Source organism: Pyrus communis, chromosome 15 (genome assembly GCF_963583255.1).
Source record: "Pyrus communis chromosome 15, drPyrComm1.1, whole genome shotgun sequence".
Taxonomy (NCBI): Eukaryota; Viridiplantae; Streptophyta; class Magnoliopsida; order Rosales; family Rosaceae; genus Pyrus; species Pyrus communis.
In genome coordinates, this window is record NC_084817.1 from 2,270,144 (window position 1) to 2,411,989 (window position 141,846).

At 37.4% G+C, this 141,846-nt stretch overlaps 14 protein-coding genes, 1 non-coding gene and 2 pseudogenes across 15 annotated transcripts; 13 read left to right on the forward strand and 4 right to left on the reverse strand.

The window, feature by feature from the left end:
- The first annotated feature begins 559 nt into the window (after positions 1-559).
- On the forward strand, positions 560-8,904 carry LOC137718612 (ent-kaurene oxidase, chloroplastic-like). Its single transcript, XM_068458161.1, has 8 exons — positions 560-848; positions 952-1,112; positions 6,839-7,000; positions 7,096-7,236; positions 7,349-7,606; positions 7,687-7,848; positions 7,943-8,137; positions 8,230-8,904. The coding sequence occupies exons 1-8, from the start codon at positions 695-697 to the stop codon at positions 8,542-8,544; spliced, it is 1,548 nt and encodes a 515-aa protein (XP_068314262.1). The 5' UTR covers positions 560-694; the 3' UTR covers positions 8,545-8,904.
- A 3,696-nt stretch (positions 8,905-12,600) lies between these two features.
- LOC137718649 (ent-kaurene oxidase, chloroplastic-like) lies at positions 12,601-15,655 on the forward strand. The gene is made up of 8 exons (XM_068458201.1): positions 12,601-12,767; positions 12,870-13,030; positions 13,822-13,983; positions 14,105-14,245; positions 14,359-14,616; positions 14,702-14,863; positions 14,959-15,153; positions 15,247-15,655. The coding sequence occupies exons 1-8, from the start codon at positions 12,614-12,616 to the stop codon at positions 15,556-15,558; spliced, it is 1,545 nt and encodes a 514-aa protein (XP_068314302.1). The 5' UTR covers positions 12,601-12,613; the 3' UTR covers positions 15,559-15,655.
- Positions 15,656-23,561: 7,906 nt separating this feature from the next.
- Positions 23,562-24,751, forward strand: LOC137718733 (dof zinc finger protein DOF1.6-like). The gene has a single exon (XM_068458272.1). It carries the CDS (start codon positions 23,611-23,613, stop codon positions 24,370-24,372), a length of 762 nt encoding a protein of 253 aa, XP_068314373.1. The 5' UTR covers positions 23,562-23,610; the 3' UTR covers positions 24,373-24,751.
- Positions 24,752-28,661: 3,910 nt separating this feature from the next.
- On the reverse strand, positions 28,662-31,914 carry LOC137718329 (lysine histidine transporter-like 8). Its single transcript, XM_068457853.1, has 5 exons — positions 31,429-31,914; positions 30,307-30,440; positions 29,697-30,124; positions 29,468-29,599; positions 28,662-29,370 (listed from the first exon to the last, which is right to left on the reverse strand). The coding sequence occupies exons 1-5, from the start codon at positions 31,812-31,814 to the stop codon at positions 28,882-28,884; spliced, it is 1,569 nt and encodes a 522-aa protein (XP_068313954.1). The 5' UTR covers positions 31,815-31,914; the 3' UTR covers positions 28,662-28,881.
- Positions 31,915-41,382: 9,468 nt separating this feature from the next.
- LOC137717593 (thylakoidal processing peptidase 1, chloroplastic-like) lies at positions 41,383-43,633 on the forward strand. The gene is made up of 6 exons (XM_068457006.1): positions 41,383-42,248; positions 42,510-42,578; positions 42,699-42,767; positions 42,897-42,983; positions 43,096-43,163; positions 43,289-43,633. Exons 1-6 carry the CDS (start codon positions 41,547-41,549, stop codon positions 43,407-43,409), a joined length of 1,116 nt encoding a protein of 371 aa, XP_068313107.1. The 5' UTR covers positions 41,383-41,546; the 3' UTR covers positions 43,410-43,633.
- A 1,339-nt stretch (positions 43,634-44,972) lies between these two features.
- Positions 44,973-46,932, forward strand: LOC137718362 (protein TUNICAMYCIN INDUCED 1-like). Its single transcript, XM_068457897.1, has 3 exons — positions 44,973-45,256; positions 45,368-45,679; positions 46,018-46,932. The coding sequence occupies exons 1-3, from the start codon at positions 45,101-45,103 to the stop codon at positions 46,762-46,764; spliced, it is 1,215 nt and encodes a 404-aa protein (XP_068313998.1). The 5' UTR covers positions 44,973-45,100; the 3' UTR covers positions 46,765-46,932.
- Positions 46,933-47,056: 124 nt separating this feature from the next.
- Positions 47,057-54,249, reverse strand: LOC137718079 (protein NRT1/ PTR FAMILY 4.5-like). Its single transcript, XM_068457590.1, has 8 exons — positions 54,187-54,249; positions 53,892-54,131; positions 50,618-50,701; positions 50,409-50,496; positions 50,086-50,303; positions 48,785-49,231; positions 48,524-48,648; positions 47,057-48,350 (listed from the first exon to the last, which is right to left on the reverse strand). The coding sequence occupies exons 1-8, from the start codon at positions 54,247-54,249 to the stop codon at positions 47,483-47,485; spliced, it is 2,133 nt and encodes a 710-aa protein (XP_068313691.1). The 3' UTR covers positions 47,057-47,482.
- Positions 54,250-61,182: 6,933 nt separating this feature from the next.
- On the forward strand, positions 61,183-63,547 carry LOC137717614 (serpin-ZX-like). Its single transcript, XM_068457029.1, has 2 exons — positions 61,183-61,662; positions 62,518-63,547. The coding sequence occupies exons 1-2, from the start codon at positions 61,273-61,275 to the stop codon at positions 63,292-63,294; spliced, it is 1,167 nt and encodes a 388-aa protein (XP_068313130.1). The 5' UTR covers positions 61,183-61,272; the 3' UTR covers positions 63,295-63,547.
- Positions 63,548-67,757: 4,210 nt separating this feature from the next.
- LOC137717613 (serpin-ZX-like) lies at positions 67,758-69,561 on the forward strand (annotated as a pseudogene).
- A 7,011-nt stretch (positions 69,562-76,572) lies between these two features.
- On the forward strand, positions 76,573-78,153 carry LOC137717953 (serpin-ZX-like). Its single transcript, XM_068457465.1, has 2 exons — positions 76,573-76,978; positions 77,324-78,153. The coding sequence occupies exons 1-2, from the start codon at positions 76,589-76,591 to the stop codon at positions 78,104-78,106; spliced, it is 1,173 nt and encodes a 390-aa protein (XP_068313566.1). The 5' UTR covers positions 76,573-76,588; the 3' UTR covers positions 78,107-78,153.
- Positions 78,154-98,917: 20,764 nt separating this feature from the next.
- Positions 98,918-99,028, forward strand: LOC137718897 (small nucleolar RNA R71). Its single transcript, XR_011065977.1, has one exon. It is a non-coding gene; the product is annotated as a small nucleolar RNA R71 (small nucleolar RNA).
- A 2,523-nt stretch (positions 99,029-101,551) lies between these two features.
- LOC137718082 (uncharacterized) lies at positions 101,552-102,386 on the forward strand. The gene is made up of 2 exons (XM_068457596.1): positions 101,552-101,875; positions 102,057-102,386. Exons 1-2 carry the CDS (start codon positions 101,552-101,554, stop codon positions 102,384-102,386), a joined length of 654 nt encoding a protein of 217 aa, XP_068313697.1.
- Positions 102,387-105,475: 3,089 nt separating this feature from the next.
- On the forward strand, positions 105,476-107,558 carry LOC137717952 (serpin-ZX-like). The gene is made up of 2 exons (XM_068457464.1): positions 105,476-106,268; positions 106,605-107,558. Exons 1-2 carry the CDS (start codon positions 105,879-105,881, stop codon positions 107,373-107,375), a joined length of 1,161 nt encoding a protein of 386 aa, XP_068313565.1. The 5' UTR covers positions 105,476-105,878; the 3' UTR covers positions 107,376-107,558.
- A 1,307-nt stretch (positions 107,559-108,865) lies between these two features.
- Positions 108,866-113,179, forward strand: LOC137716862 (nucleobase-ascorbate transporter 3-like). Its single transcript, XM_068456224.1, has 14 exons — positions 108,866-109,379; positions 109,764-109,861; positions 109,980-110,156; positions 110,745-110,845; positions 110,951-111,026; positions 111,116-111,175; positions 111,254-111,438; positions 111,543-111,639; positions 111,766-111,852; positions 111,992-112,050; positions 112,199-112,290; positions 112,378-112,455; positions 112,542-112,702; positions 112,808-113,179. The coding sequence occupies exons 1-14, from the start codon at positions 109,235-109,237 to the stop codon at positions 113,030-113,032; spliced, it is 1,641 nt and encodes a 546-aa protein (XP_068312325.1). The 5' UTR covers positions 108,866-109,234; the 3' UTR covers positions 113,033-113,179.
- Positions 113,180-115,132: 1,953 nt separating this feature from the next.
- Positions 115,133-118,474, reverse strand: LOC137717833 (putative disease resistance protein At5g47280). Its single transcript, XM_068457320.1, has 5 exons — positions 117,678-118,474; positions 117,020-117,414; positions 116,441-116,796; positions 116,145-116,350; positions 115,133-116,044 (listed from the first exon to the last, which is right to left on the reverse strand). The coding sequence occupies exons 1-5, from the start codon at positions 118,363-118,365 to the stop codon at positions 115,233-115,235; spliced, it is 2,457 nt and encodes an 818-aa protein (XP_068313421.1). The 5' UTR covers positions 118,366-118,474; the 3' UTR covers positions 115,133-115,232.
- A 6,647-nt stretch (positions 118,475-125,121) lies between these two features.
- On the reverse strand, positions 125,122-131,851 carry LOC137718083 (probable disease resistance protein At4g33300; annotated as a pseudogene).
- On the forward strand, positions 130,981-133,048 carry LOC137716863 (nucleobase-ascorbate transporter 3-like). Its single transcript, XM_068456225.1, has 7 exons — positions 130,981-131,005; positions 131,112-131,208; positions 131,335-131,610; positions 131,976-132,034; positions 132,182-132,438; positions 132,524-132,684; positions 132,790-133,048. The coding sequence occupies exons 4-7, from the start codon at positions 131,985-131,987 to the stop codon at positions 133,009-133,011; spliced, it is 690 nt and encodes a 229-aa protein (XP_068312326.1). The 5' UTR covers positions 130,981-131,005; positions 131,112-131,208; positions 131,335-131,610; positions 131,976-131,984; the 3' UTR covers positions 133,012-133,048.
- Positions 133,049-141,846: the final 8,798 nt, after the last annotated feature.

Genomic DNA, 141,846 nt, shown 5'->3' on the forward strand with positions numbered 1-141,846 from the left:
TTGAATTTGGTGGTGATTCCTTTCTTGATTGAATTGATCTTCAAGAAGAAAAACTTTAAAGATGGAATTAATAATTTAATCATATCTTTAATATTATCGTAGTCGATAGCTCAAGTCTGCTTGAGTGTTAAACTGCGCATGGAATGAATGTGGACGACACCAATTTAATGAGGGCATTTTTGTCACTTGATGGTAAAATTTCACGTGTCAGCTCTAAAATTTTCTGTATTATTTTTTGCTCCCACTAATCACATACTACCATGCATTATAGTTTTTCACAGTGGCGTGTAATCGACTCAGGACAATAGTATTCTCATTGGTATGCTTAGAGTTTAGAGGCATAACGAAGATGTCATCGAGCTTATATTTTAATTACTTAACAGTGCCTAATTAGCTTAACATTTGTGTACACATACTTTAATGGCATATTCCTTTCCCCAGCTTACTTAGAAAGACGACGAATTTCCATCTTCCATTTTAGCCAGCTCAGTCCTAATAATGCTCATTCTGCCACCCTCACTCTTTTTTTTAAACTTCCTTTTTAATCCCACCGCAATTTTCCATTCGTTCCAATCGAATCCCCCCTCGACCGTATCGGTATATATATGCTGCTGTTCTGCTGGGTGAATGAAACTTTCACAACCAGCCCAGCAGCAGACCCAGGACCTTTCCTCTATACTTTCTCAGAAAATCAATGGCACCCATGAACCAGATTCTCCAAGATTTCCAAGCAATGCCCTTTGCAGTCCCTGCTGCAATCGCTGCTCTGTCTCTGCTCTTCCTGTTTTCCGTCAAAGCTTTGATCTTCCCCAAGAAAAACACTTTCTCCAAACTCCCTTCTGTTCCAGGTACCTATTACTAATTTCCCACTTTTATTTATTTTTGTGTTTATTTGTTGGAGATTTATGAGTTTTGATGAACTGGGTGGTCGGAACGTTGGGAATTTTGCAGTTGTGCCAGGATTGCCTGTGGTGGGGAACTTGCTGCAGCTGAAGGAGAAGAAGCCGTACAAGACGTTTACTAGGTGGGCTGAGGAGTACGGACCAATCTTTTCTATCAGAACTGGTGCTACCACCATGGTTGTTCTCAATACAGCTGATGTTGCTAAAGAGGTAGGTTTCTCTTCTCACTAATCACTGTGATAAACGGATTTGAATCCTCTCCTGAGCAAGGAGACGGATCCTCCTGACCCAAACACACGGGTGTTGAATTTTGATCCAACGGTTACAAACAATAAAAATTATTATAATTGTAGCTGTTGGATGAAAATCCAACTGCCCGTGTATTTAGATCAGGAGGCTCCGTCTCCTTTGCTCAAGAAATGATCCAAATTCGTGAAAAAAGGCATACGACAATTAGACCAGTTGGCTAGGGAGCCAGCTTCACCTTCACCCAAGTTCGAGCCATCCTTCCTCTCAGTTAGAGAAGTTGGAATAAAATAAAGAAATAATTTATGCATGCCTCTTTTCTCATTATGCACACTCTATTTATTTGTGTCCCTTCCCATAAGACATAGAACATCATCTTTATGAACCAAAAGAAAATGAAACAAATCACTAAGTACCATGTCACATATTCGAAGGGTACTTTTTTATTTGATGGATAAATAAAATAACCTTAATAGAACTACGGAAGTTTGTTTCTATCAAGTGAAATTCAATATTTATCCATCACTGAAACTTCTGAGTGAGGTTAATTCGGTTGAGTTAGACCTTTGCACCAGTTGACTTGGGTATACAAGTAATTAATCATTGCCAATCGACTCTGTAGCTGAAGTTTAGCATTAAAAATTAAGGGTTTATTTGGTACTCTACTTAAATTCATCTTTAAAATCACATTTTTTTTTTCTTTCGTTTTTTTGTTCTTTAACACTTTTTAAGTTTAAACCTTGAAAATTTGTTTGGTAAAATTATTTTTAAAAACTAGATTGAAAACTAACTGAAAAATTGACTTATTTCTTCAAAACACCAAAAGTAAGGTTTTAGAGTTGAGAATTTTTATTTGAACCTATATTTTGTATCTCAACACCCAGCTTACTTTTTATACCCACATTGTATTGATTTATCTATCATTATCTCTTTACACCCAACGTTATTTTCGAAACTGCCCTTACTTATCAAAACTCAACTCAATCAAACTTTTTTTTTACACCCAACTCAATCTACTTAAAAATAACAAATAAAACCCTAACTAGTCCATCATCTCCGTGGAGCAAAGCCCCTTCTGTGACATCCCACATCGTCCAGGAGAGTGATCCTTAAATGTATATTCCAATCCCTACCTAGCACGAGGCCTTTTGGGAGCTCACTGGCTTCGGGTTCCGTAGGAACTCTGAAGTTAAGCGAGAAAGGGCCTAGAGCAATCCCATGATGGGTGACCCACTGGGAAGTTGCTCGTGAGTTTCCAAAAACAAAACCGTGAGGGAATGGTAAGCCCAAAGCGGACAATATCGTGCTACGGTGGTGGAGCGGGCCCGGGAAGTGGTTCCGTCCAGGCCGGGATATGACACCTTCTCTCTCTTTAAAAAATCCTTCCATCTGCCATGGTTGTCATTCTGCACCCCCATCTGCTCCTCCGTAGTCATCCAAACCTCTTGCTCTTCCTTTTCTTCATCATTTGACATCTCTAAATTTGTAGAGCACTAATTAGCTTAATAATTGGTATGTGTTCAATCGATTGGTTCAATTTTTACGGATTGATTCCTTTTTCTTTTCATTTAAATGAGCTTTTGGTTATAATGTTTAATGAGTTTGGCATGTTTCAATTAAATGAGAATCTTCTTGACTCTATATTCCTATCTGTGGTAGAAAATGGGTACGTCCATGATAACTTTTGATAGATCAATGAATATTTTTAACCGTGGATATTTTTTTTTTCTCAAAATTGTGGATATTTATTAAATACAAAAGTTGCGGACAACAATTCACATTACATTGAACTATGGCTAAAAAGTATATCGCATTTGCACGTTTTAAAGGCGAACTCATAACTAAGCAATTTTTATTGTGGAGCAAAACTTTGGGTATGGATCGGATGTGTAATTGAGTTTATGCATTTTAATGATTAAACTGATATATATTTCAACCACATATGGATTTAATATCGTAGTATCTTTTAGCCTCTATATGCCACAAAGTTGCAAACAAAAATTCGCAATACATAGAATTGTGGTAAAAATGTAGATCGTCTTTGCACGTTTTATAGGTGAACTCATAGGTAAACAGTTTTTATTGTTGACCAAAACTTCGGGAATTGATCTAACTTGAATGTATAATTGAGCTTTATGCATTTTAATGATTAAATTGATAAATATCTTGACCGTATATGAATTTAATATCGTAGTGTCTTTTAACCTCTATATTGGTATATGTGGCAAAAAAATGGGTACCTCCATGAGAAAATTTTGTAGATCGATGAATATTTTCAATCTAAATATGTATTAGATACCAAAAATTATAAGTCTATTCACGAAAGTCTAAGTCAATGCCACATACAATATTTGTTACGCTATATTTAAGGAACTGTTATTAACACTCCAAAAATCTCATTCTACACTTTGCACAAATGTATTTTTCTTTCTAATTATAGAAAGTTTGGAGTGCCAAATAAGATTTTTTGAGTGCTAATAACAATTTTCTATATTTATATACATTTTATTTTAGTTTGGAAGTCGACTTCCTTTCTTTTTTTTTCTTTATCAAGTTGGGAGTATCATTGACTGTGATCATGTGCAACTAGTTGTTGATTCATTGTGAATAATCAACATGATTTCTTACAATGTCTTGGGCGTATGAATAACAAAAAGAAAACGGTCATGATACAAGCTGAATAAGAGTAGTACTAATTAGTAAACAACTTGTGCATGATGTTTGCTTATAACCAAGTGGCATGAAGGAACAAATGTGTACGTTTCTTGCATGACTTGGAGTAGTATTAGTAAAGTCACACATGCCAATCAACTTGTTGGCAAGTGACCATTTACCACAGTAGTGAAAAAGTGTTGTGTTCTTGCATGAAGGCGTAGGTTTGAATTTTGTCGGTGACTAATCTAACATCTAACTTACTAATGCTATCGCTTGACTCAAAAAAAAAAAAAATCGAAATGTATGTAGTGGATAAACACAATCTCAAAATTTAATTAAACTCACATAACAACGATAAATAAAGGCATTATCACAACTTATGGGTGGTGAGCAATCCCATTAAAATGGAACTTAATATATACATATTAAAAACAAAAACAAATTGATGCAAAATCTCACGACGACTAATACTATTCCAAGTTATGCATGAAACATACATATTTTTTCCTTCATGCCACTTGGTTATAAGCAAACATCATGCACAAGTTGTTTAATAATTAGTATTACTACTATTAGCTTGTATCATGACCGTTTTCTTTCTGTTATTCATACGCCCAAGACATTGTAAGAAATAATGTTGATTATTCAAAACAAATCAATAACTAGTTGCACAAGGTCACAGTCAGTGATACTCCCAACTTGATATCCCAACTTGATAAAGAAAGGAAAAAAAAAGGAAGTCGACTTCCAAACTAAAATAAAATGTATATAAATATAGAAAATTGTTATTAGTACTGCAAAAATCTCATTTGGCACTCCCAACTTTCTATAATGAGAAAGAAAAATACACTTGTGCGGAGTGTAGAATAAGATTTTTGGAGTGCTAATAACAGTTTCCTAAATATGTCTTAACAAATATTGTACGTGGCATTGACTTAGACTTTCGCAAATATTCTTATAATTTCTGGTATCTAATAAATATCCAGATTGAAAATATTCATTGATCTACAAAATTTTCTCATGGAGGTACCCATTTTTTTGCCACAGATACCAATATAGAGGCTAAATGACAATACGATATTAAATTCATATGTGGTCGATGTATTTATGAATTTAATCATTAAAATGCATAAGCTCAATTACACATTCAAGTTAGATCATTCCCGAAGTTTTGGTCAACAATAAAACTGCTTATCTATGAGTTTACCTATAAAACGTGCAAAGGCGATATACTTTTTAACCACAGTTCTATGTATTGTGAATTTTTGTCCGCAACTTTTGTGGCATATAGAGGTTAAAAGATACTACGATATTAAATCCATATATGGTTTAAATATTTATCAGTTTAATCGTTAAAATGCATAAACTCAATTACATATCCAAGTTAGATCAATTCTCGAAGTTTTGCTCCACAATAAAAACTGCTTAGCTATGAGTTCGCCTATAAAACGTGCAAAGGCGATATACTTTTTAGCCACAATTCAATGTAATGTGAATTGTTGTCCGCAACTTTTGTATCTAATAAATATCCACGGTTAAAAATATTCATTGATCTACCAAAAGTTATCATGGACGTACCCTTTTTTACCACAGATGAGAATATAGTGGCTAGAAGATTCTTATTTAATTGAAACATACCAAACTCATTAAACACTCTAACCAAAAGCTCATACCGATTATTAAGCTAATTAGTGCTCTAGAAATTTAGAGATGTCAAATGATGAAGAAAAGGAAGAGCAAAAGGTTTGGATGACTACGGAGGAGTAGATTGACAACCATGGGAGATAGAAGGATTTTTTAAAGAGAGAGAAGGGGATTTGCTCAATGGAGATGATGAACTGGTTAGCGTTTTATTTTTTATTTTTAAGTAGATTGAGTTAGGTGTAAAGAGAAATTTGATTGAGTTGAGTTTTGATAAGCAAGGGCAATTTCGAAAATAATGTTGGGTGTAAATAGATAAAGATGGATAAATCAAATACAGTGTGGATATAAAAAGTAAGCTGGGTGTTGAGATACAAAATATGGGTTCAAATAAAATTTTCCTTTAAAATTTTTAAACTAAAAACTTTTACTTTCTCTTTCCTCCAATAATTTCTATCTCCAATTCTCCACTCAGCCACTGTCTCCTTCAATTCTCTCTCTACAAATTATCTCCCTTCTCTTTTGGATAAGGATTCTCTTCCCTCAGTTTTTTCTTTCTCTTTCATCCACTCATATTTAAAAGATCAAAATTAAATCATATCAACATTTTATATTAACTTTTTTTTATAGAGAAATAAAGACAAAATAGAAAGTACGGAAAAAGAAGAGTGAAGGGGAGAAGAATAGAAAAAAAAAGAAAATCCTACTCTTCTTTCTCTTTCCACCGGCCCTCTCTCCTGATGCTTTCACTCTCCTCTTTCTCTCCTGGTGGTCTCTTTAGCTCCTATTTCTCCCTTGATGCTCTCTCTCCTCTTCCTCCTCCTTTCTCCTTTTTCTCTCTCCTTCGATGCACTCTCCTCTTTGAATCTATCTATGGACAATGATGTCTTTCTTTATTTTTTGTAAATTGTTAAGATTTAAAATAAATTTTGAATCTAATACAAAACAAATTTTTGAGTCTTTAAGAAAATTGTTCCTAAGACATTTTCTCAAAAAATGTTTTGATCAAATGTTAATTTTTTTTAATAGAATACCAAACATGCCCTAAGATACTGTGTTTTTTCTTGAAGGCTTGAAGCCATGAAAGATCCATTCGATTGAGATTTCAACTGATTTCCGACTTATGGGTTTATCTTTTCCATGGACATCATTATAGAGTTGATGAGCAATAGGCGTGTCCTCAACGCCTATTGCAATGATCAAAGGGTTATAACAATGAAAGTTCTGTTTCTTACTAATTCAATATGTTCTAATGAATTTGTATGTATTACGGGGAAGGTTTTATCCAATATATATATATATATATATATATATATATATATTCTTGTATGAAGGATTCGTTAAAACTCCCTTTGAATAATTGGTAACCACTTCTGCTCTAATGGTTGTTTCAGGCCATGGTGACCAGATATTCATCCATGTCAACGAGAAAGCTATCAAAGGCACTAAAGATTCTCACTTCCGATAAATGTATGGTTGCAACAAGTGACTACAACGATTTTCACAACATGGTAAAACGATACGTACTCACGAATGTTCTTGGAGCGAACGCTCAGGTTCGTTGTTACGGTTCTTGTTCTCACTTTATGCGCACACTATTTCTTATCCGATGATATAGTAGATTTGTTATAACTCCATTAGTAATATTCAGAAGCGACACCGAAGCCAGAGAGATACCATGAGGGAAAATGTTGCTAGCCGATTGCATGCTCATGTAAACAACTCTCCTCAAGAAGCTATAAATTTCAGAGAGATATTCGAGTCCGAACTCTTTGGAATTGCTTTGAAGCAAGTGAGCGTTGCTTTATTTTGTTAGTACGAGTATTCTGTAACGCTTCTTCCTTGTACTTGACGTTACAATTGCGAAGTTGAGAATATTGTATAAACTAACATAATGGATGCAGGCTATAGGTAAGGATATAGAAGACTCCATTAATGTGGAGGAGCTTGGTACTACATTATCAAGAGACGATATCTTTAAGGTTCTAGTGAATGACATGATGGAAGGTGCAATCGAGGTTGATTGGAGAGACTTCTTCCCGTACCTGAGATGGGTTCCTAATAAGACCATAGAAAATAACATGAAGAGACTCTCTCGCCGCAGGATAGCAGTAATGAATGTCTTGATCGAAGAGCAGAAGAAGCGAATTGCTTCAGGAGAGGTGCTCTTTTCTTGCTTTATTATCTTTTTTTGGGTACTTCTTAGTAGTTGTACATGTAACTTGAATGGAGTTTGAAACAGGAATTGAATTGTTATACCGACTACTTGCTTTCTGAAGCAAAAACGCTTACACCTGAGCAAATCGCCATGTTGATTTGGGAAACGATTATCGAGACAGCGGATACTACAGTGGTAACAACGGAATGGGCTATGTATGAACTTGCAAAAGATCAGAAACAACAGGTTATTTTAGTTGCTGATTTTTTAAATTTTGTATGTGCGCCATTTTTTTTTCTTGGTAACTAATATGGGTCTACTTTGCCTCGTAATATAACAGGATCGTCTCTTTGAAGAAATTCAAAATGTTTGTGGAACCAACAAGGTTACTGAGGAACATTTGTCCCAGATGCCGTACCTGGGTGCTGTTTTCCATGAAACTTTAAGGAAGTACAGTCCAGTTCCTATAGTTCCTCCTAGATATGTGCACGAAGATACCCAATTAGGCGGTTACTATGTTCCTGCCGGAACAGAGGTACTTGATAAATGTTTCCATTAGATATTTTTTTCATTTTTTTCACAACATTGTTATCGATCTTTTACTAAGTTATGCTATTGTACACGCAGATTGCCATTAACATATACGGGTGCAACATGGACAAGAACCGATGGGAAAGCCCCGAAGAATGGAAGCCAGAGAGGTTTTTGGAACCAAAACACGATCCGATGGATTTGTACAAGACCATGGCATTTGGAGCCGGAAAGAGGATGTGTGCCGGTTCACTTCAGGCAATGCTGATTGCGTGCACCTCCATTGGAAGGTTGGTGCAGGAGTTTGAGTGGAAGCTGAGACATGGAGAGGAAGAAAATGTGGCCACTGTTGGGCTCACCACTCGCAAACTCCATCCAATGCATGCAATCCTCAAACCAAGAAATTGCTAAAGCTTAAAAATAAAGCCTGAAACGAATTTGAGATGGTTTTAGGATTTTATCTACCTGAAGAAACGTGTAATATCACAGTTGAATAAGTTTTGAGTGCCCCTTTTTTTTTGTTGAATGACATCAAACATGGTCGGATCTTATTTACTTTTACTTTTATTTGTACTACAATACTGCTAAATCAATTTAGTAGAGCGTATGTTGTCCATAACAAAGTATGGCCGGAGATAGGGTTTATGATGCCACATTTCCTTACCAACTCCGAATACATGCCTAAAAAGGTTGTTTAGAGACTCGCGTCGGGCCATACTTTGTTTCTTTTTGTGGGTTCAGCACCAGCAAGACAAGAATAGAGGTCCGATTCCACAAGCAGTTCCGCAAAGATTTAATATATAAATTAAATTCCATCCTAATTATCTCTTTAATTATTATTTTTTGTTATTTCTTGTTCTTCTTCATGCTCTAAACCCATTTATAGATTTTAATTTTGTTTTTTATAATCTACCTATATCTTACAAGTTAATTGTATTTATCTACCTAATGACAAGTTCTTTTTCATAATCAGCTTGTATCACATATTAATGTCTTTTTCCTGTAGGTGTATTATGTTTTTTTGTATTTTTTAGTTATGTTTCATATCTCTCTTATAGGTATAATATGCAGTAATATTTTTGTTACTTGAGTTAGGGTCGTATGTTCAGCAAATGGATTTGTGTTAGTAAATTAGTTATTTGTTATAAGATATATAAGTAGATTTATTCAAATAATTTTTTTTTAATTTATCTCCAATATTTAAAAATATATATAAAAATACATAATTAAATAAAAAATAAGGAAAAATGAAAAAAACTTGAAAACTTTGAGTTTTAATAATAAGGACAAAATAAAGGGTAAAGTGAATAATACCAGGATTGATCTTTTAGTGTAAAAATACGATTTTTCGTTAAAGTGAACAGTACCGTGGGCTTTTCATTAAAACTCCCTAAAAAATAATACTGGATTTAACCTAAAACCATATTGATATTTTTTTTTACCCAAATCTAAATGCCCCTAAAAACATTTGTTTAGAGAGATTCCACTCAAACTGTTTTTTCTGTAAGTAAGTTTGTTATTCTACCTTTTTTCTTAATTGATTATCATTATACAGTCTTCCTATTATTGTGCGTATTTTTTTGTATTATGTTCTCCACAATCTTAAATATTGTCAACTTTTATCAATGCGTTTCACGAATACGATTAATCTTCAAATTCCAAACGGTTTTCATGAAACACCAGCATAGTTACGTAATGTTATTATTCTTTTTACAAATTTTTTTATTAATAGAAGTTATAGGATACATCAATTATGTCGTTCATTCTTATCGGAACACCGAAATAATAAATCACACACAACTTACGTTCTCAATATCTGTAACAATTTCTGGCTCTACATCTGTAAATTTGATCAAATTAATATATCACTGAAAAATAAATTAAAAAGTTAAGTCCAGATAACTACCCAACTCTTCAGGGTGATTTCAAACTGGTCTTAACCTTTTAAAACATTCCAAATAACTATCTAAAGTTTGGAAATGAACATCTATTAAGTTCACTAGCGTTCAATAATGACATGGACAAATATTAAGCGTATTTTAACTCTCAAGTCTTCTATGGAGGTTTGAATCTCCAAATTGACGTAATTTAGCTAAGCAAATTAATGGTTTACCTTGGCTAAATGGGTCAATTTGGGAGATTAGAACTCCAAAGACGTTGATTAGTGAAAACCAACTTTAATACTTGTCCACCTCATTATTTCATGTTAGTAACATCAATATTTGATGTTGGTAAAATCCTTGATGACCTACCAAATATCTAAGAGAGTTTTAACGAAAAGCTAGCGGTACTGTTCATGTCACATCCTCGCCCGGGACGGATCACTTCCCGGGCCCGCTCCACCACTGTAGCACGATATTGTCCGCTTTGGGCCCCGACCATGCTCTCACGGTTTTGTTTTTGGGAACTCACACGAGAACTTCCTAGTGGGTCACCCATCATGGGAGTTGCTCTAGCCCCCTTCTCGCTTAACTTCGGAGTTCTTACGGAACCCGAAGCCAGTGTGCTCCCAAAATGCCTCGTGCTAGGTAGGGATGGGAATATACATTTAAGGATCACTCCCCTGGGCGATGTGGGATGCCACAATCCACCCCCCTTAGGGGCCCGACGTCTTCGTCGGCACACACGCGACCAGGGTTAGGCTCTGATACCAAATTGTCACATCCCCGCCCGGGGCGGATCACTTCCCGGGCCCGCTCCACCACCGTAGCACGATATTGTCCTCTTTGGGCCCCGACCATGCCCTCACGGTTTTGTTTTTGGGAACTCACACGAGAACTTCCCAGTGGGTCACCCATCATGGGAGTTGCTCTAGCCCTTTCTTGCTTAACTTCGGAGTTCCTACGGAACCCAAAGCCAGTGAGCTCCCAAAAGGCCTCGTGCTAGGTAGGGATGAGAATATACATTTAAGGATCACTCCCCTGGGTGATGTGGGATGTCACAATCCACCCCCCTTAGGGGCCCGACGTCTTCGTCGACACACACGCGACCAGGGTTAGGCTCTGATACCAAATTGTCACATCCCCGCCCGGGGCGGATCATTTCCCGGACCCGCTCCACCACTGTAGCACAATATTGTCCGCTTTGGGCCCCGACCATGCCCTCACGGTTTTGTTTTTGGGAACTCACACAAGAACTTCCCAGTGGGTCACCCATCATGAGAGTTGCTCTAGCCCCCTTCTCGCTTAACTTCAGAGTTCCTACGGAACCCGAAACCAGTGAACTCCCAAAAGACCTCTTGCTAGGTAGGGATGGGAATATACATTTAAGGATCACTCCCCTAGGCGATGTGGGATGTCAAAGTTCACTTTATTGAAAAACAAATATTTACACTAAAAAGTCAATCTTGGTACTATTCACTTTATCCTTATCGTTAAAACTAAAAGTTTTTAAACCATTTTCATTAGTTTTCCTAATATCTAATGTCAAAATATTAAATAGTTGTTTGAAATGTTTTAAAATATTGAGACAAATTTATAATTATTCCAAAAAATTGGATAGTTTTTTCGTCATCAACCCTAAATTAAACAATTCTTTATGAAATAATGGACAGAAACGGGGCAGTAGTCATGGCCACTTATATACTCCAGGTATCTTTATTACCATATTTCCAATTCGAGGCCAACTTATGAATGGAATCTGGAACCCTTTCGACTCCCACATGACATCTCAATCCCCCCTTTTTGTCTTAAAGCCTGACAAACGACTGCTTCATTTGGGGAACAAACTTCCAAAACGGCATAGCCCTGCTTCAACTTCTCAAGTACAAGAATCCAAATTAATGCTGCGCAATAAGATTCAATTAAGAAATTTAATCGAAACGACAAAGTCGTGATAATATCTAAAATCAATAATTTTACCAATGTGTTTTAACTATTAACGTTTTCGTTGATGTGATTAAGTAGATCCATGAAGTAGAGAGAAATTTGTTTACAATGTTAAATATCATTGTGACATATATTAAGTGAATCACATTAATTTTCTTATAGTAGTGCGTACGTGACTCCTTAACCATAGCATAATATGGAGGAAAATCATATAACAAAGATGTTATTTTGATAATAATTTAAGCTAATTACGTACTTTCGTGTATTCTAATTTTTTACAGTGGTGTGTAATCGACTCAGGACAATAGCATTCTCGTTGATATGCTTAGAGCTTAGAGGCATGACGTGTAGACAAATTTATACAACAGAGATGTCATCGAGCTGATATCTCAAATTCAAATTAATTACATATGAATATGTGTTTTAATTATTTTTATAACAGTACCTGATTGGCTTATTATTTCGACAAACTGTAGTGGGCATATTCCTTTCCTCAGCTTACTGAGAAAGACGACGAATTTCTCACTTGTATTTAATCCCACCGCAATTTGCCATCGTACCGGCAATATATTATATATGCTGCTGTTCTGCTGGGTAAATGCAAATTTCACAACCAACCCAGCACCTTTCCTCTCAACTTTCTCAGAGAATCAATGGAACCCATGACCCAGATTCTCCAAGGTTTCCAAGCAATGCCCTTCGCAGTCCCTGCTGCCATTGCTGCTCCGTCTCTGCTCTTCCTGTTATCTGCCAAAGATTTGGTCCACACAAAAAAAAATGATTTTCCCGAACTCCCTTCAGTTCCAGGTACTTAATTCTAATTCCCACTTTTGTTTATTTTTGTGTTTTTTTGTTTGGGATATATGAGTTTTGAAGAAATGGATGGTGGTTAAATTGGGAATTTCGCAGCTGTGCCGGGGCTGCCTGTGGTGGGGAACTTGCTGCAGCTGAAGGAGAAGAAGCCATACAAGACGTTTACTAAGTGGGCTGAGGAGTACGGACCAATCTATTCTATCAGGACTGGTGCTTCCACCATGGTTGTTCTCAATTCAACTGATATTGCCAAAGAGGTAGATTTCTTTCTCACTGTTCACTTGTCACCGTAAAAAAAGGCAGACGTGAGTTAGACCAGTTGGCTAAGACCGCGGTCGCACCTTCACGCAAGTTCGAATCCTCCTTCCTCTAAATTAGAGAAACTTAGAACAAAATAGAGAAACGATTTCCGCGCACCCTCTCTTCTTCCTATGTACACCCTATTTATATGTGTCTCTCTTGATTAATTCATTTCAAAAGCCGAAAATAGGGGGGAGGGGGGTGAGTGGAGAAAAAAATGGATGCGGAAATCACTTCCTATAGAACAACGTTTTTGAAAAAAAACAAAAGAAAATAAAAAGATCAGTAAGTACCATATCACATATTTGAGAGTTCTAATTTTCTGTATCCATTTTGTGTGTGGCCTCTATCTTTGATTAGCACGTGTTAATAAACTCAACCCTCTATCATTGGTTAATACGTGATTTAACCCTCCTGAAACGGAAGCTGAATTCTGTGTCTCAATGTGTCATTCGCAATCTCATGGAGAATTAAGACTCTGTAGCTTAAGTTTAGAATTAACAATTAAGATACTGTGTTTTTTCGTAAAGCCATGAAAGATCCATTCGATTGAGTTTTCTACTGATTCCCGACATATGGGTTTAGTCTTTTCATCGACGCCTGTTGCAATGATCAAAGGGTTATCACAACGAAAGTTCTATTTCTTAATAATTCAATATGTTCTGATGAACTTGCACGTATTACAGGGAAGGTTTTATCCTATACATGAATAATTGGTAACCACTTTCTGCTGTAATGGTTGTTTCAGGCCATGGTGACCAGATATTCGTCCATGTCCACGAAAAAGCTATCAAAGGCACTAAAGCTTCTCACTTTTGATAAATGTATGGTTGCAATAAGTGACTACGACGATTTTCACAAGATGATAAAACGATACATACTCACAAATGTTCTTGGAGTGAATGCTCAGGTTTGTTGTTACGGTTCTTGTTCTCACTTAATGCGCATACTGTTTCTTTTGCCATCTTATGGTAGATCTTGTTTTAACTCCATTTTTATTATCTTGTTATAACTCCATTAATGACAATCAGAAGCGACACGGAAACCACAGAGATACCATGAGGGAAAATGTTGCTAGCCGATTGCATGCTCATGTAAAGAACTCTCCTCAAGAAGCTATAAATTTCAGAAAGATATTCGAGTCGGAACTCTTTGGAATTTCTTTGAAGCAAGTGAGTGTTGCCTTATTTTGTTAGTATTAAGTATTTTGTAACGCTTGTTCCTTGTACTTGACGTTACAATTGCGAAATTGAGAATATAGTGTAAACTAACGTACTGGATGCAGGCTATAGGTAAGAACATAGAAGACTCCATTTATGTGGAGGAGCTTGGTACTACATTATCAAGAGATGAGATCTTTAAGGTTCTAGTGCTTGACATAATGGAGGGTGCAATCGAGGTTGATTGGAGAGACTTCTTCCCGTACCTGAGTTGGGTTCCTAATAAGACCTTTGAAAATAAAATTCAGAGACTTTGTAGCCGCAGGAAAGCAGTAATGAATGCCCTGATCGAGGAGCAGAAGAAGCGAATTGCTTCGGGAGAGGTGCTCTTTCTTGCTTTCAAATGCATTATCTTTTTTGGAAACTTCTTAGTAGTTGTATCTGTAACTTAACTGTAGTATGAAACAGGAATTGGATTGTTATATCGACTACTTGCTTTCTGAAGCAAAAACGCTTACACCTGAGCAAATATCCATGTTGATTTGGGAGACGATTATCGAGACAGCAGATACTACATTGGTAACAACGGAGTGGGCTATGTATGAACTTGCAAAAGATCAGAAGCGACAGGTTATTTCAGTTGCTGATTTTCACATTTTGTATGTGCAACTTGTTTCTTTTTCTTGGTAACTAATATTGGTTACCTTTGCCTCGTAATGTAACAGGATCGTCTCTTTGAAGAAGTTCAAAATGTTTGTGGAACCAACAAGATTACCGAGGAACATTTGTCCCAGATGCCATACCTGGGTGCTGTTTTCCATGAAACTTTAAGGAAGCACAGTCCAGCTCCTATAGTTCCTCTAAGATATGTGCATGAAGATACCGAATTAGGCGGTTACTATGTTCCTGTGGGAACAGAGGTACTTGATAAATGTTCCTATTCGTTTATTTTTTTCATTTTTTTCACAACATTGATACCGATCTTTTACGAAGTTGTGCTATTGTACAAGCAGATTGCCATTAACATATACGGGTGCAACATGGACAAGAACCAATGGGAAAGCCCCGAAGAATGGAAGCCAGAGAGGTTTTTGGATCCAAAATATGATCCGATGGATTTGTACAAGACCATGGCATTTGGAACCGGAAAGAGGGTGTGTGCCGGTTCACTTCAGGCAATGCTGATAGCGTGCACCACCATCGGAAGGTTGGTGCAGGAGTTTGAGTGGAAGCTGAGAGATGGAGAGGAAGAAAATGTGGACACTGTTGGGCTCACCACTCACAAACTCCATCCAATGCATGCAATCCTCAAACCAAGAAATTAGTAAAGCTTAGAAAATTAGGCCTGAAACTAATTTGAGATGATTTTAGGATTTTATCTACTTGAAGAAACATGTAATATCATAGTTGAATAAGTTTTGAACCTCTTTTTTATTTTTTTTATTTTTTTTATTTTTTTTATTTTTTTTTGAATGACATCAAACATCGTTGAATCTTATTACTTTACTTTTACTATGGTACTGCGAAATTTGTTTTCAGTAGAGCGTATGATGTTGATAATCGATGCCTAATAAGACTTTGTAGAGACTAGCATCTGGCCATACTTTCCTTATTTCTTTTGTGGGTTCCGCACCGGCACAACAAGAGTAGAGTTAGGTTACACAAACCTGGTATCCCTTTTTGTTGTTGGGTTTTTGGCTAAATTGATCTAAAATCAAATATAAATTGCTAAAATGATCGAACAAATATCAACTACATATTAATCATATATCAACGACATTTTGATCAATCATTTCAGTCATATAAGCCCTTTGTTGTTTCTCTTTTGGCTAAGAAGTATATAGGTTTGGCAATACTATTTTTATATATTTTGTTTTTTATGTTATAGAAATAAAATGCAACCTACAAACTTGACATCATTTGGATCCTAGGTTTTTCTGTCATACATATTTAGCCCAACCGCTAAACGAAAATTGAAGAACCAAATACATTTATTTTTACAAGAATGGCTTAAATTTTGCTACTTGCTAATGGCAATTAGAGAGTTCTAAATACTAGTATTGATTAGGAGAATACCAATTAAACAATTGGGTTGAGTATTAAAGACAATCAAGTATCACCCAAAGAAGTTTATAATTTAATTGGTTAAGATTATTTTTTGGTTTTTGTGGTAGATCTCTTCATTTTCGACGTCGCTTGTGTCAGATATACATAAAAAAACCAAATGAAAGAACAAAAACTTCAATGTTGATGCATACACACATATGTCACACCAATTAATTTGTGATAACAACATTATTTAAGCCTCAGGTAGGCCATACCGTAATCACGATTGCAATGAACTAGTGAAATTTCAGCTAAGATAAGCAGGGAAATTGGAAATTTCCTCAACAACAAAACACAAGAGGAATAAATTAGTGTAAAATAAATCCTAAGTGGCATAGCCAGATAGTTTTTGTCTCGAGAAGAGATTCTCTCATAATTTTTTCAATCAAAGTTATCGGGTTAAGTGATTTGGGTCTTTTAAATTTTATCCAACAGTAAAAAATTATTACAATTTTTAGAGGATCAAAACAAATAGCCCGTTAGATGAAATTTGAAAGGTCTAGATCACTTGATCCAGTAATCTTAATAAAAAAAATCCGGAAAAGATCTCTTCTCTTTTGTCTCATCGTCTTGTACAATAAGCATTTATGGTAATTATTCCCTTTGTCACCTTAATTAATGGGAGTGCCTGTGTGTTGTTGCCATAAAGATTTTTTATTGACACACAATAGTATTAGTGAATTAAGAAAAAAATGATTGGTCAAGATTCAACCTGCACCAAAGTAAATAATATTATTTTCCACCACTGTTGTTTCAATTACCATGCAGAATTAGACCATTTCCAAAAAAGATGTCAAATATACCACATAGACATATATTGATAACTATTGACGTACCATTTACTCTAACCGAGATGTCAAAGATGACATGGAAAAGAAGGCTAAATTGATATGAACAAATAAATGTCAAATTTGAAGTTGCCTTCAAATATGGTTTTTGTTATTTCCAAAGCCATTCCACTTGCTTTACCTTAAATATTAGCATATTTAAGTATTATTTTATAATTTTTAAACCAATAACAACCCAACTTTTATTATTTTTGTTTTAAAAAAAAACATAAATGAAGCAATAAATTTTGACATACTAAGTAGAAGGAAAATATTAACAATATGTTAAATTGCTAAGTCAGCCATCAAATTTAAATTTGATATTTTAAATTTGACATATCATTTGCAAATGTTCTTAGAAGTTCCGGCAGTGGCCTAATGGTCGGTTCTATGTGAACCCAAAAGGGACAACTAAAATGCTCAATTAGTCAAAACCGTCCATCCTCTATCTGTGGCTAATTTCATCTTAATTTCTTCTACCTCATCAATGTGATAGATGGGTTAGATGCTACAAAATAAAGTTCGAGAATAAATTAGTTCATACCATGAATCAGATGAATAAACAACTGACTGTGCAACTAATAAACCAGCAATCACTTTCAGTACATAAAAAAAAAAAGAGAAAATTTAATTAGTATTCTGTTCGAAGGTAAATGCATGTTTAAAACATGCAAGTAATTAGATATTCCAGCACTTAATTCCTTCCCTGCAAGCAAGAAATAAACTAGGATACTTTGTAACGGTGCGGATTGAGTTTGGATGTGCCATCTCCATCTTCATACCCAAATCCATTTATTTCTCCGAACCCAAACCCGTAGAATCCCGAACGAATTTTCCCCATAACAGAACCCATCGGGTGATGGATTTTTGATTAGAGAACGGCTTTCCTGATTTTGATACTTATATATTTATTTATATTATTAACTAAATGAAGAATATTAAAAAAAACGATATTAAATAAATTGCTATTATTAATACAATTGATACAATACATCTAATAAGTAATATTAAAATTTTATATTACTAAGAAAACATTTACACTTTTAAAAATTATAAGCATATAATTCCTACTATTAATGATATAAAAGTAAATAATTAATTTAATATTAACAACCCCTTTTCATATAATAAATATTTATATTTTTTTATTTATAGATGAAATTATTCAGTTTCGGGTATGGGTTTGAAGCAGTAATCCCAATGATCATAACCAAATCCGAAATCAAAAAATTTATCCGAGTCCCAACGGTTATCCATAACTGTAAAATATTCAAAATTTTATATCTAAAGCCGAACCATTCAGATTAATTACTTACGAGAATTAGATTTGACGAATTAAATTATCATCCCTAGATTTAGCACTTCTCGATCGTTCTAATTCGTTTTGGACTGCTTCATTATTTGGCACTGCTAACATTCATGCATGCGGAAGTTTTTTTGTGGCCTACAGCCTACTTCCTTTGAGCGAGAAAGTTGACCTGTGCGACAAGAGAGGCTGCTGATGGATGTCATGGACTCGTGGCCGAAGCTGAAGTTGGGATTAGGGCTAATTACTAATTAATTGGACAATTAAGGCATGTGTTTTTTATACTTAAGCAGTGATTGCTAATACCATGGGTGGATAATAGGAAAATAAATCATCTTCGGATTTCTTCTATCAAATCTATCAAATCACTTAATTCGAGTCATTGAAATTTGATCCAACGGTTAAAGTTATTATAATTTTGAAAGGAGCTCCATGTTTATAACTGTTGGATCAACAGATAACCACAATAATTAGGATTTAGATCCTCTCTGAATCCTCTCACTAGGGATTCCGGAGATCAATGCATAGTAACCGTTCATCAAAGATCGTATGGCCATAATTGAATGCTTTTTATATTTTTAAAAAGTAAAATAATCTCGTTTTACGTGAAAAATATAAAATAAAAAAATTTTTGACTGCTCGATCTTTGATGAACTGTTACTATGCATTGATCCCTGGAATCCCCAGTGAGGGGATCCGAAGAGGATCTAAATCCCAATAATTAGTAGCTTATCAGTACATACCAAATAGTTAAAACAAACAAAAGACTAATTATACGTGTACTTGTCGAAAGAGTAGTGTTATTCATATACTTATTTTTACTTTTACACACTATTCGCAATTTTCAATCGTTGTACAGAATGAATTAAAAAACCCAAAAAATAAAAATTAAAAAGATGTATGTGAGAGTGTGTAAACATCATCACTCTTATCACAAATGTTTGGGATGCCTTTGTATTTAGTCTCACTTAAACCGTCCAGTTCATTTTAGGATGAGAGTAGTCATTTTGAAACAATCAATCAAATGTCTTCCCGATTAAACAACACTACTTAAATCATCCATGTGTTGGAGATAGAGACTTTGGTGCAACGTTGCATTTTCCACTCTCGTGCTTATCTCATTTTTCACGTAGTGATATAATCACGTATAAATATACAATCACGTTACACTTACAAGTTTTTCTCCTTGTAGTACTAGTATTAGGGTTAGCGCTAGGGTTTAGTAGTGCAGAGGGGACTGTAGGTAGTCACCGTCGAGAAGTCGTCAAAAGCACCGACTGGGAAAATGGGGCTGAAACCTAACAAAACCACACTATTTATGTGATTGACAGCGACAGAGAGAGGTGAGGAGAGTCAGGAGACGGTGTCGCAGAAGAGCCCCTGTAGTTTTGACGCAGACAGACAATGACTGCCTCTCTTTATAGCTTGGCTTAGCTAGCTGCTGGAGCCGCTTTCGTGCTAGCTTAGTTTGTGTATGAGCAGCCGTAAGCCAGTACGGCAGAGATGAAGCTAAGACTGAAAGCTGGGGGTGAGTTGAGTGATATGGAAGTACATCACTTGAGGGTAGACTAGACCCTTGCCACTAGAAACTACGCTTTAGTGCCGAGAGACAAGGTACACACGATAGCCAAGGAGCGACCGAGCAGATGAGAAAACAGAGAGAGAGCATAAATATATCCATTGCTACTACGCTAAAAATTTATTCAAAAAGTGAGAATTAATCATGAGATTCATTTTGTATCGAACTTTATTGATTTAAACTGTTTATTTTGTAAATTTTGATTCATAAATTACTCCTGTAAAATTCAATTTAATTTGAAATCATTTGCTTATTTAATTATCATGATAACATTTTAATGTTTTTCTTAGAACAACGTGTTTGTCAATTTCTTTAAACTTGTTTAGATTCTTTAAATATTTCCGATTTGGCTAATCTTTTGTAAGGATTATCTAAGAGGTACAACTTGAAAAATAGACGGGTTGGATCATTAAATTTAATGTAATGTAGGGCCCACAACTAATCCTTATTTTTATTAAGAGTGTTATCTCTGCATGCATTTTTTACTTCTCACACTATATAATATTATATAATTATATATATAGTTTGTTGAAGTGGGTAATTGTTTGTCCTGGCAAATGGATCATTTTTGTTGTGTTTGTATCGTTTTTGTATCATAATTATTATTTTGACGAGTCGTATCGTGTTAAATTCGTCATCTTAACAGATTATTAACAGGTGATTCGATAACGGTTCGTGCAAGAAATTATTAAACCTAATACTCCTACCTTAATTTACACATTACATGATGATAGATATAAAACGAGAAGCATATATTCGACTAAAACACGAGAAAATTTTGCAATGAGTCATCTTGAAGAGCATTCATTATAGAATTTTTTGGTGAATTTTGAGTTAAATTATTTTAGCCGTTGTATTTAAATTTAGGTCATTATATATATTTTTTACCGTTAGATTTTATTATATTCGATCTCAGCCGTTAAATTTAATGTATTTTAAAATTACATTTTTTTTAAAAAACAAAATTTGAATTTGGACTGTTGGATCAATCAACGGTCCAAAAAGCCCAGCATGTCCCATCCTGTCGGGCACTGAAAAGCTCAACCCGAGTAGGGCAAGTTGAGCGCGTGATCGGGTTGGGTTTGGAGGGGATGGGGGGAGTGAATAAGTGGGGAAATTTAGCAAATAGCCAAGAGTTTAGTGTGGTCTAAGGAACCTCAACTAAATAAACGCTGATCTCATCTAATTGAAAAAGAACCCTCTATGTTTATGCATGAACTGCAAAGAGAGAGATCATGTACGAGTACGATGTATGATGGTTCAAGTTGTAAGTCGTGAGTCAAAAACCCGTGGCACCGGACACTAGTGAGAGAGACAGGAGGCGCACACGAGACCCGAGGAGACGATGGAGGAAGAAGAAGGGCAGGCAGAACCAATTATTGCATCCCACGCTGCCCGACACCCATCATATTGTTGGTCCTCTTCTTCCTCCTATTTTATTCTCTCCCCTATTCGACGGTTAATTAACGCCGGACTACATGTTTCTTTCCCTCTTTTTATACTTATAACCTATTTAAATTATCCAAACTCCACCAATCCATGGCCTCAACCCTCAAATCCATTTCCTTTAGTTACCACTTAATTAGTTTTGTGTACAGAGAAATGATAAGAGATTCTTTCAAATCCCTTTTTATTTTATTTATAAGCTCATGTTTTAAAAATAATTTTTATGTCATTATTATAAAATTGTACTAATAATATGAGGTGACAGAAAATGCATAAAAGAGTCTTACTTTAAGAGAGTTTTCTTATCATTTTTCTTGTATATAAAACAACACAGCCTTTTAATTGAACGGCCCGTATTGAAACAACATTAATGTAGCTATATTGATTTGAATGTTTTACCACAATTTATATTGGTTTAAATACGAATACCGTTTGGCAACTCAAGGTGAGTAGTAATTATTACCTAAATTTTTTCTTGTCAGACTCAAATTTTTTGTTTATAATCGGAGCTGTTTAAATGATAAAGTCTTTGCAAAAAATGGATTAAAAATAAGGTTTGTAAGTCAATCAAACTATAGCAAGCAGATGGACAGTTTGTAATACTTTTACTATCTTTGTCCATCTGTTCCAATACAGTTTGATGACTAAATAACCTTAGTTTTAATTGATTTTTTTTCCCGCATATATAACCTTTATAATGTGAAAGTTTTTAATTATAAACACGAAATTCTATAAATTGAAAACAAAACTTTTTTGCATAAGAGCGTCTACTCATGTTTTGAGTAGCCAAATATTATTTTTAAATTAATTTAAACATTAAGCCAATTTTAGCACGCCTTGAGAATCTTATTTGTATTTATATTTCTTCAATTTGGAATCTGTTTGTAATATGATTTATTATTATAGTTTACAATACGAAAACTTAGCTTTATGTTTATAATCACGAATTGATTATTTACTCGATTCAAGTTTTAATTTAAGGAAATGCTAAAGGAATTCATTTTTATTAGTGATACGTCAATTAGTTTGTAAATTTAGTCTACTTATCACTACTCTAATTTAAATATAAAACTATGGATTATGAAGGGCAATGTTAATCTAATAAAAAAAAGGAAATTATTATTAGCACTTCCAAAATCTTATTCTATACTCCAAACTTTTTATATTAGAAAAGAAAAATACACTTATGAGGAGTGTAGAACAAGATTTTTGAAGTGCCAATAACACTTTTCTAAAAAAATAGTACCATACAAGTTAATATAGTTACAGGTTGAAGAAAACAAAGTAATACTGAAAGTTCTTGAGTTTTTGTTTTAAATTTTTGATTAAGAAAGTTTGAACTTAAAAAACAATCATTGCAATTCACTTCTTGCACAACTCCTCATGTTTTAAACTGCAAACAGAGTGAATAGAAGATGAAAAAAATTTCTACAACTTTTTTTATCGTTTCAAGGAATGACGTTCTCAACGGAGAATCTCAATGAGATATAGATGGGAGATATTGCCAAACTTTTAAAAATATGTGTTGTGATCGGGGAAGAACTCGGTCCGATTCATTTCCGACTGAACTAAGTTGGTGACATGAAACAAGGTTGAGTGGAGACGCCAACCCTACCTGATACTCCAGCTTCCCTCCCAAGACACACCACCGAAAATATTATCACCGCCCCATCAGTATCACCAGCACCATCCTCAATCCCATCACACCTGACCACGTCACTACCCCCTACAACTTCAATAAATATTATCTCCATAGTAAAATTGGCTATCAAGCCAAAAAGCTCTTTAACTTTGTTATGTTTGGAAATTGATTTTTCGTATGCAGTTTTACTGTTATTTTTTATATAGAGTGTGATCGAATTTGCGACATTGGTTACAAATGAACAATTTTTTCGGAACATAGGACACGAAAAATAAACTGCACAGTAAAGTTAAATCCACTTAAATTACTAAATAAAATTAATTAGGAGGTGGTAGTTCAGCCCACGTGTCACTCGCGCCACCTTCCTCACTCTCGATAAAACCCTCTCACTTCTTCGAAGACTTTCTCCCCACTCTCTTAGCCTTGCTCAAATAATATCCATTGCCTTATTCCAAAAAGACAACACTGACGATGCCGTTTGACTCCGCCGACGCGCAAATGCGACCGTTGACGACGATGAGAGTCCAGCACAGTCTGGGTCACCCACCGCCGCAGCAGACAGAGCCACTTCACTGCCCCCGTTGCGATTCCGACAACACCAAGTTCTGCTACTACAACAATTACAACCTCGCCCAGCCACGCCACTTCTGCAAGTCCTGCCGCCGCTACTGGACCCACGGTGGCACCCTCCGAAATGTCCCCGTCGGCGGGGGCTCCCGCAAGAACACCAAGCGTTCTCGCCCGTCCTGCTCTTCCTCCTCGGGCTCGCCCTCCTCGTCTTCACTGACACAGGAGGTCAGCTCCGTCGCGCCCACAAACGCCATTTCCGTGCCGGTGGAACCGAAGCCGGAGACGGCGTTGGATCACGAAAAACTGATGGACTTGAACGAGAGCGCTGTCGGGAACAGCGGCTTCACTTCTCTGTTGAGTGCTCAGGGCCCACCCGCACCTGGGTTCTTGGCGCTTGGCGGGTTTGGGTATGGATTCGGGTACGGGTTGGGACTCGGGCAAGGGTTAGACGAAGTTGGTACTTTTGGCTACGGCGGCGGCAGAGGCGTGCTCGCTTTTCCCGAGGAAGGTGACTTTGCAAATATTAACCACAACAACAATGGAGCTGTTTCTGGGGGTTCTGTCGGGTGCAACACGTGGCAGATTATGACTGGTGGTGATGGAAGGATTGCTGAGGACAACGGGGATTGCTTTACCTGGCCGGAGCTTGAGATTTCGAAGTAACAAAATTACTATTTTAACCCACATCCCGGAAGAAAAAGAGAAAGGATTAAATTTCCTTCACTTTTTTATCTTTTCTGGGTTTTTGGTTAGACTTTCTGATCATCTCGATTTGTTTTCCGGGTCGGATTCTATGGTGGGTTTGTGGTACAGATATATCGCTATAGGTTACAAAAGTTAGTTGCTTTCGGTGGCTCTATGTTGTCTGGTTTAGGGTTTAGTTTTTCTTGGGTCTGTAAATGTTCCGTCTTTGGACAGAAACGCTGCAAAAAAAAAAGGACAAAGACGACTGCTTTTTCGGTAAAACTGCATTTACTTTCCATGCAATTTCATCTTCTTGGTTAATTTGAGATTTCCAGCTCTGACTAGCAATATGTTTCAATACTCGCTCGCTGGTCTTTGATCGCTGTGTTGTTGATGTATGATCGATATTTTGGTTATGTTTCTCAGGTTTTTGTTTGTGTGATCATTTTTTTTTTTTTCTTGGATCCTAAATCTGTCTGCAAAACTGTAAATGGGGCATGATGAATAATCGAGTCCCACATTGTCAACTTTGTTGGAAGGAAATTAATTATAGTTTAATATTAATTAAGGGAAACCAAGAAACCAGACATGAACTGACAATTTAGTAGACGGTAAGAAATGGACAACTACAAGTTAAATTAATGGGGTTGATCAGAAGAGAATTCAGACAATCAACCCACCTCAGTGTAGTTTAAGGTTTTTTTACTTCAAAGATTTATCTGTACTGTTCAACTTTGGAATTGAATAGTGAGAATAAGTTTGTAATGATGCTGGAAATGTGAGAATTTTGAGCTACATTGCCCCACCTACCAGGGACCACTTTGAATCAAATCCTCGAGATAGGGTTTGAACCTACAACCAATAATTAGTTAACAGCTAATCGCTTTAGAAGAACAACAAGAGATTAGATCTCTTAAGTGTGCCATATCCATTTTCAACCTATGACCAATATGAGCTCGAAGTTTTCAAAAACTTGTTTGGGCTTCATTTGAAATTAGAATCCGGGCAGTTTTTGGGGTTAAGTTATTTAATTGCATGCATGAAAATGAAAGAAATGTTGTTTCCCCTTGAAATTTACTTGATTTGTGCTTTTTGGTTGAACTGAAGGTGAATCCAATGCACCCTGTTTTTCTAGGGCCGAAATACTTTAACGTTACTAATTCACATATTTTGAAAACTGGTAGTTGAAGGTGTGTACTCTAGGGCATAAGTATAAATATGTAAAATATTGCCACTAATATTATAGTTTAGAAGTATTTATTTCTACTTGTATGTGTGAGAATAAGTTCAAATCAAATCAAATCCTACTTGTAGGCTTTTTGAATCTTAAAAAGTGTTATATTTGTCCGATTTGTATATTCAAATTCCAATTCCGCTCGCAGGTTTATGTTGTTGGCAATACATACATGATGATTATACAATATATCATTAATTTTTGTTTGTGCTGAAGTATGAGGTATCCCACGTTTCGAAAAGGAGGACTAATTATTTGTTGAGTTTGAAAAGGCTAAAGGCATTTCAGCAATTCCTGATGACGGTCAAATGACATAAGTTCTCTCAAAACTTTCAACTAGAGAACCATTTGTGTTTTTGTCAACTTCGTGCTTTGAATCCAAGACTAGAAAACATATCTAACTTGAAATTCTACCGCAATTCTACTGGATTGGAATAATCATGTTTTGCATCACCCTCACGTTAGGGTTGAGCAAAAATGTCTAATTCATCGCATTAATCACGGAGAGCGCCAGCTTGCCTTGTATGATGCACTAAACCACAATCCATGCATGCATGCCGACACCAGATAGTTTAATTAATTAATTAAATTTAAGGTTACTCTACTAATTGGTCTCTGCTAGTTGAAATCCGAATTAAACATATGATTATTATCATATAAATACATATATAGGTCTGTGATCAGGTGGAGTCATCATTCTAGTTGGGATATTTGTCATCCCCATCCCCCACCACACCCGCATTTCCTCTTTTTTATTAAGAACTGCCATCGACTAAATTATTAACACGATTCAATGTATTAAGCAACACCCTCATTTTCCTCCCACTATCCATTATCATTGCATATCCCATTCCACATTACCAACCTAAACTACATAATTAATTAAATCACTACGGGGTGCCCTAGTGGCTGGGACGGATTTCAGGCTCATATTTCACAAGATATGTCATGTTTTTTATTCATGACGATAGTGAATCACACGATAGTGGCTAGGAGGAAGTTGAAATACCTCTTATGAATCTTCCCAACCTTCTAAAGGGTGAACTGCAGTAGTGAAGTCACTAGCTGATCCCCTTTAAAAATAAAAATAAACTATGTAATGTGAAAACTCAAACTACAGAAAAAATGGGTTGATTACACATACACCCCTAAAAAATTTTGTGTTTTCACAGACCCACTCAGGTTTTTAACATATCACAAACACTCCCTGATGTTTTAAAATCATCACAAACACCCCAATTAACAAGTTTTTCCACCGGGTATTTTTCTCCCCAAGGAAGTTTTTGGAGATGTTGAAACTGAGTGCCGATTGGGATCTTGCGAACCAAGTGATTGCTTGAGAGGTTCAAGAATTCAAGGAAATGGAGTTCTGAAATTTCAGGTGGAACCTCTCATGTTGTTCAGTGAGAGATCGAAATTCGAAAGACTCGAGATTTCGAAAGTTACTAGATGATGATGGGGTTTCACCTATGAAATCATTGTTGGAGAAGTTGAGGATGTATAATGATCTGAATCCTCCGATATCGACATGTATTTGTCCGTAAAAAATTGTTGCCTGAGAAGTCAATCGCGGTGAAGATAGTTACAATCTTTTCCTGGTCCATTGGCAAATCTTTGCTCACAGTTGTTACTGAGCTTTGGTATAAATATTTTCATCGTTTCTGTTCGCAGGCAGAAGGTGATTTGCATCATCTTGGTTAGCCACCATAGCCTTCCATATTGCCAAAGATCCTACTGGTATTTTACTATTGTCAAATATCATTAGGTTTTTTAAAAGATAGGTCTAATCAAAGTTTGTAGTCAAACACTATTTTAACTCCGTAAGAGTTTCTTTGTATTTTCACAACTTTCTTCATAGAAGGGGATTTGTGAAATGATTTTAAAACGTAAGGGGTGTTTGTGATGTACTGAAAACTTAAGGGGATTTTCTGAAAACACAAAAAACCTCAAAAGGTGTATGCGTAATTAATCCAAAAAAGAATTCCTCATCTGTTAACTATTTATGTCGGGTGCAACCATGCAAATACAGTAGGTTACAATAACAATTGGGTTCAATTATTTTTATTTTTGTTATTTTAAGTGGTTTTTGCTAAAATTCATGGAATTTTAAGGAGCTTATAACTTTATAAGTGAAGGGACTTAGAAGAAAGCCCCTTGCTCCTTTTTATTAGGTAGGAGGGAAACCCCTTTTTCGAACTTTGCATATAACATCATAGGGGTTTGGGTGGAGTGACCCAATACAGAGGGACCTTGTGCGTGTGAGTTTGGCCACATGACCACAGAGAATAACTTATATAGTACATGTATATCAATATGGTAACGTTCTATTTTAATAAAATAAAGTTATGTGTAATTTTTTTGTCTAAATGATTAGTTTTCAGGAGTACTGAATATCAGATGATGATGTACTTACGTCATGTAACTTATTCTCATGACCATGTGGTTCTCACGGCAAACGGTAGGGTAAGTATTATCATGTTAAAGAATATTAGTGATAGGTAGGGGTGTTTTTTTTTTTTTTTTTTTGGTATCATAAATAGTCCTTTATATTTTAGCAATTAATCAATTCAGTTCTTCATTTATTCCTTTGGTTATCAAAATTGGCCTTGCCTTCCACACAAATGCCACATATGTACATTAACAGATTTTTTAACGAAAGTAAACGACAAGTGCAATTTTGTTTACCAAATTTATGAGTTTGAAACTAAAGAACCAACTTTATAAGCCTCTAAAACATAAATGATTATTTGTGATAAAAACTCGTGATAATAAGCATATTAGACTGGGTCAGACCCAAAGACATGCAATGAAACTGGGTCCAATGCAACTTATAATGCCCTCGAAGCATGCAACGAAAATGGGGCCAACTTATAAAGATCCAAAAGCATTAAGAATGGGTCCATCCAAATTATAGTGATGGGAAGTCTGAAATGATTTCTGTACTTACGTTCCTTCTTGCGATTCTCTTTTTATTTCTAACCGTTAAATTGAACAAATGTAGGAATGTAGAAGTAGAAAACAAGAGTCAAAATAATAATAATAAGCTAGCATTTCCAATTTCAATACTAAAAAGCCAGGCACAAAGTATAAAGTTTCTATTAGAGAACCTGAAGAAACTCACCATTACAACATACTATGTGATATAAAGAAGGATCATATGTACGTACGAGACATATGGAATTTGCAACAAAGAAGCATGTTTATAAGTTTTGTTTAACAAATTTTGCATAATTCTGAAGCAAGTCAATGAAACATCAATTCGGCGGCTTGAAGAACTTCAATTTAAGTCCGCTGTTCACCATGCTCCATACCCCTCCGATCGAAAATGCCAAGCTAAAGGCGATCCCCAACCAGCCCAAGATCCAATGGAAATACCAGTTGAAGCTGTACTTTGTGGGTTTTTTTATAAGAACCCACATGAAGCAAGGATAGGCGAATGTGACCGGAAGCGTGAGCCCTCCTAGTAGACCGGCAAGACTGGAGAGGAAGGGGAGCGCTACGCCTATGAAGAAGTTGATAAATCCATAGAGAACTCGGAAACCAGACCTGACCCAGACTGAACAAGGGCGATTGGTGCGGCTGGTGTAACCGGCTTCAAAACTGTCAAATACTGGCATGGAGTATATCTGGAAACTGCTCAAGCAATTGAACACAACTAGTAGGAAACACATTGCAAGGAGTCCTCTTGGTATGTCATGGCTGTGGAATCCGTACAGGGCATTGAGAATCCCTCCAGAAGGCATCTGCAGCCAAATAGAACATGCAATACAATCAACAAAAGACTGCATTTATAAAAACTGATGAAATGCGCCTCACAAGTTAAAAGAACGGTCATCTTACAAGGTTTCCATAAGCCCAGAAGCCTCCAATTGCAACAGGGAACAAACACAGGGCAATGAAGAAATAAGCAACCTTGGCTCCTCTCCACATTGGCACATGAGCCGGGTGCTTAAAGGTCGATGGCATTGTTGCCTAAGTCGGATAAATGGATTTGCGTTAGATAAGAATTCATAGTGAAATTTTCCAAATGAAGATAAGTTCATCACTTCAGGACTGAGAGAGTGCATACCTGAATCTCGAGAACTAAATTGTGCCCCCTGAAAGCAAATGCTACAATACCAAGAGCATTCAGGACGGCAAAGACAGAAGCCGAAGAGGTTGGCAGCGAAATGGATTCATACGAAATTGTGGGTGGTCTTGTCTGGCTAACAGAGAGGACCCAAACCATTGTGGAGTAAGTTATGGCGGTCACAGCCCCAACGAGCGAAAGTCCTGCAATCGAATTGAGGTTTGGGAGCTGAGATAGAACGATACATAGCGAAGTGAACACTAGGTACCACTCCACCGTCGTTAGGGGATTCGACGAACATAGCGGTCCACAAACTATCTGGAAAAATAGTTTCATGGTCTCCCCTCCTATGAGAATTAAAGCGGTTGCAGTTCCTGCTGATAAATAGACAGTGGGGAAGAGAGCAAGCCAAACTCCCAATCTTTCCCCTGCCACAAAGAAATATATATGTGCCAGTTAATGACTTATTCACATGCCATGTTATCAATTTCGCTCGCAAAGATCGAACTAAATTCTTTGAGTGCGGTGATACCTAATGCAGATTATGAAATATTCAAGAAACAAATAATCTTGCAGTTGTTGACCTGTTGGTGAATGTAAGCTCTCTTACCAAATGCAGCTTGTGCAAGCTCCACATATCTGTTGTACCGCTTTCCCGGGACTGCTTCGTGAAGCTGAACTAGAATCCACAATGTGTATAGTTGCCAGAAGTAGGCTATGGTTAAGGAAAGTGTTCCCCAGCTCCTGTGGACAAAATCAAGTAAATTACAAATGCCCCAACCAAGTCAAGTCATTTCAATTTTCAACTAGTTATTCTCAGCAGATTTGACAATTTTATCCTAATGCCAAACACTTCAAATCTATGAATATTGTCTAATATCGTACCATTCGTGACCAAATACACAATTCGAAAAAGTATAATTGTGCAGCTGGTTCTCACAAACACGTTAAATTTCCTTGAATTCTTGGACGCTCGGTAAATTCATTTACGTATTGTTATGCATTGGTATATTGTAAACTTTTTGCATATAGAAATGAACAGTTGAAAGGAATTCATTGACCTCTCTTTTCTAATTAAAAATTATAACACCAAAAGAATATAAAATCAAAAAGTTAAAGGTAAGCAAAGAGTGGGATTGCAGTGAAGAGAATAAAACAAGATCTTTGAAGTTAATGGAAAAGCAAAAGGTAAAGGAAGTGACATGCCTCAAGAATGTTCTGTCATTTACTTTTTCCAAATTAAAAGAATAACCTATGATTAATTTTCAATAAATGAAGTGACTTTAATCTGCTAGACCCACAAAAGCCATAAACTTTAGTCAAATTCCTCACACCAGAAACCATGTGAGAGGGTGACAGAAGCCGCAGAAAATCAAGTAGAAAACGCCAACAAACATAATTCCACATCAAAATTTCACATCTGGGTAATTAATAGAATTAAGAAAAATGCAATTAACCCTAAAGCTTGGAACTTTATGAAGCTTGAGCTAGTTAGGTGAAATGGGTAATTAAGATCTATCAGTAATTATTAGTCGAGGAGTAGGTTTAGTTAATTAATTACCAACCAAGAAACGTAATTCCAGAGCTAAACCACAGCTGGATAATTAACCAAAAATGTAGTTAACCCCCAAAAGCAACAAACTTTATGAAGCTTGAGGTAATTGGGTGAAATGGGTAATTAAGATTTATCAGTAATTGTGATTAGCAGAGCAGGGTTTAACTAGTTAATTACCAGCCGAGAAAAGAGAAGGCGACGGGAAGCACCAGGGCCTGGAAGCCAACGCCGGCATTGAGGTTATGAAACGCAGCGTAGTGAGCGTTACCGTTGCGGGACTCGGTGATGGGAAGCCACGCGTCCTGCGGGTTGAGCTTTGTGAGGTGGCCCACCTCCTCCAAGTATCCCTTCATGTTGACCAGCACCCGCTTCATGGGCGTGCCGATGGGGCTGAGGAACCTCGGCGAGATGAACGACGTCGGAGTCCAGGCCGTGGACGACTTCGCCTCCTTGGACGGCAGACGAGGGGACCTCTGACCAGATGGGGTCTGTATCTCCGGCGTCGACACCCCGCGTGGGGTCGCCGGAATCGATATCAGCTCCGTCTCGGGCCTCTCATCCATCGCTTCCAGTGTGTTTAGTGCCTTGAAAGTGTTAGTGTTAATGCCTGAGGGAGTTGCTCTGCTGCTCTTATATATAATGGAGGTACGAGAAGCTCTCTCTGTTTCTCTGTGTGTATATGCGTGTGAATAATGGCACTTTTTTCTTTTTGCTTTCAGTGTTGTGTGTAGGAAGGCCAGTGATGATCAGAAGGAGCGTGGGGCCTTTGAGTGAGTGAGAGATTGATATGACATGATGCAGGAAGAGAAGGATGTGAGTGAGCAGGAGCTTCAATTTAAACAAAGTAACGATCTTGCTTAATAAAATCGGAATCTGTTTCTTTTAATGAGTATTAGATACTGATTTATTGAGCTATATTAGCTTTGTGGAACACATTGCAGACCCAAAAATAAGTGGTGGTGTTACCGTTTGGGCAAAGTGGTGAGCAAAATCTAAACTTCGAGGAAATAAGTCAACAAAGTATATCAAATTGGTACTTGTTTTCACGTGCAATCTCATTATGCATGTAGGTGGAGATAAAAACAAAAAGAGCATTGAAGTTGTAAAACAAGACGATTCAAGAGCACTTTCAGTTTGAACAAGTAAACAATATTGTTTATGGTCGGTTAGTTATTCATTCAAGTCTTTGTCAGCGAAGAGTTCTCAATTCTTTCGTCCAAAGATATCACTTCATTAGCCTTTTGTGAAACAAGGTGTTTTATGATTGGTTACTCTCAGGTGTACTTCATAGTTCAACATTTAGACAAACGAACTATGTTCAATATGAAGAACAGAACAATTGCAACCATCTTAACTATGCTTAAGCTTGTTGAAAATGTATCAACTATGTATATCAACTTAACACTATTTTGACTCTATCATGCACGTAGAGAGAGAAATAACCACACACAACAAAACAAGTGTATCCTGCACTGCTAAAATGGGCAATGGAGGTTTACTGCTCGGATTTTTCCAAAATTAAAACTCTAACACCATGTTAGACAACTAATAAACTCGAAATCTTAAAGTCCCAGCACCATGTTTTACTTAATTTTAGTGGAGGGGTGGGATAAGGAAGGCTCGTGAATTTGGTCAAAGAGTCAAGCAATCATGCGTTGTTGGTGAATGTGTGATGAACGTTATTTGAGATGGGTCCTAAAAATTATGTCCGGCCTGCGGAATTTTCGGTTCCTTAGTGTTTGGCATTGCACGCGACGATTGGCGGGTGGGGATGCGGGATTGCGAGGTGAGGTGATCACTTCATGGGTCTGTGTTGGCGTGTGGATACACATTACCTTAAAGAATTTTTTTTCACTCTTCCCACAAGTCACAAGTCACAAGTTACAAGTAAGCGTGACTGTTGACTGCAACTCCTTGTTCCAATAAGATTTGGATTTGGGACATTCTTGAATGTGAATGCCTACCCCCGTTGTTTTTGTTTTTGTTTTTGTTTTTTTTCTTTTTTCTTTTAAGTATATCGATATTTTACATTAAAAATAAAGAATTCGGTTAAATCACGTAATAGGTAGTTTAATTTGATATCGAATTTGTCATTTACGAGATTCGATTCTAAAATCTCTTATTTATAAGTGAAGATAAATACCATCAGACCGTAAGATTTCTCCCTTCTGATTTCATTTCTGTGTTTTTTCTCTCAGATTTTTTGCTTTGTCTTTGTATAAAAAAGTTAACACAAGATGTTGACGTAATTTAATTGTGACCCTTCAAATAAGAAATAAGGGAAATGAAGGAAAAAAAAAAGAAGAGAAAATCCTACCTTATTTCTAAAACACTGGTTAAAACGAATATCCTCATCGCACAAAATCATGACAATAGTGATGAAAAAGGGTCGTTCTTCTTCTCACTTGATATTGAAAATCAACTGAACGAGAGTTTTTTTAAAATCCTAATTGTTCAAATGGTTAGCTTTCCAAAATATCATCGGTACTTTGATTCGTAATATTTCATTTATATCATTTTAAATAATTAAAATTTATTATCTAATTATTTTAAATAGTTTCTTATTTACTATTTAGGGGAAAAGTATATGGAAGTACCAAAATGTCACACAACATTTAATGGTAAAATTTTTGGGTTTTGTATTAAAATAAATAAAATCAACCTATAAATAAGTTAATTGTTTAATCGTATATGAACAGATAATTAAGAACGAGAGTACATTGCGATGCGCGTGAGGTTGGAGTTGACAAGGACCAGAAAACGGTGGTCCCATAGCGCAGCACTCCATACAATTTCTGAATGTCAGTGGGCCAGTGGCGGTAACTTTTAAAAAAGCATGTAATATCCAGACATCTTATTTTATTTCTCATACATTTTTTTAATTTTCGGCTATCGGATCGGATTAATTGAAGAAGATCAACGGATAAAAATTATCAAAGAATGTATAAGATGTAAAAATAGGATATGTGGATAGCATAGTCCTTAAAAAAAAATGGTAATTTTCAAACACCAATACAGATAAAAAAATTGCCAGATATTTACCGGACACAAACCACGTGCTTCCCATCTCGCGTTTGCTGCTGGTGCACACGTGCCCTTTTTTTTTAATATAATTTTTAGGGTTTTTGTTGGTAAACTGGGTAAAAAGGTCAAGTAATTACTGTCAGGCATTTGCATTGGAAATTAACTGCTGCTGGAAACGCATGCAAGCTGCCCGAAGCATGCGTATTAATTATCTGCTATCATATATTTTTAGGATCATTAATTCGAATTATTAATCATCTTCTGTAATTATATTTTAATTTGTTTTTAAGAATAAAGGTCCCATGCGGATAAATGGTTAGCCGAAAGTCATAAGTAGTCAAGTTTTCATTAATATGGTTCTTCAAGTAGGGCCCTGGAAGAAATTCTATTCATATTTGTGGAGTACTTACGGGCTCTACGATGAAAGATTTTTTAATGTGATCGAAATACAAGATAATACATTACGTATTACTATATAAATTGTGGGATATGTTTGTTAAACAATTAATAATTTAAAAAATAAAAATTTCCATCATTTTATATAAAAACACATGATGTACTATCCGTATTCCGATCACAATAAAAATTTTCTCCTCTACGATAAACAAGTTAATAGGGTCTGTGCGCGGTGCAGATGAAAGATGAGTTAAACTGATGTTAAGAGAAGACAAACTAATATAAAAATGTCTATGGATGACAGGCAGAAGAGTAGGAACTTTCAAACATAAAATGGGCAAAATGGAGGTAAGGGGAGGAACGTACCAAACTTGTGGACACAAATGTCCAATATTAACTTTAGGTTCAAATTCTTTCCAAGTATTGTGTCCTAGATGCAGGATAAGGTGGGGTCAAATATAAACGGGAGATATTTTTCTGTTATTCGAAACATAATTTGGTATACTATATGTTATAATACAAGTGAAAAGATTTTTCTTCTATGTATTTTCTACTAATATTACGACATGTGGTTGTATTGCTCGTGTTTCGAGTTCACTGAAATATTTCTCCAAGCATGGGGTCATCAAAGATGGAAAATGATGCTCAAGCATGGAGTTTGTGAGTGGTGAAGGTAGCAGTATTTGAATAGATTACTCTATATGTCAACAAGCAATATATATGGCGATGTTAAACCGAAATGGAAACATCCACTAACATTATTTTGTACAGATATTTCTTTTCTTTTATAAGTAAAATCTTATACCTGACTCACGTGAATGATGAATTTAATCTCAATTATGAACCGTTATTTGATGATTTAGCACAAATTCGAGTAAAAGATCTCAGACCTACTCTCATATCACCTTTGGTGCCTCCTGGTGGTCCTTCTCTCTAGCCTTTCCTCGGCCTTTATAGCTAGTTGATAGGCCACTTTTCACATCCGATGCATCGAGAATTCATCTTGGATTTCTAAACCTCAAGCCCTATCAATCTCCAGTCGCACTCCTACACCAACCAACGAACGACGGGGCACGCTATTACCGTGGCTCCCAATGCGGCATAAAAAAAGGCTTCTGGTCTTTCCAGAGACACTGGGGGCCCAAGAATAATAACTACGAGGCTCCCATGATAAGAATCGAAGCCCAAAAACTTTTTAATCAGGCCTTCGTGCATTTTCATTTTTCACAAACTCTAAAATATACTTTACGTCAAGCTGTTAATCTAAAGAAAAACTAATGAATTTTTTTTAAAAGTTTGTGTTTTAATCAAAACTTATCCTATAATTTTATTTAATGATAAGGACAAAAATAAAAAATAAACAAAAAATAAAAATAAAAAACAAAAAATAACCTCACAAAAGCGCGTGCATTGCAAATTCTGTAAACTTACCATATAGATTGCAACAGCCCACACCTTTTATTATTATTTTCTTTAGTAGCTTCAAACCCTAGCCTCATAGGCCCAGGCCCACGTGCCTCCTTCCTCTTTCTTTATTTCTTGTTTATGAGCTTTAATGATGATAGTTAGTACTTTCAAAGCTTCGCTCATGTTTCCGATTTCGCCATTTTCAACGAAAAATGTACTAAACTATCTCCCATAATAATCTTAATTGATGATTTCCTATTTGAACTTTTTGTGAGAATGGAATAGGCTCTCATCTTTCCTAAAATAAGAGAAAGACATACTCTCTTTAGACTTAAATGACTAAATGCTTTGGATGACACTTCCTGAAGAGATTCGACCATCATAATACTTTTGACGACATTCTCATGTATAGAATAATTATTTGGGTTTTCTATTCATTGTTAGAATGTTCATGACTCATCCATTAATCAGAAAACACAACTAATCATTCGTATCTAGTTAATGTTAATGACATGCCTTTTCCAAGTTTATTTTTCAAACATTGGCCACTAATTTCTTGGCCCCCAAAACCATATATGCTAGTGTGCATTTTCCAGTTGAGCTTCGTCTACTGTCCATTGTTTTCTATGCCATGGTTAATGAAATAGTGATAGTACTAGTATTCAGTTTAAGAAATAGTCAGTGTTTAATTTACGAAATAGTGATAATATTAGTGTTTAGTTTAAAAAATAGTCAATGTTCAGTTTACGAAATAATGATAGTACTAGTGTTCAGTTTAAGAAATAGTGACAATACTAGTGTTTGGTTTAAGAAATAGTTAGTGTTTTGTTTACGAAATAGTGATAGTATAAATGTTCGGTTTAAGAAATAGTTAGTGTTTAATTTGCGAAATAGTGATAATACTAGTGTACGAATTAGTGATAGTAATAGTGTTTGGTTTAAGAAATAGTCAATGTTTAATTTACAAAATAGTCATAGTATTAGTGTTTAGTTTAAGAAATAGTCAGTATTCAGTTTAAGAAATAATGATAGTACTAGTGTTTGGTTTAAGATTTAGTCGTTATTTGGTTTGAGAAATAGTTAGTGTTAAGTTCTAAATATAATCAGTGTTCAATTATAGAAATAATCAATGTTCAGTTGTAAAAATAACTAGTGTTAACATGACATGACACAAACTTAAAAAATTGTCCAAACTAAAGATAAAATCACTATTTCGAAAATAAAATAAGCATTGTTTATCAAACTAAAAAATGAAAATTTTTCTTTATTTTTTGTCTTGTAATATTATTACTTAGTTTGTTCCAAAAAAAAAAAAAATTATGAAGCAATGGTCAAATAAAATACAATAAAATAAAAAGTAAAAATTGTAATATTTATGGAGTGAGAGTAGAGTGATATGAGGAATTGAGCCAACCTCAACTGTGTGCTTTGCGACTCTCATTCCCACCTCTTACTTGATTGTCCCTTTACTGAAGGTCTATGGCAACATGTGTTGATAAGGTGTGGGTTCCTTGACTTCATCCTCCATGACCTTCTTTTGTGGATTATGTGGCAGCCCATTGGTGGGGGAAATCGCTTCTCGTGGCGGTCAAAAAGCTCTCTCTTGCAGTAACTGTCTATTGCATTTGGTGTGAACGAAAAAACCGCATGTTCAACAATTGTAGGAAACCCCCTGCTGCTCTTCTTCAGTCAATCACTAATATGATCTGGTGTCGGCTGTGTACTTTGCATGTTAAGCCCTCTACCATTAACATGATGATCCTCCGTAATTGGAATGTTGCTGCTCATTAGGCTCTATGTTTTCCCGTCGTCTTCCTCTACGTGGGTTAGGCTTTGTTTTGGGATTGTTTCCCCTTTGTTCTTTGGTACTGTGAGAGTTTCTCTCTTATTGTTTATTGTTCTCTTTAGGCTTTGCCCTATTAATATAAATCTTTATTTAACAAAAAAAAAAAAAATGAGATGAGAGAAAAAAAAAATTGATGTGAATGGGTGAGGTGAGAGAAGAGAAAAATTTGATAGGAATATGTGAAAGAGGAGAGAGAGATGAGTTAATAATGATGGAGGAAGAAACAGAGAGGGAGGGAAATGATGTGTGATTGAGTGATGTGACGTGCGCGTCAGATTTTATTTTTGATTTTTTGTTTTTTTTTAAAATTATTATGTTAAATTTTTGTCCTTTTTTTATTAAACTTAAGTCATTTTTATTAAAGTTTAAGTCTTCTTTATTAAATAAAGTTAGTGGATGACTTTTTGTTAATAAAAAGTTGAGAGAAGCCCTTTTCATTAAAACTCTCTTAATCTAATCAGTAATCACACTAAGTTTTCACGATGGATGGTGTTATCCACAAACTTTTTTCCCTACTTTCCAAACAAATCTCTTAAATTTTCAATTATCGAATTAAATGATATAAATCGAACATAGAGTGGGAAAGACGACAAAAAAAAAAAAAAAAAAAAGTAAGTATGAACAGCACCACATTCAACAATTAACAATTAGACATCAAACCTCACTATAAATATTCATCGTTCGAGTCAAACTTAATACTTTATTCAATTAAGTAAATTCGGATATCGCTAAACGCATGATTACTTTTTACAATTTCACTAAAAACATCATCTGTATTAAAATTCGTGGTTGATGCTAATGAAGTTGCACAGCCTCAAAAATCGAGCTGTCATTCATCTTTTCAATCATTGTCCCGTTAGAAGCAAATTCGTTTTCAATATGGCGTTTAGTTACATAAATGAAACATTAATTGCTTTCAATTGATTATGGTGGGGAAATATTTGGTTATTAGCTCATGTGAATATAACATTCCGTTACTGATTACGACATATGAATACGTATTTTAGTTATATGCAAGAATTTTTCGATTAAGGTACTATTCTTTTTTTTTTTTTTTTTTTAAGCAAAGATTACAATACTATTTATTGAACAAGGATAAAGTAAAGACTTGATTGTCAACCATATGAACATAGCGTTCATTACGTGGCTCGATCATATAAAAATACATTCTTGACGATATACAAGATTTTTTATTATATATTTTACCGTTTATTTACGCAAATCAAATTACAATTTAATATCAAACTTACTACGAAGACATACATATTGTTATTGATTAAATGATCATGTACGCCATGTCATAATTGTTAAATCAGAATGGATCAAGAATCTACCCAGTCACATTGTTTGACATTCGGATAACTTAATCAGGTTAATCAAGCTAATGTTGCTGACATATGCGCTTCCGTCATCAACTGCTTCAATTACATACACACTCAGTCATCGGAAAAAATTCAACTTCAAATTGTTAAGGGAATTGTTTTTAGCATTCCAAAAATCTTATTTTGCACTTTAAACTTTTTATAATTAAAAAGAAAAATACGCTTGTGAGGAGTGCTGAATGAAATTTTTAGAGTGATAATAATAATTCCCATTATTAAAAACCCCCCTTTTGATTTTGACAATTTCCCACTTTACCACCATTTTTCTTTTTGTTTATGCATTATATTTGGAAATATATTAATCCAACTTAAACTATAGGACTAATTGCAAATTGCTTTTATTATAGTGGTGGAAAGGCTATGAGCTTCATGATGGCGTGGTTTCAAACTTCGTCGGTGATTAATATATATTTAATCTTACAAAATTTATTGTTGGACAGAAAAACAAAAAAACTATAGGACTAAATGCATTTTGCATCTTTCATGTTAGTGTTGATTTTCAAAATGAGCCACGAGATTTTAGTTTTTTCAAGTTGTCCTTTAAGATTTTAAAATTGCATCAATTTATACTCTTTGTCTAATGCATTAAATAAATCTTCATCAAAATTGATGACACGGTGAGTACAAAATCCATTACTTCGACATGTAAGTCACATTTATATCATATTAACTACAAAACTCATCAACTTAAGGGATATTTATACATTCTAATATCTTAAGCTGAGAAAATTGAAACTGCCCATTTTAAAAATCATCTCAAATTTTGAGGTGTAAAATATATGTAGTCCTAAATTATATAGTTTTAAATTCCCAAAACACCTTAGACCCGTTACTTTGCAACAGAAAATTGTAATGTTATAATCGTCTTTTCGATATTGTTTTTGAGGTAAGTGCGTGGAACGGAGGAAGGTAAGGCTATTCTCAGTCAAAGTCAACCAAATACCGGAAAGCGACTTTGGAAGCCACGGTTGCTCTCCACCACAATTGTCGAAAGACCAAATTATCCTTGGAGTTATGTGGATTTTAATTTCAGTTACAACCTAGCTATATACTTTGTAACTAAATGTTTTATTTTTTGGTGAAAAGACTGAAAGTTAAATTAAACTATATTTCATCTATTTTAAACATATTTACATGGCTAATGAATTTAATGTTTACGGTATAAATTCGATAAAAAAAAAATACAAGAAGTTTGTAATTCAAGTTGTCCAATATTTATTTATGTATTCGAGGTTATAAGTTTGATTTTTCTTTCATTTATAATTGCTTGTATAAAAACACATAATAGTAACATATAAAACCAATGCACGTGGTGAAGCGTAATAGTTGTTAGGGTCTTCCTCTTTAACCCGTTGAGTTCTAATTCAAATTCTCCTCTTGTCTCAATTAGCGTAAAAAAAAAAAAAACCAATTCAAAGATAATACTAACAATTATCCTTTCAATCCATATCTCGAGTTTGATTTTTCTCTGCCATTACCACTTGAATAAAAACAACATACTAACATATAAAGAAAATGTAAAAGTTAGTATTATGTTGTATGATTTAATCGCTTGAGGAAAATAAAAGTGAACATGCCTTTCAATGCCTACTTCTACAACATATTTATTCCAAAATCTAGCATCGTATAAAAAGATAGTGCTATTTACACAATTTTTTTTTATTTATACACACTTATCAATTTTTGTCCTAATTTTTTTTTCTTCAAATTATTAGATCCGAAAACTAGAAATTAAGAGATACATGAAAAGTAAAAATAAATGTCATGAGGGCACCACCTCATATAAAAACTACGACAAAAAGGAAACACCAAAGGTACAATCGTAAATAAGGAAAGAAGCAAAGGCCATTTTCGTCTACAAAATCAGCTGCCTTTCTAATAAAACCTATCGTTCACAATTGCAGCCCCAACTTTGCGATTTCTGTCGATTCCAAATCGCCTGCTCGTGACTCGTGAGTCGTGACTCGCGAGCTTCACTCTCTCTCTCTCTCTCTCTCTCCGGCAAACTACGTCGGAGCTTTTCTCCTCCCAAACCCTAATTTTCCCAATCCCCAATTTTTTTCCCCAAATCACCTCCAATTCTGTAACCCCACATTTCAATTCAACCTTCCCGCCGCCGATTCACCGTCGTCAACCTCCGCAATGGCATCCATCGCTTGCTAGGGTTTCCTAGATCCATCCCGTCACTCTCCGACAGCACACTGCACCACTACTTCACCAACCTAATCAAATTCATAGTTATGGCTATTCGTGTCACCCTGAGCTTCTCCGGCTATGTGGCCCAAAACCTTGCATCCTCGGCGAACCTCCGCGCGGGGAACTGCCGAGGATTTCAAGAATGCTGGGTCAGGTCTCGGGTATTCGGATCCAAACAGAAGCCCGATATCGACCCCTCTGTCCCCGTCCGCAATTACCAGACCCAATTCTCCCGCTCGAAGCCTTCGTCGGCCGCCGTAAGGCCCTTGCCGTCGCTGTACACCGCCCTCGCCGAGGAGATTCTAGGCGAGAGCAGCAAGAGCCCGATCGTGCTGGGGTTGATCTCGCTTCTGAAGTCAACGGCTATCGCCACAGGCGTCTCTTCGGCTACGGCCGCCATGGGGATTTCGCCGTCAAAAGTCAGTTCGATCATGCCCTTTTTACAGGCATCGAAGTTGCTTCCCAGCAACGACACCGTCCCGGAGTCGATAATGAAGGAAGTGGATAAAGGTGGAACGTTGTGCGTGGACGAGGTTGCTGAGGCCTCGCAGCTGGCTAAGAAAGACTTGGGCAGGACCGGGTTTTTGTCACGATTGTTGAATTCTTGCTCGGAGGACGCTAAGGCTGTGTTCACTGCTGTTACAGTTAGTGTATTGTTTAAGTCCTTCTTGGCTGAGCCCCGATCGATTCCCTCCACTTCAATGTATCCTACTCTCGATGTGGGTGACCGAGTTTTGGCGGAGAAGGTGAGTTTATGTTCGAATTTTCGCCGTCTTTTAATTTGTTCAATGTTGGTATTCTGATTGATTGATAGTTGATTTAGTCTTGGTTAGTACGATGTGAATTTGAATTGGGGTATGGAAATTTATGCTTGCAATCTACTTGGTGAATTAATAAATGTGGAAAATTTTCTTCTGTTGGTGTCTGAAATCGATTACGTGTAGTACATTATATTCTCAACCAGATTCTCAGTTCAGCTGATATCTTTTATTCCTTTGATGAATCAGGTTTCATATTTCTTTAAAAATCCTGAGGTTTCAGATATAGTAATTTTCAAGGCACCTCCAATCTTACAGGTAATGTATATAATGTAACTACATTTTGTATGAATTTCGATTGCACCCTTAGTTACATTTTGTAAGAAATTTTAGCATGGGGCGCTGACATTTTTAATCTTCTGTTTTGTTGTGTACTAGGAATTTGGTTTCAACTCAACCGATGTATTCATCAAAAGAATTGTAGCTAAGGCTGGAGATTGGGTCGAGGTATTAATCTCGTTAATCTTCATAGTTCATGGTTATAAGTTTATAGCTCAGGCAGTTTATTGATAAAATTGAAAAACTGTATGCCTTGGTTTTTTGACATGTTATTTACTTGGACTTTCCGTTGATCAGGTTCGCAATGGGAAATTACTTGTCAATGATCTTGTTCAGAATGAAAATTATGTTTTGGAGCCGCTCGCTTATGAAATGGATCCAGTGGTAGGCATCCTCCTCTGGCTTCTCATTGATTTGTTTTCCTTCAGTTGATTTGGATACGGAGAGACATGGACGATTGCTTACAAAATTGTGTCCTGCTTGCTTGATTATGCAGCTTGTTCCAGAAGGCTATGTCTTCGTATTGGGAGATAATCGCAACAATAGTTTTGACTCTCATAACTGGTACGTCTAAGCTCTTAGTATAGCACATTAAGATCATTATCCTTCCACCTGAATTGTTATATCTTCGTAACCAAAAAAAGAATTATCGCATCGCTGACATGTTGATGTTGTTTACTTGTTTTCAGGGGTCCACTTCCTGTGAAAAACATTCTTGGCAGATCAGTATTTCGCTACTGGCCTCCTACCAAGGTGTCTGACACCACGTTTGAACCACAAGGACCAAATAACGTCGTTGCAGTTTCTTGACCAGTTGCCCTCTATTTGCAGGGGGAGGACCTCAGAATACATTCTTATTCTCTTATCAAGATAGTGAACTGACTTTCACTACTCTTTTGGCTCGTTTTCGAGCACTTTGAAGATAATTTGGATGGATAAACTTATCCATCAGTCTGTGAATCTGTATGAAATTTAAACTTACTCTGAACGAGCAAAAGAAAGATGAAGCTAAAGTTTTCAACTTATATGATTCATCAAATTATTTTGTTCTTAATATGTTGTTGGGTGGGAGGTTCAGCTGCCATACATGAGGTTTCAGCACCTGTGAGGAACCAAACGTCCAAAGGAAGGGGAAGATTCATCTGGAAGTACAGCACCTCTCGTGCCGGGTGAAGGTCTGATCGCCTTTGATGCTGGTGGGATGATTCTTGTCATACGAAGAGACGGAGATGGTTCGCGGATGGTAGCCGCAGATGGTTCTTTGCAGTAATGCTGAAAGCTTGCCCATGAATTGAACTTGGCCTCCCTTTTTTACCTGTTGCCTGTAGGCTTTGCTTGCTTCCTTCGAAGCATCCGTGTAAAATGGCGTCTTTGGAGTTCTGCTGTTCCATTTTATAAGACGCATTCTTCATCTGTGTAAAACGTTGTTCGTTGATAATCCGATCAAACTGCTCCCTTGATTGAGTAGTTGGTATTTTATGGCTTGTTCTGTACCCTCCTTGAACTTAACTTTTTAAACTCAAAAATAATTTTCAAGTTTTAGGCCTTAAAAACTTGTTTGATAGAATTATTTTCAAAAACTGAACTCAAGATTAACTAAAAAATATAGTCTATTATCTAGTTTTTAGAGCTTTTAAATTTAGGCTCACTCATTTCTTTTCTCTCCCTTCTCTACTTTCACGCCAAATCTTTCTTTTCTTCTTTTTCTCTCCTTTGTTTTGATTTTTTATTTTTTTTATACCTTTTTCGTCTCTACTTCAACCTGCTCTCTTCATTCTCTCGGTTCTTTCTATCACTCTTCTTCTTCTTTATTTCGTGCGATCCTCTCTCTTCTTCCTCTTTCCTTTAATCGTCTCTTGCTTTCTTTCCTCCTCTCTCCTCTTTCTCCCTTTCCTGCAACCCTCTCTTTTTAAATCTCTTCGTCTAGTTTAAATCGCAAACCATCAAGTTTTTGAGTCTTAAAGAAAGTTGTTTTCAAGAAATGTTCTCAACAAATGTTTTGAGAAATTATAAAAATTTCCAAATAAGATACCAAACAGATCCTTAATTTTTCTTCTTGTGCTAATGCATCAAGGGAATGATTTCAATTCTATTTTTTTTCATCTCCATGAAATGTTTTGTTTGGATATATGAATCCGAATTGAACGAAAAAGATCAAACTGCCCTCTGGTTCAATTTAGTTATGCCATATTCAATTTCAGCACACCGAAATTTTTTTGGGAAACCGGAAATACTAACAAGGGCGTTTTTATTCCGTCTGACCATTAGTATTAAAAATCGAACTTAAGATGTCCTATATAAAATACGGACTAAAGTTCAAATATTCATCCCTACTCAATGAAAAATGAAACTAATTATAGCAACCAAATGAAAAAAATTTAAAATAAGATAAGTGGCAGCTAAAAAAAATTAACGGTCTCATGAGTAAGGTTATCCTATCATCATTGGAACCAAGAACTCAAACACGGCGGTGAGAGAGTGGGACGCGATCCCTTCCGCTTATGTCTGTCGTTGACGAATCAAAACATACACAAAAAACGATGAGGACCGGCGGCGCCACCGTCTCCCTCCTCCTCTTCCTCTACCTCCAGTTCCCGCTTCAATTAATTCTCGCTTTCAATTCTTCCTCTCTAAACGACGACACTCGAATCCTGCAGGTACTCTCTCTCTTCTCGATCTCATCTCATCTCTCTCTCTCTCTCTCTCTCTCTCTACAGCTCTGTGATTTTTAATTCCTACTTTTCTTTCCATTTTGGTGAATTTTGAAGGAAGTTCTGAAGCAAATCTCGGCCAAGCACAAGTGGGATTTGCAGGACGTGAGGGTCTCCAGGCTGGATGTGGGCAGGGTCCGATTCGGGAGCGCCCAGCGGTACGAGTTCCGGGTCGGATTCGGGAAGATCCACGTCGGCGTCTTGTTCTCTGACGACGTCGCTTCCTGGAAGAAGTTCAGGAAACCCAGGACCCATTTGGGCTCTCTCATTCAGGAGCTCAGCTCCATGGCCGTTGTCGACACCTTCGAAGTGGAGGGTCCGTTTGAGTTGCGCGTCGGCGGCTCTCACGAGCTCTCGCTTTCATTGCCGGTAAGCTCATTGCTCAATTTAACGCTTAATCGAACTTGAATTTCAGAATTATTTTAGTTATCTTGATTGGTTCTCATCAGATTACAAATGCTTCGATAAAAAACAGAACTTTTTCACTAAATTGTCACCAAACAGGCACTAAGCGAACACGAAAAACTTGTTTTACTGTGCTGTTTATTGCCCCATGTATTGAGAATTTGTAGAATTCTATTTGTGCATACTTTGCAAGTGTTTTCAAAGTGGTTTTGATTGACACTATAGCTCACTTGTTGCTCTTTTCGAGTTTTCGGACAATTTCATATACGAATAGCTTGAGAAATTTCTTTTGTATATTGTAGATGAACACTACATATAATGGGTTGAAAAGGATTCTTGTTGGTGAAGGCATAACTGTGGAGGTAAGCAGAGCGATTGAAGTCTCTGTGTTCCATGCGTCTGATCTTGGTTTATCATCAAATGGCAGTGGTGCTACTAAGAAGGAGAGAAGTGAGTTTTGGCCCATTGGGCATTCATACTGTGCACCATTAGTTCCGATTCGTGTTTTAGGGCCGGCAACATCGGTTGCATACAAGACTCGAAATCATGGTGCCCACATTGAAACTAATTTTATATCCAAGGAGATAGTTGAATTGTTGCCAGAGAAGTGCTATAGAAGTCATGCATACAAGAAGCGGCCTTGTCCCATTGATTCTTTAAGTTTGAGGATATCTATGCTGGAAAGAATTTGGAAAGGCTTTCTTGGTGATAGAATTCGCCAGAACAAATTGTCGGGATTTGTTGAAGGAAAAATCAAAGCTTCAACTATTGTCTGCTTCAAGGTTGAGCTCGAATTGGATTTTTGGAGGGTTGGTGCACTCCATGACAAAGAAGGGTGGAGAACTAGGCCGGCTGTTCAACGGGTTTGGTTTGAAGTTTTGGCGAGAGTTGAATTAAAGAGGGTTAAGCCTCTCTTTGTTAGAAGGATTAGGCCCTTCATTGTAGCTGATTCAGTTGCATGGAGTAGTTTGACGTCAAATATTTCCTTTACGAAGTCCGGATCTGTCCTTGGCCCTCCGGAGGCGTTAACACTGGATGTGAAGTGGTAGAGTAAACTTGTAAAGTATTCTTTTTTGAGAATGTTTTGCAGATTAAGGCGACAAGGCTTTGTTTGTGCCCATGCCCTTTTTCTATATGATAGATGAAACAGTACATGCCAGTAGCACTCTCGATTGCTCCTGTAAGTAAATTGTTAATTAAGAAAACAAACGTTATACAGATTGATGACTTGATATTAGTTTGATCTTATTTTTCTTTCGACTTTATAATCTGATATAGTCAGGATCGTTTTGTTGGATCGTTGCCTCTGTGATCGCTTGAGTCTCATTTTCATTGCATAAGCTTTTTCCTTCATGAGTTTTTGGTTTTGGTGGATACTCACTGTATATATGTTGGATGAAAATGGTTCGTCTAGAATAATATGTAATCATCATAGGGAAACGATTCCCGCACTCTGAATTTCTCCGGAGTGCGGAAATCATTTCCCCTTATCATGTTGCCCTTCATTTTGAAGTTTAATATCATGTGTTATAAAATGCATTTCATAATATGGGTTCTCTTAATAATGTTGATAATCATTACAATATATACTAATCATTCATGTACCAACAAGTGCCGTCCACACACTCATTTTTGCCTCTGACACATGTCTTGTTAATTTATATCCTTTGATTTTCAATTCATCCGATCCGATGACCGAAAATTAAGAGAGGTCTGTGAGAGGTAAAAAGGGGTGTGTAGACAGCACCACCCTAAAACAAACCCTAACTAGGTTTTAACCATTTCAACCTTCCCACTGTAATCACCTTCCTTAATCACTTCCACCTTTTTGTACTTATACCAAGATGCACAAAGCACATAACCTCCAAAATTAAGCACACTGAGCCCTGCCAACAACCAATAGAAATAGTTCAGCTTATCTCTGTTCAAATTATTGCTAGCCAGCCACCCGCCGCTGACTTTATTCACCACCTCCACCACCACCGTGCTCAAGAAATACCCAAACGCAATTGAACACCACGATATGGCGGTGCTGAGGGACTTCATCCCGACCGCACTCTCAGCATAGAAGAACTCCAGAAGCCCTACCAATGTAAACATATCCGCAGCTCCGAAAATTGCATACTGCAACCCCAGCCAAAACACACTCATCGGCAGTGGCTCTGCGCTGTCGACCATGTTGTGTTGAACCGCTACGTGTTTGCGGCGAGTTTCTATGAGTCCGGCGACCGCCATGGAGATAGCAGAGAGCACTAGCCCAACTGCGATGCGCTGGAGGTGGCGTATCCCGGTTGGGATCCCGGTGATTTTTCGAGCGATTGGCACGAAAATTCTTTCGTAAATCGGGATAAGAAAGAACATGAACGTTAAAGGGATTGCTGGGATTGAAGGGCCGGGAACTTTGAATCCGAGCAGATTACGGTTCATGGTTGTGCTCTGTTGGATTGAGAAGGTCTGGAGTTGCGCCATGCATGTGTTCATGAAGACAGTGCTTAATATGATTGGGAGCATGCGGATTAGGAGCTTTGTTTCTTCAACTTGTGTGACAGTGCATAGGCTCCATGATCCATGCACTGTAGGTGTTGATGCACCGTCAGCCGTAGTGCCACTGGAGATTGCTGCGCGGTCCAACCATCTGATATGTAATTCATAAGCACTTTTAACTTTTTCTATCAAACATTATAAGAAGCACTTTTAGTTATATACAAGCGTTTCTATTCTAAAAACACCGTCAAAACATGACTTTCAGTAGTTTTGTCTTACAGTTTGAATAGAGGAAATTTGTAAGTGTAGACAATCTCGATTTACCTGAATTGATCTGTTCTCTGAAGAATTTCATGTTGTTCACCTGCCTCTTTGTCATGGATCTCATGCAACTCCTCTGTATTCTCAGGAATTTGAAGTTTTCGGTTTTTGATGGCAACCACACAAACCTAAACAATCAAGAACAAACTTAATCAACCTCTAATTACGTATTTACAAATGAAAGTAATTGGTTCCTAACTCAAACGGTGTCATTTTCTTAAATATTATAATTTGACACGTCTGCATAAATTTGTGATTCATTACCTGTAGGATACTTAGGAGGGGGCTTCCCTTGGGAACATTGTTTCTGTAGAGTGACTTTCCCATGCACACAAAAAGAAGAGCAAAGAGAACTGCAATGGTGCACACAACAAAGGACAAGTCCCAGCCATGGTTGGTGCTGATCCAAACCACAAAAGTGACACCAAAAATAGCTCCAATGGTGAGGCTGAACAAGAACCAGTTGAAGAAGCTGGACAACTGTGCTGCTCCCTTAGGGTCCTTCTCGTCGTATTGGTCGGCTCCCAGGGCCGGCAAAGCCGCCTTTACACCGCTGGTGCCTAAAGCCATTAGGTAGAGTCCGGTGTAGAGCATTACAAGTTGGCTTGTGTTTGGAGCCTCACACTGGTACATTTGGCTTGGTGCAACACCTTTGCAAGGGAACGGCCTTAGTTGAGGGAAGTGTGCTTGTATTGTTAGCAGGCCAAGTCCCTGCGGATTTGTAAATTAATAAATGTTTAGTTTTAGTGTTTCTTTTCAGAGAATTCTAGCATCAATCGTGCATATACAAATAAACTTATTTTAATCGTTTTTTTTTTTTCCCAAAAACAAGAACGATTAGGATTAGCTCATGAAGAAGTAGCACTCCTTTTTAACTAATATTTGTTAGTTTACGGGTTTGTAAGAGGGATAGGACTGCTAAGATCCACATATAAGTACTGTTTAATTAAGTGACATGATGTCATCATGATTGTCTGCATGCTGGATCATCAACCAACAGTAGCCACATGATATCATCAGCTATTATGAGGTTTACCAATGGTCGTCTGGCTCTCCATTAAGTCTAAAATTAGATTATGCCTTTTGCATTAATCAAATATTTGCAGGCCATGGCTTTGGCTTCTTTTCTAAAGTTTCACTAAATTGATTATTTTGGTCTTTGCTAGATGCAATATAGAATTCGAAGAAGATTCTTTTTATTTGGTGAGCCTGACTGCACACCAGTATTCAGCCTATGGCTGTCAAAACAACCTATCCTTCATCCCGCTTTAAGCAACTGAGAACTGTTTATAACACACATAACGTGCTGAAAGATAATGCTAGGATGACTAAATTTGTAGACAAAATTTCGTAAATTAAATAACATGAAAGTTGATTGCATACTAATTAATTCTTATTAGTGACACATAATTTAGTTTATAAATTTTGTATAAGAATTTAGTCTCTTTAGCATTATACACACTCAAATATACCACGTGATAAGTGTTGTATATACAAACAAATAGACCACCATTAAATAACAATATATAGTAAAAATGTCTTATTTTCTTTTAGAAGAGACTTACCACCAATTCAATGCAGATGAAGACGACACAAGTTTTGAATCTCGACCAATAAGTGTCAGAGATGAAGCCACCAACTAGGGTTAGTATAAATGCAGTCCCCATGAAGTTGGTAAGAGTGGTGGCAGACTTTGTCAAGCTCAAGTTCATATATCCATAGAAATAAGTCACAAGGCTCATAGCATTTGCAATAAACGCCATGTTCTCGAGTCCCTCCGTCGCTGCACGCATGCACGTAAATTCAGCATGAATAGTAATTACGTACTTAAAGCGAAACTAAAATCTAAAAAAGGAGTAAATATGATAATTTCAGTCGTAAAAGTTACCGAATACGAAAAGTGCAGCTCGATTTCCTCCTAGCCTTGCTGCAGCTGCCTGCTTAGGCTTGCCTTCAAACCTTTGGCAGATGTCGGCCTGTTCATAAATAATCTCATATTAGGGTTTTAAAATGACAAATAAATATGGGATCATATAAATGATCTTAAAAATTTTCTTTCTGTTGAGCTTGAATGGTGCCCCTAGAAAGGTGAATTACCATTGTGCCTTGAAGTCTAGGAGGAGAGGGAGCCTGGTCTTCCGACTGTTCTGAGTTTTGTGGAGGTTGGCTGATGGTTTGATACTGATACCCAAAAAGGAATAAATATATATATAGAGATGTACGGATGCTTTTCTGGACAAATGATAACAAAAAGGAATCAATTGGCATCTTTGGATTTTGGAAGACTTGCTTGGCCATATTTTGTTTCTTATAGGACCTGTATGTCTCTATCTGATCTCTGCATAATATGAATTTAATTATGTAATAAGGGTATTGCCACGCTCATGTGTGAGAAATGATATATGTTTCTTAACATCATTTAAATTAAAATGTTGAATTTTTCTTGAGTAGTTCTTTTTTTTTTTTTACTACCCCATCCCTTACCCACCCCAAGCCTTGAACCCAAGACCTCCTAGATTACCCCACCCCTTACCCACACCCTCACCACTAGGCTAACCCTACTGGTTTGAATTTTTCTTGAGTAGCTACGTGCACTCAGTGTCGATACATATTTGACCATTAAATTTGATATGATTCTTTCTCCATCTTCCCAATTCTACCAGCACACAGACCAGAAACTCTCTCTCTTCCAAACAAAAAAAATTGAGCAAATTTCCAATTTAATAGATAGTTTGAGTCGAAATCTCAAACTCTTTTGGTTGATTTGTTTGTTGCTGTTGTTGTCCTGCTCTCTCTCTCCTCCGACACCGCGACTTAAGGATTAAAAGGAAAAATGTCTAATATGTTCCCCCTAAATCATCATTTCCGATGAAACAGTTCTCAATTTCTTATTTCTCTCACCGGTTTCGATTCTGGTTCCTCACTTTTTATGAGATTGAGGTCAACGGTTGTTTGTTTTTCATAATTGCAGTTGTTTTGTGGCCGTTCGATTGATGGGGAATCATCCTAGCCATCTATTGGTCGTAGTACCAGATACTACGTAGTATTAAAGATTATTCATACAAACTTAAAAAGTAGGGTAAAGTAAAAAAAACTACCTTCACTATTGATGTAAAGACACTTTCATACCTCATCTTTTAAAATTGATAATGTCATACCTCATCTTTAGAAATTGAGTCAATGTTATACCTTCCGTTAGTTTGGCCGTTTATTTTTCAGTTAAATGATGACGTGACTTGATCGGGATCTATTTTTTATTAAAAAAACTAATAAAATATTATTAAAAACAAAAAAAATCATTTAATATTATTTAAATATCAAAATAATAAAAAAATAAACCTCTCCTTTTTGTCCCTCCCTCCTCTCTCTCTTCACTATCTTCTTGCAATCGAGGAAGAAGAAGAGAAAAAAACAAAAAAAAAAAAACTCCAAACCAAACCCAGTTCGTCCCCTCTTCCCCACCACAAACCCAACCCCCTGCAACCCAAAAAGAAGGAAGAGGAAGAAGAAGAAGAAAAAAAAAAAAAAAAAAAATCAACCCCAACCCAACCCGAAGGAAGAAGAAGAAGAAGAAGAAGAAAGAAGAAGGAAAAAAAAAAAAATTGAGAAACTCTCGTCTCCCCCTCCCCCCCCCCCCCCCCCCCCCAACAAAAAAAACCCACCTGCAAAAGAAAAACAAGAAGAAGAAGAGAGAAGGAAGCGAAAAAAAAAAAAAAAAAAAACCAACCCCAACCCAACCCGAAGAAGAAGAAGAAGAAGAAGAAAGAAGAAGAAGGAAAAAACAAAAAAACAAAAAAAAGGGAAACTCTCGTCCCCCTCCCCCCAAAAAAATTCCCACCCACCCTGTGCAAAAGAAAAACAAGAAGAAGAAGAGAGAAGGAAGAAAGAAAAAAAAAAAACAAAAAAACAAAACCCAGTTCGTTCGGATCTGGGTTTTTTTTTATTTTTTTTGTTTTATGGGTTGCAGGTAATGGATGTGAGGTTGGGTGCAAAGGGTGGGTGCGAAGGTGGAGAGGTTGGGTGCGGGGAGAAGAGGGGTTGGGGAACGGGGAAAACAAATTGATTTTTTTTCTTTTTTCCTCTCTTCTGTTTTTTTGGGTTGCAATTGCAGAAAGAGGGAAGAAGATGAAGATGGGAGAAGAGAAAGAAGGGGGGAAGGGGACGACTGATGTTGTGATGTTGGTTTTTTTTTTTTTTTTTTTTTCAAATAACTTTTTATTATTATTTTAATATTTAAAAAATATTAAATGATTTTTTTAGTTTTTAATAATTTTTTAATAAAAAATGGTTCCGGATCAAAACACATCAGCATTTAACTGAGAAATAAACGGCAAGCTAACGGAAAGTATGACATTGACACAAATTCGTAAGATGAGGTATGACATTGTCAATTTTAAAAGATGAAGTATGAAAGTGTCGTGACGCCAATAGTTGATGTAGTTTTTTGTACTTTACCCTAAAAAATACTATATATTTGACAATTTACAATGGTATCACGGGTACAGGTATCCACAGCATAGAGTACTCTATAAAATAAACAGGAATTAATCAATTGGTAAATTAGGGTTTTCAAGCTGCAGGGTTCGCATTTCAAGCATCAGAGCCATCGTAATTATTCAAGGTAATTACTAATTAAGATTCTTAATTAAATTAAATTTAAGGGGGTTATATAGTAGTATTATTTGGTCAGAGACAAGAGATTAGAATTACACATGAAGCAGACAAAGGTTGAATTATATATAGGGTTTGTTAAGAGGGGCACATCAAAGATGAGGTATATTTGTCTCTTCCACTTGTATTTAAAAAATGGAATTTACTTTGTTTTCTTCTTTTCAGTTTGTTCATTTTTTGAACCGTTGCAATGTTTGCAACTACTTATTAATCCTTGAAACTATAAGAGCTGTCTTATTATCCTTTTTATATGTTACTTTCCTCCATCGTCATTTCTCACCTTGCATTTTATGACTAACTAGCTAGCCAAAATATAAATGCCAAAAGATTCATGGAGTCAAATAATAAAGTTCAACTCTAATTGAATTACATAGTTATAATTGATTTGAATTTGGGTTAGAGTTTTAATTAGTTAGCTATTCCTTGTGCCAAAAAGAAAAGTGAAATCCGTATTCCTTCCTGTTAGTTAGCTATTCTTAGAGCAATTCCACCCCTAAAGACTTTGCGCCAGCACCCAGCCCATTTATTCACTCAGTGAACAGTGATAGACCCCCAATGAACAGTAATAGACCAAATGCATCTCCACCCCTAAAACTAAATAGCCTAGTCAATTTTATTAAACCCTATGTAATCCACCGCTCCCACTCCCCCTCAACCTCAGCATGTCGCGCCGCTCACCAATCAATACTCAATCTCCGACCAAGACCTCAACACCCAGGGCTTCAACCTCCACCGCACAATCGCAGAGCTCAACCTGGACCACCTCAACAAGGTGTTCGTGGCCATCGGGTTTCCGAAGCGGGACCTGGACAAGATCTGGACGGCACTGGAGCACACGAACTTGCTGCTGTGGATGGAGTACAGGAAGACGAAGCGGCCAGTGGTGTTCGCGAGGTCGACGGGAGACGGCCTCTAGTTCAAACTTCCTTCTGATGCCACGCTGGCGTCAGATGAGCCGGTCCCAAGGTCTGTCACTTTTGTGCTGGCCTAGAGACCAGCTTGGGCTGGGTGCCAGGCAATCCTGTGAGCTGGAGAGACTTCCCTAGGTGCCGGGCCATTTTTTTGGCTGTGTGCCGGCCTATCCCACCCCTGGTGGAACTGCTCTAAGGGATTCTTATGTGGAATACATTTTCATGGGCTTTATCAGTACGGTTTCTAGCATCCGTGAGTGAGTATAATTCTAGGAACTTGAAACTTGTATAAAATTGAGGCCCCTATGCACACTGCAAACACCACAATACTAATAACTCCCCATTAGTTTATTGTATAAGGAGCAACAGTGCATAGAAGTGCTTCAATCTATTCCGTCTTGAAGTTTGATCATCCAGAAATTCATCATGTCGTCTTCTCTAGGTACGCAAGGTTTACGTGTTTTGATTTGATGAACTGATAAAGTTTCCAAAGATTTGGAGTTAAGTTGGTTATTAAGAGTGTTTGACAAATAAATTACACATGAGTCTCTTGCATAGTCAGAGAACTTAAATGAACATGAATTTGAAAATTGTGAATTTGCCACTACTTATTCCCGTTAATAGACTATATGATGCATAATTGTGCTATTTAACTTCTAACTAAAATTAAGAGGCTCAACTTAAATTCTTTCTTTTTCTTACTTATTTAAGAACTCCTCTTACATAGATATATAACAAAGTGAAAATTATTGGAATATGAATTGATATGAATTTGGTTATATTCAATAATATTCAATTGCAATAGAAAAGAGCTGCAATTAAATTGATTAAATAAGGGATTTGACATAATGCGGCCACCGCCTAAAACATCTTCTCCCCATCGACCAACGCCCAAACAAAAGGAAGACTATTCCTTTATTGCCAAAGCAAGTCTATTTGGTGGCAACCATAATATACCAAGCCATTTTTGTCTTTGGACTCAAATAAGTGAATCAAATTTAGAGCACATATTTTGTACTTGAAGTTTCAAGTTTGAATTTCTCTTTTTTAATTATCTGTTGTATCAAACGAAATAGTTTATCATCCAATTCATGCTTTACAAATCAAACCTCCCATTAAGTACAAACTCTCCAAGCATACAATTCAAAAACAAAAAATTTAGAAAAAAAATGTTTGATCTTAAGAATGATGGCAAACAAGTGAGCCAAGAACAGACAGGCCTTGGTCTTTTTATTTTTTATTAATTCAACGTATTACAAAAAAGATATTATGGAGCTGCTTTATCAGTATATATTTGAAAACAAAGGGAAAGGGACACAGATGTAGTTGGTTAAGATGCTTCTCGATTAGCTATGAAATCTTTACATGTGCATGGGGTGTTGGCAGGTCAATTTCTCACCTGCCCAAGCATGCATAAGGTCAGGTTCTAAAGTATAATTTATACCCTGGAGCTAGCAAATTAAACTGTTTTTTATGTTTTGACTATAGACTATAGTCTGTTTTTCCGTCCTAAATCAATATTTTTGTTATAAATATGATATTTCTTTTTCTCAAAACTGTTCCGTATGTGATCAATTCAAAATTAAAGCACTACAATTTAGCTTGTCAAATGAAAAGTTCGATGCGGTAGGTTTTAAGTTCGAGTTATATAAATGATGAGTTTGATATCTAATTATTATAACTATTTATTGTGTGACTTAACCGAATCCGTTAACCATTAGGGTTTATTGTTTATAAAGAAAAAAAAGAGTTTGTTGTTGGGCTACTTAGTCAACTTGCTATATCATCATGTTCATGTGTGCCATATTTTGTTATTGCCTAATCATCTGTTCTTATAACAGTCGTCTTGTTTATCCAGAGACGGACCCTGAATTTCCAAGTTGTCTGAGCTAAATTTACCTTACGTACAATACAAGAGATAAAGGAGAGGAAATTACTTTGTCACGGCTACACGAAGCTAATGTATTTGGGATAGGATCTTCACCCATTGCTGCTATAAATGCTTTTCTTGTCGATTGTATTTGGAACAATTGAAGTGGAGGTTACTCTATTTAGTTAAGTTACTTTCCAACCATTTGCGTTTCAAATCCTCTTCCTCCTCTTAGTCTAGTTTAAAGCAATGTCACTTGTAATAAAGAACAATATAAAACCCAATTAGTCAATATTTATGACATGTTTACTTCAAGTAAAGATACATAAACCGTTGGAGCAAGGGAATAAGCAAAATAAATTTGTTCAACTAGCCACCTAGTTTATATAATTCTTAATTTTTAGATATTAACTTATAAGCTGGCAGGAGTTGTCCACACCTAGATGGATTTCATTTGTACTAAAACAAAAAATTTTAAAAAATCAGAATGATTTGAATTCTCATATACATGTCATTAACTTTAAAATTTGAAACATAAACCCAATATGACGCCTTTTATGGTCTAATTATAATAAGCTCACGATGTAGTTCACCACTTGATGTTCATAATCAAAATAAGGCCCAATGTTAGCGTATTTCTTACTTGCCCAAGCCCAAAACTAGAGGTGGGTTCGGTTTAAATCTGCCGAAACTTAACCAAAATTTCGATTCGGTTTAATATTTTTAGGTTTTTTTTCGATTCAGTGTAATTTTGGTTTGGTTCGGTCTTTTCTTTGCTTTGATTCGGTATTCGGCTTGATGTTTTTTCGGTTTTTTAAGGTACCGTTTGGTATGTGGGATGGGACAGAACGCCTTTGTCCTAAGTTTGGTGTGTGAACGAATTTTGGTTAAATTTTCATTCCATCTCCCCCTAGAACGACTAGTTCCACCCTTGTGGAACAAAAAATTATAAAGACAAAAATGCCCCTTATCTTTTTCAATATTTACACCATCCAAATCATAAAACAAACCCAAAATCATCTTCTTTCCATAGAGTTGTGTGAATTCTGACAGCAAAACAAGATCTTGAAGGAAATAACCAGGTATGTCGATGTCGATCGCAGGATTTTCATAGAAGCAGTTTTTTGTTGTAGATCTGTTAAATAAATAGCACCTTCTGCATTTCGTTCCAAAAAATATCCAATTTTCCCTTTACTGGTTCTCTCTGATCTAATTCGGGCACTTTTCATTTGTGAATTAAAGGTAACTTTTCTCACTTAGTTTTACGTTATACCTCATATCCTTTGTTTGGTTGCTGAGAAAAGTCTGAAAAGTGAAAACCGTTTTAGTTTTGATTTCATTTTCTCATTTTACAACTTAGTTGAAGGTAATTTCTCACTTGTGGGAAATCTGGGAAATTAAAATGAAAACTGGGAAATAAAAAGAATTTTAGTTGAATGATGTGTTGCATGTGGTTTCTGGGTTCGGATGAACAAAAATCCTTGTGTCAAACTTAGCTTAAACTGAAAGCGAGTTATTATTTCGATTTACTATATTTTCCACCAACAAAATGGTGTAGTAGTTGGATTTACCTCTTTCTTTTCACCCTATGAAAATATATTAATTTTGGATGAACTTAGTTTTTATCGTCTCTCTAATTTATTTAAAACTTTGCATGTTACTGGAGATTAGTCAACTTCGTATTTTCAAGAACTCTGCAAAGATTACTGCTTATTTTGCAATGTATTCTGGTTGAAATGGTTGCAATTTGATTCTGTGACAAGGCTATGTTGTGGCTGCTTTGGTAGTGGAGGCAGTCTTTCTTACCAGATTTGTCGTAGCTGAAAACCGTGCTTTTTGCCTGAAACGATTTAATGGAACAAAGTTTAGGTCAAGAGTCTGTTCCTGGTTTTGGGTTACTTGACAAGTCTAGGGTTTTAGATGTAAGGCCTTTGAGGCGTCTTGTTCCGTTGTTCCCGTCAGCTTCTAATACTACTTCATTTTCAACTCCACAAGGTGCTGCTCCTTTCGTTTGTGTTTCTCCTGCTGGCCCTTTCCCAAGCAATAGTTACAATATGAATTCATACATCTCTGTCAAAATACGAATTTCAGCCAAGGATGCAAGGTAGCAAGTTGAGGACAACAACTCTTCACATCATTGATCCGTGAAGCTTCAACCATGTTGAAGCTAATCATGGTATTGTTATAAAAGATGACGGAACGGTTGGACTGAATGAAGCCCATTCCATCCATATCAGCTGCGAGGTTGAACACATGGTCAACATTCTTAGTAAATTATCCATGACCCTGAGGTTGGCAAAATGGACTTCATGATATAACATATCTTCAATCATGTGCTAGTGTAAAAAATATATCATAGATAAGCATATATATGTTCAAATACGAACAAGTTAAAAAAAAGAAAAAGGAGTTCTGTCCCGTCCCATGCATATACATTGTACCAAACAACAGACGGAACAAGGGTAAGTTAGTCATTTAATCTTTTGATTCCGTTCCGTCATGTACTTACCAAACGCAAAACGAAATCACCGTCTCGTTCCGTTCGGTTTCATTCCGTCCCGTTCCGTTTGCGTACAAAACGGTACCTAAACCCGCCCTACCCAAAACGATGTGGTTCTGACTCGCGTGAATGTGATAATTGGGACAATGTTAGCGCACTTCCCAATGCTCCCTCTTTTGTCTTCTTCCCCACTTGGCTTCGCGCTGATTCGTTTGAACCTGTAACCGACCACGGACGGCTTTTCCGAAACCTTAGTTCTTAAGTCTCGTATAAGCCTGAAACAAAAAGCCGAACAATCTTCTCGAACCAAGATATCATCCGACCGGAGAAAAGTTAAGCACAGCAGAAATGGATCTGAGAGAAAGCATCATCCACCAAAACGACTTCGCTCTGGGGCTGACGAAGCAGCTGCTTCAGACCGAAGGCAAGCAATCGTACCCAAAACGATGTGATTCTGAGTCGAAGCAGCTGCTTTAATTAGTTAGCTATTCCTTGTGCCAAAAAGAAAAGTGAAATCCGTATTCCTTGCTGTTGGTTAAGGGGTTCTTATGTGGAATACATTTTCATGGGCTTTATCAGTAGGGTTTCTAGCAACCGTGAGTTAGTATAATTCTAGGAACTTGAAACTTATATAAAACTGAGGCCCTTATGCACACTGCTAACACCACAATAGTAAGAAACGCATATGAAGTTTTACCGTGAGCAGATTTTATCCATTGGGCAAATATAAAAATTCATCATGTCGTCTTCTCCAGGTATGCAAGGATTACGTGTTTCGATTTGAAATCTTTATATGTGCATGGGGTGTTGGCTGGTCAATTTCTCATGCATAAGCTCAGGTTCTAAAGTATAATTTATACCCTGGAATTAGCAAATTAAACTGTTTTATTTATGCTTTGACTATAGACTATTGTCTGTTTGTCCGTCCTAAATCAATATTTTGTTATACATATGATAGTTTTTTTTTCTTCTCAATACTGTTACGTATGTGATCAATTCAAAAAGCACTACAATTTAGCTTGTCAAATGAAAAGTTTGATGTGGTAGGTGTTAAGTTCGAGTTATATAAACGATGAGTTTGATATCTAATTATTATAGTTGATTTATTGTGTGACTTAACCGATTTTGTAAACCATTAGGGTTTATTGTTTATAAAGAAGAAAAAAAAAGGTTGTTTTTGGGCTACTTAGTGAACTTGCTATGTCATCATGTTCATGTGCCATATTTTATTATTGCCTAATCACCTGTTCTTGTAACAGTCGTCTTGTTTATCCAGGGATGGACCCTGAATTTCAAAGTTGTCTTAGCTAAATTTACCTTACGTACAATACAAGATATAAAGGAGAGGAAGTTACTTTGTCACGGCTACAGGAAACTAATGTATTTGGGATAGGGTCTTCACCCATTACTGCTTCAATGCTTTTCTCGTCGATTGCATTTGGAACAATTGAATTGAAGGTTTCTCTATTAAGTTACTTTTCTTTATTTAGTTAAGTTACTTTCCAACCATTTGCGTTTCAAATCCTCTTCCTCCTCTTAGTCTAGTTTAAAGCAATGTCACGTGTAATAAAGAACAATATAAAACCCAATTAGTCAATATTTATGACATGTTTACTTCAAGTAAAGATACATAAACCGTTGGAGCAAGGGAATAAGCAAAATAAATCTGTTCAACTAGCCACCTAGTTTATATAATTCTTAATTTTTAGATATTAAACTATAAGCTTTCAGGCAGGAGTTGTGGACAAACCTAGACGGATTTCATTTGCATTAAAACAACAAAATTAAAAAAATCAGAATGATTTGAATTCTCATATACATGTCATTAACATTAAAATTTGAAACATAAACTCAATATGACGCTTTTTATGGTTTAATTGTAATAAGCCCACGATGTAGTTCACCACATGATATGCATAATCAAAATAAGGCCCAATGTTAACGTACTTCTTACTCGGTCAAGCCCAAAACGAAAGGTGTGTTCGGTTTCAATCTGTTCAGTTTTTTGTCAAAATTGAAACTAAACCAAAATATCGGTGCAGTTTAATATTTTTAGGTTTTTGTTCGATTCTGTTTAATTTTTCGGTTCTGTAAACCCACCATACCCAAAACTATGTGGTTCTGATGCGAATATGTGATGATTGGGCTAATGTTAGCGTACTTCCCAATGCTCCCTCTTTTGTCTTCTTCCCACTTGGCTTCGCGCTGATTCGTATGAACCTACGGATGGCTTTTCCGAAACCCTAGTCCTTAAGTCTCGTAAAGCCTGAAACAAAAAGCTGAACAATCTTCTCGCAACCAAATATCATCCGACCGGAGAAAAGTTAAGCACAGCCGAAATATTAACCATGTAAATGGCAAGTGGCATGATTTGATGTAGACCATGTTTTCTGTTGACCATTATATCAGAGATTGATTAGAGAAATATTGATCATTAGATGTGAGTTAGTTAGGAGGTAACTTAGTAGAAATTTCTAAATGTGACAGGAATACGTGTGGTATATCACGTATTTTTATATAAGTGGTGAAAAAGTCTATTTTTTGAGTTATTAACTTTTTAACACACATATCCCTTAATTCATATAGTAACACATGGTATACCATCTTGTGTGCCTATGATATTGAAAAATATGTGGTTACTTAGTTGTTAAGATTCTTTCTTTATATAAATAGGGAGTAGACTCACTTTCTAATGCAATGAACATTCTCTGTGTAGAAATACATACAAGATTACTCATTTGCTTCTCTCTCTGAACTCTCTCTACATTTTCCTGATTTCCGCTGCCATTGTCACGAAGAAATGGATCTGAGAGAAAGCATCATCAACCAAAACGACTACGTTCTGGAGCTGACGAAGCAGCTGCTTCAGACCGAAGGCAAGCAATCGAACCTCGTGTACTCGCCGCTGTCCATCCACGTGCTGTTGAGCCTGATCGCGGCCGGGTCAAAGGGTCCGACTCAGGACCAGCTGCTGTCTTTTCTCAAGTCAAAGTCCACCGACCACCTCAACTCCTTCGCCGCCGAGCTCGTCTCTGTGATCTTCTCCGATGGGTCCCCTAGGGGCGGCCCCCAGCTGTCGTTTGCGAATGGTGGTTGGGTGGACAGGCGTCTCCCTCTGAAGCCATCTTTCAAGCAGGTGGTGGAAACTTCTTACACGGCCGCTCTCGCTCAAGTCGATTTTCAGACCAATGTAAGCTCCCAAACCCTCTGTCTTGTCGTTTGGATTGTTTTTTTTCCGACGATGCTCTTGATCGAAGTCTTTTATCTTTTCGACGTGATTAGAGATGCTTGTTCCTTTGTTGAACCTAAATTGTAGGCCTGCTGATGCTCTTTTACTTGTAGCATTTCAACTAAAAATTTCTTTTCTCTAATCATTACTGTTTATGTTAAATTATTATTGCCAAGAACTAGATTAAGTTGCAGTAATCACAATCAAGTAAAAAGCACAAAACCCTTTTCATATAAAAGCATTTCAATTCACTAACCTGATGAACCGCCACATGAAGACGCCATGAATGCTGCAAACCGATCTCAGTGCACTGTAACTCTTCTCCTCTCCGTCAGATTATTTCAAGCTCTAACCAAGAATAGGGTTTAGTTCCGAAGAGAGCACTATTCTGTGAGAGCAGAGGTCACAATATATATATATATATATATATATTTAAAATATAGGCACATATATCTCCTTTTCATAACTCAATAAGGATTCCCTTTAATATCCTTATAGAAAACAACTTACGTTTCCTAATTCATATCAGTTTAATGTCAAAACAGAATCCTTCATAAACAAGAATTAGTATACAACTTCTCATAAGGCTTTCTAATACCAATTGGACTTAATCACTCGCTGTTAGAACGTCCAATCTCATGTTCATACTCTTACAGTTTGTGCTTGTTCCTTCTGCATAGCTTAGGTATCACAGAATCATATCGTAATTCATAGATTTTTGTTATAGTACGTTCATCACTAGGTCAATAGTACTGTAACATGCAGGCTGATATATTATTGTTTTCTAACTTGTCGTAACTGTTGTTGGTGCTCAAGGCTGCTCAAGTGGCCTTGGGAGTGAATTCATGGGCTGAAAAGGAGACGAGAGGCCTTATCAATGAGGTACTTCCTCCCGAGTCAGTTGACTGCTCAACCAAGCTCATCTTTGCAAATGCGTTATACTTCAAAGGAGCTTGGACTGAAAAGTTTGATGCATCACAAACGAAAGAGCATGACTTCCACCTTCTCGATGGAAGCACAGTTAAGGTGCCCTTCATGACCAGCAGGAAGAAGCAGTATGTAAGATCCTTCAATGGTTTCTCAGTCTTAGGGCTACATTACAAGCAAGGTGAAGACAAGCGATGTTTCTCCATGCACATCTTTCTTCCAGAGGCGAAAGACGGGCTGCCAGCTTTGGTTGAGAAACTTGGCTCTGAGTCCGGGTTTTTGGATCGCCATCTTCCCAAGCAAAAATTTGCAGTGGGTGATTTCAGGATTCCAAAGTTTAAGATTTCATTTGGATTTGAAGCTTCGAGTGTCCTTAAAGGTCTGGGCTTGGTGCTGCCATTCGGTGGTGGAGGAGGTTTGACTGAGATGGTGGACTCGCCTGAGGGTAAGAACTTACACGTTTCCTGCATATTCCATAAGTCGTTCATCGAAGTGAACGAAGAAGGCACGGAAGCCGCAGCTGCTTCCGCCGTTGTTAAAACTATGATGTGTCTGCCGAGGACGGTTGACTTTGTGGCTGATCGTCCATTCCTCTTCTTGGTCAAGGAAGAATCGACCGGAGCCGTGCTGTTCATCGGCCATGTACTCAATCCTCTTGCAGGCTGAACGCCTCCTATTTATATCATCTATTTAATAGATGGTATAAATAAGTGTTAAGTGTAGCAATCATGTATTAATAAACAAAAATGTTACTCTTACCATCTAGTGGTATCATCTCATAATAAAGATAAGACCCACATGTATTAACGGATCTTATCCTTATTAAAGAGATTATACAAATGATGGTACAATTAAATAGTAAGTGTAACATTACTCTAAAATAAATTTATGATCATCATGTTCATGTCGTCTTGTTTCTCTCATGTGGCTTTTGTTATTCGTTCTGCCTTGGCTACACGAAAGTGTCGGAAATGCTTTGGGATAGGCGTGTTACCCATTATTGTCATTTTTCTTCGGTTGTACTGGAATGGTTTGGACTAGACCTTTTTTTTGAAAATTAAGTGGTTGATTGTCTCAGTGAATGGCCATTCCTTATTCATTTGTGTTTTGGGTTCAAGTTCTCTTATTCTTCTTAGTCCAGTTAAAGTAATGTCGCTTGTAATAAAAAATAATTTATAAACTTAATTGATCGATATTTGTTACATGAGGTGGACAAGGCAAGAAACAAATGTTAGAGAGATTATGTTTTTAGATTTTATTTCGTAGACCAATTGGTGTGGCAGTTGATGATTAGTTTCTTTATTTTTTAAATCATTAAAGAAGAAAATCAACCATCAATCGCCACATTAAGTGATCTACAAAATATAGTTTAAGTAAATGATCCCCCTGTCATCTCCAGATTTTATTTATATCATCAAACACATAAAAAATAAAGGGTTACATGGTAAGTATGTCATTAAGGTCAAAAACTTTGAAACATAAATACAATTAGACACCTCTTAAGGTCCAATTGTAATAAGATCATTTAAAAATAAAGTCCAATTAGACCCGATAATTTCGTACATGATTCATTGATGCGACACTGAACGATACTAAAATAACAGGTTTCGTATTAACACGTTATTTAATCGGGTATAACAAGTCACTCGTTAATAATGAGTTATTAACAGATTTGTCCGTAAGGAAACTGTTTCAACCTTTAAGAAAAAGTTAGTGTTAATGTAGGGACCTTTTCGGCCCCTAGAGCAATGCAGGCCTAATAAGAGGCCCAACAAAGGCCCAAATAAAGAAGAAAAGTTCAAGTCTTAGTGCTAGGCATATTGTGCTAGGCTAAGTGCTAGGCTCAGTACTTGGCATATTGTGCTACGCAAAAGTGCTAGGCATGCAGTATCTATAAACCTTCATTAGAAATAACTAGGGAAGACCACACATCAGAATGCAAGAGTTGCAAAGGAAACGTAGAAACAGACTCAGACACAATGAAAGGTAACTTGGTACTTTTTCCTAAGGGACATGACTCACAAAAGGTTACATCAAAAGTACCATGAATTGGTACCAATTTATTTGAAATTAAAAACTTAATTATTATATTGGCAGGATGACATAGCCTAGCATGCCATTTTTGGATTGAACACCGTACTCCTACCAAGGCTGAAATTGAATACTTGATCTGTCCACTGCCACTAGGAAATGGGTACAACCCATTCTCACATCTTCCTCGGAAAAGCGTCTTCCGTGTCTTGAGGTCCTTAACAAGGAAAAAAAAATATGGAAATATTAGTAGATATCAATTGTTGTCTAAGGTAAACCTATGGGCATATATGATGTTCTAAGAGGCAGTGGGACATTGAAGGACATTATTCAAATCAAATGAACAAGTTTTAGTATGTAGTTGATTGGAACCAAGATCAGAAATAGTGATGCCAGAATCATTACCTACACGCCCAATAGTTTCATTACCATTGTATTCTTTGGGATTAACCAAAATTTGAAGTTCAGGAGTGACATGCGCATTAGCACCAGTGTCTAACAGCCAGGTACCATTGGATTGCTTGTTCAGAGTGATCAGCGAGGAGGACATGGTTGTGAGTCTTTTGGCAGGAATCTTACCTTCATAAGCAGCATTCATTCTTTGGTAGCAATCAAGGGCAGGATGACCTGGTTTGCCACATATTTGGCAAATGATACGCTCACCGGGACAAGGAGGTCTCTCACCATTAGCAGGTTGATTGCGCTGGTTGTTATTGTTGCGAAGATTGTATCCTCGTTGATTGGACAGAGAACCACGATTAAATGGAGATGTACCTCTTCCAATCCCACGAGAGCGTCCACCACCACGTCCTCGAGTAGCAACAAAGGCATTGACTGGTGCAGGTTCAGCTAAGGAAACATTCTGATCCGTCATTCTTCGCTCGGTAGTCAACAGAAGTGCCTCAAGGGTGGGATAGGTGATAGGGGTATCCCCAGCTTGAGCAACACTTATTGTCATTTCAAACGTAGGTCCTAGATTGTTCAGCATAATTTGCACGAGTTCATTATCATTCAAAGGTTGCCCCGCTAGGGCGAGGTTGTCAGCAATCGCATTCATGCGATCTAGGTAATCTGCACCAGAAAAGATCACCCTTTTTGGTCTGCAACAGCTCATTGCGCAGGAATAAAATTCTGCTATGAGAAGTGGAGGCAAACCTTTGCTCCAAGGCTTCCCAAGTGGCACGCGCAATCCTCTTGCTTGCCACAGTAGACAAAACAGAAGCAGTCAAAGATCCATTTATCCAACTGAGAATCATTTGATCTTGTTGGATCCACACAATGTACGTAGGATCCACAATGGTAACACCAGGCAGGTTTTTGGGAGGGCATACCAAAGTGCCATCCAGGTACCCCATCAGATCTCTACTTTTGAGAATTGGGAAAATTTGAAACAACCACAGTGGGTAGTGTCAAGTTTGATATTGACAATAGTGGAAAACAGATGGAAGAGAGTGGTGGTAGGTGGGTTGGAGGAGGTGGAGTTGGAAGAGTTGACATTGTTTTCAGCCATTGAAGCGTGGAAAAAAAACAAGGATCTAGTCGTTAGACAGTAAGGCTCTGATACCATGTAAGAACTTTAGCACGCTCATGATTCACTTCAATTGCATACCCTGTTAATGATGGGATACATGTATTTATATTAACTTGAGGATTGCAGGAAGGGTTTGAAAACCAGAGATACATGGCGGTTTCAAATATACAATCAGATAGCAAAAGACTGCATGCGCATCTTAACTTACAACAAACATTTGAAAACAAAATCCTATAAACTAGGAACAACTAAAGGATAAGAGTTTGAACTGATGAAGACTCCTCAAGTCGCGGGAATCACGCTGTGGGCTTGACTTCGTCTAACAGTATTTACCCGAATGTTGTACGGGCGACCATCACGTGGGGGCACGTTGACTAAGACAATATTAGACTAGATATTTATTGAGTTACTAGGAGGAAGTCACTTATCTTCTCTTGGGGACGTATTTGAAAGGTGGTTTTGTATTTAAATAGAAAAGTGTGTATAGAGAAAAGGAGGACTGAGGGAAGGAAAAACCCTACGAGCTCTTTGGCTTCTCCTTTTTTTTTTTTTTTTTTTTTCCACAACCTTTTGGCTTCTCCTTAGCTAAGGAGTCTTGAGCCATTTTTTATGTAACAGTTCTAATCTCAGCAAGATATATATAAATTACAGTGGACTTAGTCATGTTCATGGATGAACCTAGGATTGTTTATGGTATTTTCTGTGTTAGCCTTACAATTTGTGAACGTGGTCACATCTTAGTCTCGACTTCGCTGTAGCACGATATTGTCCGCTTTGGGCCCCAACCACACCCTCATGGTTTTGTTTCTAGGAATTCACGCGAGAACTTCCCAGTAGATCATCCATCCTAGGAATGCTCTCGCCCGAACTCGCTTAACTTCTGAGTTTCGATGGAACCCGAAGCCAGTGAGTTCCCAAAAGGCGTTGTGCTATATGTAGGTGAGCATGTACATATAAGGCACATCATCCTCTCTCTATTGGTTGGTGTGGGATGTTACAAGCGTCCACCCAAATTTGTCTGAGTTTAACTTTAACCTGCAAATTTTGAGCGGTAACAGTTAGTTTGGTAAATTTTAACTACCTAACAAACCTTACTACAATACCTCTAAGATTAAGGGAGATTAAATCCTTACAGTTGGTCAAGGGCTGTCAACGGTCAGCGTCGGTGAACAACAATCAATGATCAAGGGTGGTCAACTTTGACGGCTTGTTATGAAAATTTTATTGTATTTTTCTACAAAATACTAAAACACATTAAAAATTTAAAGAATCAGAATGATTTCGATTCTTATTACTGGTAAGTAAATACATCATTAACGTCAAACTTAGAAAGATGAACCCAATTAAACACCTTTTACAATTGTACTAAGCCCACAATGTAATTCACAACATCATCAATGTAAGGCCCAATGTAACATCTTACGAGCGTATGCCCAAAACGAGATCGTCATGACTCACGCGAATCCCACTGCACCCTCTGTTGTCTTCTTCCCCACTTGGCATCGCCTTGATTCGCTTGAACCTGTAAATGACGACGACTTCCGAAACCTTTGTCCTTACATCAGAAATGGAACTGAGAGAAAGCATCATCAACCACAACGACTTCGCTCTGGGGCTGACGAAGCAGCTGCTTCAGACCCAAGGCAAGCAATCGAACCTCGTGTACTTGCCGCTGTCCATCCACGTGGTGCTGAGCTTGATCTCGGCCGGGTCAAAGGGTCCGACCCAGGACCAGCTGCTCTCGTTCCTGAAGTCAAAGTCCGCCGACGACCTCAATTCCTTCGCCGCCGAACTCGTCTCCTTGATCCTCTCCGATGGGTCCACAAGCGGCGGCCCCCAGCTGTCGTTTGCGAATGGGGTTTTCGCCACTGCTTGTGAAAGCCTTGAACTTAAAAGTCTACATCTTTTTTGTATTTCAATTAATAATTTTCGCAGATATAGACGTAGTCAAGTTCCAATCCCGTTTTTCGTAGTTTAGATTAGTAATGTGGCAGATTATAAAAGAGAAACTATGCGTTCATCGTAATTAACAAATACCAATATGCAACTACTATGGTTGTTTCTTATGAAGATCTTGTCGCAAGTTTTCTGTACATCACTGTTTGTGGTGATACTTGATTCCGTGGAAAGAGTCAAAAACTCAAAACACCCTTTGGGATCGCACATTTTCTGGTCTATCATGTTCATATCTCGGTTTTAAATCATCTTCATTGTATGATTATCGCAATGTGATTGATTATTGAAACTTTTGAAAAGGGTAAGTTTCTATTTGTTTCGAATTGGCGGGATAGAAAACAGCATCATATTCGTTACTGCACAAGACAATCTATTAATTGCACTTTGTGTGTATGTATGCGTGTGTTCGCTAGTTGAACTCCATCTAGTAGACTCCTTGTCTCACTCACCCCCTTGGTTAGTTTTTTGATCGGATTACTATTACATAGGTACCGTGGTAGGACGATTGTTTTTACTTTTGTTCTTCTTTTTCATTTCTTAGTGTAGTAGTTATTCTTCGCTAGGTTTTTAATATTTGAAGTAATAAGTATGCATTATTTTCTGATGTGACGTAACTGTTGTTGGTGCTCAAGGCTGCTCAAGTGGCCTCAGGAGTAAATTCGTGGGCTGAAAAGGAGACGAGAGGCCTTATAAAGGAGGTGCTTCCTCCCGGGTCAGTTGACAGCTCAACCAGGCTCATCTTTGCAAATGCATTATAGTTCAAAGGAGCTTGGACTGAAAAGTTTGATGCATCACAAACTAAAGAGCATGACTTCCACCTTCTCGATGGGAGCACAGTTAAGGTGCCATCCATGACCAGCAGGAAGAAACAGTATGTAAGTTCCTTCAATGGTTTCTCAGTCTTAGGGCTTCATTACAAGCAAGGTGAAGACAAGCGGTGTTTCTCCATGCACATCTTTCTCCCCGAGGCGAAAGATGGGCTCCCAGCTTTGGTTCAGAAACTTGGTTCTGAGTCCGGGTTTTTGGATCGCCATCTTCCCAACCAAAAATCTGCAGTGGGTGATTTCAGAATTCCAAAGTTTAAGATCTCATTTGGGTTTGAAGCTTCCAATGTCCTTAAAGGTCTTGGACTGGTGCTGCCTTTCGGTGGTGAAGGAGGTTTGAAAGAGATGGTGGACTCGCCCGAGGGTAAGAACTTGTACGTTTCCAGCATATTCCATAAGTCGTTCATCGAAGTGAACGAAGAAGGCACAGAAGCTGCAGCTGCGACTGCCGGGGTTATTAGGCTTTTGCGGCTGGAAGTGCCAAGGACGGTTGACTTTGTGTCTGATCGTCCATTTCTCTTCTTGATCAAGGAAGAATTGACCGGAACTGTGCTTTTCATCGGGCACGTACTCAATCCTCTTGCAGGCTGAGCGTTGTTATTCCCTGTAAAAGGCAAATGTATACGTAGAACTACGCGAGATTATATATAAAATGTATGATCATCTCTATTAAAATAAATGTAAGATCATCATGTTCACGTCGTCTTGTTTATATATATATAAATGTATGATCATCTGTATTAAAATAAATATATGGTCTTCATGTTCATGTCGTCTTGTTTCTCTCGTATGGCTTTTGTTGTTCGTTCTGCCATGGCTATACCTACCCGAAACTGTTGGAAATGCTTTGGGATAGGCTTTTTTTACCCATTAATGCTGGAAATGTTTTTCTCCTCAATTGTATTGGGAACGGTTTGGACTAGAGGTTTTTCGTTTTAGTTGTCGGATTGTCCCTGTGAATAGTCATTCCTTAACCATTTGCGTGGGCTTAAATTCTTTGTAATTAGTTTAAAGCAACGTTGCTTGTAATAAAAAAATATTATACAAAGCAACGTCGCTCGTTCATTTTTTGAACTGTTGCAATGTTTGAAACTACTTATTAATCCTTGAAACTATAAGAGCTGTCTTATTATCCTTTTTATATGTTAATTACTTTTCTCCATCGTCATTTCTCACCTTGCATTTTATGACTAACTAGCTAGCCAAAATCTAAATGCCAAAAGATTGTTGGAGTCAAATAATAAAGTTCAACTCTAATTGAATTACATAGTTATAATTGATTTGAATTAGGGTTAGAGTTTTAATTAGTTAGCTATTCCTTGTGCCAAAAAGAAAAGTGAAATCCGTATTCCTTCCTGTTGGTTATAAGGGGTTCTTATGTGGAATACATTTACATGGCCTTTATTAGTAGGGTTTCTAGCATCCGTGAGTAAGTATAATTCTAGGAACTTGAAACTTATATACAATTGAGGCCCCTATGCACACTGCTAACACCACAATAGTAAGAACTCTCCATCAGTTTATTGTATAAGGAGCAACAGTTCATAGAAGTGCTTCAATCTATTCCGTTTTGAAGTTTGATCATCCAGAAATTCATCATGTCGTCTTCTCCAGGTATGCAAGGTTTACGTGTTTTGATTTGATGAACTGATAAAGTTTACAACGATTTGGAGTTAAGTTGGCTATTAAGAGTGTTTGACAAATAAATTACACATGAGTCTTGCGTAGTCAGGGAACTTATATGAACATGAATTTGAAAATTGTGAGTGTGCCACTACTTGTTCTCGCTAATAGACTATATGATGCAAAATTGTGTTATTTAACTTCTAACTAAAATTAAGAGGCTCAACTTAAATTCTTTCTTTGTTGTCTTACTTATTTCAGAACTCCTCTTACATAGATATATAACAAGGTGAAAATTATTGGAATATGAATTGATATGAATTTGCCAATTTGGTGTATTCAATATATTCAATTGCAATAGAAAGAGCTGCAATTAAATTGATTAAATAAGGGATTTGACATAATGCGGCCACCGCCTAAAACATCCTCTCCCCATCGACCAACGCTCAAACAAAAGGAAGACTATTCCTTTATTGCCAAAGCAAGTCTATTTGGTGGCAACCATAATATACCAAGCCATTTTTGTCCGTGGACTCAAATAAGTAAATAAAGTTTAAAGCACTTACTTTGTATCAGAAGTTTCAAGTTTGAATTTCTCTTTTTCAATATCTGTTGTATCAAACGAAATAGTTTATCATCCAAATCATGCTTTACAAATCAAACCTCCCATTAAGTACAAACTCTCCAAGCATACAATTCAAAAACAAAAAAATTTAGGAAAAAAAAAGGTTTGATCTTAAGAATGACGGCAAACAAGTGAGCCAAGAACAGACAGGCTTTGGTCTTTTTATTTTATTTTATTGAAATTTAAAATAACCTGGTGTTAGATTACATATTTATTATAGTCTCTTAATGTGTCCTTAATTCAAAATAATTAATGTGCATTTTATTTAATGTCTTCAATTAAATATTTAAATTTATTAATATACAAAAAAATTTAATTTATTTTTTGACAAAATTTGTTTTTTATATTTATTTTAATTTAATTTAACATTTTTCAAACTTGAAAGACTCAATTAATGTACCTAAATCTATGTATCAAAATGTATTATATCGAACTAATGTATTTAAATGTTAGTACTGGAATGTATGTATTGAAATATATGCACTGAAATGTATTATATTAAATTAATGTACCTAAATGTGTGTACCGAAATGTTAATACATAAATATATGTACCAAAATGTATTATATTGAATTAATGTACCTAAATGTTTGTATCGAAATATATGTACCGAAATGTGTATACCTAAATATATGCACTGAAATATATTATAATGAATTTAATGTACCTACATGAAGAAGACAAAGTACATCGAAATATACTGTATAACAAAAATTAATCTATCTAAATGTTTACAACAAAACATATTACGATAAATGCAATGAAAATTATAATTATAATGAAATAAAATTAATACATTAAAATTAGGAAGAAAAAGAGAAATAATTAAAAAAATGCAAATATAATTAAATGAGGTTATTAATGTATGAAGGGGCTAAAATTATTTTTGATCTTACTCATGGTTTTAGTCTAAAAGTCATCTTTGCCAAGAATTAGATGAACTTTTCTAAAAAAAAATAGGAATATTATATTAGCACCCAAAATATTGTTGAATACACCTCATATTTGCTTTTTCAATTGAAAGTTATCTTAATACACCCCACATACTTTTCTTTAATACCCTCACACATCACACTTTCAACATACATCCCACATTTTTTTACCTACACTCCACTTCACATTTAAGTGCAAATACATATTTCATGGTTTTTTTTTTTAAAATTTTTTTTAAAATTTTTTACTATGAAACCGGATTGAAGAGGAATGTGGGGTTGATAGAACGCCTCCATGAATCATTGGATTGAAGAATTTCATTGTATGTACAAAACAACCAATCATATGTGCATCTGCGAGAGCTTTTGGTATCACAGCCAAAGAGGCAAGTAGCTTGACTTGGATGTTCCTCTCCTTCCCTTCCTGTTTGGGTGTAATTTGAAGCGTCATAACGAGAATCTGTAAGTTTTGAGTCATCTCTGTGAAAATCGTCAAAACAAGGCAGATATGTTGATTTCATATGGAGATGAAACTATAGTGGTACAATGAATGAAAATCAGGAGGCTATTGATTAATATCTTTGGGCTTTAAAGTTGTGATCAACGGGTTTGTAGTTCCATTGATTTAGGTTTTGTTCTACAACAGAGGATGTGATTGGTTTTGAGAGTTGAAGAAAAATAATTGTAGGATATACATGTTAAAGTTGTGATTTGGGGTGTATTTAGATTTATTATTTAACTTTATGAGGTTAAAATTGTCATTGCATATTAAATATATAAGTCATTTAATATTGAATTTTAAAGTAGGGTGTATTCAACATTATATGGGGTGCTAATAAAAAAAGCCATGTAGCTTTGTCAGTATATATTTGAAAACAAAGGGGAAAGGGACACAAATGTAGTTGGTTAAGATGCTTCTCGATTAGCTATGAAATCTTTATATGTGCATGGGGTGTTGGCTGGTCAATTTCTCACCTGCACAAGCAAGCATAAGCTTAGGTTCTAAAGTATAATTTATACCCTGGAACTAGCAAATTAAACTGTTTTTTATGCTTTGACGATAGACTATTGTCTGTTTGTCCGTCCTAAATCAATATTTTGTTATGAATATGATATCTTTTTGGGTTCTTTAGAAAATGGCTCTTGAAGCTTCTATCTTCCAAACAAAAACTCACATAATATTAAACATTTAAATAAAACTCAAATTTCAAATAGAGTAGCATGTAGACAAATATGTAACCAATTATTATTACATATTTACAACTTTTGCCACAAAACCGTAATTATGTCAATAAATATTGTTACTCACCCAAATTATGATTAGCAATTAAGAGTGCATTTTTGCTCATCACCATTTATGTGGTGTATGCTTACCATCCTATTTATCACCATTGGATGAGTTTGAATTTTGAGATTTGTGCTTATCCACTACAAGAATCTCAAAATTCAAACTCATCTAAAGGTGATGAAATAGGATGGTGAGTATACACCACACTAAATGGTGGTGAGCAAAAATGCTCCCTAACAATTAACCGCACATGAAAATTTTACCTTTCTTGTATGATAAATATTAGGAACATATATATATATATATATATTAATTTAGCCATGTTCATAAACAATTATGGGCACATTTTTCGTATGGAAAAAAAAAAATCCTTTGTACAATCCGTTATTTTGCATCAAATAATATTGTTTGATAAAAACAACAAAGAACCAATTAATATTCTTTTATGTTGTAGGTAAATTATCTTACCTAGATTATTACATACATTAGGCATTTTTTGTTTGTTATTATATATGCGTGTTTAAAATCATTTATCAACATTTATATGTAAAATATAAGTAAATTAATTTTGAATCAAATAGCATTTATTTTGTAGATAAATAAAAATAGTAGTTCCATTATTTTGGTAAAGTTAAACAGTGCCTAAATTATTTCGTAAAAATTAAACCAAGAAAAATTATCTCCATTAAAATAAAACAGTAGATATTCAACAAAAAAAAAATATAAAAATAAAACAGTAGATACATTATTTTCTTATAAGATTAAACAATAGGTAAATTATATTGTAGGTACATTATGTTTGTAATAAAAAAAATGAAATTGAAATTCATAAACAAAAAGTAGTAGATACATTATTTTTTAATCAAATTTCCTTTATTTGTAGATGAATTATTTTCATGCATTATTATATATTTGGGGCACAATTTACTACTAATATATATATGTGTACAATAATTTACCTATATTATTATATAAAATATACATAAATTTATTTTGAATCAAATAACATTTTTTATTTTACAGGTAAATTATTTTGCATGTATCATTACATATACATGGCAAATTTATTACTAATACACATGTCCAAATAATTTACCTATATTTTTTAAATATAGGTAAATTATTTTATGGTGCTCTTTCATATTTTCATTTGGTAAGAAAATGACAAGATTAAATTAAATTTGTCTAATTTTATGCAAATTTGAAAAACAATTAGGAAATCTTAAGGAAAGTATAACATTATTAGTTCTTTTTTGCCTTAACATACAATTTGTTATGATGTATTAATATGCACTGATTTTAAACATTAAACATTTTTTTTCCCATTAATCTCTCCCTTCAAATCTGCATAGAATTAAATGTCTACATTAAAACTGTAATTAGGGGTATTTTAGGCATCTGAAAAATGCAAAATGTGTAAAGGCAAACAAAATTAATGAATTTGCTTATGTGGAGGCTGGTTATTGGGTTTTATTCAGATAAAAAGATTATGTTGGATTTTATGTAAAGAAACTTGAGTTTCAAGGCCTAAAGTCATATTTTCAGTATTTTCTTTTTTCTTCTCAAAACTGTTACGAATGTGATCAATTTAAAAAGCACTACAATTTAGCTTGTCAAATGGAAAGTTTGATGTGGTAGGTTCTAAGTTCGAGTTATATAAATGATGAGTTCGATATCTAATTATTATAGCTGATTTACTGTGTGACTTAACTAAATCCGCTAACCATTAGGATTTATTGTTTATAAAGAAAAAAAAAAGGTTTGCCGTAGGGCTATTTAGTCAATTTGCTATATCATCATGTTCATGTGCCATACTTTGTTATTGCTAATCACCTGTTCTTGTAACAGTCATCTTGTTTATCTAGGGACGGATCTTGAATTTCAGAGTTATCTGAGCTAAATTTACCTTACGTACAATACAAGAGATAAAGGAGAGGAAATTACTTTGTCACGGCTACATGAAACTAATGTATTTGGGATAGGATCTTCACCCATTACTGCTAGAAATGCTTTTCTCGTCGATTGTATTTGGAACAATTGAACTGGAGGTTTCTCTATTTAATTAAGTTACTTTCCAACCATTTGCGTTTCAAATCCTCTTCCTCCTCGTAGTCTAGTTTAAAGCAATGTCACTTGTAATAAAGAACAATATAAAACCCAATTAGTCAATATTTATGACATGTTTACTTCAAGTAAAGATAAATAAACCGTTGGAGCAAGGGAATAAGCAAAACAAATCTGTTCAACTAGCCACCTAGTTTATATAATTCTTAATTTTCAGATATAAACTTATAAGCTTTAAGGCAGAAGTTGTCCACACCTAGACGGATTTCATTTGTATTAAAACAACAATGATTTGAATTCTCATATATATATATATATGTCATTAACATTAAAATTTGAAACATAAACCCAATATGACGCCTTTTATGGTCTAATTGTAATAAGCCCAGGATGTAGTTCACCACATGATGTGCATAATCAAAATAAGGCCCAATGTTAGCGTACTTCTTACTTGCCCAAGCCCAAAATTAGAGGTGGGTTCAGTTTCAATCTGTTCAATTTCTTGTCAAAACCCAAACTAAACCAAAATTTCGGTTCGGTTTAATATTTTTAGGTTTTTGTTTGATTCGGTTTAATTTTGGTTTGGTTCAATCTTTTCTTTGCTTTGATTCGGTATTCGGCTCAATGTTTTTTTCGGTTTTTTAAACCCACCCTACCCAAAATGATGTGATTCTAACTTGCGAGAATATGTGATAGAGAGATTTTTCAGTGTGACATGAATATGGGGTGGTATACCACGTGTCCAGATAAAAATGATGGGATATGTGTGTTAAAAAATTAATAACTTTAAAAATAAAATTTACCACCACTTATATAAAAATACGTGATGTACCACTTGTGTTCGGGTGATAATGAAAATTTTCTTTATGTGATAATTGGGCCAATGTTAGCGTACTTCCCAATGCTCCCTCTTTTGTCTTCTTCCCTACTTGGCTTCGCGCTGATTCGTTTGAACCTGCAACCGACCACGGACGGCTTTTCCGAAACCTTAGTCCTTACGTCTCGTATAAGCCTGAAACAAAAAGCCGAACAATCTTCTCGCAACCAAAATATCATCCGACCGGAGAAAAGTTAAGCACAGCAGAAATGGATCTGAGAGAAAGCGTCATCAACCAAAACGACTTCGCTCTGGGGCTGACGAAGCAGCTGCTTCAGACCGAAGGCAAGCAATCGACCCTCGTGTACTCGCCGCTGTCCATCCACGTGCTGTTGAGCTTGATTGCGGCCGGGTCAAAGGGTCCGACTCAGGACCAGCTGCTGTCTTTTCTCAAATCAAAGTCCACTGACCACCTCAACTCCTTCGCCGCCGAGCTCGTGTCCATGATCTTCTCCGATGGGTCCCCTAGCGGCGGCTCCCATCTCTCGTTTGCGAGTGGAGTATGGGTGGACAGGTGTCTCCCTCTGAAGCCTTCTTTTAAGCAGGTGGTGGACACCTCTTACATGGCTGCTCTTGCCCAAGTCGATTTTCAGACCAATGTAAGCTCCCAAACCGTCTGTCCTGTCGTTTCGATTGTTTTTTTCGACGATGCTCTTGATCAAAGTCTTCAATTTTTTTGATGTGAGATGCTTGTTCCCTTGTTGAACCAAAATCGTAGGCCTGCTGATGCTCTTTTACTTGTAGCATTTCAACTAAAAACTTCCTTTCTCTAATCATTAATGTTTGTGCTTGTTCTTCTGCATAGCTTAGCTATTACAGAATCATATCGTAATTCGTAGATTTTTGTTATAGTACGTTCATCACTAGGTTAATAGTATTGAAGTAACATGCAGGCTGATATATCATTGTTTTCTAACTTGTCGTAACTGCTGTTGGTGCTCGAGGCTGCTCAAGTGGCCTCGGGAGTGAATTCATGGGCTGAAAAGGAGACGAGAGGCCTTATCAAGGAGGTACTTCCTCCCGGGTCAGTTGACAGCTCAACCAGGCTCATCTTTGCAAATGCATTATACTTCAAAGGAGCTTGGACTGAAAAGTTTGATGCATCACAAACTAAAGAGCATGACTTCCACCTTCTCGATGGGAGCACAGTTCAGGTGCCATTCATGACCAGCAGGAAGAAACAGTATGTAAGTTCCTTCAATGGTTTCTCAGTCTTAGGGCTTCGTTACAAGCAAGGTGAAGACAAGCGGTGTTTCTCCATGTACATCTTTCTTCCCGAGGCGAGATATGGGCTCCCAGCTTTGGTTGAGAAACTTGGTTCTGAGTCCGGGTTTTTGGATCGCCATCTTCCCAAGCAAAAATCTGCAGTGGGTGATTTCAGAATTCCAAAGTTTAAGATCTCATTTGGGTTTGAAGCTTCCAATGCCCTTAAAGGTCTGGGACTGGTGCTGCCTTTCGGTGGTGAAGGAGGTTTGACAGAGATGGTGGACTCGCCCGAGGGTAAGAACTTGTACGTTTCCAGCATATTCCATAAGTCGTTCATCGAAGTGAACGAAGAAGGCACAGAAGCTGCAGCTGCGACTGCCGGGGTTATTAAGCTTTTGTGCCTGGAAGTGCCAAGGACGGTTGACTTTGTGGCTGATCGTCCATTTCTCTTCTTGATCAAGGAAGAATTGACCGGAACTGTGCTTTTCATCGGGCACGTACTCAATCCTCTTGCAGGCTGAGCGTTGTTATTCCCTGTAAAAGGCAAACGTATACGTAGAACTACGCGAGATTATATATAAAATGTATGATCATCTCTATTAAAATAAATGTATGATCATCATGTTCACGTCGTCTTGTTTATATATATATATAAATGTATGATCATATACATTTATATATATATATATAAATGTATGGTCATCTCTATTAAAATAAATGTATGGTCTTCATTTTCATGTCGATCGTCTTGTTTCTCTCGTATGGCTTTTGTTGTTCCTTCTGCCATGGCTATACCTAACCGAAACTGTTGGAAATGCTTTGGCATAGGTTTTACCCATTAATGCTGGAAATGTTTTTCTACTCAATTGTATTGGGAACGGTTTGGACTAGAGGTTTTTCATTTTAGTTAAGTGTCGGATTGTCCCGGTGAATAGTCATTCCTTAACCATTTGCGTAGGCTTAAATTCTTTGTAATTAGTTTAAAGCAACGTGGCTTGTAATAAAAAACATTATATAAAGCAACGTTGCTTGTTCATTTTTTGAACTGCTGCAATGTTTGAAACTACTTATTAATCCTTGAAACTATAAGAGCTGTCTTATTATCCTTTTTATATGTTACTTTCCTCCATCGTCATTTCTCACCTTGCATGTTATGACTAACCAGCTAGCCAAAATATAAATGCCAAAAGATTGTTGGAGTCAAATAATAAAGTTCAACTCTAATTGAATTACATAGTTATAATTGATTTGAATTAGGGTTAGAGTTTTAATTAGTTAGCTATTCCTTGTGCCAAAAAGAAAAGTGAAATCCGTATTCCTTGCTGTTGGTTAAGGGGTTCTTATGTGGAATACATTTTCATGGGCTTTATCGGTAGGGTTTCTAGCAACCGTGAGTTAGTATAATTCTAGGAACTTGAAACTTATATAAAACTGAGGCCCTTATGCACACTGCTAACACCACAATAGTAAGAACTCCACATCAGTTTATTGTATAAGGAGCAACAGTCCATAGAAGTGCTTCAATCTATTCTGTCTTGAAGTTTGATCATCCAACCGGTAACCATATGTTTCGACCCGCACTGAACGCTGGACCATTCGTTCTAGATAAAAGTATATCGAACCCATATGAAGTTTTACCGTGAGCAGATTTTATCCATTGGGCAAATATAAAAATTCATCATGTCGTCTTCTCCAGGTATGCAAGGTTTACGTGTTTTGATTTGAAATCTTTACATGTGCATGGGGTGTTGGCTGGTCAATTTCTCATGCATAAGCTCTGGTTCTAAAGTATAATTTATACCCTGGAATTAGCAAATTAAACCGTTTTATTTATGCTTTGACTATAGACTATTGTCTGTTTGTCCGTCCTAAATCAATATTTTGTTATACATATGATAATTTTTTTCATTCTCAAAATTGTTACGTATGTGATCAATTCAAAAAGCACTACAATTTAGCTTGTCAAATGAAAAGTTTGATGCGGTAGGTGTTAAGTTCGAGTTATATAAATGATGAGTTTGATATCTAATTATTATAGCTGATTTATTGTGTGATTTAACCGATTCTGTAAACTATTAGGGTTTATTGTTTATAAAGAAAAAAGGTTGTTGTTAGGCTACTTAGTGAACTTGCTATATCATCATGTTCATGTGCCATATTATGTTATTGCCTAATCACGTGTTCTTGTAACAGTCATCTTGTTTATCCAATGATGGATCCTGAATTTCAAAGTTGTCTGAGCTAAATTTACATTACATACAATACAAGATATAAAGGAGATGAAATTACTTTGTCACGGCTATACGAAACTAATGTATTTGGGATAGGGTCTTCACCCATTACTGCTAGAAATGCTTTTCTTGTAGATTGTATTTGGAACAATTGAACTAAGGGTTTCTCTATTAAGTTACATTTCTTTATTTAGTTAAGTTACTTTCCAACCATTTGCGTTTCAAATCCTCTTCCTCCTCTTTGTCTAGTTTAAAGCAATGTCACTTGTATTAAAGAACAATATAAAACCCAATTAGTCAATATTTATGACATGTTTACTTCAAGTAAAGATACATAAACCGTTGGAGCAAGGGAATAAGCAAAATAAATCTGTTCAACAAGCCACCTAGTTTATATAATTCTTAATTTTTAGATATTAAATTATAATCTTACAGGCAGTAGTTGTCCACACCTCGACGGATTTCATTTGCATTAAAACGACAAAATTTAAAAAATTAGAATGATTTGAATTCTCATATACATGTCATTAACATGTCATTAACTCCAAGGGGTTAAAGAAAGAGATTTGGTTTCTGGTTGTAGTGATTGGTGAGACTTGAGAGGGGTGACTGGTGAGATTGGGTTGTTGCTCCAGTCCTCGCAACGCCAACAATCATCGATTAGGTTGCCGATAAGGCACTGGCTTTGGAGAGAGTGTGGGAGACGGAATCGAGTTCAAGGACTCGAGTGACAAAGTCGAGGTCGAGGACAAGGAAACCTAAAACTAACGGTTAAAATTGGATGGAGAGATGATCTCTTCAATCCTGTCCGTCCATTTCAATTACAAATGGGCCGGTCTGGGTACCTGTGGTTCCTATACTTCGAGAAACCGGCTTGAACCAAAAATTACAAAGGCCCGCCCTGCCCTAACCCGTCCCGTCCCGTTTCTCATTTTTAAAATTAAGAACCTGCTTGTACTCGCCCCGATCTGCACTTCCTATACCCGTTTGCCCACCCCTACCAATAATAATATCTTATTGTTGCAGTTTAAATGTTAGGGAGACTAAATTTGGAGATAAAATTTACAAACTAAATGATCTGTCACCAATAAAAATAAGCACGTTTATCAACGTTTAAATATTAGCCAATTATCAATTTCTATATCCTTTAGTTTTCAAAATTGGTCTCTAAATTTAGTCTTCCTAGTACTATCCTTGCACAAAAATAAACCAGCAAATTTTCTTGAGGAACAAGACAACAAAGAACTGAATAAAAATAGGGGGCCCATTGTAGGTTTATTTTTGGGTAAGGGCCGATATGTTTATCTTGAATATGGATAGTGTTAGGGAGATCAAATTTTGTAAACAAAATAGTGTGGTTGTTGATGATGTGTTAACGTGCTTATTTTTTATTAGTAACACATTATTAATTTAGTTTAAAACTTTAGTCTCCCTACCATTGTCTATCAAATTTACAAATAAACCTGCAATAACCAAGGAAGAAGACGACGAACCTGCAATAAATCTGCAAATTTGCAAATAAACCTGCAATAACCAAGGAAGAAAACGACGAACCTGCAAATTAGACCATGGTTTAACCTGTTTAACGAAGTCTTTACCAAATTTTCACAAAGCAGTAAAATTCACATTCATGTGTGCCTTGTGCGTTTGGTAATCAACATAAATGGGTTGTTGTTGGTTGTGGTTGTCTAGTGGTGGATTGACTTAGAATCTACGGCGCCGATGCGGTGTAGGAGCTGTGAAGGCGAAGAGGAAAAGAAAAAGTTTCCTAGATTATGGAAGATGGTGGGTTAATGTAAGAATCAGAGGTTAAATTTGAAACGTAGCTACCAAGTTGTGTTCTTCTCTCTTCATAATTATACAGAAAGAATTAAAATAATGTAATTTAATCCTGATTATTTTTAAGCAGATTTTAAGCTTTAAAGGTGATGGCGATGTGAGATTTTTTAATGTGCCCGAACAAGGTGGAATGCCTTATGTTATTATACAAGAGGAGCAAATTTTTTTCAGACTGTTATAAAGTTATTGGAGAATCTCTTGATGGTGAGCATGCACGATAGTTTATAGTGGTGGGAAAAAATACAGCAATATTAGCGTACTTTATACGTGGCCATGCCCAAAATGAAGTCGTGGCTACTCACGCGAATGCCACTGCTCCCTCTATCGTCTTCTTCCCTGCTTGGCTTCGCATTGATCGTTTGAACCTGTAACTGACCATCGACCACCGACACCGACACCGACTTTCCTATTTTCTCAATGATGAGTATGCACCATCGTCGTTTATGGTGGTGAGAAAACATACAACCCGATATTAGCGTACTTCTTACATGGCCACGCTTAAAACGAAGCATGTCGACTCCCACGAATGCCACTTCTCCCTTTATTTGTAAACTATGAAGAATTCACTGTATCTTGCAGAAGAAGAAATAAAGAGATAGAGATGGAAGTAAATATTTAGATAGAAAGAGAATATTAGTTTATTAATGATTCACAAACTTAGTACAAGATGGTTAAACATGCTGGTTATATACTAAACTAGGTAGCATACTAACTAAGCCACACACTCAACTCACAATCTATTGACATTTGTCATTCTATCTAACCATTCGATCATAAGCTCATAACAAACGTCTAACAACTTATAATATTCTTATCATCCTTCCTCAATCTCAGGATGGGAATTTCCAAGCCTGACATTGTAACAATGAGTTTGAAATAAAGAGGTAGACAAGCCTTTGGTGAGAATGTCTGCAAACTGAGCATTAAAAGTAATGAATTGGACCTGGAGTAACTTCTTAGCTACCATTTCTCAGACAAAATGAACATCAATCTCGATATGCTTTGTCCTTTGATGCATAACTGGATTATAAGCATGGGCAATGGCCGAGAGATTATCACAATATAAGAAAGTTGGAGAATTCACAAAAATATGCATAAATTGTAATAACTACTTGATCCAATCCACCTCAACTGCAGTAGAACATAAAGCCTTGTATTCTGCCTCAGTAGAGGATCTTGAAACTGTATTTTGCTTCTTAGAGGACCATGAAATAGGATTAGATCCCAAATATACAACCAAACCTGTTGTAGACCTTCTGTCATTAGGATCTCCTGCCCAGTCAACATCACTATAAGTATAGAAGTCCATATCCCATTTACTAAACTGAATGCAATAGTCTTGTGTACCCCTCAAGTATCTCAGTATTCTTTTGACAGCAACAAAGTGTGATTCCATTGGACAATGCATGAATTGGCAAACTTGATGCACAGAGAAGGCAATATCAGGCCTTATGAATGTTAAATATTGAAGTGCACCAACAATGCTTCTATATAAAGCAGGATTGTTAAATGGTTTCCCATCATCCCTTAAAAATCTGTTATAAGGTAGGCAAGGAGTTGTACATGACTTGGATTGGAGTATATCAATTTTTATCAACAAATTAGAGACATACTTAGATTGAGAAAGAAACAAACCATTGGACTGATGTGTAATTTGAATACTAAGAAAATAATGAAGAGGCCCTAAGTCTTGATATCAAATTATGAATGTAAAGCTCCAATAACCTTAGTAATTACATCTGTAGCATTGCCTGTAATGATTATGTCATCGACATACAATAAGAGAATAACAATTGATTGTCCAACATGTTTCACAAATAGTGAAGAATTTGAGTATGTAGTAAGAAACCCCAGAGATGGCAAAAAATTTGTGAATCTCTTATTCCAAGCCCTTGGGGCTTGTTTTAGACCATATAAGGACTTGTGTAATTGACACACATGTGTTGAATGTTGAGGATCCAAAAAACCAGGGGGCTGAGACATGTATACTTCTTCTTGTAATATGCCATGAAGAAAGACATTCTTCACATCTAATTGTCTAAGTGACTAACCAAAGTGAGCAGCAAGAGTTAATACTAACTTGACTGTAGTTGGTTTAACCACAAAACTGAAGGTTTCTCCATAATTTATACCCTCCTCTTGATTAAAACTTTTGGCAACTAGTCTTGCTTTATACCTGGAAATGGTGCCATCGACATTTTTTTTAATCTTATAAACCCACTTACACCTTACAAGATTTTTATGTAGAGGAAGAGGAACAATGAACCAAGTACCCTGAGAATGAAGAGCTGAAAGTTCCTCTTTCATTGCTGATAACCACACATAAGATTTCAAGGCTGACTTATATGTTGTAGGCTTTGTTTGAGACAAATCCACTAACTGATCATCTTGAAGAATTGAGAGAAATACCTTTTTCTTAGATATCCCACTTTTAGATTGAGTCTGCATTGAATGTGTATTTAGTGTTGGAATTGGTAATATAACCTGTAAAATTTCAGGAGAAAAACCAATAGGATCTTCAGATTGCTCAGAATAAGACTGAGAAGTACTTGCATGAGCCACAGGGTGAGGAGAGGATAATGATTGAGAAGAACTTGCTGATATTGTTGGGATTGCAGTAATGAGTTGTGTATTGGAACTGTGAGTATCATTGGTATCTGAAGAATGAGAACCAACAATATTTGGCATAACAGTATGACTAGGGACTACAGTATTCTGATGAGTGACAGACATATTTGGAGACTGTGATACAACAAATGATGGAGAAGACTTGGAACACAAAGGAACTGAACATTTTGAAAGCAAACTAGTATATGGAAATTTAGTTTCATCAAATATAACATGTCTGGAAACATATACCCTCTTATGAGATACTTCATAACAAATATACCCTTTATACTTAGTAGCATAACCCGGAAATATCCATTTTATGGTCTGAGGTTGAAGTTTGGTACTATTATAGCGTCTGAGTAGTGGAAAACATGAACACCCAAAAATTCTTAAATGAGTGATATCAAGAATGAAATTAAACAACAATTCAAATGGTGATTTGTTGTTTAAGGTTGAGGTAGGCATTCTATTAATAAGATAAACAACCACTTGACAAGCAAAAAACCAAAACTGTGGAGGTAATGAAGCAGTTTGTAAAAGTGTGATAGAGGTTTCAATGATATGTCTATGTTTGCTTTTAGCTAGACTATTTTGTTCCAGAGTATGAGGATAAGACAATTGATATTTGATTCCTTTATCAAGAAGAAATGTTTGAAATGTTTTACTAATATATTCCCCTCCCCTATCACTTTGTAGGGTTTTAATGGTAGTTGTAAAATGGTTCAAAACAAAATTGTAGAAACCAACAAAGATAGAACAAACATCATTTTTATTGCTGAGAGGAAAATCCAACAATATCTAGTGCTTTCATCAATGAATGTCACATAGTATCTGAAACCTTCAACAGAAATACATGGAGAGGGACCCTAGACATCAGTATGTACAACTTCAAAGGGGGTAACAAATTTTGATACAGAAGCAACAAATGGTAGTTTACAAAATTTACCTTCCAGACAAGTGGAACAAATCACAGGTGATGAATCAAATGTAACAGACACTTTACATTGTATTACAATGGAAGACACTATAGAGTTTGATGGATGCCTTAATCTACTATGCCAAAGTGTAGAAGATACTTGTTGTCCAAGAAATGCCACTGGAGATCGAGTTGATGAAGATGATGCAGATGCTGATAGTGGAATTGGATACAACCCATCATTGCAAAGCCCCTCGAACATTATCTTCCTTGTGGACTTGTCCTGAATCCAAAAACAGAAAACATCATACATCAACCAGCAATTATTGTCCAGACATAATCGATGTACAGATAACAAATTTTGTGTTAATCTAGGAACATATACGATAGAATGTAATTGTAGTGGTTTGATTGTAGTTGGAATACTGGAAGAACCAATATGTGAAATGGATAAACCTGCACCATTAGCTGTTTGAATCAGAGGATGGATAGGGAGTAGCCAAGGAAAGATTATTCTGATCAGGCGTCATATGTGATGTAGCCCCTGAATCAGTGAACCAAAACTGCTGAGGAGGTGTACTTGGAACGACAGAATTTGAGATAGTGTTGACATGCATAGCAGTAAGTGAAGAATTTTGAACATTGGAGTTTCTGTAAAGACAAAACTGCATGTAAAGACAAAACTGCACACTATGATTCTTTTTACCACATATTTGACAACCTTGAACAGTTGCAGTATTCGAATTCCTGAACCTGCAAATATCAGCCAAATGCCCATATTTACCACAAATTTGACAGGTAGTGTTAAACTGGCTTTGCTGAGATGGTGGTGAATTTCCAAGAATACTAGGAGCATTATTGATGTAACTAAATTTGTTATTCACAAACCTAGGCTGTGAATTGTTGTAAAATTTCCCCTGCCCTTGTTCTTGTTAAAATTTGGCTTATAACCAGAAGCGTTATAGAACCTGGATTGAGAACCATAAGAATTATTCTGAAAAAAATTCTCAAATTTAGATTGATCAGCAAAATTATACTGTCGATCATAACTTGAATTCTTAGAATCATTACCACCATTCTTGGTAACCATTGCATTTAAGAAAAGAGTGGCAGCCACATTTTCAATCATTGCTTCCTCAGCAAGTAACTGAGAGAGAAGATCCTTCATTGAGATAACATTTTTTATTCCTTGAATTATAGACCTTAAAGTATTATACTCAGAAGAAAGACCATTCAGAGTTAATATCACAATATCATCATCCTCAAATGTTATTGCAGTAGCAGAAAGATAATCACGAGCCTCTTTGATTCTTTGTAAATATTGAGAAATTGAATCAGTAACTTTCTTGATGTTTTGCAATTCAGATTGCATCTGAAAGATTGTTGTACGAATAACAATGGAAAATTGCTCATTGAGACGAGTCTACAAGTCACGAGCACTGGTACTTCCAATTGCACAAGAAAATGCGGAAGGATACAAAGTGGCAGTGATTAACTGCATGAGTGCCCTATCATGCATCTTCCAAATCTTGAAGGTATCAGTCTCAATTGAATTCCCAGATGCAATGGAATCAAACAGTGAAGGACAAGGGTTGGTGCCATCGACAAAACCCATTATGCCATGACCTTCCAAAAGTAATTCCATCTGGAAATTTCACACAAGATAGTTGGAATCATCCAGTTTGACAGTAACAGATGAAGAAACTATCAATATAAGAGAGGTAATAGTAGATTGAAGGATCTGAAGTTGTGTAGGTGCACTATAGCTTCAAATAAGAGAAAAACCCAGATGCAAATTCTCAGAAAAATTAAACTAAACACCTGGAGTGCACAAGAATATGCACAAGGAACCAAGAAATATAGAGATATCAAGAACCCAAGAAACGTGAGAAAGGGGAGCTGATCATAGATAGAGAGCGGAAACAGAGAAATCCAAGATCGAAGAACCGTCGAGCACGAAGCCTTGCGGCGATTGATACCATGTAACTATGAAGAGCTTACTGTATCTTGCAGAAAAAGAAAGAAGGAGATAGAGAGAGAAGTAGAAATTTAGAGAGAGAGAATGTTCAGTTTATTAATGATTCACAAACTTAGTACAAGATGGTTACACATGCTGGTTATATACCAGACTAGGTAGCTTACTAACTAAGCCACACACTCAACTCACAATCTATTGAGATTTGTCATTCTATCTAACCATTAGATCATAAGATCATTGTTGGAAGCTAACCAGCTCCTGGAGTCAAGGGGTCGAAGGTGGCAAAGAGCTTCTGAGCAAAATGTGCTGTCTACATCGAAGAAGGAAGAAGAAGAAAATGAAGGGTTGGCCTCCAATGGCTAGTTTTTTGTTGTTTAAATGTGTGAGTGACAAATGTACACTTCAGATTAGATCATTTAAATCCCAATGAGACAAATGTACACTCCAGATTAGATCATTTAAATCCCAATGAAGGGCTAGGATTTAATATGGAGTAGTAAGGTAATTTTAGTGTTTAAATATTGTCTAATCACCAACTCTTTTACACAAGTATGGGTGATGGAAATATACCATACCCTTACACATTTTCTTTACTTAATGAAGTATGGTTGCTGCATTTTTTCTGCACAACCTTGCAGTTGAAAACCACACTCCAATATCCTCTTAATTCTCTGCCATTCTACAAATAAGAAACCGATCCAAAAATTATAACCAAAAATCATCCAAACAAACAAATTGTATCATGGCCTCAGAGCTCAGTTTTCTGATCTGAAAACTTTCTGGGCGTAATCTATGCAAGTTAAGACTTTTGGGAGCACCAACGAAGTGTCCTAAAAAACAACAACTGACAAACAATTCTAAAAATGAAGGGATCCAGCAGTAGCAGTAAGCTAAAAGCTCCAGTCTTTGATGGGGAGAATTATGATTTTTGGAGAATAAGAATGACAACCATTTTCAAATCCTATGATCTATGAGATATGGTTCAACATGGGTATGAACTACCTGAGATGGAGATCGATGCTCTAGAGGAGGATTTCACAGAAACACAACTCAAAACACTGAAGCAGAATCGAATGGAGGATGCTAGAGCACTTGGAATCATTCAAGGTGTTGTCTCAGACACCATTTTCCCAGGATAGCAAATGAAGAGACTGCTAAGGGAGCTGATTGTTGTTTTCCTTCTTCATGCTAGAATATGTTTAGTATAATGGCACAAGTAAGGGTGTCGAATCCACAGGGACTAATTGGACCTATATAATCACTTGTTTTGCAAGAACTCTAGAGAAATAAAACTAATCAATGTAGGCAGATTTGTTGTTGTAACTTGAAAGCATAAGGAAATGAAGTAAACACAAAATGAATGAATCAACAGCTAATAAAATGAGATAGTACCAATGGAGATGAAGCTAGGGATTCGATTTTACCATTGCTAACCCAAGGCCATGCTTGTTGAATCAGATTATACTCATCCATCTACCTATTTCTTGAGTTTGTTTCACTTAGATATGATCAACCATATGATGTGTGGATTTGATCAAATGTCTCTAATCATGAGCCTAATTGTGATGTGCAACTTTGGTTCCTAATCAAGAATATATAGTGCACAAGAAACTTTCACAAAACCAAAGGGAACACTCGGCAGGATGTTTGCAAAACATTCCCTTCATTCATTCACATATCCACCAAGATTATGCATGATGTGTGCTTTAATCTTGGCTAAACAACCTGTGGTTAATTCAAATGATGATCAAGCATTAAAATCAACACACTAAGTCACAATTAAAACGGAGAATGAAACAAGAAATAGATAGATTAAATGAGAATTCTGAATTAACTACATGGCAATCTTGCAAGGCTACATCGAATCCCTAGAGAGAGATTAGTTACACTTCATGTTTACAAAAGGTTTGACATAAAAATATATAACATGAGTGAACATAGGATTAAGAAGAAAGAACCCTTGAAGCAAAACTGATGTCGAAATCCCTTAAGAGTTGCCTTCGGTGTGGGTGCTCCAAGTGTGTTGTAAATGAAGGTGGAGTGGCTAAGGTTGAATGGTTTCTGCGAATGGGAGAGTGTATGGAATGGAATGAAGCCAAGAAGAGATTGTGTAGAAATGGAAGGGGATTTGCGGCAAAGGGGAAGATTGGATGTGTTTGTGGTGTCTTGTGTATGAAAATGAGATGAGATTTTTGTGTATGAATGCATGGGTTTTTATAGGGGGAATGGGCGAATATGTGGGTGATTGTTTAAGAGTGAATGTGGTTGTTATGATTGAGAGTGCATGTGGATGAAATAATGATGGAAAAAGAGCTAGGTTGTTGGTGTGTGAATGCATGTGTTGAATTGGTGGTGCAATGATGAAAGAGTAAGTGCATGTGTGTGTGAATGGTGGTGCAATGATGAAAGAGTAAGTGCATGTGTGTGTGAATGGTGGTAGCTAGGGTGAATTATGATGAATGCATGTGGAATAAAGATGGAGAAGGTGGTGTAATGATGAAGGAGTAAGTGCATGTGTGTGTGAATGGTGGTGCAATGATGAAAGAGTAAGTGCATGTGTGTGTGAATGGTGTTTCTTGATGATTTTGGGGTTGTGATGCATGTGAATGCATGTGGCTAAGGGTTGTTGATTGGGCTAGAGGTTTTGCATGGCTCAAAGGATTGTTTGATTGGGCTAGGCCCTTTGTTTTATGTCCAAAGTGCATACAAGGCTTTCAAATTCGTCCAACACTTTGGCTCCAAGCATATGCTATCCATTCCAAGCCCAATTTTGCTCCAAAATGCTCCAAAATGCATCTTTTTGCTTCCTTAGCCATATGAACCTAAAAACACACGAAAATGGCTTAAACTACTAAAACAATTATGAATTAACAACATAGATGCACGAAAACAAGCTAAGTAAGTCGCCAAAATATGCTCCTATCAAATTCCCCCACACTTAGCTTTTGCTAGTCCTCGAGCAAAACAAAATAATAACAAATAAACAAAACGACACTAAACAAGTAAAACACAACCTAAACCTTCCAACAACCGTCTTAGGGATTTCCAATGCACATGACAAGTTAAAAATCATTATTCTCACAGATTTTAGCCATCTTTACACTTAAGTACATTCTTAATCATAGTCACCACATACTAGTTCACAATTAAGCAATTAAAACACATTTCAAATGTAGTAACATGCTTTAGAGAATTTACTCAATTCCTTACTAGAATGCACTCTATTTTCACACAGATTTTCTGACTACACACCCTACACTAGTTATATGTGAGAGATTGATGCAAACATGAAAGATTAGTATCTCACATATGTTATAACAAAGAAAGCATTTTCTGGATTTACGATAATGACATGAATATGATCTCATGAATGGAATGCTACTACTTAGAATGAGAACCAGTGATTCCATAAGCTCATATCAAATCCAAACTCCACATTATTGAACACATAACGATCAAGATAGAAGTCAAAGGGGTGTAACGGGGCTAGGGTACTGGTTAACAATGAAAGGTGAAGGATAAACAAACATTCTTAAAGCAATAGTGAGCAAAGTATTGAATTAGGCACTTAGAATTCCCTTTAGAGCGCGGAAAACAACTTTTAGACTAATAGGGGAAATTCAAACAACTCTTATTTTTCTTTTCTTTTTCATTTTTTTTTTCAATTTTTTTTTTTTTTTTTTTTTTAGCCGTGCCTATGGCACAACAACTCTCATCAATAATCCTTCCCCCACACTTATTTTCTGCAACATATTAATCAAAAAGGAATTCATTTTCCGTCATGCTTACTATGCTTTAAGAACAAAGGCATGGATGGTCCTATTCTAGGCTAGGTAAGGATAACATGGGTTAACAAAGAACATAGGTTAAACAAGGCTCAAAGGGGTTAAAACTTACAACAAATACGAAATATGGGAAGTAAGGCTATTTGGCTATGGTGGCAACTACACAACTTTATCTTGATATATGTTATGCAATTCAATGTCATGCTTTGAATGAAATGGATATAAGTTCTAGCATTTAGTTCTATCATGATACAATTGCATTCTAAGTAGCAACCAAGCAAGGAATAATGAGATCATGCAACAACTTTAGAAAACAAAGAATCACAGAAAATAACTCTCCAAAGAAGGTAATGGCTCGAGTCTCACAGGGTTGTAGCGTTTGTTTGAGTTCCTTCCTTCAAGCATGTCACAAAATTTTTATTTTTATTTTTTATGATTGCATGTGAAGTCATACATTATAACCATAACCAAGCATATACCAAGAGTAAATCAAACTTTCATCTATGTTTATAACTCTCTTTAACAGTCATGCAATTACAAACCAAATCCTTATCATTGTGTTGGAAGGTACTCTAAGACACAAACACACAAAAACGACTTAAAACACTCTTTTTAGGCTTTTCAAAACATGTTTTTTTTTTTTTAAAAAATTTTTATGTGATTTTCGGAGTTATAAAAACAAAACATTCTAAAACACAACTTAAAACCATTTAAAACAGCAAGGAACAACACTTGAAGTTATGGGTGATAAAATTCAACGAATTTGCATCAACAAACTTAGTTACCCCCCCCACACTTAAATCAAACATTGTCCTCAATGTTTTAAGCATAGATTCACACAAAACATAAGTAAACACACAAACAGCACTAAACATACTAAACATGGCAGAATGTAACTAACAAAGAGAAGAGTTTAGGGACGCAAATCTGGTTATAGAGTGTAAATTCCATCTTCTCCTTGGTAATTGCATTGAGGCATTGATCTTTGTGATTCCACAGGCTTACTCTTGAACTGGTTTCCGCCCATCGTTGATTTTCCTTTGTGCTACTCTTGAACTGGGCAGCAGGATTCTTTTGGTCTTCCCCGAAGGTCTGAGCTTCCTCCTTTTATCTGTTTCTTTGTTCAATCTTCGCAGAAGTGGTCCCTTCTCTGGAAGTGTATCAACCGTTGAAGATGACTACTCGAGAGCAACGCTAGGTAAGCAATCAGGAATAGATTCCAGGCAGTTGGCTCCAGAACAGAAGACTGACTCCAAGTGCCGGCTGATTGCTTCTTTCACTTTGCCATGCGAGTAAGAACAAGGACAAAGAAAAAGATAGGGAAAGAGCATGATATGAGATACTTTTGCTTTTGACCTTGATGATATGAGATACCTTTGCTTTTGAAGAAGCGGTGAATGAATCAACACACTTCAATCCGCCGTTTCCTCCTGGGTTATCTGTACTCCAGGCATATGGTATCATCTTTGGGGAAGAAGAAAGAATTGAGTATTTCGAAAGGCTTTGCTGGGAGTGCGCCCTCAGAGGTGAGGGAGAGTTGGGCATTTTCTTCAGGTTTTCCTTGCCATAAAAGACGAAGGTCGACATATATAGAGATAATATCAAGTGGTGGTACTGTTCTTTTACCATTGTCGACAAACATTTTGATCCCGTAAATCTGGCTTTTTGAAATAGCAGGCGCCTCTTCGATTTCTGAACGACGCCCCTTCGATTTCTGAGCAGGCGCCCCTTTGCTTTCTGAACGACACGTAGTAGTGCGGATGCGGCTCCTTTTGACAAAGCTGCACGCGTTTTCTGAAAAGCAGAGAAAGCGTCGCCGGACTTTGCGCCTGTCGGCTAAAGATGTGTAGTTGCGATGATGGCCTCCATGTGTTTTCTGAAAAGAAGAAATCTTTTGACAAAGTTGAACACGTCTTCTGAAAAGCCGAGAAAGCGTCGCCAAAATTACGCCGGAAATTCCGGCTTTTTGAATCGGTGGACGCGTCGCCTTGGCTTTTTATAGAGGTATCGATCACCGCCAACAAACACACTCTGAAGATTTCCCATTCTTGAAAATTGACTCCGGCCCTTTGAAATTTAACTTCATCCCTTCTCTTTGAACACTTTTGAAAAATGGCAAACCCATCGAACCTTAGCTTGGAATTGAGCCTTAGCAGTGATACGGGCGCGCCGCGTCAAGGTAACGTATGGCGCCCTTCTTTCTTATCTTCTAACGGTCTTCTTACAGGTGAAGACTCCATGATGCAGGACGCCACAACAGCTACAATAGTAGCTAGGAACCTCCTCACTCCAAAAGATAGTAGGCTGCTGTCAGGACGGTCCGATGAGTTGGCCGTTCAAGAGTCCCTCGCACTTAGTGTTCAGTGTGCGAGTTCTGTGTCCAACATGGGCCAACGCCTGCTTGCCCGCTCCCGTCAGGTGGAATCATTGATGGCAGAGGTGGAAAGTCTTAAGCAAGAGATCCAGCAGCTTAAGTACGAGAATAGAAGTTTGCATGTGCTTGCAAATAACTATTCGTCGGGCATGAAGAGGAAGTTTGATGAGCTGCAAGAATCTGAGGGTCAAATTCACAGTGACCGTCAAAGGCTTGCGGCTTATCTCCAGAGGCACCTTTTTCCTGGGTCATCCAGCGCTTGGCCAAGTATTGAGGCTTGGAATGCTCTAGCTCCGATGCCTTCCGCTCCGATGGCTTCCGCTCCGATGCCTCCCGCTTCTATGCCTCGTAGTGGGGCTTCACGTAAACAAACTTTGTGAAGCTCTATCTTTCTCCATGTTTAGTATCTTTTTTTTTATTTTTTATTTTATTTTATTTTTTTAATCAAATCAAACGGCATGGAATTTTTCTTTGAATGGAGGGTGGTATTTGAAATGATCCGGTAATGGTTTAAATTCTAGAGTGGATGCCTGAATCATTAACAACATATTAGTATAAAAGAAAATTGAAATTCGGGGAGACGGCTTACCTTTGTGCTCCGACATGAATTTACAAATAAACACCCATTCGAAAGTTATGACATGTCCCGTGTCATAAAACCCTTTTTCATAGCAACCCAATAGTTTGTCTACAAACATAGCCCTCATATACATTCGTATTAGTAAGCAAAAACACACTTAACCACAACTAACACAAGGCAAGTAGGCAAAGAATATGGAATGGTGACAACATAAACACAAAATGAGGAAAGAACACAAACCACACTAGGTTGCCTCCTAGTAAGCGCTTTATTTAATGTCTAGGCAAGACATGGTAGCGTGTTCACGGTGTTGTAAACTCAAGAAAATCTACAACCCGATAAACTTGCTCTTCCTCCACTTTCTCCAAATATGGTTTCAATCGCTGCCCATTGACTTTAAAAGAGGTGCCATTCTTCATGTTCTCTATCTCCACAGCTCCGTGGGGAAATGTTTGCAGCACCTTAAATGGTCCCACCCACCTAGACTTCAATTTACCTGGAAAAAGTCTCAAACGTGAGTCATACAACAGTACTTTCATACCTTGGTGAAACTCCTTCCGTAGGATGGCCTTGTCATGATAGAGCTTAGTCTGTTCCTTGTAGATTTTGGCATTCTCATATGCTTCATTTCTGAGTTCTTCCAACTCATTAAGTTGGAGCTTCCTTGCTATTCCAGCATCCTTGTAATCAAAGTTAAACTTCTTGATGGCCCAATATGCACGGTGTTCAAGCTCCATTGGCAAATGACAAGCTTTCCCAAACACAAGGCGATAAAGACTCATGCCAATGGGGGTCTTATATGCTGTTCTATATGCCCATAGTGCATCATTCAACCTCAGTGACCAATCCTTCCTTGCAGGGCTTACGCTCTTCATCAAAATGTTCTTGATCTCCCTATTGCTAATCTCCACTTGTCCTGAGGTTTGAGGATGGTACGGGGTTGCCACTTTGTGGTTGATGTTGTACTTCTTCATCAAGGATTCAAAGGGTTTGTTGCAGAAATGGCTGCCACCATCACTAATAATAGCTCTTGGGGTTCCAAACCTACAAAAAATCACATCTTTAAGAAAATTCAAAACAACCTTATGATCATTAGTTATTGTAGCAATGGCTTCAACCCATTTGGATACATAATCTACTGCCACTAATATGTATAAGTAACCAAAAGAGGATGGAAATGGTCCCATGAAATCGATTCCCCAAACATCAAAGAGCTCCACCACCAAAATGTTGTTCAATGACATCTCATTTCTTCGGCTAATGTTCCCCATTTTCTGGCACCTATCACACTTAGAACAAAAATCAAAAGCATCTTTGAATAAAGTAGGCCAAAAGAAACCAGATTGTAAAACCTTTAGAGATGTCTTTTTGGCACCAAAATGTCCTCCACATGCCAATGTATGGCTGAACGTTAGAATGCTTTGTTGCTCACTCTCTGGGACACACCTCCTAATGATTTGGTCAGGGCAATATTTAAACAAATATGGTTCGTCCCAAACGTAGTGCTTTACCATGGCAAGGAACTTCTTTCTTTCCTAAAAAGAAAGATCATTTCTAATTATACCACAAACAAGATAATTAACAAAATCAGCATACCACGGTTCTTTTTCTTGAATAACAAGGAGTTGTTCATCTGGAAATGATTCATTTAGAGGCAAAGGTTGTCCAACTCCATGGTTTTCATTGAGCCGTGACAAATGGTCAGCCACAACATTATCACTTCCCTTCTTATCTCGAATTTCCAAGTCAAACTCTTGTAGTAAGAGTATCCATCTAATTAAGTGTGGCTTAGCATCCTTTTTTGCCATCAAGTACCTAAGGGCTGCATGATCAGAAAACACAATAACTTTAGATCCAACAAGATATGACCGAAACTTCTCTAAGGCAAAAACAATAGCAAGCAACTCCTTTTCAGTTGTGGAATAGTTAAGTTGAGCATCATTTAGAGTCTGGCTTGCATAGTAGATCACGTGTGGGAGCTTGTTCACCCTTTGCCCTAAAACTGCACCAATAGCATAGTCAGAGGCATCACACATTAATTCAAAAGGTAAAGACCAATATGGTGCCATAATAATAGGGGTTGAGGTTAATTCATGTTTCAAAGTATTGAATGCATCCATACAAGCTTTATTAAAATGAAATACAACATCTTTAGCTAACAGATTGCATAATGGACGAGTGATCATTGAAAAGTTCTTAATGAAACGACGATAAAAACCCGCATGTCCCAAAAAACTTCTTACTCCCTTCACGGTTGTGGGAGCTGCCATATTGGTGATGATGTCAATTTTGGCTTTGTCCACCTCCATTCCTTGGCTAGAGATTACATGCCCCAACACAATTCCTTGTTTCACCATAAATTGGCACTTTTCCCAATTGAGAACCAAATTTGTTTCCTGACATCTTTGAAGTACTAAAGAGAGATGGTTAAGACATTCATCAAAAGAGGAACCAAACACTGAAAAGTCATCCATAAATACCTCAATGAATCTTTCTACCATGTCAGAAAAGATTGCCAACATGCATCTTTGGAATGTTGCTGGAGCATTGCAAAGTCCAAAAGGCATTCTCATATATGCAAATGTGCCAAACGGGCAAGTAAAGGTAGTTTTCTCTTGATCCTCCGGAGCAATTGCAATTTGATTGTAACCTGAGTAACCATCAAGAAAACAATAGTGTGAGTAACCTGCCAATCTCTCAAGCATTTGATCTATGAAAGGCATAGGAAAGTAATCTTTTCTAGTGCTAGAATTCAACTTCCTGTAATCGGTGCAAACACGCCAACTAGCCGTGGGCTTTGTGGGCACAAGCTCTTTGTTTTCATTCTTCATCACCGTGATTCCCACCTTCTTAAATACCACCTGAATAGCACTCACCCATTTGCTATCAGAAATGGGATATATGATCCCCACATCTAACAACTTCAACACTTCATTCCTCACAACTTCCTTCATGTGTGGATTGAGCCTCCTTTGTGGTTCACGGGTTGACTTTGCTCATTCTTCCAAAAGAATCCTATGCATGCACATGGTAGGGCTTATTCCCTTGATATCTGCAATAGACCAACCAATAACTGATTTGAACTCTTTTAACACCCTAATTAGTTTATCTTCTTCATTTGGGGTGAGGTCAGAAGTTATGATAACTGGAAGAGTTTCAAATTCAGCTAGATATGCATACTTTAGATGTGGTGGAAGTGGTTTAAGTTCAAGTTTTGGTGCCTTAACAGTGGAAGGGATTAAATGTGACCTCGATGGTTCTAAAGGCTCTAAAAGAGGTAAAATATTCAAAGGATACGGTGCCAATGCTTCCAAGGCAGCTACCTCTTCCATGAGTGCATCTTCTTCATCAAACTCATCTTGAGATTGACTCAAAACAGTTTGTAATGGTTCATTAGATTGTGCCTGCAAGAACTTAGAGAAAACAAGCGAATCAAGCACATCAATGGCATAACAATCAAGAGATGAAGAAGGATGTGAAAGAGACTCAAACACTTTGAATTGAATGGTCTCTCCTAGCACTGTCATAGTGAAGAGTCCATTTTGCACATCAATGATGGTCTTGGCCGTGGCCATAAACGGTCTCCCAAGCAAAATAGGCAATTCTCGGTCATGTATAGGAGCTTCTTCCATGTCCAACACTACAAAATCTGCAGGCAAGATTAGTTTATCAATTTGAACTAGAATATCCTCCACTATACCTCTTGGATATTTCACGGATCTGTCCGCAAGTTGTAATGAGATGGTGGTGGCTTTCAATTCCCCCAAACCTAGTTGAAGGTATACGGAATAAGGCATTAAGTTGATGCTAGCACCTAAGTCAAGCATCGCCTTCTCTACCTTCTTGTCTCCTATGGTGATGTTGATAGAAAAACTTCCTGGATCCTTGAGCTTTGGTGGAAGTTTTCTTTGCAACACGGCACTTACATTCTCGAACACCACTACCTTCTCATGTGGTCCATACTTCCTTTTGTAGTTGTTTAACTCTTTGAAGAACTTCCCATAAGCTGGCATGTTCCTAATGACATCAAGCAAAGGTAAGTTAACATTTACCTTACTTAGAATATCAAAAATCTCCTTAAATGACTTATCCTGCTTGCTCTTGGCAAGTCTTCCAGGGAATGGTATTGGTGGAGTGTAAGGTTTCTCGGCCTTGTGAAGATTTGGTGCTTCAAACGAGGGAATAACATGGCTTGGTTCCTCATTTGATTTCTCATTTTCTCCTTGAGTAACCCCTGCATTCACATGATCAGATTCATTAGTAACTTCATTGCCAACTCTATTATTGATAACCTTACCACTTTTAAGTGTAGTGATTGCTTTGGCTTGCTCTTGGTTCCTTTGGAGTATCACGGGTTGGCTTGGAAACTTTCCAACCTCTCTTTGGCTCAAGGCATCTGCAATCTGCCCCAATTGTGTCTCCATTTTGGTTAGAGCCGCCGAATGTTGTTGGAAAGTGCTATTGGTGGTTTGTTGGAATTGCAAGGTATTTTGGGCTAACAATTTAACCGTATCTTCAAGTGTAGGTTTTGGTTGGAAGTTTTGGAATTGATTGTTGTTCTTCCACGAAAGATTGGGATGATCTCTCCAACTTGGGTTATATGTATTGGAATACACATCATTCCTTGGCCTTTGATTGTAAGAATTCATGAGGTTCACTTGCTCTTGGACATACTCGGGGTAAGCCTCCTTAGATGGACATTGATGAGTAAGGTGGCTTGGTATGTTGCAAATGGCACACACTTCACTTGCTTTTGGCACCATGTTGAGCACGGATTCAAGCTTCTTTTCTAGGTTAGCTACCTGCAAAGAAAGATCATGATTAGAGCTTGTTTCATATACTCCAACTCTTTTACCCCTTACATCTTTGTGTTGAGCATTAGATCCCAACATCTCATAAATGTTATATGACTCTTGAGCATTCTTTTTCTTCAAAGCTCCACCTGCTACATTATCAACAGTTGATTGACATGTTTGGGTTAGTCCATCATAGAAAATTTGCATTTGTAAGTGAAGAGGTAACCCATGGTGTGGACATTGCAACAAAAGGCCTTTAAAGCGCTCCCAACACTCATTGAAAGGTTCTCCATCATCTTGTTTGAAGTTGAAGATTTGTCCCCTTAATGTGGCTGTCTTTTGAGTGGAAAAGAACTTTTCCAAAAACTTCTTAGCCACGGCATCCCATGTGGTGAGTGAACCAGGTACTAGAGTCATCAACCAACCCTTGGCCCTATCTTTCAAGGTGTAAGGGAACACTCTCATCCTCAGATTTGCTTCGCTTACTCCCTGTAAAGGTAAACCACTCACAACATTGTAAAATTCTTTAATATGAGCTAAAGGATCTTCATTAGGTAAGCCATAAAAAGAAGGAAACATATGGAAATGTGAAGATTTAAGATCATAGTTTCTAGCTTCTGTGGGCAGCAAGATGCATGAAGGTGAATTTGGTATGATTGGTTGAGCAAAATCCTCCAAAGCTCGAAGATCATCTTGGTTGCCCGCCATCTCTTCTTCTCTTTCCCAATTAAAGTGCTCAGATCCTTCACTTGTTGGACTAGACGGTTTCCCTTCCTCTTCTTCACGGACAATGGAGGAACTTGTTGGCACAAAGCTTTCCAAAGTGTTGCCCTTTAACCGTTCAATTCTTTGGCCTAATTCAGCAAGTCTATTTGACATATACTACCTGAAACAAGATAAAACAAGTTTGAATAAAAATCAGAAATCTACTTAAAATGAAAAGAACAAGGTTTAATATCAAAACAAGCAATTATAAGAGACTGAAATTAGTCCCCGGCAACGGCGCCATTTTGATTGTTGTTTTCCTTCTTCATGCTAGAATATGTTTAGTATAATGGCACAAGTAAGGGTGTCGAATCCACAGGGACTAATTGGACCTATATAATCACTTGTTTTGCAAGAACTCTAGAGAAATAAAACTAATCAATGTAGGCAGATTTGTTGTTGTAACTTGAAAGCATAAGGAAATGAAGTAAACACAAAATGAATGAATCAACAGCTAATAAAATGAGATAGTACCAATGGAGATGAAGCTAGGGATTTGATTTTACCATTGCTAACCCAAGGCCATGCTTGTTGAATCAGATTATACTCATCCATCTACCTATTTCTTGAGTTTGTTTCACTTAGATATGATCAACCATATGATGTGTGGATTTGATCAAATGTCTCTAATCATGAGCCTAATTGTGATGTGCAACTTTGGTTCCTAATCAAGAATATATAGTGCACAAGAAACTTTCACAAAACCAAAGGGAACACTCGGCAGGATGTTTGCAAAACATTCCCTTCATTCATTCACATATCCACCAAGATTATGCATGATGTGTGCTTTAATCTTGGCTAAACAACCTGTGGTTAATTCAAATGATGATCAAGCATTAAAATCAACATACTAAGTCACAATTAAAACGGAGAATGAAACAAGAAATAGATAGATTAAATGAGAATTCTGAATTAACTACATGGCAATCTTGCAAGGCTACATCGAATCCCTAGAGAGAGATTAGTTACACTTCATGTTTACAAAAGGTTTGACATAAAAATATATAACATGAGTGAACATAGGATTAAGAAGAAAGAACCCTTGAAGCAAAACTGATGTCGAAATCCCTTAAGAGTTGCCTTCGGTGTGGGTGCTCCAAGTGTGTTGTAAATGAAGGTGGAGTGGCTAAGGTTGAATGGTTTCTGCGAATGGGAGAGTGTATGGAATGGAATGAAGCCAAGAAGAGATTGTGTAGAAATGGAAGGGGATTTGCGGCAAATGGGAAGATTGGATGTGTTTGTGGTGTCTTGTGTATGAAAATGAGATGAGATTTTTGTGTATGAATGCATGGGTTTTTATAGGGGGAATGGGAGAATATGTGGGTGATTGTTTAAGAGTGAATGTGGTTTTATGATTGAGAGTGCATGTGGATGAAATAATGATGGAAAAAGAGCTAGGTTGTTGGTGTGTGAATGCATGTGTTGAATTGGTGGTGCAATGATGAAAGAGTAAGTGAATGTGTGTGTGAATGGTGGTGCAATGATGAAAGAGTAAGTGCATGTGTGTGTGAATGGTGGTAGCTAGGGTGAATTATGATGAATGCATGTGGAATAAAGATGGAGAAGGTGGTGTAATGATGAAGGAGTAAGTGCATGTGTGTTTGAATAGTGGTGCAATGATGAAAGAGTAAGTGCATGTGTGTGTGAATGGTGTTTCTTGATGGTTTTGGGGTTGTGATGCATGTGAATGCATGTGGCTAAGGGTTGTTGATTGGGCTAGAGGTTTTGCATGGCTCAAAGGATTGTTTGATTGGGCTAGGCCCTTTGTTTTATGTCCAAAGTGCATACAAGGCTTTCAAATTCGTCCAACACTTTGGCTCCAAGCATATGCTATCCATTCCAAGCCCAATTTTGCTCCAAAATGCATCTTTTTGCTTCCTTAGCCATATGAACCTAAAAACACACGAAAATGGCTTAAACTACTAAAAAAATTATGAATTAACAACATAAATGCACGAAAACAAGCTAAGTAAGTCGCCTAAATATGCTCCTATCAGGAGCTTGGGAAGTTTTACAGCAAGAGTACAGAGGAGACACTAAAGTCAGAAAGGTAAAACTTCAGTCGATTAGAAGAGATTTCGAGTATACAAGAATGAGGGAAAATGAGCTGTTAAAAGACTACTTCACTAGGCTGTTTGATGTTGTAAACAAGATGAAAACATATGGTAAGGAACTGCCTAATGAAAGAATTGTCCAGAAACTGTTGATTAGTTTGACTAAACCATACGATTCGATAGTAAGTGTTATTGAAGAAACCAAAGACATTGAAACTCTCAGTGTGCAAGATGTGATAGCATCCTTAAGAGCCTTTGGCCAAAGACTCGAGAGGCATGCTGATTTTGCACCTGAGAAAGCCTTTCAATCACTCAATGTTGGATCAGTGGAAGGGCAAGAACAAGAAATGGGAGGGAAAAGGGTATCACAACTCTAGACCTAACCAAGGCAGCAACATTAATGCAGGTCTAAGAACCAAACAATAATGCAAACATTGTGATAAATTTCATCTTGGAGAGTGTTGGTTCAAAGACAAGCCTAGGTGCCACAAATGCAACAGGTTTGGGCACATTATGAAAGACTGTAGATCAAAGAATGTGTAGCAAGTAAACTGCGCAAATCAAGTGGAGGAAGAAGCAAATGTGTTCTATGCTTTCAATGCAAAAGTGGAGAAAAACAATGAAGTGTGGTACGTTGACAGTGGCTGCAGCAACCACACAACTGCACATGAGTCATTACTTATTGACATTGACACAAACTTCACTGGAAAAGCGAAAATGGGAAATGGAAACATTGTCAAGGCCACTGGAAAAGGAACTTTGGTTATCAACACCAAGAAAGGAAGAAGATGCATAAGAGAAATGATGTTAATGCCAGGACCGGATGAAAACCTCCTTAGTGTGGGTCAAATGATGGAGCATGGGTATTTCTAACTCTTTGGGGGACTATGGTTGAGATCTATGATGACAGATCCCTATCAAATTTGGTGACCAAAGTGGAAGTGAAAAATAGAAGATTTCCACTTGTGTTGAAGTACTTAGACGAAGCGGTAAAGAAAGCAAGTATAACAGGTTATATGAAACCATGGCACAAGAGGTTTGGTCACTTAAACATGATAAGCCTAGAAAATCTACAAAAGTATGAAATGGTACAAGGGATACCTAAGATGGATCACTGCAATGAAATCTGCGAATGATGTGCATTTGGGAAGCATCACAGAGATTCATTTGAAGTTGGCAAAGCTTGGATGGCAACAAAGCCACTCGAATTGATTCACACAGATGTGTGTGGACCAATGCAAACAACAACAATCAATGGAAACAGGTATTTCCTAACCTTCATTGATGACTACTCACGGATGTGTTGGGTGTATTTCATGAGGTTAAAGTATGAGGTATTCATAATATTCAAGAAGTTCAAGGCAATGGTGGAATTACAAAGTGGATACCAAATCAAAAGACTGAGAAGTGATAGGGGAGGTGAGTACACCTCACATGAGTTCAATGCATTCTGTGAAGATGTGGGTTGGAGAAGCAACTTACTGTGGCATATTCACCACAACAAAATGGGATTGCAGAAAGGAAGAATAGGACTATAATCGAAATGGCTAAGTTTATGATGCATGAGAAGAATATGCCTTATATACTCTGGGATGAAGCTGTGAACACCTCAATGTACCTATTGAATAGGTGTCCTACTAAAGCACTGGACAAGAAGATACCATTCGAAGTGTTTAGTGGAAGGAAGCCCTCTGTGAAGCACCTGAGAGTGTTTGGCTCAGTATGTTACACTCTCATCCCACACCAACTAAGGCACAAGTTGGAGAAATCAAGTAAAAAGGGTGTTTTTGTAGGCTATGGTACCAGTGAAAAAGGGTACAGAGTTTATAATGTGTTAACTCAGAAGATAATCCTATCAAGGAATGTTATCTTTGATGAAAACTCAAAGTGGAACTGGGAAACAAAGATAGAAGAAAAGGACAATGTCTCTGTACAACTTGACCTCAACAAAAGGCAAACAAGGGAGCCCATGGAGACCTCAGTTCAAAAAGAAGTCATAGATAATGGTGACATACAAGGGATTCCACAACAAGCTAGTATGAGTCCACAATCAAGTCAATCACTAATTACAACTCCAAGTTCAACTCCAGTGAGATTGAGAAACCTGGATGAGATTTATGCTACATGTAATTACTGTGTAGTAGAACCAGAAACATATGAGGAAGCTGAGAAAGACAAAGCTTGGAAGAAAACAATGAATGAAGAGCTTGAAATGATAGAGAAGAATGACACTTGGGAACGTGTAAATCGACCAAATGACAAGCCTGTGATTGGAGTGAAATGGGTGTACAAAATGAAACTCAACTTAGATGGTTCTGTGCAAAAGAACAAGGCCAGATTGGTGGCTAAAGGTTACGCACAGAAACCGGGTGTAGACTTCAATGAAACCTTTGCTCTAGTAGCAAGATTAGACACATAAGGACTTTGATAGCCCTAGCAGCCAAGAAGGGTTGGATGTCAAATCTGCATTTCTAAATGGAGTGCTAGAGGATGAGGTGTTTATGGATCAACCTCAAGGGTTCACAAGTCAAGAGTTTCCTGAAAAAGTGTACAAGTTAAGGAAGGATCTCTATGGCCTAAAGCAAGCTCCAAGAGCTTGGTACAGTGAGATTGATTCCATTTTCACTGAAAAAGGATTTCAGAAAAGTCCTAGTGAAGCTACACTCTATGCCAAGACAGAAAGCAATAACAAGACACTCATTGTCTCAATCTATGTGAATGATGTTGTCTACACTGGAAATGATGCTGTAATGATTGAAGAGTTTAAAGAAGAAATGATGAAGAGGTATGAAATGACAGACCTTGGCCTTTTGCATCATTTTCTTGGCATTGGGGTAATTCAAAAGGTAAACAGCATTTTCATTCATCAAATGAAGTATGCTAAAACCTTGCTTGAAAAGTTTGGTTTGAAAGGTTGTAAACCGGTCTCTACACCTCTAATTGCAAATGAGAAACTTAAGAAGGATGATGGAAGTGAATTTGCAGATGTTAGTCTCAACAAGAGCATTGTTAGCAATCTATTGTACTTAACTGCAACAAGGCCAGATCTAATGTTCTCAGCAAGCCTAATTTCTAGGTTTATGCAGAATTCTAGCAAGATACATATGGGCACATCTAAGAGAGTGCTGAGATATGTGCAAGGAACACTAGATTATGGGATCAAGTATGAAATGGGGAAGTCAACTATCCTAATTGAATTTTATGACAGTGACTAGGGTGGTAGTGAAGATGATACCAGAAGCACATTGGGCTACACTTTCACCTTTGGTTTAGGGGTATTTTCGTGGGCCTCTGTGAAGCAACAAAGTGTTGCACTATCCACAGCCGAGGTGGAGTACGTGAGTGCATCAGAAGTAACGGCTCAAGCTATTTGGCTAAGATTTAAACTCAAAGATTTTGGCTAATTACAGGTTGATACCACACCACTCTTGTGTAACAATACCTCTGCAATTGCCATGACCAAAAACCCAATTTTCCATCAAAGAACAAAGCACATCAAGAGAAGATATCATTTCATCAGAGAAGCATTGCAGGACAATACAATCAAACTAATTTATTGCAGCATAGAAGATCAGATCGCAGACATATTCACAAAAGCACTTCCGAAGGAGAGATTCAATTACTTGAGGGGTTTGCTCGGAATGACTCCTAGAAGCAGTTTAGAAGGGAGTGTTGGATGCTAACCAGCTCTTGGAGTCGAGGGGTCGAAGGCAGCAAGGAGCTCCTGAGCAAAAGGTGTTGTCTACATCGAAGAAGGAAGAAGAAGAAAATGAAGGGTTGGCCTCCAACGGCTAGTTTCTTGTTGTTTAAATGTGTGAGTGACAAATGTACATTCCAAATTAGATCACTTAAATCCCAATGAAGGGCTAGGATTTAATCTAGACTAGTAAGGTAATTTTAGTGTTTAAATATTGTCTAATCACCATACCCTTACACATTTTCTCTACTTAATGAAGTATGGCTGCTGCATTTTTTCTGCATGACCTTGAAGTTGAAAACCACACTCCAATATCCTCTTAATTCTCTGCCATTCTACCCCTAAGAAACCGATCCAAAAACTATAACCAAAAATCATCCAAACAAACAAATTGTATCACTCATAACAAACATCCAACAAACCTATATTATTCTTATCACAAATCATCCAAACAAACAAATTCTATCACTCATAACAAACATCCAACAAACCTATATTATTCTTATCACTATTGTCTTCTTCCCCACTTGGCCTCGCATTGTTCGTTTGAACCTGCAACTGATGACCGACGACCGACACCAAGATTTTCCCAAACCTTGGTCCTTACTCTCGTATAAATTCGAAACGAACAGTGGAACAATTTTCTCGCAACCGGACGCACAGCAAACATGGATCTGAGAGAAAGCATCATCAACCAAAACGACGTGGCAAGGAGGCTGACGAAGCAGCTGGTTCAGACCGAAGGCAAGCAGTCGAACCTCGTGTACTCGCCGCTGTCCATCCACGTGGTGCTGAGCCTGATCGCGGCTGGGTCAAAGGGTCCCACCCAGGAGCAGCTGCTCTCGTTCCTCAATTCAAAGTCCACCGACCACCTCAACTCCTTCGCTTCCCAGCTCGAGTCCGTGATCTTTTCCGATGGGTCCCCCGTGGGCGGCCCCAAGCTGGCGTTTGCAAATGGGGTTTGGGTGCAAAAGGATCTCCCGCTGAAGCCTTCCTTCAAGCAGGTGGTGGACGCTTATTACAAGGCCGCTCTTGCCCTAGTCGATTTTCAGACCAATGTAAGCTCCCAAACCCTCTGTCATGTCGTTTCGATAGTTTTACAATGCTGCTCATGATCAAAGTCTTCAAATTTTTTTTCGATTTGATTAGAGATGTTTGTTCCTGTGTTGAACCTAAATTGCAAGCCTGCTGATGCTCTTTTATTCTTGTAGCATTTCAACTAAATACTTCGTCTCTAATCATTACTGTTCGTGCTTGTTCTTGTGCATAGCTTAGCCGTTACAAAATCGTATGGTAGATTTTTTGTTCGTTACTGTTTGTGGTTGTAACTGATCGAGATATGCAGGCTGATATCATTGTTTTCTAACTTGTCGTAACTGTTGTTGGTGCTCAAGGCTGCTCAAGTGGAGTCGGAAGTGAATTCATGGGCTGAAAAGGAGACGAGCGGCCTTATCAAGAATCTACTTCCTCCCGGGTCACTTGACAGCTCAACCAGGCTCATCTTTACGAATGCATTGTACTTCAAAGGAGCTTGGACTGAGAAATTTGATGCATCAGCTACAAAAGAGCATGACTTCCACCTTCTCGACGGGAGCACAGTTAAGGCGCCCTTCATGACCAGCAAGAACAAGCAGTATGTAAGTGCCTTTGACGGTTTCTCAGTCTTAGGGCTCCCTTACAAACAAGGTGAAGACAAGCGGCGCTTCTCCATGCACATCTTTCTTCCACAGGCGAAAGATGGGCTGCCAGCTTTGGTTGAGAAACTTGGCTCTGAGTCCGGGTTTTTAGATCGATATCTTCCCAAACAACCAGTTGCAGTGGGCGACTTCAGAATCCCAAAATTTAAGATCTCATTTGGGTTTGAAGCTTCCAATGTCCTAAAGAGTCTGGGACTGGTGCTGCCTTTCGCGGGTGCAGGAGGTCTGACGGAGATGGTGGACTCGCCCGAGGGTGAGAAGCTATATGTTTCCAGCATATTCCACAAGTCGTTCATTGAAGTGAATGAAGAAGGCACAGAAGCTGCAGCTGCTTCTGCCGGGGTTATAAGTGATAGGAGGATGCCCATGACATTTGTGGCTGATCGTCCGTTCCTCTTCACGATCAATGAAGAAACGACCGGAACAGTTCTGTTCATCGGTAACCTGCTCAACCCTCTTGCCGGCTGAGTGTTACAATCCCCTGGGAAAAGGCATCATGTGTACGTAGAATAATACGAGACTATAGTAAATAAAATGTATGATCCTTGTATACATGTGCTATGTTTGGTTATCACCCAATCACCCTGTACTTGCAGCAGTTGATCTATTTGTAGAATCTTGATTCTGAATACTTATTTTATGTTATTACGGCCACACACGATAATCAAGACTATTTGTTTAATACTTAAGCTTACTTGTGGTCCCATTATGTAAAAAAAAATCTACATACGGCCGTTTGCATGTAAGAAATCGTTTATTGACTTTAGTTGAGCTTAAATAATAATCATCCGTTCGTGTTAAAGTTAAAATTTATTTTATTACGTGACTGATTTAAAATATTGTAAATACTGATTTAAAATTATCTCATTGTCACCTTGTGTGTCATTCTCGTAGAATTTGGAATTATTCACATTGTTTAGTAACGTAAGATGTTTCAGTACATGAAAACGTCGTTACACTTATAAAAGGAACTGCAGCGCCTGCTGACCTCGTTAATTTAATGGTAGTTATCTCTGCCCCTTGTCACGACTCCCATGCAATGCTGCAAAGTCACAAGCACCCATCGTTTGGTTCTAATATTACAACAGTACCCCCATGGAAACACAATCTTAAGCAATCTCCAATACTCATAACGTTGTTGAAGTTTTGCAAGAATAATTGCTAAAAAGTGATTAGACGGTCGGATAAGAGATAGGGTTTATGATTTGATTTGGATGTTCCACCGTTTGCCACTCAAAGTGTCTTATCTACCAAACATATCTTGAAAAATAATTTAGTTTCGTACAAAGAATCATAATCTTTATTTATCATTGACGTAATCAATCATTGCATGTTTTTGATCAAATCTGTATTTATTGGGATATTCATCCTTAAAATCTTCATTTTGTTATAAAACAACAATATATTTATTATTTTTAGAATTTTGTAATACGTTTATTTAATTAGTAACCTTGACATTTTAAAATTGAAAAATCAATATTTAAATGCAAAGTTGTCCATTTTGAATAATCTCTAACAATATTTTCCTTCTCGTAAACAAGTAAGACTGGTTTATTTTGTACACAATTCGATATTGAGAGTTGAAATTCTAAATACTAAGTTCTTAATACTATATTTTTGTAACCATTTAAGATGTTTGTATGCTCGAAGAAAATGAAAAATTGAATCAACCCATATTATTATTATGGCTGTCGACATCTTTTATCGTAGGATAACCATCAAGTCACACCACATATCCAGAAAGAGAAATCCATCCAAAAAATAGGAAAACGAAAGGAAATTCCTTATTTTCCTCCGTGGAATCATCCCTTCTCTCCCCACCACGAAGGTCTCAGCTGAAAAGAAACGGATGGCACAATCGTGATTATCACAAACAGCAGTGTCAAATTGTAGCTAGAGAATGGTCACCACCGTTTACAAATAAGTGGAAGTTCCTCGAAGAGTAAGAGAGAACTCGACAATCATACGTAATCTACGTCTTCACTTTCTCAATCCTTTTCTATCTTTTTTTTTTCTCTGGGTTCCTTGTACTTCTCGTAAATATTAAGACTTTAATTCAACAGAAAGGAACTTTCTCTTTCATTGCTTGCATTTTTTTTTTCAGATTTTGTACTTTCCTTTCCTTGCAGTTGCTTGGAAGAAACCAAACTCAGAAGACCTTCGTTTTTTTATAGAATTCAGTTCAATCCGTTTATATATATATATATATGGTGTTGATGATTTACCAGAAGTGATAGTGCTTCAACCGAGAAGAAGAAGCTTTTAGTCTTCAGAAATTCAGAGAAAAGATAAGGAAGTGGAAGAGTGAAGGAAAAGCAAAACAAAAGATGGGAGAAAATGCTCCGCCTCCTCCACCACAGGTGGTTGCTCGGCCGTCTCAGATGCCTCTTGGGGCGGCGAAGGGTCCTATTTGGACTCCAACTGAGCAGCTCCACCACCTTCAGTATTGCATCCACTCCAACCCCTCTTGGCGTTAGTCTCTCTCTGTTTCTGTTATTTCTTCGTTCTGGGTTTCTATATTTTCTGAGTAAAAAGCTGATTAAAGTTGTGCTATTTTAATGGGTTGGTTTAAAAGTTGAAGCTTTTGAAGTTTGCTTTTTAGTCCTGATTTTGCAAATTACTTTTTACTATTTTTGTTTCGGATTCTCTAATTTATTGTGTTCGAATCTTTTTAAGTACTGTAATTAGTTCTAACAAAATAATAAGCATATGTTCCATAACCAGTTTCAACTTCAACTTATCCTGCTTACAAGAAATCGATATCACTCGGAAAATGTTTAGGAAGCGTAAATGTAAATTTCCCATGTTTTCCTGATCAAATGTAACAAACTGCTTCTAATGGATCGAATTTTACAGCGGAAACATTCGTACTCGCTTTCCAGCACTATATTGTGATGCTCGGATCCATAGTTATAATTGCCACTAGTCTCGTGCCTCGGATGGGTGGGGATCATGTAAGTTATGTCCTCTATATCGTAAAGTTTATAATATACCGGTTAAGATTAGCGATCACACACGTAGCTTTGAATCCGTGATGTTAATGTTTGGGTTTTGTTCTCCCTTTGTGATCAGGGTGACAAGGCACGCGTGATTCAGACGATGCTGTTTATGGCAGCAATAAACACGTTGATCCAAACACTCATCGGGACAAGGCTTCCAACAGTGATGACTTCGTCATTCGCTTTCACCCTTCCGGTGATGTCAATCATCAATGATTATTCTGATCGGAATTTTAGAAGTGAACATGAGGTATGTAAAGTTTGAAACATGTTATTCATAGAGGATTTAACATCACATTAATTTACTTCCTAAATTGCTTTAGGAAATTTCAGTTATAGACTTTGAGATGAAAAATACGTGGTGCAAACTTTATACCAGTTGATGCAGATCAAATCAAAACGTGTAAACCTTACATACCTGTAGAAGACGTCATGATGAATTTCTGGTTTTGAGGACGGAACAGATTGAAGCACGTCTATGCACTGTTGCGTCATATGCAACGAACTGATGGGGAGTTCTAGGGTTGTGGCATTAGCAATGTGACAGGGACCTCAAACTTACATAGGCTTCACGTCCCTAGAACCCTACCCACTAACGGAGACTAGAAACTCTTATGATCCTCTAACCAGAATAATAAAGCCAATGGAATTGTATTCCAGGCAACAACCCCTTAAGCAATTGGAATTAATCCGGTTTCACTCTTCCCTGTGGCACAAGGAATAGCTAACTAATTAAATCACTAACCCTAGTTCATTCGGTTGCAACTATGCAAACCAGTTAGGGTTGGACTTTATTACTTGACTCCAACACGTTGATGATTAATGTGTATGATTACAGAGGTTTGAGACCACAATGAGAACGATTCAAGGGTCACTTATTGTAGCTTCCTTCTTCAACATCTTCATCGGGTTTAGTAGGGCATGGGGGAACTTCACAAGGTACGAAATCAATATCTCAAGAGTGATGCTTGAAGCCTCAACCTGACATTCTTCTTCGTTATCATTTTCTAAACTGTCATCGGTTTTCTTTTTCTTCTCTATCAGATTTTTTGGTCCAATCGTTATCGTGCCAGTGGTTTGTGTAGTCGGTCTTGGTCTTTTTGCACGGGGCTTTCCACTTGTAATGTCTTTGACAAAACACTCCATTTCTCTCATCAAATTCATAAGGATATTATCAAAACATTGATCTCTCTCTTATGTTCTGCACAGCTCGCAAACTGTGTGGAGATTGGTCTGCCTATGCTGATCCTGCTCGTCATTACTCAACAGGTAAATTTTATCCGATCTGCCACTTTTTGTTCTTAGAATAAATGTTCTAAGTTTAACATGATAATATTGTTTGGGCAGTATCTGAGGCATGCTCTTCCTAGAGCCCATAACATACTCGAGAGGTTTGCTTTGCTTCTCTGCATTGGGCTTGCATGGTCATTTGCTGCTATCCTCACCGAGGCTGGTGCTTATAACAATGCTAAACAGCAGACTAAACAAAATTGCCGTACAGATCGCTCTTACCTTATAGCATCTGCTCCTTGGTATGTACATGTATCAGGTCTCTCTTCTTGCGTAATAAAGTTAATAAATTCGCTTCAGAAGAATTATTCTTTTCATAACACTTGTTATTGCTGTTCAAATGAAGGATTAGATTCCCATACCCGTTTCAGTGGGGTAAACCCATATTCCGAGCGAGCCACGTCTTTGGAATGATGGGAGCAGCAATTGTTACGTCTGCAGAGGTCTAATACTGGTTCTATAAACTTTTTTATGCACTTTGAAAATTTCGTAATTGGTATTGAATCTCGTATCTTAAATCTGATTCTATGCTTAATCCTTGATAAAGTTAATAATATGTTTTGTTGCAGTCAACTGGAGCGTATTTTGCGGCAGCACGGCTTTCAGGTGCTACTCCCCCTCCAGCAAGTGTAGTGAGCCAGAGTATTGGCTTGCAGGTGATTGCAAATTGTCATGCCGCTCCTTTCTCCCTCCCCCTCATCCTTTCCAAATCTCTGTGATGCTTTAAAAGAGCGGGAAACAAACGTTGTATTTCACAATAGTTAAAACGATTTAGTTGTGTATGTTCAAATGTAGGGTGCTGGCATGCTGCTTGAAGGTATTTTTGGCGCTGCTGTCGGTACCACAGCATCCGTGTAAGAAAGCCTTTTTTGCTTGACATATATGTTGATATTCCCTTTATATAATAACGGTTTCCTAGCTATCGAAGAGTATTGGATATCAACAGAAGAAAATTTGCTTACAAAGATTATGAATTCACTCATTTTTTGTAATGTCTTGCAGCGAAAACGTTGGCCTGCTTGGATTGACACACATAGGGAGCAGGAGAGCGGTGCAGATTTCAACTGCTTTCATGTTCTTCTTCGCTATATTTGGTTCGTTCTCTCCTTCCGTTAGTGATGTCATGACTCATGCCTGGGTTTACTACATTGTGTTTGATAGTGTTAAGTTGTGTCTTTCAGGGAAGTTTGGAGCTTTTTTTGCATCAATTCCTTTGCCGATATTTGCTGCCATGTACTGTGTTTTATTTGGAATCGTCGGTGAGTGATTCTATTACCATTTCCTAATCTTGTTAATACCATTCTATCACCGAAAAGTGTTTCACCTTTGTTTTCTCTATCTGCAGCTGCTGTTGGTCTCACATTCATGCAGTTTGCAAATAATAATTCCTTGAGAAACATCTATGTTTTGGGTCTTTCCCTGTTTCTTGGGATCTCGATACCTCAATATTTTGTCTCGAACACCACCCCGAATGGTGTCGGGCCAGTCAAAACGGATGGCGTATGGGTAAGTTACACATAGACACGTTACGCTAAACCTTAGACCCTCTCTCTTTCAACTATGACTTCGTTTACTTGAGATTCTAAATCAACATCATTTTGATGGCTGCAGTTTGATGACATACTGAACACGATCTTCTCATCGAGCCCAACAGTGGCGATGATCGTGGGCACGCTGCTGGATAACACGCTTGACGCCAAGCATTCGGCCAGCGACAGAGGACTTGCATGGTGGAAACCATTCCAGAGCAGGAAAGGAGATGCTAGAAATGAGGAGTTTTATAGTCTACCTGTTAGGATACGGGAGTACATACCTTCCAGATTTTTCTATTATTAGATAACAGAACATGCTTATAAATTGTGAGATGATGTTATTTGTTGTGTTTAACTGTTCATGTACATGGTACATGGGTTTGTTATTAATTTAGCAGAAATATATATCCTAGAAGCCCAAAGGGCAATAAAGAAAGAGGAGAATTGTTCATATGGTCGAAAAAGGAAAAAAAAGATGGGAGAGAAACTTCGGTAGGTCTTCTTAATTAGGGCGCTCTTATACTATGTGGGATCGGCGTGGCTTCAAGCAGCTCTTTCAAAGTTTCTCTCCTCTTGAGAGTTGCTAGTGAAAGAACTCAAGCTATTAAGCACATTCGACCAAGATGCTATTAGGCGCCTTCAGAAAGATGATCTTATGAAAGGGGAAACCAGTTTCAATTGTCTATGATGAATGTAATGTTGTAATGAAAGAAATGAGTTGACGTGGAATAGATTAGTTGGTTAGAGAAATGCGTGTGTTATTTGGCATCTGAGTTTAATGCCATTTTGTGTACATAAGAAGGGTTAAGAATACTTAAGTTGAAACAAAGAGAAGGAATGCTATTTTTTCAGCTCTTTTTCTCATCCTGCAACGTTGAACGATTAACAGAATCATATGAAGAACCGGCCTCAGTAGAAATTAACTATGTCTCACCAAAAAAATAATTAAGTCTGAAATCGTTTAATCATCTAATATCAAACGAATAGACAAATAAAAAAGTTAAATGATTTTTGATTCATTGAATGTTTGAAAAATTGATCTTTCAAGGGCGTTAAAGGTTTGAAACAGTTCTTATATTCAAACAACATTGCATGACGAGAATGGAAGCTAGAATGTTCAAGTAAGAATGTTACTGTATTTCCTCAAATGAGATATTTAAGTAGAATAGGGACAAAGTGAAAAATGTAAATGAAGAGATAATGATATTATAAATATGATAATGAAATCCATCACTGCTAATCGTAATGACATATTGTCCCATATATATATATATATATATTGTTCTGGACGACAATCACCTCCAAAAACAACAAAATTATCAAGAAAATATTGTAACCTAAATCTGCCCAGAAATATATAATTTATACATATATTCATGAATCATGGTCCATGTAGTCTAAGACCAACGGTGTGAACGCCCGAAAGATGAAGGAGTACGACTCTGAAAACCAACTCTGTAAATTGACAAAGAAGCCGGCAACCGCACTTGGTTTGGTCGAGGTCTCGATCTCTCATGGACCCCACACGTTTTCTCTCCATTTCCTCAAGACGCGTTTGCCTAATTTTGAAGATAATATACTCTAATCATATAAATTAACACATAATCATCCCTTGAATATCAGATTTATTCAACTTTTATAAGTATATGTTAATACGATTTTAACGACTGTTTTGAACTCCTCGTACAAATTCATTCAAACCAAAGTGTTTACTTATTTAACAGCGATTGGATTAGTAAAAGGACATCAACGTTTTGTTGCTTAGTACAATAATAAAATAGTTAAATAATTTTTATATTATGTAAATTTTAACAACAATGATTTAAAAAATGAACGGCTGTGATTAAGTTAATCCACAAGCTTAAATTAATCTATTATTTTTCATTTTGGGAAGTGTGCTAAAGTCGTATTAGGGGTAGGGGATAAGTGGGAAGGTGGGATTGCGGGATGAGGGTAGACTAATTCAAACACTGATGTAAGCTCAATAAAATTGGACCCCAGCTGAAGTCAATTCAATCAGACGTTACAAATATTTCAAAAGTTCTTGTCCTAACTTTTGGCTTCAGGCTAAAGTGCTTGTGAAACAAGTCCTTTTGCTGCTTGTTAGCCGCCAGCTGACTGTCCCTAAAGCAGGGCACTTGCGACGACTTCTGAAGTGTTCAGAAAACAGAACCACAGACACACCACAGTTAGAATAATCCTCTAATTTTTTGCCCTATTATTTGAATCGACATCCCCTCTGAATTTCTACGTCCGAAGTTCAAAGACTAGGAGAGCCAAGCCAGTGAAGAGAAATTCGGATTCTTAGTTTAGTTAGGTGGACTAGTAGGATGAACAAATAGGGACCGTATGGTTTAAAATGTGTGATCCGGACTCCCGAGTTCCAGACACAAAGATTCAGAGAGGATCTCAATTCCTATTATTTAACTTCATATGAACAAATTACTTACAATTTACAACAAAGTTTATACAAATTAACATTGACTAATGGTACAACAATTTGCTCATTCATCGAGCCAGTCCAGATCGAAATGTTTCTCCACCACCTGAACATGAAGCTCCGGCAATGCCATCTCTGCATCTCTCCACATCCAAGAAATATCCTCGTCGCACACTACACGGCGCAGAGACTGTAACACTGCAGCGGATTTCGGCAGATTGCTAATTTGTGAACATTCCCTCATGTCAATCTTTTCCAAACTTGCTAGCTTACCAATGTCCATGGGTAGGCATCTCAAATTTACACATTGGGAAATGTCAATGTACTTCAAGCGAAGTAGCTCGCAAATGCTGGCCGGAAGCGTCTGCAGTGCCGGACACGCGTATAGCCTTAGGATCTGTAGAGATTGCAGCCTTCCCAAATCAGCTGGGAGCTGGTATAGGCTGTGGCAGTTGGTTACGCTCAAGTTCTTGAGCGAAGGCATTGCGTAAATGCACGAAGGCAGCTGGAACAAGTCATCGCAATGATCGATGGTGAGCTCTGTGAGCCGAGGAAAGGCCGATTGATCAAGGCTATTACTTATCTTGCATAGGATTATATAGATTTTCCTCAGATTTTTCAGGGGGATGGTAGATAATCGAGGGACAAATACTTTTTCAAGCCAGAGGCTTCTCAAGTTGGTTAAGTTTGAGAAGACTGAAAAGCCATTTAGTATGCAATTTGATGTACTGTAATTCATGATTATCAATGCCCTCAACTTTGGCATGTTTTCAATGAAAGGAGGAAGAAGGTACTCGTCGTCCGATGAAAAATTCAAAATCAGCACTTCACATTTGGGAAACTCCATCTGGAACCAGTCCATCTCTCTCATTTCACCTGCATTATCGAGGAATGAATCGGTTTAAATCAGCACGAAAGAGTAAACATAACGAATAACCTCATAATCAATAAGGCAATTACTGAGACACGTTAATACCGGTATGAACTGATACAATCTTCGCGTGAAATGGCTGATCTGAATCCCTCTCCCATTCTCTTGGAAGTTCAGTCTCTGTTCTTGGCATAAGCAATCGACTACGTTCGTTCACGCTGCCATCACTGCTCAAATGAAGAGCAAGGTCCCTCAGCACATCATGTTGTGTAACAGATATGTCATAGCAACTGCTATATATGTCTCCATCTCTACAACATCAATATATACAAAGGGTTCAAAACAGAAACTAATCACACTCAAAGTAAAAGAAACCAAGTGCCGAACTTTAAGCATCGTACCTTGCATCTTTCACCAGGGTGAGGAGATTTTTGTTCGAAAGCTCGACAAGTATAGCAAACGCTTCTTCTTCATCGATGCCATGTATTTCAACCCACATATTGGTAAGGATATCAAGAGGGATCTTCTTGTCTTCTGGAAACGCACCCAAATCTAAGAAACATGATTTAACTTTTTTGGATAAGCAGTCGAGACTCGCTGCCATTCGCTGAAGTAGATTGTTCTCATGGGACTCACAAAAAGCTTCCCCTTTTGACAACTTGCTCCTTGCATTTGCCCAACACAATTCAGGCTGGTCCTTCAATGAAGCTCCAATCACTTTGAGAGCCAAAGGAAGCCGCTTGCACTCGTTAACAATCTAAAGTTCAAGAAAACAATCAGTTACCAATCTAAAGAAACATGAAATAACCCGTTTTGATTAGCAGAAAATGGAGATTGGAGACTTATGACTACGTTTAGCAGTAGAAAGAAAGTGATTATGCATTATAGAAGCACTTTCTAGAGCTTTTCAAATAAGCAATTGTATTCTAGCAAAAACGCTTATGAGCAGAAAGAATTACAAACGGACACTAAGATCGTACCTGCTTGACCAAATTTTTATCAGCCGCAGGAGGAATGGACTTTTGGCCAAAAGCAGAGTGACAAAACAGAGAGAGTGCTTCTTCTTCCCTCAACAACTCAACATCATAAGTGGCATCGAGAACGTTTGGGAATTTGATACGTGAGACCACAAGAAACTTGCAGCCCGGGATCTTAAGGAGCAGCGGCTCAAGCACTGCCAGTGACCACACATCATCCAAAACCACCAGAGATTTCGTTACGGTTATCCATTCATACTGCAAGTTCCATTGGGGAAGCACAGAATTGGGACTGAGAATTTGGGTCCCCATGATGAACTGCACAATCTTGGCCTTCAACTGGTTCACATCTGGAGACTGTGACACTGTCAGGAACAGAATCCTCTCATTGAAATAAGCTGCATTCGAACGGCAACGAACACAAAACAGAGTCAGTGTTTGATTCTAAAGAAAACTCAAATTCTAGAGAACCCATTAAAGCGAATTCAAGTTCTATAAAAACGCTTCTGACAACATTTGGCGAAAAAGTCATTATATCATCTGAAAAGTACTTGAATTTTCAATACAAATTTCAACATGTTTCTAATAAAGTAAAAGCACTTCTAGCAAAATCGATTACGATGACAAGCAAGCAATCCGAAACAGGCACTTAGTTACTTACATCTAACTTGATCATCCTTGCAAAGCTCTCTAGCAAGAGTGGTTTTTCCAGAGCCACCAATCCCACAAATCCCAACGACCCTCAAATCCTCCCTCCCAAAAATCATTCCCTTCACCGTCTTCATCCCCACCCCTAATCCCAACACCACCGAACTGCTCACCTCCCACTTCATCTGCCCTTCCTCCTCAACCCTCCTCACAGCCTCCTCCATCCACCCGCCACCGACACCCCCGCCCCCGCAAGTCCCAAGCCGCTGTTCCAGCACCCGGTTGGACCAATCAAACCGGTCAAGCCGCTGATCCACCTCCGCCCTAATGTGGTGGACGTCGGCCAAGATATGGACCTGTAATGGGCCCTGAAGAAATCTTGACACTGTCTTCTCCAAAGCTTCCATCTTTTTCGCCAATTGGACGTGCGTGTAAAAGTGCCAGCGCGGTGTCATGAGGACTTTTCGGACCAGTTCGAGGCCGTTCTGGAGAACTTCCGACATGCGGTCGAGCTGGAACTGCCGTTCGGCCGGTAGCTCGACGCCGGAGTACTTGATTTCTTGGATTATGGGGAGGAGCTGCTCGACTGAGGTTTTGAGTTCCTCGGCGGTTCCTCTGCTGCTGCATAACTTGAGGGAGATGGCGGCGAATAAATTTTTCAGGAGCTCCGTCGTGATCTCGCCGACGAAGAAGTCCGCCATTGCCCTTGTTGGTGGTGGTGGGAGCTGTGCGACTATGGCGGGTGAAATGATTAGCCTTGTTATGGAGAGCGCGCTTCGACGATGGTTCTCAGATATGCTCCATGCCTTTTAAAACGTTGTTTTATAATTTGTGACGTGTGTAATTAGTCAACTAACTATTTAAAGATTGGTTTTTTCAGCCATAACCTTTGATAATATATACCATTTGTCAAAAGATTTTAAAAACTCTATTTAAAACTAATTTAATATATTTTTGGCAAAAAATAAATGTAAAAAGGAAAACTTGATATAAGTTCAAGTTTTTGAGCCAATAGTATGAATAGTCTAATTTATTAAAATAAGTCAAATTCCTTAAATTTAATTATTTAATTATTAATAATTATTTCTTCAATGATAAGATTTATTAAAAATCAAATTTCTTCCTAATTATCAATTTGATATATTTTTTTTTTTTTGCTATTTCTTGTTGTTCCTTCTGCTTTAAACCCTATTTATAGATTTTATTTTTAATTTTTATGAGCAACCTATATCTCATGTTGATTATATTTATATACCTATATGATAAATTCTTTTTTATAATCGACCTGTCAAAGAATCATGTGCCCTACTTCTAGGTGTATTATATTTTTCTAACTTTTAGTTGGGTTTCATATGTTGCTTATAGGTATAATATATATTCATATATATTTTTTGCTTGAGTTAGGATAGAATGTTTTGCAAATAGATTTATGTTAGTATATTAGGTTTTTTTGTTATAAGATATTTGTGACAGTCCGTCCTGAATTATTCGTACCGTAAGTGTGAAATGGTGATTTTGCCCTTGGTGGGTATTTGTCATTTTGGGGTGATTGTTTTGTGGTTTTGTTGGTTGCATCTGGACCACACCCACACCCACATCATTTTCTCCTGTGTCTCTCTCTGTCTCGAACTCCCTCTCTCTCTCTCCCCTTCTCACTTGTACGGACGAGGTTCAAAACCCTTGCAAACGTTGCAGATCGAAGTGAAAAATTGTACCTTTGTGTTCGTGAGGACCATACGAGTTCAACCATACCAATTTCAGGTAAGGAATCCTTCGATTTCACGTCGAACCAGGAATCTCTGATTTGGTCACTGTTCATGCACACGTGAATTATTGATTTTCAGGGAATTTGAAGCTTTTAGGAAGCTTAGTGAGGTTCTTAGGAAGCTCGGGGTGGTTCGTTGGAAGGAATTGGACATCGGGATCATGAGTTACAAGTTTGGCCGATTTTTCTAGAATTTTTCCGGCGAGATCCTATGATCTTTGAGGTTTCAAACAGGTATAACGTTGTTCTACTCATCTCCAGCTTTCCATTGGTGCAAATTTCATAGAAATTGGTGAAGAAACGAGTGAGAACGAAGGGTTTGAAGTTTTTCCAGGTTTCCGACGATCGGCGTCTCGCCGGAGAAGATGAAGGAATATTCCATCAGTTTGGACGGAATATTTTGACGCATTCAGTCAGATTTAACGGAATCTATTAGGGTTTAACAGAATATTCCTAACGGCATTAACTGACGCCGTCAGTGTGCCTGGCACGTGACCGTGCGTGGGAGCGCGTAGGGCCGTGCCCTCGCCGGCGCGTGGAGCCTCGAAAAATTATTTTAAAAATATGGGGATGTTCATGAGGTTGAGTAGATCACGTTGGTGTATTCACACACCCCATTTGAGCATTGTATGAGAAGTTATTACCTAGTTTTGGTTATGTGCTTTAAATTGATGTTTTTATAGTTGTTTTGCATATAAGTGAGACCTATCCTGAAGACGAGCGCAATCACTCGAGGCAAGGGGGTTATGACTCTTCCACATACCAGTGAGTGGGCTTTTAGTTTTCCGTATGCCTATTTATTTATGCCATGCCTATTTATTTATGTATGCCTATTTATTTTTCCCAGAAAATGAAATGGAATGTTTATATGTTTTAAATGCCATGCATAACGTTTGCCTATTTATTTATGCATTAGTAGTTGTATATATGTATGTTTAGTCTTGCGGACGCACAGGTAAGTGCCAGGTAAGTTTATAGTTTATGATTGTGCATTAATGGTTATATGAGATGCATAGAGAGCTCATAACTTGCACCCTCGGTTTTGGGGCTCCCGCCCAGAGTAGGGCACAGTCATTCACGTGATGTTCACCTCCCGCACCACACGTTCATCTTGGATCCAAGTTAGCATAGTCCTGCCGTACAAACCACTATAGATGGTTCCAACTCGTAGGTGACCCGTGATTATTCACCCAGTCTTCAAGTGATCGTAGCACTTGAGCATATTTATTTACACCCAATCCTATCGTACAGACCACTTTCGGTGGTTCCTACTTGTGTGCAGGTATAGTTAGTGAGTTGGGGATTTGAGCTCTGGATTCAGCCATACAGGTCACGTTAGGTGACTCCGGCTGACATGTTACTTGCATTGATTGACATTACCTGGGTTACTTACAGTTTATGTGGAGGCGTTCGACATGACATATTTCTGAACACGTTTTCGATATATGTGTATATTCTATTTTCTAGAAAACTATACAGGTTTTACGGCGAGGGCTTAGAACTTTTGTTAATGAAATGATTTTGAAAAACTTTGTTTTTGCCTACTCACACTTTCTGTTTTGCGCCCTTCCAGGTTCTAGTTAGAAGCAGCTTTGGTGGTTCACGAGGACTTGACAGTGGTTCTGACAGAACATCACACATGTAGGATTCACCTTTGGGGTGTTGTGTAATTAGTATTCGTTCTTCTGGACTGCACTTAGGCTTTCTGTGCTCTGATTATGTTTATCCCACTTAGTCTCACACTAGTGTGTTACTTTAACTAGTTTATTTAGTACTTTGCTTTTTATTTATTCGTACTTTTATTATTAATTTTGCTTCGCATTGTGCACATGGTTACATCACTCTCACGTGACGACCAGCACACCTCGATTCCGATCAGGGTGTGTCAATATTAATTAGATTTTTTTGGAGTTGGAAAATACATAATATTAGAAGATTTTAATTGATTTTTAATATTTTTAGGAAATGTAAAATGAGTATACAAGAAATAAAAAAAACATGTAATTAGATAACTGGACTCACTTCTAAAAACCATTTATGATTTTGGATCCGGATCTAAAAGCCCCATGTAAAGAACAATAGTAAATAATGCGATGAAGAGCTCAACACCTCTTTCTTCCTCCCCTCATTTTCCACGGTATTCCTACCCCAACCCTAATTCTCTCTTCCCCCATCTCACTCTTCTCTGCGATTTATCTTTATTCCGTCCCCTCTCACCCCCTCCCCAAACCCTCTCCATTGCTTTTTCTTCTAATTTTCAATTGCAATAGAAAATGTAGTTAGAATTTTCAATTTTGATGTTATTGTGTTGAATATAATTAAATTTGGTGTGGGGAGATAGATAGAGACATAGGAATAAAAGAGAGGAAGAAAACAAGGGCAGCATATATATATATATAAAAGATACTGATTTATTGTCAATGGCTGGGGTTGGTGGCGTTATAGTTGTTGGTTTGATTTTGAGTTTTTCATTCCTTTTGTTTTTACTTTTTTTTGTTGTTGAGTTTTTCAGTCCTTTTGTTTTTACTTTTTGCAATGTAGATGGAAAAATAAGACAATAGAATGGGCCTAGTAGCATTCTTTTTTATACAAGCTATAGTGGGGGAAGGGGAGTTGGATTCTCGTATGCAAGGATGTATATTTTGACTAATTGAGTTACACGTCATTTGTTATCACAACAGAACCACGAGTATTCTAATGATCTTATATAACCCCAATAACTTATTCATTGTGTAAAGTCATCTCCAACTTAAGGAGCTAAACATAGCCCTGTCTATAATTATAAGCCTGCAAAAAATTATTTTTAAATGAACAGTATCAGGCCATATTCATACACCATCTTCAACCGAATTTTAAGTTTGTAATAATTTTTCAAACATTCTATCCATTTGATGTCTCCTTTAAGCCTTTGCGAAGGCTTGATGCCATTTGCTCAACCTCAGATAAAGTTGTTTTTCCATTGGGGGACTCAGTATTTTTTGAACATACTAGTTCAAAGGCCTTCACTTGATTGACAAATACCATTGATACTATCTTCAAAGATCCACCTATAAGCCTTGGAAAGAGCTTCATCTTCTTTTGGGTCCAACCTTTTATTTTTATTTTTTTTGTTTTGAGAGGTTAGGTTTACATCAGTGTAACTTCTTTATTTGTTATCAATAAAATTCCATTTTTCAAAAAAGAAAAAAAAATATTTTAGGTGAATCTTGACAATGATGATTTAAAATGAATGGATGTTATTAAGTTAGTCTAGAAGTTTAAATTAATCAGTGTTCTAAAAGTTGGTTTAGGCGGTGTCTAGGCGCTGAGCGGTAAGGTTCTGTGGCGATTTTGGACAAAACGTTCAATAAAATCCGGGAGGGTCTAGTCGGCCGCCTAGGCGGCACTAGCGGCACTAGGTGGTCTAGGCGGTGTTAGGCGAAATGCTAGTCGGAACCTAGAAACCCATAACCTTTGTGCAAAACCAGAAACCTAAAAGCTCTGTGCAAACCAAGAAGCTTTCATCTCAGACTTGAAACCCAGAAGCTCTGCGCATCCTACAAACCCAAAAACTTTGAGGAACCCCAAAATTCCTAATCGCACATTCGTACACTGCACGTCATTCATCGGCCTCCAGATCAAAAGAGATACCCAACAATTTATGAAGTCAAATCAAAGAAACCCATATAGAAAGATTCAAACCCCAAAATTTAAAAACTCAGAACGATGGTTTCGAACCCAATTTTAAACTCATTAGGGTCTCTAAACTTTACTTACATTTTTTCAAATTCTCAATACATTATAAGTATATGTTTTTTCAAGTATAAATAAACACTTATTTATAAGATATTTTATAAATTTACTTAAATCTGCCAAGCCCGACTAGGCGCCCGTCTAAGTTTCGCCTAACCGCCTGGGCATTAAACCCCTGCCTACCGCCCGGCTAGCGTTTAAAATCTTTTAGAATCTTGAAATTAATCAATTATTTTTAATATTGGGTGTGGTGTAGTGTGCTAAAGTCGTATTAGGGGAAGGGGATAAGTGGGATGGATGGGACCGTGGGATGAGGGTAGACTAATTCAAACACTTACCTCGTTTGGCAGCTCAGATTGTACTGACTATTTCAGTTGGATAAGATAATCTGTCATCGGACAGTACTGACTATTTAATCGGGCGTTTGGTGCAGTACCAGATTAAAAAACTTTATTTATTTATTTTAAATAATGTCTATATATACTTTTTAACATAATTAACAAATTAAAGAGCATCGATCAAATCTGTTCTCAGTTAAAAAAAAATAAAAACTCAATTCATCTTGGACTTGTTTTTGTCCGTAATTCTTCCTCCTATTAATAAAAGTTGCTGCTGCACAAAGAATCAAAGATTATCATGTTCATTTACTTCCTCAAAAGGAGATTGAAGAACATTTATGGCACTGAGTTTCCCAATTTAAAACCAAATTTGGTATTAGAGCTCGTTGATTTGATCGGAAAAAACTAAAAACCACCATCTCTGATCCAGACGAAAACGTTCCCACTATGGATGTTTGCCATGAGCATCTGCAAATGCAGGTCGACATCCTATTCGTCGATTAGCCACAATTCCAACTTATTCCACCACCCAATCCCCATCCCTATCCCCATCAACCATATACAGTCGCACACCCCAAACTCTTGTTCTTTCTTTGTCGAGAGAGAGAATGAATACTGGTTGAGAAGATTGATTGGGAAAAGGATAGAGTATTCAGCAAGAGAAAGATGGAAAAAGAGCCAACTTGATTTTGTTTCCAACGACCCGACTAATAATACCAACGATTTGGAGTGTATAAGTTATCCGGCGTGCATCGTATAAAATAGGCGGAGACGCATAAATAATTCAATGCTAATTTAATACGAAATGACACCAAACATCGGATAGTATTAAATAGTACTATCCGATATCTAATACGGCATGCCAAACGAGACCTTATGTAAGCTGGAAATGGATCATCTCTAGATCCCTTCCACCTAATCCATCAAATCCACCAATCAGACTGTTGAATTTGATCCAACTATTAAAGTTATTATAATTTTAAATGGGATCCTTTGTTTGTAATCGTTGGATCAAATTTCAAGAGTCCGAATTTGTTGGTTTGGTGGATTAGGTGGAAAGGATCTGGAAAGGATCCCTTTCCATGTAAGCTCAATAAAATTGGACCCAGCTGAAGTCAATCAGACGTTACAAATATTTCAAAAGTGCTTGTTCTAACTTTTGGCTTCAGGCTAAAGTGCTTGGGAAATAAGTCACTTTGTTGCTTCTTAGCCGGCTATCATCAATTGACTGTCACCAAAGAGGGCACTTCCGACGACTTTTGAAGTTTTCAAAGAAAACAGAACCACAGAAACACATGTAGAATAATCCTCTAATTTTTTATCCCTATTATTTGAATCGATATCCTCTCAGAATCTCTGTGTCTGGATCCCAAGAACAAGGAAATCCAAGTCGTTGCAAAAAACGATTCGCACCCTTAGTTTGTGTGAAGTGGACAAGTGAAATAGGCTAATGGGAGCCGCAACATTTAAAATAAGTCGTCTGGATCTCCTGATCCTTAACTGCAGACACAGAAATCTGAAAAAGATCTCAATTCCTATTACTTAACTTCATATAAACAAATGATTTACTATTTACATCAAAATCCATACAAACTAATATTGGTAATGGTGCAACAATTTGCTCATTCATCAAGCCAGTCCAGATCCAAATGTTTCTCCACCACCTGAATATGAAGCTCTGGCAATGCCTTCTCTGCGTCTCTCCACATCCAAGAAACATCCTCGTCGCACACTACACGTCGCAGAGACTGTAACGTTGCAGCGGATTTCGGTAGATTGCTAATTTGTGAACATTCCCTCATGTCAATCTTTTCCAAACTTGCTAGCTTACCAATGTCCATGGGAAGGCATCTCAAATTTACACACTGGGAAATGTCAATGTACTTCAACCGAAGTAACTCGCAAATGCTGGCCAGAAGCGTCTGCAGTGCCGGACACGCATATAGCCTCAGGATCTGTAGAGACTGCAGCTTTTCCAAATCAGCTGGAAGCTGGTATAGGCTGTGGCAGTTGGTTATGCTCAAGTTCTTGAGCAAAGGCATTGCGCATATGCACGAAGGCAGCCAGAATAAGTCATCGCAATGATCGATTGTGAGCTCTGTCAGCCGAGGAAAGGTGGATTGATCAAGGCTATTACTGATCTTGCATAGGATTATGTAGATTTTCCTCAGATTTTTCAGGGGGATGGTAGATAATTGAGGGACGGATACTTTTTCGAGCCAGAGGCTTCTCAAATTGGATAAATTTGAGAAGACTGAAAAGCCATTTAGGATGGCATTTGATGTACTTTAATTCTGATTATCAATGCCCTCAACTTTGGCATGTTTTGAATAAAAGGAGGCAAAAGGTACTCCTCGTCGGATGAAAAATTCAAAATCAGCATTTCACATTTGGGAAACTCCATCTGGAACCAGTCCATCTTGTTGGAGTAAATATGTTTTTACTTAAAATATATTTATATTTTGGTTTATCACAAACATTAAATATAAAACGTAAACTGTTATTAAAGATGGGATTCCAAGATCAAGTCTATATACATAACTTTGTCTGTTGTGATTTGTACGGTTCGGTCTTGTCCGTTTTTTAATCTTCTTTTTAATTTCCTACAGTTTTGAATCCTCATAATAATTCCCTTGATTTTTTATCATTTAGCACCCCCAATTTCTATTTTCTTATATATATTTAGATACAGAAGATAGAAAAAATTGAAATTGAAGTCATGCGATTTGCAAAAAGTAAACAAGGAAAAATTAGAAGTTTTACATAGATTGATAGCAACATATTGAAAGGGTGCAAGTTTGAAGGTTCTTCCATTGTGCGAGGAAGAACCTTATCAGAAGAAGGTCCTGGGCTATTTTATCCTGGGGACGACGTGGTGTTTGTGAACTGCTTGCACACTTTGGGCAGAGCCGCGAAACGTCTTAAAGAGAGCGACTTAGTCCGCGACTCATCCCAAGAATCATTCATCACTCAAGGCTTCTATTTTTTTTTTCGGGTAACTTCATTCCTTTCTATTTCAGTTTACAACAATTTTAAGACGCATTCAATCTGCCATGCATTATAAGGCAAACTCTGCTTCTCAGGCAAATATTGTTGAAGAGCAACTGATTGCAATGATATCAGAAATCAACGTAGTTGATGGATCCGAGGGATGGTGGGTGGACAATGGTGCTTCTCGCCATGTTTGCTATGATCTTTCCCTATTCAAGACCTATTATGTGGCTCAGGGAAGAAAGGTGTTGGTGGGTGATTCGCACTCAACTGATGTTGTTGGTACTGGAGAAGTGGAGTTGAAGTTGACCTCTGGAAAAGCCATGACACTGAAAGATGTGATGCACACTCCAGCAATAAGGAAGAATCTGGTCTCATATTTTCTTCTTAACAAGGCTGGATTTACTCAAACGTTTGGAGCAGATACGTATACTCTTACTAAAAATGGAGTTTTTGTGGGAAAGGGATATGCTACTCATAGAATGTTTAAATTGAATGTTGATAAAATGTCTACTTTTGCTTACATGTTGTCTTCTTTTAATACTTGGCATGCTCGACTTTGTCATATTAACAAACGCTTGGTTAAGAACATGAGTAACTTAGGTTTTTTACCCAACTTATCATTGAATGATTTTGAAAAATGTCAATATTGTAGTCAAGCTAAAATCACTAGAACTTCACATAAATCTATCAATAGAGAATCTGAACCACTTGACTTAATTCATTCTGATATCTACGAATTTGGTAGAGTGTTAACTAGAAATGGAAAACGTTATTTTATTGATTGTTCGAATTACTGTTTTGTCTATCTTATGAAAAATAAAAGTGAAGCTTTTGACATGTTCAAAACTTTCTTGACTGAAGTTGAAAATCAATTTAATCGTAAGATTGAAAGATTTCGTAGTGATAAAGGATGAGAATATGAATCCACTAAATTTGTTAATTTGTTTAAGTCTAATGGAATTATTCATGAAACTACTGCTCCTTATTCTCCTGAAATGAATGGTAAAGCGGAAAGAAAAAATCGAACTCTTTGTGAATTGACTGTTGCTACTTTACTTAGTTCTGGAGCTGCTTCTTATTGGTGGGGTGAAATTGTGTTAACTGTATGTTATGTGTTAAATAGAATTCCTAACTCAAAAACGAATATTTCTCCTTATGAAATTTGGAAAAATAAGAAGCCAAATGTGTTGTATTTCAGAGCTTGGGGTTGTTTAGCTTATGTTCGTAAACCTGATCCAAAAAGATCGAAATTGGCTAGTAGAGCGTATGAATGTGTTTTTATTGGTTATGCATATAATAGCAAAGCATATAGATTTTATGATTTGAAAAACCATGTCATAATTGAGTCACTTAATGCTGATTTTTATGAGAATAAATTTCCTTTTAATCTTCGAAATAGTGGGGGTTCTAATTCTTCTAAAATTTATGAACCTACTCGCATAGAACATAGTCAATTTGCATTAGAACCTAGGAAAAGTAAAAGAGCTCGAATAGCTAAAGATTTTGGGGTTGATTTCCATGTATATAACTTACAAGAAGATCCTAATACAATTCAAGAAGCTTTAACTTCTTTAGATGCAGATTTATGGCAAGAAGCTATAAATGATGAAATGAAGTCCCTGGAGTCAAATCAAACCTGGCACTTGGTGGATCTTCCACCTGGTTGCAAAAAAATAGGTTGCAAATGGATTCTTAAAAGAAAATTAAAACCTGACAGATCAGTTGAGAAATTTAAAGCCCGACTTTTGCCAAAGGCTATAGACAAAGAGAAAATATTGATTTCTTTGATACTTATTCACCTGTGACTAGAATAAATCTATTCGTGTATTGTTTGCTTTAGCTTCTATTCATGATCTTGTTGTGCACCAAATGGATGTTAAAACAGCTTTCTTAAATGGTAAATTAGAGGAAGAAATATATATGGATCAACCATAGGGTTTTATTATTCCAGGTCAAGAAAATAAAGTTTGCAAGTTAGATTAAGTCACTTTATGGATTGAAACAGGTTCCTAAACAATGGCATGCAAAATTTGATAGTTTGGTTACTTCGAATGGTTTTAAAATAAATAAAAGTGATAAATGCATCTATTATAAGTCTGAAAGTAATATATGCACTATACTATGCCTATATGTGGATGATTTGCTTATTTTTGGTTTGAATATTCATGTTGTGAATAATGTCAAATCTTTGTTATGTGCTAATTTTGATATGAAAGACTTAGGTGAAGCTAGTGTAATACTTGGTTTGAAAATAACTAGGTCCGAACATGGGTTTTCTTTAGATCAATCTCACTACATAGAAATTTTTTTAAGAAAGTATAATTATTTTGATTGTAAGCATGTTAAACAATCTGAGTATGCGAGTATTATTGGTAGCCTTCGTTATGCTACTGATTGCACTAGGCCTGATATATCTTATGTCGTATGAGTTTTATGCAAGTTTACTAGCAGACCTAGTTTGGAGCATTGGCATGCCATAGAGAGGCTTATGAGATACCTTAAAAGAACGATGAATTTTAGATTACACTATGAGAAGTTTCCCGCTAGCCTTGAAGGTTACAACGACGCTGATTGGAATACTCTTTCAGATGACTCTAAAGCCACTAGTGGATATATTTTTAGTATTGGTGGTGGGGCTGTGTCACGGAAGTCTAAGAAACAGACTATCTTGGCTCAGTCTGCTATGGAGTCAGAATTAATAGCGCTAGCTACGGCAAGCGAAGAAGAATGATGGTTGAGAAACTTACTGTTAGATACCCCTTTATGGGAGAAACCGATTCCAGCAATTTTGATCCATTGTGATAGCACATCGGCAATAGCTAAAGTGCAAAACCGTAATTATAACGAGAAAAGGCGACAAATATGTCGTAAGCACAACATTGTAAGAGATTACCTCTCTAATGGAGCTGTAAGAGTGGATCATATACGGTATGAAGAAAACTTAGCTGATCCTTTGACGAAAGGACTAGCACGAGAAAAGGTTTGGAAAACCTCGAAAGGTATGGGACTAAAGCCCGTAGAAAATTGAGTCATTTGTGATAGCAACCCAACCTATCGACTAGAGATCCCAAGAAATAGGTTCAAAGGGTAATAACAAGTCACAAGTGATATGAGTGAAGTCTTGCTAATTTTAATTTGGAATATTATTCCATGTCTATCCTTAAGCAGCATGACATCCCAAAGCGTTTTTAGGTTGAGATTTTTTTTCTTTTAGTAAGGTCTATACTCTATGTTGAGTGGGATATCTAGCTACAAGAATATCCTTGATAGTCTTACCTATGTGAATGTGGAAGTGAGGCCGCTTCCTATGAAATCTTGGGCAAGTTTCTAGAGTGTTCACCATACTGGGATACAAGCACATGGCCGTAATGTGCTAGCTTTGCAAACTTCACCTTAATAAAGTTATGTGTGTGGTGTTGTCATAAATAGAGTTCAAAATTGTAAGTTACTCTAGTATAATTTGGATGACTAACACTATGTACAAGTTCAAGTTGAGAAACACCTTTACTTATGCATAGCTTAATAATATGTTGCTTAAACAAAAACAAGTGGGGATTGTTGGAGTAAATATGTTTTTATTTAAAATATATTTATATTTTGGTTTATTACAAACATTAAATATAAAACGTAAGCTGTTATTAAAGATGGGATTCCAAGATCAAGTCTATATACATAACTTTGTCCGTTGTGATTTGTATGGTTTGGTCTTGTCCCTTTTTAATCTTCTTTTTAATTTCCTACGGTTTTGAATCCTCATAATAATTCCCTTGATTTCTGATCATTTAGCACCCCCAACGTCTATTTTCTTATATATATTTAGATACAGAAGATAGAAAAAATTGAAATTGAAGTCATGCGATTTGCTAAAAGTAAATAAGGAAAAATTAGAAGTTTTACATAGATTGATAGCAACATATCAAAAGGGTGAAAGTTTGAAGGTTCTTCCATTGTGTAAGGAAGAACCTTATTAGAGTTAGGTTCTGGGTTATTTTAACCTGGGTACGACGTGGTATTTGTGAACTGCTTGCACACTTTGGGCAAAGATGCGAAACGTCTTAAAGAGAGCGACTTAGTCCACGACTCATCCCAAGAATTATTCACCACTCAAGGCTTCTATTTTTTTTCGGGTAACTTCGTTCCTTTCTATTTTAGTTTACAACACATCTCTTTCATTTCACCTGCATTATCGAGTGATGAATTGGTTTAAATCAGCACGAAAGTGTAAACATAATGACTAACCTCATAATCAATAAATGCAATTACTGAGACACGTTAATACTAGTATGAACTGATACAATCTTCGCATGAAATGGCTGATCTGAATCCCTCTCCCATTCTCTTGGAAGTTCAGTCTCTCTTCTTGGCATAAGCAATCGACTGCGTTCGTTCACGCTGCCATCACGGCTCAAATGAAGAGCAAGGTCCCTCAGCACATCATGTTGGTATGTACATGTATCGGGGTCCCTCAGCACATCTGAATCCCTCTCCCTTATAGCATCTGCTCCTTCCTTGGTATGTACATGTATCGGGGTCTCTCTTCTTGCGTAATAAAGTTAATAAATTCCCTTCAGAAGAATTTTTCTTTTCATAACACTTGTTATGGCTGTTTGAAATGAAGGATTAGATTCCCGTACCCGTTTCAGTGGGGTAAACGCATATTCCGAGCGAGCCATGTCTTTGGAATGATGGGAGCAGCAATTGTTACGTCTGCAGAGGTCTAAAACTGGTTCTATACACTTTTTTATGCACTTTGAAAATTTCGTAATTGATATTGATTCTCGTATCTTAAATCTGATTCTATGCTTAATCCTTGATAAAGTAAATAATATGTTTGGTTGCAGTCAACTGGAGCGTATTTTGCGGCAGCACGGCTTTCAGGTGCTACTCCCCTCCAGCAAGCGTAGTGAGCCAGAGTATTGGCTTGCAAGTAAGTAACTAACCTGAAGACGCCATGGATGAAAGCTTGGTGCGCAAAGAGTCTTCTACGTTGTACTGATCCTCAGCAATCAAACCGTATGGGGAGTTTGTGAATATTGCGTGTATCAGCAAACGCAAGGACCTTCACTTATATAGGCATGTTAACCTAATAGGCTTAACCCATCATTGAGACCTAATAGGTAACTGAATATGTCTATATCTCCTTAACCAATCAGGATTAGGAACCCCTTTAGCAAGAATAACAACTTAATAGTACATTCCTTTTGCAACCGGTAAAGTCCAAGTTAATTCCCTAATCCTAACTTGATCCTCAAGTAACTTACAATGATTGTGAGACCACAAAACCTTGTGAGAACCGGATTTTACTCCAACAGTGTAGTGAGCCAGAGTATTGGCTTGCGGGTGATTGCAAATTGTCATGCCGCTCCTTTCTCCCTCTTGCCCTCATCCTTTCCAAATTTCTGTGATACTTTAAAAGAGCGGGAAACAAACGTTATATTTCAAAATAGTTAAAAACGATATAATTGTATGTGTTCAAATGTAGGGTGTTGGCATGCTGCCTGAAGGTATTTTTGGCGCTGCTGTCGGTACTACAGCATCCGTGTAAGAAAGCTTTTTTGCTTGACATATATGTTGATATTCCCTTTAGATAATAACGGCTTCCTAGCTATCTAAGAGTATTGGATATCAACAGAAGAAAATTTGCTTGCAAAGATTATGATTTCACTCATTTTTTGTAATATGTTGCAGCGAAAACGTTGGCCTGCTTGGATTGACACACATAGGGAGCAGAAGAGCAGTGCAGATTTCAACCACTTTCATGTTCTTCTTCTCTATATTTGGTTCGTTCTCTCCTTCCGTTAGACATGTCATGACTCATGCCTGGGTTTACTGCTTTGTGTTTGACAGTGTTAAGTTGCGTCTTTCAGGGAAGTTTGGAGCCTTTTTTGCATCAATTCCTTTGTCGATATTTGCTGCCATGTACTGTGTTTTATTTGGAATCGTCGGTGAGTGATTCTATTACCATTTCGAATCTTGTTAATACCATTCTATCACCGAAAAGTGTTTCACCTTTGTTTCCTCTATCTGCAGCTGCTGTTGGTATCACATTCATTCAGTTTGCAAATAATAATTCATTGAGAAACATCTATGTTTTGGGTCTATCCCTGTTTCTTGGGATCTCGATACCTCAATATTTTGTCTCGAACACCACCCCGAATGGTTTCGGGCCAGTCAAAACGGATGGCATATGGGTAAGTTACACATAGACACGTTACGCTAAACCCTAGACGCTCTCTCTTTCAACTATGACTTCGTTTATATAAGATTCTAAATCAACATCATTTTGATGGCTGCAGTTTGATGACATACTGAACACGATCTTCTCTTCGAGCCCAACAGTGGCGACGATCGTGGGCACGCTGCTGGATAACACGCTTCACGCCAGGCATGCGGCCAACGACAGAGGACTTGCATGGTGGAGACCCTTCCGGAGCAGGAAAGGAGATGCTAGAAATGAGGAGTTTTATAGTCTACCTGTTAGGATACGGGAGTACATACCTACCAGATTTCTCTATTAAATAACAGAACATGTTTATAAATTGTGAGTAGATGTAATTTGTTGTGTTTAACTGTTTATGTACATGGTACATGGGTTTGTTACTAATTTAGTAGAACTATATATCCTAGAAGCCCAAAGGGCAATAAAGAAAGGAGAATTGTTCATATAATCGAAAAAGGAAAAAAAGATGAAGAGAAACTTCGGTAGGTCTTCTAAATTAGGGCGCTCTTATACTGGGTAGGATCGGTGTGGCTTCAAGCATCTCCTTCAAAGTTTCTCTCCTTCTGAGAGTTGCTAGTGAAAGAACTCGAGCTATTAAGCACATTCGACCAAAGACGCTGTTAAGCGCCTTCAGAAAGATGATCTTATGAAAGGGGAAAATAGTTTCAATCGTCTATGATGAATATAATGTTGTGATGAAAGAAATGAACTGACGTGGATTAGATTAATTGGCTAGAGAAAGGCTCATTTGGCATCCGAGTTTAATGCCATTTTTTGTATATAAGAAGGGTTAAGAATACTTAAGTTGAAACAAAGGAAGAATGCTAGCAACCTTTTCATTTGAAAATTTTTGTTCCATTTTTTTCGGCTCTCTTTCTCATCCTGCAAATTAACAGAACCATATGAAGAACCGACCTTAGTAGAAATTAACTAAGTTTTAGCAAAAAAATTACTAAGTCTGAAATCGTTTAATCATCTAATATCAAACGAATAAACGAATAAAACGGTTAAATGATTTTTGATTTATTGAATGTTTGAAAAATTAATCTTTAAAGGGCATTAAAGAATTGAAACAGTTCCTATCATCAAATAACATTGCATGACGAGAATGGAACCCAGAATGTTCAAGTGAGAATGTTACTGTATCTCCTCAAATGAGATATTTAAGTAGAATAGGGACAAAGTGAAAATTGTAAATGAAGAGATAATGATATTATAAATATGATAATGAAATCCATCACTGCCAATCGTAATGACATATCGTGCCACATACATACATACATACATACATACATACATACATATATATATATATATATATATATTGTTCTGGACGACAATCACTACCAAAAACGACAAAATTATCAAGAAAATATTGTAACTGTTGTAGGCCTATTTGATTGAACGATCTAGGGTTTAGAGAGAGAGGTTCCGGCTATGGTTAGAGAGAAGAGAGAGTGATTTAATTGTGAGGTGTGTTTGATTCACCCCCATTGTGCCTTTATTTATAGCAGTAGGATAGGTATAAACCTTTTCCTTTAGGATTACAACATTTAATAGGTAATCTACTCCTAATAGGAATATAAGATACTTTCCCATATTCTTTAGGATTTACACAATCACATTCCTATTCTAAATATAACTGCAACACTCCCCCTTGAGTGTGTAAATACTCAACAAACCATCACATCAGATCTTCAACAAATAAGGTAGAATAGTTGATGAAGTCATCGGCACAACGGGTGATCGCGAGTCTCAAATTTAAGTGAAGTATGCATTTGTAGTAAAACTTACAAAACCTCGCTGTGGTAAAACCCAAGGCATGGGGAAAACCCACAGACTAAGGAGAAACATGAGAAGTATGCATAATGTCTAAAACAAATGTCAAACAGGACGAAAGTAGTGAACTCAACAGAGTATGATCATCCTAGGATAGGTGCCTCGTTAAAACATCGTTAGGTAGCAAAAACTCAGTGGGCAAAATGCTCCTAATCGTAGGAAAAAGAGTACATTAAGATCATGTGAGTATGCTTCTAGATACTCCCTCTGAGTTAGACATAACTTCTAAATAAGAAAACTACAAGCGATTCAACTCAGATAATTTACGCATACCGATTCCTTGGACGAGCTTCTGAAATGTAGACTGGGGTAATGACTTGGTGAAGAGATCGGCCAGGTTGTCCTGGGAACGGATTTGCTTGACTTCAATGTTCTGATGCTGCTGCTGGTGGTGTGAGTAAAAGAACTTTAGCGCTATGTGCTTGGTGTTGTCTCCCTTGATGTATCCCTTCTTCAACTGCTCAATACATGCTTCATTTTCTTCAAAGATCGTCGTAGAAAGGTCAACAACTGATGTAAGACCATTAATGCTTCGAATATGTTCCATAACTTCTCTCATCCAAAAGCACTCACACGATGCTTCATGCATGGCGAAAATCTCAGCAAAGTTTGACGAAGTCGCAACTAGCGTTTGCTTGGTAGACCTCCAAGATATAGCGGTGTCTCTAACGGTAAAGACATAGCCCATTTGAGAACGTGCTCTATGTGGGTCAGACAGATATCTAGCATCTGTGTAACCAACAAAGCGATAATCAATCTGAGGACCATAAGGGACAACAACACTCGGAGATTCGCAGGTATAGAACAAGCCCAAATCCGTAGTACCCTTAAGGTAGCGGAAAATGTCTTTAACACCATTCCAGTGCTTGCGTGTGGGCATATTGTTATATCTAGCTAATAGATTCACAACGAAGGAGATGTCGGGTCTAGTACACTGAGCCAAGTACAATAAAGCCCTAATTGCACTTAGGTAAGGAAATTCGGGTTCCAAAATCTCTTCCTCATCCTTATTTAGACGAAAGGGATCTCGCTTAGCATTTAGAGTCCGAACGACCATAGATGTACTCGAAGGCTTTGCTTTATACTCATTAAAACGACGCAACACCTTTTGGGTGTAGTTCGATTAATGTACTAGGATTCCATCGGAACAATGCTTGATTTCTAGGCCGAGGCAATATCGAGTTTTCCCAAGATCCTTCATCTCAAATTCTGATTTCAAGTGTGCAGCAATTTCCTCAAGCTCTGCGGGAGTCCTGATAAGGTTTAAGTCATCAACATAAACTGCAACGATTGCAAATCCAGAATGTAACTTCTTTATGAACACGCATGGGCATAATTCATTGTTCACATATCCCTGACTTGTCAAATATTCACTCAAACGGTTATACCACATCTGCCCAGATTGTTTCAATCAGTAGAGTGATTTCTTCAACCTAATTAAGAGAGTGTTCCGTGGTCTAGAACTATTTGAACCAGTCAATGGAAGTCCTTCTGGAACTTTCATATATTTCCATATCTAGATCCCTATAGAGATACGCGGTTACCACGTCCATAAGCTACATATTCAGTTTTTCGGAAACTACCAAACTAATTAGGTAACGAAACATTGTAATGTCCATTACGGGGGAATACGTCTCCTCGTAATCAATTCCAGGGCGTTGAGAGAAGCCTTGCGCTACGAGGTGTGCTTTGTATCGCACTATTTCATTCTTCTCATTACGCTTCATCACGAAAACCCACTTGTAGCCAATGGGCTTCACGCGTCGTGGTGTAGGAATGATAGGTCCAAACACTTTACGTTTCATGAACGAATTGAGTTCGACCTAGATTGCTTGTTTCTAGTTTGACCAATCTGTTCTATGTTGACATTCATCGATAGAACGTGGTTCAATATCATCGCTAAGCATGATGTTAATAGATATTAAGTACGAGAATGCGTTATCGACGATCATCTTATTCATATTCCAAACCTCATCCAATACTGCGTGGTAGACCGAAATCTTGCGATTCTCGAGAGGCCAGCATGTTTCGTCTAAAGCATCATCGTAATCTAGAATAACCTCATGTGCTGGAACAGATGAGTGAGAGATGGTTGGATTCAAACTAGGGTCACTAGTTGGTGCCATTTTCCTCTTTTGGGGTTATGAATCCTTTAAACCAAGGGGTCTACCACGCTTCAGGGTCGGAGCAAATAATTAGCTAGCCGCCAATGTACCTTGCCGCGTGGAAGGTGCAGCCTCCCCACCTTTGAGGATGGTCCGACCTTCCCAGGCGGGTTGTGGATGTACATAGGGTACATCTATCCTTGCAGGTGTGTTTGTAGCGGGTATATGTGATCTTGTCACCGTTACTAAATCATTAAAAGCAACTAGCATGCTCTAAGCAATGCTCTAAAAATCTATAATTCATCGCACCTCAGTTTCAGACTGGGCAGAGCAGGGATCTAAATGAGACATAGTGGGAGCATACCACGACAATTCGCGGCGTTCTACGGGAATGTTAGCATGCTTATCTCTCCCTAACAACGGGAAGACTATCTTATCAAAGTGACACTCCGTAAAACATGCGGTAAAGAGATCTCCTCTCAAGGGTTCTAAGTAGCAAACAATTGATGGCGAATCATAACTGACATAGATTTCCATTTTTCTCTGATGACCCATTTTAGTACGTAGTAGTGGCGCTATTGACACATAAATGGTGCACGCAAACACCCGTAAATACAAGATGTCAGGCTCGTATCCAGTGACCAATTGTAATGGTGAATATGGTTGAGTAGCGGTGGGCCTCAAGCAGACCAACATAGCTGCGTGCAACATTGCATAACCCCAGGCAGATATCGGTAGTTTGGTTCGCATAACCAAAGTCTGAGCTATCAATTAAAGGCGCTTTATGAAAGCTTTTGCCAGGCCATTTTGGGTGTGAACATGGGGCACAAAATATTCCACATCAATCCCTACTGACATGCAATAATCATCAAAAGTCTGTGATGTAAACTCTCCAGCGTTATCCAGTCGAATCGACCTAATCGGATAATCAGGGTGGTGAGCCCTTAGCTTAATGATTTGAGCTAGGAGTTTGGCAACAAGCAAACATGTGACGATCGTGTCAAAGCATCAACCAACACCATAACATATTTAAATGGTTCGCAGGTTGGTTGGATGGGTCCACAAATGTCCCCTTGAATCTTCTGAAGAAACTTAGGGGGGTCATGAATAATCTTTGTATAGGAAGGTTAATAAAATATGAACCTGCTAGGGTTTCGTGGGTTCTAGGGTTTAAGCCATGAGAAAGAAGTGTTGAAGATGGTTTTGTATATTTGCTTAATGAAACAATTACAAGATGAAACATATATATAGGGAAGAAAAAGAACATAAGCCTAATTTTGCCTAACTTACCTATCTTGCTTGACTAACCTAACTTGCCTAACTTTGAACAAGAAAATTGACTAGCTTACCATTATTCCAACATGTTTATTTCATGCATTTTAATTGCTTAATACTCCCCCTCAAGGTGGAATGTGAATGTCAATCACACCCATCTTGCCAAGTAATGAGTGAAACATCCCTTGTCCAAGCGGCTTGGTAAATATATCAGCCAACTGTGCTCCAGTACGAACGTAGGCTGTCGTGATAACCCCTGATTGAATACGTTCACGAACAACATGGCAATCGATTTCTATGTGTTTGGTACGCTCGTGGAACACGGGATTGGCTGCTATATGAAGAGCCGCTTGATTGTCACAATGCAGTTTTGCTGGCACATGATGATCAACTCGTAAGTCAGCCAACAAGTATTTCATCCATGTAAGCTCACACGTCGCAGAGGCCATGGCACGATACTCTGCTTCTGCTGAAGATCGAGAAACGGTGGTTTGTTTCTTAGTCTTCCAAGATACCAATGCTCCTCCAAGGAATATGCAATAACCCGTGACAGATCTCCTTGTAATTGAACATCGAGCCCAATCGGCATCACAATATCCAGCCAAGATTAGGTCCCCCTTTGAAGGAAATAGAAGTCCTTGTCCAGGTGCCCCTTTCAAGTATCGCAAGAGACGATGGACTGCATCTAAATGTGGTTTTCTTGGTTGTTGCATGTATTGGCTGAGTACATGAACTGCATATGAAATTTCCGGTCTAGTGATAGTAAGGTAAATAAGTTTACCAACAAGTCTCCTATACTTCGAGGCATCATGAAGAACTTGCCCTTCCGTTGGAGATAACTTCAAATTTTCTTCCATGGGAAATTTTGCAGGTTTGGCACCCAGTAAGTCGGCTTCATCAAGAATGTCAAGCGTGTATTTCCGTTGTGAGATAGAAATACCTTGAGAGGACCTAGCCACCTCTACGCCGAGAAAGTATTTTAATGGTCCCATATCCTTGATTCGAAACTGAGTGTGAAGAAACTGTTTGAGATCACGAATGGCCTCTTCATCATTGCCTGTGATGATCATGTCATCGACGTAGATTAGTATAGCTGTGAATGAGTGATCACGTACCTTGGTGAACAAGGAATAATCGGCCTTGGATTGTTGATACCCAGCTTGGTGTATAGCAGTGGAAAATTTGTGAAACCAGCTTCGAAAGGCTTGTTTAAGCCCATAAAGTGACTTGTTGAGTCGGCATACATTGTGCTCCCCCTGACGACGAAGACCAGGAGGCAGTTGCATATAGACTTCTTCCTCAAGATCTCCATGGAGGAAGGCATTTTGAACATCCATTTGGTGAAGAGACCAATGACGAACAGAAGCTACGGCCAAAAGACATCGGACGGTAATAAGTTTGGCAACTGGGGCGAAAGTCTCTTTGTAATCGATACATTCACGTTGTGTAAAACCCTTGGCAACAAGGCGAGCTTTATAACGCTCGACAGACCCATCTGAATGATACTTGACCTTGTAAACCCATTTGCAACCAATAGCTCGATGCCCGGGAGGGAGACGAGTGAGAGTCCAAGTCTGATTTTGTTCCAAGGCTAGGAGTTCAGCTTGCATGGCGGCTTGCCATGCAGGATCACTATTAGCTTGCTCAAAGGTAGTGGGTTCAACAATGTTGGAAATAGCACAAGCAAAAGAACGGTGTGAAGAAGAAAGATGAGCATAAGAAACATAGTGAGATAAAGGGTAACGTGTACCTGACATGGAAGAGGAGGTGGCACTGGGAGCAAGAGAGTGTACATGATATAAATGATAGCCCTGAAGTCGTACGGAGGGTTTTGGAGGACGGTTGGAGTGGCGAATGGCAAGGGGAAGAGGGGAGGGAGCATGCTCGGTGATGAGAGGGTCCGAGGAAGGGTTGGTGGCATGGATAGGGGGTGTGACTTGTGGTGGGTCGTGCGGTGGGTCGTGTGGTGTGTCGTGGGATGGAAGGGGGATGGTAGTGGTGGTAGGGGCAGGTGAGTCGATGGTAGTATCAAGGGGAAGGGGGAGAACAACACTGTCAAGTTGGTGATCTGGGGGTTGGGAAGGAAAGGGAAAGGTGTCCTCATGAAAGGTCACATCACGAGAGGTGGAGAATTTGTGGGTAGTGATATCATAAACACGGTACCCCTTTTGACCAAGAGGATATCCAACAAATATGCATTTCAGAGCACGTTGATCAAACTTGTGTGTAGGAGTGAGATTTGTGGCATAGCATAAGCAACCAAACACACGCAAGTGATGAAAATCTGGAGGTGTACAATGTAAAAGCTCAAATGGGGTTTTGTGATGGAGGAGTGGTGTTGGTAAGCGATTGATTAAATAACATGCCGTTTGAACACTTTCCCCCCAAAAAATTAAAGGTAAATTGGCTTGAAAACGAAGTGCTCGCCCAACATTTAAAAGATGGCGATGTTTTCTTTCAACGACCCCATTTTGTTGGGGAGTAGAAGGACAAGAAGTGTGAAACACAATACCCTTGCTATCAAAAAAAGAACGTAAAGAAATGAATTCAGCCCCATTATCTGCCCTAATTGTCTTGATCATGCGATTGAATTGTGTTTGAACCCAAGCAATAAAAGAACGTAACAACCCTTGTGTTTCAGATTTTAAACGCATAAGATGGATCCAAGTAAATCGTGAATAATCATCAACAATAGTCAAAAAATATCTAGCCCCCGAATGAGAATTGACTCGATGAGGTCCCCAAATATCACAATGTATTAAATCAAAAGGTGCTTGAGATGAAATAAAGCTTGACGGAAAAGACAAACGAGTTTGTTTAGCAAGGGGACAAATGTCACAAAAATGGCTAGAATCAAACATAATAGTTGGAACTTGCTTGGTCAAAAGTTGTAAGGGACCGGTGGAGGGATGTCCTAACCGTCGGTGCCAAAGGTTTGAATGACGGTTGACATTGTGAGCTAAATGAGGATTTTGTGTTGACGACAAGTAATAGAGCCCATTATATCGCTTGCCCAGGCCAATCGTCCTCCTCGTAGCCATGTCCTGTATCACACAAAAGGTAGGAAAGAAAATCACTATGCATTGTAGAGACTCAGTGAGTTTGCTAACGGATAACAAATAAACTTGAAAATTTGGAACATGTAACACATCATCAAGTTTAAGAAGAGGAGTTGCTTGGACGGAACCAACAGATTCTATAATGGCTTTTCCCCCATTCGACATTTGTACATAATCACACATAGATTTCTTGTGAAGCAAGTGAGGTGAAGGAGATATATGATCCGTTGCCCCACTATCAATGATCCAATATAGGTTTTTCTGTGGTAAGGCTCCTGACATTTTAGACAGAGGTGTAAGAGTACCTGTGGCGTTTGCAAAATGGTGAAGATTACCATCCAAGTTGTTTTTCTTGAGCATGGCCATGATTTGGTTGTACTCTTCAGGAGTGAACTTGGGGCTGTCACCGTTGGTTTTATGATGATGCTGATCCGTGATTGTGGCGACTTCACTGCCAGTCTTTACTTGATTAGCCGCAGGTTTCTTCTTGTTAGGAGGAATCATCTTTTTGCCATGGTATTTGTGCCCCGGTGGAAAGTCATTGAGATAGAAACACCGATCTACGGTATGATATTTTTTATCACAATATGAGCATTTAATAGAGGAGTTACCTCGTTGTGCATCAGATTCCCTATGGCTTGTCAAATGCATCGCATGCAAACTGTTGTTATGACGAGTGAGAGATACCTCCACTTGTTTCTCTTGTTGTAAAACAAGAGAGTATGCCTTCCGAGTGTCGGGAAGTGGCTGCATCAACAAGATTTGCCCACGTACTGCGGCATAGGACTCGTTTAATCCCATGAGAAACTGCATCACTCTTTCCTTTTCATCACGTTCATTGATCTTCTTCAAACC

Coding starts and splice junctions, on each gene's coding strand:
- LOC137718612 (XM_068458161.1), top strand. CDS start 695: ATGGCACCCATGAACCAGATTCTCCAAGATTTCCAAGCAATGCCCTTT. Junction 849..951: donor CAAACTCCCTTCTGTTCCAG/GTACCTATTACT, acceptor GGAATTTTGCAG/TTGTGCCAGGATTGCCTGTG. Junction 8,138..8,229: donor ATGTTCCTGCCGGAACAGAG/GTACTTGATAAA, acceptor TTGTACACGCAG/ATTGCCATTAACATATACGG.
- LOC137718649 (XM_068458201.1), top strand. CDS start 12,614: ATGGAACCCATGACCCAGATTCTCCAAGGTTTCCAAGCAATGCCCTTC. Junction 13,031..13,821: donor CAACTGATATTGCCAAAGAG/GTAGATTTCTTT, acceptor TGGTTGTTTCAG/GCCATGGTGACCAGATATTC. Junction 14,864..14,958: donor CAAAAGATCAGAAGCGACAG/GTTATTTCAGTT, acceptor GTAATGTAACAG/GATCGTCTCTTTGAAGAAGT.
- LOC137718733 (XM_068458272.1), top strand. CDS start 23,611: ATGCCGTTTGACTCCGCCGACGCGCAAATGCGACCGTTGACGACGATG.
- LOC137718329 (XM_068457853.1), bottom strand. CDS start 31,814: ATGGATGAGAGGCCCGAGACGGAGCTGATATCGATTCCGGCGACCCCA. Junction 29,600..29,696: donor ATTTAGTTCTCGAGATTCAG/GTATGCACTCTC, acceptor TATCCGACTTAG/GCAACAATGCCATCGACCTT. Junction 29,371..29,467: donor TCTGGGCTTATGGAAACCTT/GTAAGATGACCG, acceptor ATTTGGCTGCAG/ATGCCTTCTGGAGGGATTCT.
- LOC137717593 (XM_068457006.1), top strand. CDS start 41,547: ATGGCTATTCGTGTCACCCTGAGCTTCTCCGGCTATGTGGCCCAAAAC. Junction 42,249..42,509: donor ACCGAGTTTTGGCGGAGAAG/GTGAGTTTATGT, acceptor TTGATGAATCAG/GTTTCATATTTCTTTAAAAA. Junction 42,768..42,896: donor AGGCTGGAGATTGGGTCGAG/GTATTAATCTCG, acceptor TCCGTTGATCAG/GTTCGCAATGGGAAATTACT.
- LOC137718362 (XM_068457897.1), top strand. CDS start 45,101: ATGTCTGTCGTTGACGAATCAAAACATACACAAAAAACGATGAGGACC. Junction 45,257..45,367: donor ACGACACTCGAATCCTGCAG/GTACTCTCTCTC, acceptor TGAATTTTGAAG/GAAGTTCTGAAGCAAATCTC. Junction 45,680..46,017: donor AGCTCTCGCTTTCATTGCCG/GTAAGCTCATTG, acceptor TGTATATTGTAG/ATGAACACTACATATAATGG.
- LOC137718079 (XM_068457590.1), bottom strand. CDS start 54,249: ATGGCCCGGCACCTAGGGAAGTCTCTCCAGCTCACAGGATTGCCTGGC. Junction 54,132..54,186: donor CTGGCACCCAGCCCAAGCTG/GTCTCTAGGCCA, acceptor ATCTGACGCCAG/CGTGGCATCAGAAGGAAGTT. Junction 48,351..48,523: donor CAGAGAACAGATCAATTCAG/GTAAATCGAGAT, acceptor ATTACATATCAG/ATGGTTGGACCGCGCAGCAA.
- LOC137717614 (XM_068457029.1), top strand. CDS start 61,273: ATGGATCTGAGAGAAAGCATCATCAACCAAAACGACTACGTTCTGGAG. Junction 61,663..62,517: donor AAGTCGATTTTCAGACCAAT/GTAAGCTCCCAA, acceptor TTGGTGCTCAAG/GCTGCTCAAGTGGCCTTGGG.
- LOC137717953 (XM_068457465.1), top strand. CDS start 76,589: ATGGATCTGAGAGAAAGCGTCATCAACCAAAACGACTTCGCTCTGGGG. Junction 76,979..77,323: donor AAGTCGATTTTCAGACCAAT/GTAAGCTCCCAA, acceptor TTGGTGCTCGAG/GCTGCTCAAGTGGCCTCGGG.
- LOC137718082 (XM_068457596.1), top strand. CDS start 101,552: ATGAGGGAAAATGAGCTGTTAAAAGACTACTTCACTAGGCTGTTTGAT. Junction 101,876..102,056: donor AAGAAATGGGAGGGAAAAGG/GTATCACAACTC, acceptor AAGAATGTGTAG/CAAGTAAACTGCGCAAATCA.
- LOC137717952 (XM_068457464.1), top strand. CDS start 105,879: ATGGATCTGAGAGAAAGCATCATCAACCAAAACGACGTGGCAAGGAGG. Junction 106,269..106,604: donor TAGTCGATTTTCAGACCAAT/GTAAGCTCCCAA, acceptor TTGGTGCTCAAG/GCTGCTCAAGTGGAGTCGGA.
- LOC137716862 (XM_068456224.1), top strand. CDS start 109,235: ATGGGAGAAAATGCTCCGCCTCCTCCACCACAGGTGGTTGCTCGGCCG. Junction 109,380..109,763: donor CCACTCCAACCCCTCTTGGC/GTTAGTCTCTCT, acceptor CGAATTTTACAG/CGGAAACATTCGTACTCGCT. Junction 112,456..112,541: donor TGTTTTATTTGGAATCGTCG/GTGAGTGATTCT, acceptor CTCTATCTGCAG/CTGCTGTTGGTCTCACATTC.
- LOC137717833 (XM_068457320.1), bottom strand. CDS start 118,365: ATGGCGGACTTCTTCGTCGGCGAGATCACGACGGAGCTCCTGAAAAAT. Junction 116,351..116,440: donor ACCCTGGTGAAAGATGCAAG/GTACGATGCTTA, acceptor TTGATGTTGTAG/AGATGGAGACATATATAGCA. Junction 116,045..116,144: donor GATTGTATCAGTTCATACCG/GTATTAACGTGT, acceptor TCGATAATGCAG/GTGAAATGAGAGAGATGGAC.
- LOC137716863 (XM_068456225.1), top strand. CDS start 131,985: ATGCTGCCTGAAGGTATTTTTGGCGCTGCTGTCGGTACTACAGCATCC. Junction 132,439..132,523: donor TGTTTTATTTGGAATCGTCG/GTGAGTGATTCT, acceptor CTCTATCTGCAG/CTGCTGTTGGTATCACATTC. Junction 132,685..132,789: donor TCAAAACGGATGGCATATGG/GTAAGTTACACA, acceptor TGATGGCTGCAG/TTTGATGACATACTGAACAC.